The 122,165-nt window shown below is 41.0% G+C and overlaps 24 protein-coding genes across 24 annotated transcripts; 14 read left to right on the forward strand and 10 right to left on the reverse strand.

Moving 5' to 3' along the window:
- Positions 1-8,910: 8,910 nt before the first annotated feature.
- Positions 8,911-16,426, reverse strand: KVR01_011537 (uncharacterized protein; the record flags this gene model as incomplete). Its single annotated transcript, XM_044784691.1, has 6 exons — positions 8,911-10,056; positions 10,096-13,641; positions 13,746-14,547; positions 14,949-15,165; positions 15,264-16,177; positions 16,236-16,426. 6 exons carry the CDS (start codon positions 16,424-16,426, stop codon positions 8,911-8,913), a joined length of 6,816 nt encoding a protein of 2,271 aa, XP_044639246.1.
- A 4,526-nt stretch (positions 16,427-20,952) lies between these two features.
- Positions 20,953-21,504, reverse strand: KVR01_011721 (uncharacterized protein; the record flags this gene model as incomplete). Its single annotated transcript, XM_044783239.1, has 3 exons — positions 20,953-21,080; positions 21,144-21,277; positions 21,326-21,504. The coding sequence occupies 3 exons, from the start codon at positions 21,502-21,504 to the stop codon at positions 20,953-20,955; spliced, it is 441 nt and encodes a 146-aa protein (XP_044639430.1).
- An 830-nt stretch (positions 21,505-22,334) lies between these two features.
- On the forward strand, positions 22,335-24,271 carry KVR01_011740 (uncharacterized protein; the record flags this gene model as incomplete). Its single annotated transcript, XM_044791651.1, has 4 exons — positions 22,335-22,544; positions 22,689-22,799; positions 22,862-23,250; positions 23,404-24,271. 4 exons carry the CDS (start codon positions 22,335-22,337, stop codon positions 24,032-24,034), a joined length of 1,341 nt encoding a protein of 446 aa, XP_044639449.1. The 3' UTR covers positions 24,035-24,271.
- A 362-nt stretch (positions 24,272-24,633) lies between these two features.
- On the forward strand, positions 24,634-26,952 carry KVR01_011593 (uncharacterized protein). The gene is made up of 6 exons (XM_044791863.1): positions 24,634-24,825; positions 24,884-25,034; positions 25,108-25,167; positions 25,230-25,835; positions 25,977-26,185; positions 26,365-26,952. Exons 1-6 carry the CDS (start codon positions 24,763-24,765, stop codon positions 26,896-26,898), a joined length of 1,623 nt encoding a protein of 540 aa, XP_044639302.1. The 5' UTR covers positions 24,634-24,762; the 3' UTR covers positions 26,899-26,952.
- A 1,581-nt stretch (positions 26,953-28,533) lies between these two features.
- KVR01_011604 (uncharacterized protein) lies at positions 28,534-30,216 on the forward strand. Its single transcript, XM_044787180.1, has 3 exons — positions 28,534-28,958; positions 29,014-29,307; positions 29,422-30,216. The coding sequence occupies exons 1-3, from the start codon at positions 28,572-28,574 to the stop codon at positions 29,764-29,766; spliced, it is 1,026 nt and encodes a 341-aa protein (XP_044639313.1). The 5' UTR covers positions 28,534-28,571; the 3' UTR covers positions 29,767-30,216.
- A 1,873-nt stretch (positions 30,217-32,089) lies between these two features.
- Positions 32,090-33,924, forward strand: KVR01_011526 (uncharacterized protein; the record flags this gene model as incomplete). Its single annotated transcript, XM_044784435.1, has 3 exons — positions 32,090-32,582; positions 32,650-33,583; positions 33,636-33,924. The coding sequence occupies 3 exons, from the start codon at positions 32,090-32,092 to the stop codon at positions 33,922-33,924; spliced, it is 1,716 nt and encodes a 571-aa protein (XP_044639235.1).
- A 233-nt stretch (positions 33,925-34,157) lies between these two features.
- KVR01_011595 (uncharacterized protein) lies at positions 34,158-35,753 on the reverse strand (the record flags this gene model as incomplete). Its single annotated transcript, XM_044792095.1, has 4 exons — positions 34,158-34,280; positions 34,371-34,552; positions 34,640-35,524; positions 35,591-35,753. 4 exons carry the CDS (start codon positions 35,751-35,753, stop codon positions 34,158-34,160), a joined length of 1,353 nt encoding a protein of 450 aa, XP_044639304.1.
- Positions 35,754-39,451: 3,698 nt separating this feature from the next.
- On the forward strand, positions 39,452-42,219 carry KVR01_011656 (uncharacterized protein). Its single transcript, XM_044788987.1, has 7 exons — positions 39,452-40,067; positions 40,145-40,312; positions 40,386-40,497; positions 40,651-41,053; positions 41,129-41,614; positions 41,713-41,829; positions 42,015-42,219. Exons 1-7 carry the CDS (start codon positions 39,845-39,847, stop codon positions 42,090-42,092), a joined length of 1,587 nt encoding a protein of 528 aa, XP_044639365.1. The 5' UTR covers positions 39,452-39,844; the 3' UTR covers positions 42,093-42,219.
- A 1,458-nt stretch (positions 42,220-43,677) lies between these two features.
- On the forward strand, positions 43,678-45,459 carry KVR01_011513 (uncharacterized protein; the record flags this gene model as incomplete). Its single annotated transcript, XM_044789287.1, has 2 exons — positions 43,678-43,990; positions 44,018-45,459. 2 exons carry the CDS (start codon positions 43,678-43,680, stop codon positions 45,457-45,459), a joined length of 1,755 nt encoding a protein of 584 aa, XP_044639222.1.
- Positions 45,460-45,821: 362 nt separating this feature from the next.
- KVR01_011748 (uncharacterized protein) lies at positions 45,822-46,674 on the reverse strand. Its single transcript, XM_044785754.1, has one exon. The coding sequence runs from the start codon at positions 46,565-46,567 to the stop codon at positions 45,950-45,952; it is 618 nt and encodes a 205-aa protein (XP_044639457.1). The 5' UTR covers positions 46,568-46,674; the 3' UTR covers positions 45,822-45,949.
- Positions 46,675-49,831: 3,157 nt separating this feature from the next.
- On the reverse strand, positions 49,832-52,641 carry KVR01_011640 (uncharacterized protein; the record flags this gene model as incomplete). The annotated part of the gene is made up of 5 exons (XM_044788710.1): positions 49,832-49,911; positions 50,886-52,041; positions 52,101-52,256; positions 52,386-52,495; positions 52,557-52,641. The coding sequence occupies 5 exons, from the start codon at positions 52,639-52,641 to the stop codon at positions 49,832-49,834; spliced, it is 1,587 nt and encodes a 528-aa protein (XP_044639349.1).
- Positions 52,642-59,126: 6,485 nt separating this feature from the next.
- On the forward strand, positions 59,127-59,861 carry KVR01_011764 (uncharacterized protein; the record flags this gene model as incomplete). The annotated part of the gene is made up of 1 exon (XM_044787228.1): positions 59,127-59,861. The coding sequence occupies one exon, from the start codon at positions 59,127-59,129 to the stop codon at positions 59,859-59,861; it is 735 nt and encodes a 244-aa protein (XP_044639473.1).
- Positions 59,862-60,474: 613 nt separating this feature from the next.
- KVR01_011587 (uncharacterized protein) lies at positions 60,475-62,050 on the forward strand (the record flags this gene model as incomplete). The annotated part of the gene is made up of 2 exons (XM_044791842.1): positions 60,475-60,562; positions 60,747-62,050. 2 exons carry the CDS (start codon positions 60,475-60,477, stop codon positions 62,048-62,050), a joined length of 1,392 nt encoding a protein of 463 aa, XP_044639296.1.
- Positions 62,051-62,663: 613 nt separating this feature from the next.
- Positions 62,664-64,370, reverse strand: KVR01_011708 (uncharacterized protein). Its single transcript, XM_044784195.1, has 4 exons — positions 64,033-64,370; positions 63,501-63,873; positions 63,207-63,422; positions 62,664-63,144 (listed from the first exon to the last, which is right to left on the reverse strand). The coding sequence occupies exons 1-4, from the start codon at positions 64,080-64,082 to the stop codon at positions 63,040-63,042; spliced, it is 744 nt and encodes a 247-aa protein (XP_044639417.1). The 5' UTR covers positions 64,083-64,370; the 3' UTR covers positions 62,664-63,039.
- A 1,316-nt stretch (positions 64,371-65,686) lies between these two features.
- On the forward strand, positions 65,687-68,208 carry KVR01_011724 (uncharacterized protein; the record flags this gene model as incomplete). Its single annotated transcript, XM_044790108.1, has 2 exons — positions 65,687-67,462; positions 67,530-68,208. The coding sequence occupies 2 exons, from the start codon at positions 65,687-65,689 to the stop codon at positions 68,154-68,156; spliced, it is 2,403 nt and encodes an 800-aa protein (XP_044639433.1). The 3' UTR covers positions 68,157-68,208.
- A 578-nt stretch (positions 68,209-68,786) lies between these two features.
- Positions 68,787-96,179, forward strand: KVR01_011612 (uncharacterized protein; the record flags this gene model as incomplete). The annotated part of the gene is made up of 4 exons (XM_044789157.1): positions 68,787-70,652; positions 70,710-72,088; positions 78,707-78,730; positions 94,382-96,179. 4 exons carry the CDS (start codon positions 68,787-68,789, stop codon positions 96,177-96,179), a joined length of 5,067 nt encoding a protein of 1,688 aa, XP_044639321.1.
- A 150-nt stretch (positions 96,180-96,329) lies between these two features.
- KVR01_011626 (uncharacterized protein) lies at positions 96,330-97,193 on the reverse strand (the record flags this gene model as incomplete). Its single annotated transcript, XM_044787042.1, has 1 exon — positions 96,330-97,193. One exon carries the CDS (start codon positions 97,191-97,193, stop codon positions 96,330-96,332), a length of 864 nt encoding a protein of 287 aa, XP_044639335.1.
- A 932-nt stretch (positions 97,194-98,125) lies between these two features.
- Positions 98,126-99,650, reverse strand: KVR01_011744 (uncharacterized protein; the record flags this gene model as incomplete). The annotated part of the gene is made up of 5 exons (XM_044787050.1): positions 98,126-98,210; positions 98,341-98,463; positions 98,550-98,682; positions 98,763-99,297; positions 99,357-99,650. 5 exons carry the CDS (start codon positions 99,648-99,650, stop codon positions 98,126-98,128), a joined length of 1,170 nt encoding a protein of 389 aa, XP_044639453.1.
- Positions 99,651-101,504: 1,854 nt separating this feature from the next.
- KVR01_011632 (uncharacterized protein) lies at positions 101,505-105,065 on the forward strand (the record flags this gene model as incomplete). The annotated part of the gene is made up of 1 exon (XM_044794248.1): positions 101,505-105,065. One exon carries the CDS (start codon positions 101,505-101,507, stop codon positions 105,063-105,065), a length of 3,561 nt encoding a protein of 1,186 aa, XP_044639341.1.
- A 605-nt stretch (positions 105,066-105,670) lies between these two features.
- On the forward strand, positions 105,671-106,949 carry KVR01_011527 (uncharacterized protein; the record flags this gene model as incomplete). The annotated part of the gene is made up of 3 exons (XM_044785808.1): positions 105,671-106,032; positions 106,101-106,638; positions 106,743-106,949. 3 exons carry the CDS (start codon positions 105,671-105,673, stop codon positions 106,881-106,883), a joined length of 1,041 nt encoding a protein of 346 aa, XP_044639236.1. The 3' UTR covers positions 106,884-106,949.
- Positions 106,950-108,894: 1,945 nt separating this feature from the next.
- On the forward strand, positions 108,895-110,719 carry KVR01_011700 (uncharacterized protein; the record flags this gene model as incomplete). Its single annotated transcript, XM_044785967.1, has 3 exons — positions 108,895-108,988; positions 109,048-110,503; positions 110,572-110,719. The coding sequence occupies 3 exons, from the start codon at positions 108,895-108,897 to the stop codon at positions 110,717-110,719; spliced, it is 1,698 nt and encodes a 565-aa protein (XP_044639409.1).
- A 620-nt stretch (positions 110,720-111,339) lies between these two features.
- On the reverse strand, positions 111,340-113,282 carry KVR01_011621 (uncharacterized protein). Its single transcript, XM_044786163.1, has 4 exons — positions 113,054-113,282; positions 112,881-112,937; positions 111,595-112,776; positions 111,340-111,518 (listed from the first exon to the last, which is right to left on the reverse strand). The coding sequence occupies exons 1-4, from the start codon at positions 113,126-113,128 to the stop codon at positions 111,492-111,494; spliced, it is 1,341 nt and encodes a 446-aa protein (XP_044639330.1). The 5' UTR covers positions 113,129-113,282; the 3' UTR covers positions 111,340-111,491.
- Positions 113,283-113,633: 351 nt separating this feature from the next.
- On the forward strand, positions 113,634-118,154 carry KVR01_011668 (uncharacterized protein). Its single transcript, XM_044795037.1, has 4 exons — positions 113,634-114,895; positions 114,990-116,013; positions 116,074-117,045; positions 117,103-118,154. Exons 1-4 carry the CDS (start codon positions 114,685-114,687, stop codon positions 117,833-117,835), a joined length of 2,940 nt encoding a protein of 979 aa, XP_044639377.1. The 5' UTR covers positions 113,634-114,684; the 3' UTR covers positions 117,836-118,154.
- A 195-nt stretch (positions 118,155-118,349) lies between these two features.
- Positions 118,350-121,161, reverse strand: KVR01_011796 (uncharacterized protein). Its single transcript, XM_044784292.1, has 11 exons — positions 120,929-121,161; positions 120,844-120,871; positions 120,550-120,788; positions 120,289-120,436; positions 120,135-120,225; positions 120,045-120,071; positions 119,907-119,967; positions 119,215-119,842; positions 119,048-119,136; positions 118,750-118,996; positions 118,350-118,690 (listed from the first exon to the last, which is right to left on the reverse strand). The coding sequence occupies exons 1-11, from the start codon at positions 120,967-120,969 to the stop codon at positions 118,412-118,414; spliced, it is 1,878 nt and encodes a 625-aa protein (XP_044639505.1). The 5' UTR covers positions 120,970-121,161; the 3' UTR covers positions 118,350-118,411.
- Between the last annotated feature and the right edge of the window lie 1,004 nt (positions 121,162-122,165).

Genomic DNA, 122,165 nt, shown 5'->3' on the forward strand with positions numbered 1-122,165 from the left:
ATAAATAATTAAATAAATATAATATAAATTTAATAAATATTTATTAAAAGTTATAATTTTAAAATAATTATAAATAAATAATTATAATAATAATAATTTATTAAATAATTATAGAAAGTTATATTTAATTAATATTAAATTATATTTTAAATAATTATATAAATAATTAAATAAATATAATATAAATTAAATAAATATTTTTAAAAGTTATAATTTTAAAATAATTATATTAATTTTATATAATTATTTAATTTATATTTTAATAAATATAAATATAAATATATAATTATTTATTTATTTATTTTAATATAAAGTTAAAAGTTTATAATTATAATATTTAATTAATTTTTATTTAATTATTTTATTATATTATAATATAATTTAATTTTTAACTTTATTTTATTTTTTAAAACTATATAAAACTTTTAATTTTTATAAATATAAACTTTAAATTAAAACTTTTAAATTTAAAATTAAAATTTCTATAAATTTTAATATATTATAAATAAAATTTATAATTTTTTTAATTTTAAAATATATTAAATATTTTAAATATTAATACTTTTATTTTAAAATAAAGTTTATTATTATATAATTTTAAATTTAATTATTAATAATTATTTCTTTTTATAAAGTTATTAAAATTATAAATTTAAATAATAAAGTATAATAAGTTAATTTAAAATAATATTTAAGTTTTATTAAAATAAAATAAATTAAGTAATTATTTTATAATAATTTTATTTATAGAAGTAATAAATATATATTTATTTAAATAAATTAAAAGTATTTAATAAATAATAATTTTATTTTTAATAATTTTAATTTATTTATTTAAATTATATAATAATTTTATATATAATATTTAATAATATTAAACTTAAATACTTTATAATTTATAATAATTTTATTTTTAATATATTTATTTAAATTAATTAAATATAATTTAATATATTAATATAAAAGTATTTTTAATAATAAATAATATTATAAATAATTATAAAGTTATTATAAATAGTTTTATATAATAAATTTAATTAAATGAATTTTTAAAAATATATTATTTTTTAAAAAAACTTTAATTATTTAATAATATAATATTTATTATTATTAATAAATATAATTATAATTTATTAAAATAATAATAATTTATTTAAATAATAATAATTATTTTAAATTTATTATTTATAAATAAATTATATATAATATTAAATATTATTAAATAATTTAATTAATATAAAAGTTTATATAATTTAATAATAATAATAATAATAATAATAATAATAATAATAATAATAATAATAATAATAATAATAATAATAATAATAATAATAATAATAATAATAATAATAATAATAATAATAATAATAATAATAATAATAATAATAATAATAATAATAATAATAATAATAATAATAATAATAATAATAATAATAATAATAATAATAATAATAATAATAATAATAATAATAATAATAATAATAATAATAATAAAATTAAAAATATTTTTATAATATATTTAATAAAATTAAAAATATTTTTATAATATATTTAATAAAAGTATTTTTAATATTTAATTTAAAAACTTATAATTAGAATTTATTAATTAATTTTTATTTAATTATTTTTATATATTATAACTTAATTTAATTTAATTTTTCAATTTATTTTAAATAAATACTTATTTTTATTTAAAAGAAAATTAAATTTATTTAATATTATTTTTTAAATTAATTTAATTAAATTAAAAACTTTAAGTTTAAATTTAATATTTTTAAATAAAATTAAAGATTTATTTAAAAAATTAAAGTTTTAAAAAATAATATATTATTTTTATATATTTTAATTTATTTTTATAATTATATAATAAATTTAATATATAATATTAAATAATATTAAAATTAAATAATTTATAATTTTTAATATTTTTAATTATTAATATAAACTAGTTATATTTTTAATTTTATTATTAAATTAAAAATATATAATTAAGATTTTAAAAAATAAAATATAATATATCTTTTAAAATTAATTTAATTAAATTTATTATATAAAACTTTTATAATAACTTTATAATTATTTATAATATTATTTATTATTAAAAATCCTTCTTATATTAATATATTAAATTATATTTAATTAATTTAAATTAATATTATTAACTTTAATATAAATTAATCTATTAAAAATTAAAGTTATTATAAATTATAAACTATATAATTTTAATATTATTAAGTATTATATATAATATTATTATATAATTTAAGTAAGTTAATTAAAATAAGTAAAAATAAAGCTATTATTCCTTTAAAATTCTAATTTTACTTAAATAAATATTTATTTAATAAACTTAAAAGATTATTAACTTTATAAATAAAACTATTTAAAAATAATTATTTAATTAAATTAAAAATAATTAAATAAAGTAATTATACTTTATTACTATATATAATATTACTTTAAATTTATAATTTTAATAACTTTATTATATTAAAAAAAATAATTATTAATAATTAAATTTATAATTATATAAAGATAAATCTTTATTTTAAAGAAAAGTTATTAATATTTAAAATAATTAATATATTTTTAAAAACTAAAAATTATAAACTTAATTTAAAAAAATTAAAATTTATAAAAGTTTTAAATTTAAACTTAAAAACTCCTTTTAAATTTAACTTAAAAATAATATTAAAAAGTTTAAAAACTTAAATAAAATTAAAAACTAAATAAGATTATAATAATATAATATAATTAAATAAAAACTAATTATAAAATTATAATTATAAATCTTTTAACTTTATATTTAAAAGAATTAATTATTAATATATAAATATAAAAGAATATAATAAATTATATATAAATTATTTATATTTTTAATTTTATTATTAAATTTAAAATAAATAATTAAAGTTTTAAAAAATAAAATATAATATATTTTTAAAAATTAATTTAATTAAATTTATTATATAAAACTTTTATAATAACTTTATAATTATTTATAATATTATTTATTATTAAATAATACTTTTATATTAATATATTAAATTATATTAATTTAAATTAATATTATTAACCTTAATATAAATTAATTTATTAAAAATTAAAACTATTATAAATTATAAATTAATTTAATATTAATAAATATTATATATAAATATTAAATTTACTATATAACTTAAATTTTTAAGTTAATTAATATAAATAAAAATAAAGCTATTATTCCTTTAAAGGTTCTAACTTTATTTAAATAAATATTTATTTATTAACTTTATTATATTATAAATAAAACTATTTAAAAGTAATTATTTAACTTATTATATAACCTATTAAACTAAAAGATAACTTTTAAATAAAGTAACTATACTTTATTATTATATATAATATTTAAGTTTATAATTTTAATAATTTTATTATAAATAAAAGAAGAAATAACTATTAATAATTAAATTTATAATTATATAAAAATAGATCTTTACTTTAAAGAAAGTTTATTATTATTTAAAATAATTAATATATTTTTAAAAGTTAAAGAATTATAAATTTAATTTAAAATAAATTAAAATTTATAAAAATCTTAAACTTAAAGTTAAAGGTTTTAATTTAAATTTAACTTACTTAAAAGAAAAATATTAAATAGATTTTAAAAAGTTTAAATAAAATTAAAATTAAATTTTAGTATAATATAATAAAATAGTTAAATAAAAATTAATTAAAATTTTATAATTATAAATCTTTTAACTTTATATTTAAAAGGGTTTAAATTATATATAATATTATAAATATATAAATTATAAAGTTATTATAAAAGTTTTTATATAATAAATTTAATTAAATTAATTTTAAATATTATATTTTTAAAAATTTCTTTTTTAATTTTTTTTTTAATTTTTTACTTTTAATTTAATATTAAAATTATAAAGAATATAAATAATTAATATTTAAAAAATAAAATATTTAAAACTTTAAAACTTTATTATTAATTTATTAATATAAATTAAATTAAATTAATTATAATTTTATTAAATTTAATTATTTTATTAATAATCTTTAATTTTAACTATATAAGATAGTAGGGTGTATGAAATAGTGGGGTCCTATAGTAAATAACCACCCCTAACTTTACTACAACCAAGCCCCCCACCCACGCCACACGTGGCTGGCTGAGCGCATCTCGAATCTGGCTAACCTTGCCGGTGGACTGCATGATAACCCACCGACCTTGGGCATACGTAGAGAGCGGTGAGGATATCTGCATGCAGCTATCTGATGGTTCAAACCTTCCATCCCTGCGCCTCGGGGATCGGTCGTTGATATTTGCGAGCTTCCGAGCGACCGGGCACCAGGCCGGAACGTAAAAGACAAGACAAAGAGACGCCAAAACGATGAAACAGCTAGGGGATCAAGTGCTATAATATTCCCGATTAGCCCCATTATATAGAAGCTAATACACGGTGCTAATAGACTTCTTGTCACGGTCACATCAGCGAGATGAATATCATATCTCGGGGTTCCAAGGTTGCAGGATGACCACAGCTAATTGCAGATACGAAATGCAGCACTGCGCACTAATACAACCAGATTCATCAATGATCTGCAACGATCAATTGCGCTGCTGACGGCGGCTGAGATCCTATGATGATCCCACGATGGAAGACAAGGAAAATGTGAGGCGAGAAAGGGACTGAAGACAACATAGGCAGGTTAGGCCGGAGAATGAGGGGGATGCCCCCTCTTGACCCACTTGAACCCACTAAATTACTTCTACTATGCCATCGAGCTGGATATTAGCACCAAGGAGTCGAATTGACTACTCAGTACGACGGAAGACTGATGGGCCATAGCCGCATAATATTTAAATAGTTTGGGCACTCAGTCTCGTCAGTCCACGTCATTAAAGGTTCGCGGTTCATCCAATCTCGCTTTTTCCGTCTCTAGTGTGTCTGGGTTGACGCCTCTCGCTTGTGTTCTGACATCTTACAACACTAGGTTGCCGCGTTCGCTCATTCGCTGAAGATGCGACGGACTCCTTCGATTTTACTGCCGGTGCTTGGGCCTCTGGTCTCAGCCACCGCGGTGCTCAGACAGGCGGGGAACGGCGTCTGCCAGGCCACGCAGCCCACTGTGGCCGCGCCTCACGAGAATATCTGGGCAGGCTTGACGAATCAAGAAATGGCGGATGCCCTCGACTTCCTGTACAAGTCCAAGGAATTAAACTTGACTCGTGATGGTGGAAGGTAGGGCCCTCCATCCTGTACTATTCTGCCTGGACAATGAGAAGAACATAAGCTGATACGTGTAACTTAATAGCTGGGACAATACGCTGTACTTATAAGCCCTTTGAGCTGAACTTGCAAAGTCTGACTACTAACCTCGAATGGAGCCTTTCTATTGATCTACTACAGCCTAACAAGACCGATGTTCTCCCCTTCCTGGCCGGGGGAGGATCCGCTCCACCGCGATATGCCCGCGCAACCCTCAAATTTGGCTCTTCAACGGAGCCCTACATCCGGGAGTACATGGTCGGGCCCATGTTGAAAGGAAACCAAACCCAAGCGAGACCGCTCACCTTCCTGTCGACCCGTAACCCAGACAAGAAACTCCGCGTCTACGACTCCGACTTTGACCCAAATCTGAGCGACACCATCATGTCACAGGCCGCCGAGATTATCAAGGCGCTATGGAACAAGGTACTATATCAACCCACCCACCCTGTATGAATATCAAGACTGAAAATCGCCCCAAGGACGTCAACGAATTCCAGCTGGCAACGGTCTCCCCTACCAACGTCGAAAATGGCCAGGTCACTACCTGGCAAGAGTTCTATGGTATCCCGACTGGCTCGTTTGACAGTGGCACTCTCTTGCCTCAAGGTCTTTACGTGAGAAGCGACCGGACGGGCCGTGATCCTTCCAAGTGGAAGATCACCGGCTGGCTGTACAACAACGTGTTCTACAACAACATCGACGACTTCAAGGCCGCTGTGGCGAAGCCCGAATTCGAAAAGCATGGCACGGGCGTCGATGGCCCCTGGGCACAGCTCGAAAAGGCCGAGGATGCGCTGCCGTTGGACGAGCTGCCACCGCCGGTCACTGTTCAGCCTGGCCCCAAGCGATTCTTGGTCGACTCGAAGGAGAACTTCGTTTCTTGGAGTAGGTTCCAGCCGCGTCTTAGTGATGCATCGTAAATGGGCTGACAGGAATTCAACTTCAGTGGATTTCAGCTTTTACGTCGCCGTCAGCCGTGACATGGGGGTCAGGCTGTTTGATATCAAGTACAAGGGGAAGCGGATCATTTACGAGGTATGCCTCAACTTCCTTTCTTTACACGATTTGATGAAGATTGGCTCACGCTTTTCAGCTTGGCATGGAAGAGGCACTAGCCCATTACTCGTACGTCTGATTCGTCTCTGTGTACGGGATGACGCTCATTTTCATGCAGGGGAATTGATCCGATCCAATCTGGCACATGGTAGGTCACCTGGCTCTTCAAATGACTGCACGGGTGCTAATTTGCCCAGCTACTTCGATACTATGTATGGCTTCGGCTCCAGTATAGTCCCCCTAGTCAATGGTAAGGCATCTCATACACAATGTGACAGACTCAGAAAAGCTCACAGGGGTGTAGGCTATGACTGCCCGGCTTACTCCACGTACATGGACACCACCTACATGGATGGAACGACTCGAAACGTCCAACCAAACGGGATATGTAAGTGTTACCACGGCACTCCGAGGCATTCGTGTTCTGACCATCTACCACAGGTCTATTTGAGATGACCGAGGACCTGCCTATCCAAAGGCACTCGGGGCCAGGATACACAAGCATCACCAAAAACATCGCGTTCAAGCTTCGCTCAGTAACGACAGTCGGCAACTACGACTACCAGACCACATATGAGTTCCGTATGGACGGGTCCATGACAGTATCCGTCAGGGCTTCGGGATACATCCAGAGCGGTTACGCGGCAAAGAACGAAGAATACGGCTTCAGTATCCACGAAAACCTGTCTGGTTCCATGCATGACCACGTGCTCACCTTCAAAGCGGACTTTGACATCCTTGGCGAGAAGAACTCCCTGCAGAAGGTGGAGTTTGTTCCTACCACTGAGACGTAAGTTCCCGTGCGCCCCAACAGCGCCGCAGACGAAACTGACGACCGACAGATACGTCTGGAACGACGGCAAGCCTCGCAACACCATGAAGGCCAAGAAGTCGTTCATCGGCACCGAAGACGATGCCAAGATCAACTGGACACCTAATGGGAATGCCATGTATGCGGTTGTGAACAAGGATGCCAAGAACCAGTATGGTGAAGCTCCTGGGTACAGGATCATGCCGGGTATGTCCACAGACACTCGGTGAGCGCTGCCCTCTGTGGTATAATGAATTTCTGACCGACGATAGCTGCCGGAGTGGCCGCACTCACCATCCAAAACTCATCGATCGCGCAGAACGCCGCGAACCACGCAGATCACCACCTCTACGTGACCAAGCAAAAGGATACGGAAGCCCGAGCAGCTAATCCATACAACCTTTTGGATCCAGCGGACCCGTTGGTAAATTTCGCCAAGTACTTCGACGGCGAGTCCCTTGACCAGCAGGATGTGTAAGACCCTCCATTCTCCCGCTCTTCCCAGCCCATTCAATTCTCACCACACTGCCGAAAAGACTTGACTCGTCCCTAACAAAACCTACAGCGTTGTCTGGTTCAACCTTGGTATGCATCACATGCCGCACACCGGCGATCTGCCCAACACCGTATTCTCAACCGCCCACTCGGCCATCACCATCGAGCCGTTCAACTACCTGCCAGGAGACCCGTCACGCGCCACGACGCAGCAGGTCCGCATCAACAATGCGGCAGGGAATAGTAGCTTAGTCACCAGCTTTGGGGCCAAGCCGGCGACGTGTTCCGTCGACTCGGTATGCATGATTCTATTAATTCTGCAACCTATTTATCCATTCTAGCCCTTTTTGCTGACCTGGTGCTCGAACCACAGACACAGCTCAACCCCGAGGTCAAGGATCCCAGTGGGACGCTCGCGGTCCACAAGCTTCCGTACGACGGGACACGGCCCAACCGCATTGGCTAGACATACCCTTTCTTATGCACATAGTTGGTGGGATGGTGGGGCTCTTTGTTCGACAAATAAATATTTTGTGACGACCCAGTCTGATGTGATGTACTGTGGCGCAGTGTTGGACTCACCTCGGCCTTTTCTTCGTGTACTTCTAGCGGCCTTCTGGAGGCCCATTGCTCTTGACCAACTGTCTCCTGCACACAGGTTTCGGTTGATTCAGCTGCTCCTACTTGTTCGCCTGAGTGTACTCTATTCCTCCAATTTTCATCCATTTGCTGGTCCGAACTCTGGGTGGAAACGGGACACCATGACATTTATAGTACAAATATGCACATGCATTTCATGACAGAACGACCTCATCGCCGTGTCCAATGCATCCAGGATTACTTCGCAAATGTTGGAATTACTGAGCTCCGTGCGGGTGTCTGCTGTACCACCATAACATCTGATGATCTTCCAACTGAAAACGTCCCCTGGTAGGTTCTCTTCTAAGTCAGCATTTTAATGACATTTGTCTTTTCGTACAATACAATAAGTATTAATCTCTCTTACCTCTAATCTACGAGGTTCACTTAAAAGCCGCTGTTGCCCTCGTCACTACATAATCGCCGCAACAAACTTTTATATTATTAATATTATTAAGAGTTAGAAATTAACTTAAAATAAATAATTATTTTAATTTAGTATTATATTTATATTTAATGTACCTAGTTTTACTTTATCCTCTTTTTAAAAATATTAACCTTTTTTATATAAATAATAAATAATTTTATAATTTTTACTTATTTAATATTCTATAATAGTTACGCTCCCGTTGTTATTTCTTCCTATTTACTATGCTGGCTTCGCTCATTGACCATTTCACCGATAGCTGCAATCTTTGTTCCGCCCATGATATCAAAGACAGCAACATTTGCGCCAAAATCTCTAGCGATCCAGTTCCGCAACTCCACAGCCATCAGCGAGTCGACACCATAATCGTGGAGCTGCTTGTTGCGCTCAATGTCTTCGATTGAGACCGACAGAGCACGAGCAAGCTTCGAGCTCAAGGCACGCACAACAATGGCGGCACGATCCTGATCATCCGTCGCTTGGCGGAACAGCGCTGCAAAGTCAACAATGCTGCCATCTGTGCTGAGATATTCCTGGGATCGTTGAAGTTGTGTGAATCCGGAAAACACAGGTACCATACTGAGGGCAGGCGGCGTCTGTCCCTGAGCACGTAGATCTCGTGGTGTCACCACGCCTACCAACAACTGCGAGTCCTCATGCTTCATCACCGGACGATTGGGGTCACAGTGTAAGTCTAATAGAGCCAACAGCTCACTGTCCTCAATCTGGTTCATATCCGCCGTGTTCTTGCGCTGCTGTCGATAGGCCGCGTTTTCAGCAATGACACCGATATTGCGCATCCACCCAATGTCGAGAGAAACAGCTTTCTGCCCTCGTGCGGTTCGAAAATGTGCTAACGCATCTTGGAAACTGCAGCCCGAGGCATAGTTGGACTGGGCTATGTTTCCATAGATTCCAGATAAAGACGACAGAAGCACGAAGAAGTCTAGCCGCTCGGTGTTGGGGACCAGTTCGTGCAGATTCCACGATGTATAGACCTTGGACCGGATGCTCATCTCCCACTGCGCCTGGGTCATATTCTCAAACACGGCGTCTTGAAGCACCATGGCGGAGTTGATACACCCCTTGACGGGTGGCATCTTCTGCATGCACTCCAGGAGCACAGAATGTAGCTCATCGGAAGAAGACGCGTCGCAGAGAGGCGTCACCACTTGAACGCCCTGCTCCTGAAGGTCTGCAACGGTCCCCGCAGCTGCAGGTGACTTAGGCCCGGACCTGGAAAGCAAAATCAGATGTTTGGCTCCCTTCCTGGCCATCCACATCGCTATGGCCCGTCCAAGACCACCAAGGCCTCCTGCAACAATGTATGTCGCGGTTTGATCAAGCGACCAGCTACTATCCTTGACAATTCGCTTTGGGACCACGTCTTTATCATCGACTTTGATGATTATACGGCCAGTGTTGGTACCGCTTTGCAAATAACGGAATGCTTTCTCGGCCTCTGAGGCCGGGTAGATGTGCAGAGGCATGGGTGCAAGTATTTTCCCAGCTGAGATAAAACTCATAACCCTGGATAGCAACTCATATGCCATTCTCGGGTTGGACTGGGCAACGTGGTAAAGATCAACGGCACTAAAGCTCACGTTTCTTGCAAAGTTAGCCATCGGCAAGGCGGAATTAGAGGTGATGTCAGCTTTGCCGATCTCCACAAAACGCCCATAGGGTGCGACACATTCGAAGGAAGCGCGGAGCCCATCACCAGCCAGTGAATTGAGCACCACATCCACTCCGTATCCATCAGTGACACGCATCACGCCCTGTGCAAAGCTTGTGTCCCGGCTGTAAAAGATGTGGTCCGGAGCTATGTCGAAATCTTTGACCAGAAGCTCTTTCTTGTCATCAAATCCAACAGTAGTGAATACTTCTGCCCCTACCATCTTTGCAACCCAGATAGCCATTTGCCCGGTACTGCCGCATCCGGAATGTATCAGAACTTTTTCACCCTTTTTCAAACGTGCAACGTCGATAAGCGAATAGAACGCTGTGACCCCAGGACTGATAAAAGATGCCGCTGCCTCGAGGGAAAGCTGATCTGGTACCTTCACAACCATGCCGCTTCGCGCGCGCGGGAACATGCGCATTGCACTCAGGGTACTTCCGCAAACTCGATCCCCCGGCTTGATCGACAGATCACAATCAGCGCCCACCCGACTAACAACACCAGAATAGTCGTAGCCGAGATCATCCCCTGGTAGACGACCAAGAGCCACGAAGACATCGCGGAAACTTAGTCCCCATGCTTTAGCGTCGACTTCTATCTCGTCAGGGAGAAGGTCCTCACGGTAGGCGGGATCTTTCACAAACTCGAGGGAGTCCAGAAACCCGGGAGACCCCACTGTGAGCTTCAACGGCGGTCCAGGCTTCCAAGACTCGCTCTGCAATAGGGGAGCCACAAGTGACCGCATCTCGCCATTCATATGCGTCTTTTCCGTTATACGAAGGGCCCCGATATCTCGACCGCGCACAATATACTCGACTTCCGGCGAAGCTTCCTCAAAGGACGCCTTGAAAGCTTTAACCGCCAACTTTGCGACAGATGTAACACACCAATCCGGGGCTTCCTCGTTGACGTCAGGCTCGATTGCCAGTGTGACAATATGTTTGTCGATGTGTTCAGAGCGCATGGCTCGCAGGAATCCCTTTGACAAGGACATGCGCGGATCATCGGAATTCTCTTCACCAGCTCCCGTGATCCACATCAATCTGCGCGCGCGCCCTATCAGGATTTGGAGAGACTGGAATTCCTCTTTTTTGACACCAATAAGAAAGGGCGTATTGGCTTCCAGCAAAGAAATTATGATGTCTTGGTCTAAGAGGTTGGTGTCTTCAAATTGACCTAGAGGAAGGACTTTGCAACTCCATCGGCCCAGCAGCTTCGAAAGAGCTTCAGCGAGCTTCATAAGGTGGTTGTCATTTCGATTTGGAGTTACAATCACGAGCCGCCCCAAGGTGCCAGAATCCGAGGATGGCTGGTTGTTGGTCCCACTTCGTGTCGATAATATGATGCTGCAACAATGACAAACGGTGCTTTGGTAGTCCCTAAGGACGACTCGGTTGCCGGAGAACCCGTTGTCGATTAGAACTTGGTTCCACTGGTCTTCGTCTATCGCCGGACTCCATTGTCGCCACTCCTCCTTGCAACACCACCATCCGGGGAAGTTTCCGAATACAAAGTTTGTTGCTGCTTGTGCGGGAACAGTAGTCTCCAGAAAGAGAAGATGGCCACCAGGTTTCAGTAACGAGCGGATATTCGCCAAAGTCCTTGCCAGACTCGCAGTAGCGTGCAGTACACTTCCAGCAATTACCACATCGTAAGCTCCGAGCTCGAAACCTTGCCTCTGGACTTCTTCCTCAAGATCCAGTGTCTTGAATATGATACGACTTCCATGTTCAGTGAATCGATTGCGTGCGTTCTCAAAAAACGAGGGCGAGATATCGGTGTACGTATAGTCTGAAAATCTTGTCCCGCCGTTTCGTTTTTCGGCTTCGGCCAGGGCAGCAAGTACGTAGCCTGTCATCCCTCCAGTCCCAGCTCCGACTTCAAGAACCCGCATGGTGGGTTGCTCATGACACATGAGATCCATGAGTTTCTCAAATCTGTGATCGCAAAGGGATGCGAAGACGTCGGAATAAAAAGCCTCTGCCAGACCGGTTTCGAAGCCAACCTGAAGAGGATCCCTCTCTCCGGCAAGGATTTGTTTCAGGCTGCGCGCTATCGCAGGAAAAATGCCCCAGGCTGGATACATAGACTCGAGCCTCTTCAGGCACACCTCGTCATCGACGTCGCTCGCTTCCACTGTCTCAAGAGGAGAAGTGGTAGCTGCATGGTGGTCTATCCATTCTATCTGCCTCCTCAAGAAACTAGGAGTACGCTGTCGATCCTTGACTGTGAGTGACTTGGCCGTTTTCCTGATACATCGGTCAAGGGTGGGATCGAGAAGCTGGCGAAATTCGCTGATGGCCGCTGCGTTCCTGGAGAACATAGCGACGTTGCAGGTTCGATCCAGGGATTTCGAATCCAACATACTGAGCAAAGGTTTCCACGCGAGGCCGTACAGTAATTGCGTCTCTCGGGCTTCCTCCCAATCTGCGGAACCACCCGACACAGGCGCCATCGTGAGCTTTGACACGACACATAACACAGAATCTTGGTCATTGACAATATAGATCTTGCCCTCGAAGGATTTATCGTCCGTTTCGGCTGTAGCACTGGCAAAGTGAACAGATGACGTCTGAGGGGACTGCCAGCCAGCAGATGAGATCCACACGTCCGACACGGTGCTGGGAACATACGCCGTGGTCCTCTTTGAAAGGCCGTGTGACTGCTGAACTGAAAGCAGTTGGAACGCAGAGTCGAGAACCGCAGGATGGAAGACGCTCGCTGTAGTGTGCTTTCCATTCGAAACATCAACACGGGCCATAGCATTATCGGCGCCATCATACATCACATCATCTAATACCCGGAATGCGCCACCATAAACGATGCCGCACGCGTCGAAGGCTTCATATAAGCCTTTTCTGTCAATGCTTTTGCGACACGTGTCCGTTTGCCGCTGAAACACACGTAGCACCATCTCATCGCGGAGCTTCCTTTCCCGGCCGTTGTCGACTTGCGTCTGTTGAGTGGGTTCGTACTGTGTCTCAATGATTGCCGTAAAAGTCTGGCTCCAACGACCCTGATTCAATGTCGAGATCCGAATATCGGACCACACAGATTCCTTCTCGTATGGCTTTTGTAAAGGCAGTAGACGGATCACCACCTCCGACGTTTCCTCCCATGTGGGCCCGACTACCATCGGGTTCAAAAAACGGGCTTCCTTGATAAGATAACCTGCAACCAAGCGTTCTTCAGGACACATCTGCTTTGCTGCTTCAATAGCCATGAGGAGCATGCCGGCTCCGGGATAGAGCGTCGTTCCAGTAACCTGTAGGGCAAGTTTAGCAGTGACTCTGCACTGAATTTCAGGTATAATGACAAATGCACATTGATAAAGCACTGATCAAGGCGAACCGAACAAGGAATACTCACGATGTGTTCATTTGCCCAAGGAACAGACTGTAGGTTCAGAAACTTCCTCCAACGAGGTTCTAACGGATTCCAGTCAAACGCTCTTGCTCCAAGAACTTCCCGGGGTACGTGTTCTCGCAATCTATAATCACGGCTCATCCTGGATTCCGCCAGGTACTTTGTAGAATGGTCGAATGGATATTCCGGGCAGTCCACCAGAAAGGGCGGCGGGGTTCCACCATCTTTCACGTTCAACTGATTTGCGCTCTCGAGGGAGACTGGATGGCCATTACAGAATAATGTCCCCACCAGTTTCAGAATGCTGTGATGTGCCGGCAAAGCTTTATGAAGAGTGTTGATGTATCTGATCTGCCCTTGTTGGCCGTCCGATGCGAGAGTGTCATCGATCGGGCGGCGCAAAGTGGCGTGGGGGCCAACCTCGATGATATCTGTGATAGGGGAACTTCCCAGTCGTCTGAATTCGTGAGAAAGATGATGTATGGCATGAGAGAATGTTACGGGTGAGACGAGATTGTCGGCCCAGTACTGAGCCGTCGACAAGATCTTGGGTGAGATGGGCTTTCCGGTGACAGAAGAGACCATCGATATTTCCGGCTCACCTTGATCTACCGGTTCTAGAGAAAGGGATTCATCCTCCAATTCTCCGATTAAGTCGATGTATTTTGACGCAATCGCTCGCATTGGTGGGGAGTGGTAAGCGACTCCGGTCTTTAACTTGACGTTAAAAATGCCCCGCCTGTCGAGGTCCTCTTTGAGCTTATCAACAGCATCTTCCGGTCCAGAGACTGTCGTATTCCGCGGGCTGTTGAAACAAGCTATGTGGATAGGGTGACTTCCATGATCCAGCAGAGTACCGCTGGTTTGCAAATGCTGTTCCAACTGATCGTGAGCGAGATTTACAGACAACACTACATGCCAAAATGTTAGCACACGATGGCATTGCTGCTTTGTGATACGCATTGACCGCGCTGCATCACCCAGCCCGGTGTTCTTTTCGAGTTGTCCGCTTCCGTAACCAATATTCGGCCAGAGAATGGCTGCAAGCGTGCTTTACGCTGGGATATGCCACACTGGTCTGCTCCATCGTCGATGCTCAGGCCAAAAACTGGGAAAGATCGCATAGTGATGTCTTTTTGGACATCTAGGAGGGGGGGGGGTTCCTTACTAGCTCCTGGGTTCGAGGTTGTGTCTCGTAATTCTGACGCAAGCTCGCCTCGATAATATGCGATTTTGCAGGCCGAGGCCAAGCTCAGCGCGTGAGCAGTATAGGCCGCGGCAATTTCTCCTGAGGAATGCCCGATGACCATACTTGGCGAAATCGCGAAGGATCTCAACAGCTCCACCAAGGCGATTTGGAGCGCCGTGCATATTGGCTGACTATATTTCGGGAGATCGATGTTGTGTCCCAAACGTAGCTCCTCTGTCACAAATTATTAGCGCTGATTTCCGTTACAACCAACCTGTCACTCCCTGTGCATTCCGTCCTCTTTTCTTGGACTGACAAATTTGTTGACTCACCAACTATATCCCACGTGCAACCCAGCTGCCGAAGCACTCCGTTGGTCTGATGAAGAGTGCGTGCGAAAACTGGGTATTGGAGAAGCTCGACGCCCATTGCCGCATATTGAGCCCCTTGTCCGGTGAACACGAAGGCGATACCTCCGATTTCACTTGACGCTCTCGATGGCTTTGCAGTGTATAATGTACTCCCCAAACTCTCATCTTCGTCGGAAATAGCGAAGGTTCTCCACAGCATGCGGCTTCGTCGCGATGAAAGGGTGAATGCCAGTTGGTCAATTTTGGACTGAACACCCGCAATCTGTTGCTGATAGTACGGCACATAACATTGCACAAGACGGCCGAGGGACTGCTCGTCCGGAGCTGACCAAACGAGAAGATGGTTGTTTAAGGACTCCTCGACCGACGGCAGAACGGATGCGTCCGAACCCATGCATATCTTTTGGCCGTTGGACATGTCTGAATCCCCATTTGTGATAAGTGATCGCTCCCTCACAAATGCCCCATTGGAGAGTTTGGGATGAGCACCTTGGTCGAATGTCTCACGCTGAGGGTTTCGAAGCGACTGAAGGTCATAATCAGAGAATCCGGATGTTACCTGTGGAATAGTGCGATGTATTCCATTCAGGCCGCGCTTTTGAAGATAATGATAAGCGTCGTCAATAACAACATGCGCATTGGTACCTCCAAATCCGTACGAGCTGACCGAAATACGGCGTTGACCGCTCGATGGCCACGGGATGCCCTTGACTGGCACACTGAGGTTGTAGAACTCAGCGTCGATGCTGGGGTTCATCTGCTCGAACAGGGCGTTGGGAGGGATTATTCCTCTTTCGAGGGTGTAAATGGCTTTGATCACGCCAGCCAGACCCGCGCTGCCTTCTAAATGACCGGTGTTGGACTTCAAAGAGCCACTAGAGAGGATAGCATGATCATCAGCGTATGAAACCCGACCCATATCGATATACTCACACATAAAGGGGCTCTTGGGCTGATCGATAGGTTCTGAAAACCCTTCCGATAGCCTTCATCTCGATCGGGTCGCCAACAGGGGTTCCGGTCCCGTGGGCCTCGACAAAGCGTGTCAAACCGAAGTCCAGGCCGGCTTTGCGATAAACGTGCCGTATCAGCTGCTCTTGCGACTCCGCACTAGGTTGTGTCATTCCTGGAGTGTGACCGTCTTGGTTGGAGCCAATTGAGCGGATAATAGCACGAATAACATCGCCATCTCGGATTGCTGCAGAAACTGGCTTAATGATTAAGGCCACTACGGCTTCTCCCCTGGCATACCCATTAGCACGATGATCGAAGCTGAAGCAAACGCTATCGGGTGACAAGAAGCTGCCGTTCGACAGCAAAATGGATCCTTCAGGCCCCAGCATCAAGTTTGCCCCTGTCACAAGGGCCATCTCAGCATCACCACCACGAATACTCTGGACAGCCAAGTCCAGAGCTACCATGCTTCCGGAGCAGGCAGTATCAACATGAACGCTAGGCCCGCGTAAATCGAAGTACCAGCTAAGGCGATTGGCAAGAATGGAATTGGCAATCCCCGTGATTGCGGTTCGGGGAAGCTGATCAGGATCCTTGGCTAGCATCCTGGTATGATCATCCGCCATGGAGACAGCAAACACAGCAGTCTTAGAGCCCCGAAGCTTCTCCACGGGCATTCCGGCTGTAATCGGGTCAGACTATCAGCAGATACCAAGGAACATGCTCATGGAACTGGCCATTTTCAAAGGCTCGGTAGGCAGTTTCCAGGACCAGTCGATGCTGAGGGTCCATGCTTGCGGCCTCTTCAGCCCTGATTGAAAAGAAGCGTGCATCAAATGCGGTGGGGTCCTGTTGAAGGAAATGAGCCCCCCGGCTTTGGATCTAAAAGACGGTATTCAGCGTCATTCCTCATATGGACCGCTCACTAATAAGGGTGAGGTACAGTATTATGAGTCGTTGGATCAGGGTCGTAGAAGGAATCAAGATGAGTGCGCGACGTGGGCCACTCCGTCATTAGATTCTTCCTCTCTTCGAGAACTTTCCACAGGCTCATTTCATCCTGGGCGTCTCCTGGCATCTTGAAAGATACTCCGACGACAGCAATGTCTTCCATGGGAGCCATATTCTGTGTTTCTCAATGGATTGACTGTTATGAGACGGATTGGTGACTGTGGATGATTGCTTGAAGGGACTGGGAGAGTCTTAGGAAGCGTGGTACAGATGGAATCACTAGCATGTAATGTCAGTGCTATGGCACGATGTAGACGCAGTAAACCTGTCACGGTATGCTAGACCAATGCACCAGCTGCTGCCAGCTCATACCAGCTGGTTGGGTGGGCCATACGAATACTGGCACTCGATACCCTTCAATTCATCATCTGCTGCCGCCTACTGTAGCACTGAAGGACCGCGGCAGAGCAGCGGCCCAGGGCCCCAAGACGAGCGGAGAAGGCAGCCAGATTTCGACGTGATACCACCATCCGATCAGGTTCGGAGCTGTCGGTGACGTGATATCGTCTGTCCAGTGCGTAAGTGTCCTGCCATTGATGTTGCCGCGATACGGTCGATGCAACCCGTTAGACGACTGCAGAATGCCGGCATCTCTGCAGCCCCTTTTCGCAGCAGTGACTCAAGAAACGAGTGGGCTGTGCCGCGTTGCATTGGACGTTGTCGCGCTGTCCTTACGTGAATGAGCTGTGTCGCGTTACATTGGACTTGGCCGCGCCAGGCGGATGGTGGAGGAGTAACGGGGCGTCATTGGTTGACATCTGGATCGACATGCATCGATGTTCACCAAGCTGTCTCACGGCAGATATATGTTCCATTCATTGGTTGCAGGCCAACATGTAAGCAACTAATGCGGGCTTGATGCAAGGCTGACTTCGGCCTAACTTGTTCTCTGCGTGTATTTTCAGGGTACAAGTATAGTGACAAAACTACCTGAGAAGACACTGAGACCGGCCAGATGTGACCTGCCTCTCCTGCACATGTTGCCCTCATTTTCGACGCTACTTAGGCAGCTAGGTTGCTGGGTAAGCCTGTAGCCTTTTCCCAATCTCTCAGGTTCGGCGTTTACACCTGATACCTAGGTACTCGAAAACGTGTAAGATCATCAATGTGCAGAAGCTTCCCGGGCCACCGCTCTTCCATCTGAGTTGTGACCAAAACTTGGCATCATGCGATTCCTTTGTTTCCATGGTATGGGTACCAATGGAAAAGTAGGTTATTCGCTCCGACGCCATGCTCGTTGTAGATCCTCAACTAATTATATGCACTAAGACTTTCGAGAGACAAACAGGCATGTACTAAGTTCCTAGGGCAGAGAAGTGTCCAGTCCCACGAAATACCATGATTGCATTGAGGGCTAATCGGCCTGCAGAGAAGATTCGACGGGAACTGGGTCGACAGCATGAATTCATTTTCATCGACGGTACCATCCGGTGTCCTCCATGCCCTGGTCAGTCTATTCATGCCCGGTGAAACGGGGTTCATTATCTTCATTGTTGGTCTGGTAGCATCACTCTAGTCGCTCATATTCCCTATGCAGGAATGCCTGCAGCTGCAGGCGGTGCTTTCCGCTTCGCTGGCACAAAAGGCCGTGATATACAAGAGTTATACGACGGTCTCGTCCAGGTTGTGCAGACCAAGGGTCCATTTGACGGCGTGATGGGATTCTCTGAAGGCGGCTCTGTTGCAGCGGGCGCTCTCATTGAAGATGCTGTTCGTCCATTCGGCCGATTCAAGTGCGGCATTTTTTTCTGTGCTGCTGTTCCCGCGGATCCCTTATCCGCCAGGGAAGGCCATATGAGGATTTTGAATGCGGCCGACGATGGAGTGTTGATCAATGTTGCCACGGCGCACATTTGGTCAGATTCAGGTCCCTTGTGTCCAGCGATGGGATGTGACCTTCTGAACCTGTGCAACCCGTCCCTCCGGTCAGAGCATAGACACAATCTGGGCCATGATGTCCCGGGCTCACGATCAGACGAAGGTTTGACAGAAACAATCCGAGCCATAGAGCGCACAATAGAGAGAGCTAGGATGACATAATAGCAGTCGTTCACTATAAGGTGTTGACAGAGTCAACATTGTGCTCGCCAGCACACTGTATACCATCGACTTTCTCAACCCAATTTTATCTCATAGTTTCGGTGACTACTTCGACGATGAAATTTTCTTACACATGTATTTGTTCCTTCTTCCACAGTAGTAAAGCTGCAGGGACCTGAGAGGCAGAGAATCCGCACAGGACGAGCATCTGTCGGTTATACGCTTCTGAGAGGATCAGTCTGATGTGCTCCTGAAGATCTGATGGCAAATCTTTCAAATGGCGGCTCAAATCTGCCAAAGCATCCATATCCGTAGTGCCAAGAATCTTTGCTGCCTCGGGTCTCACAAAGCTGTTGAAGACAGCTGTTGTAATGGCGACGACAATAGCACTGCCCATCATCCGAAACTGGCTCCCAGATCCCATTCCCACACCTAGTTTTGAAATGATTAGTTTTGAGGCGAGTCGTTCTGGAAGTCAAATCTTTTAGCTTCTTACCATGGTCTCGAACATGCAAGCATCGTGGTATTAGTAGAAACACAAGAGTATAGTTGATTCCACAACCAATACCAGCAAGTATTTCAAATCCGTACGTCTTGGCAGGGATATGAAGAGAGACAGGTGTCGTGCCAAGGAGCGCAAAGCCTAGCGTCTGGAGGCAGGCGCCACCCATGATGACCCATATTGCCGCAATATTGAGGCGGCTGGTGAATATGGCAGAGATTACAGTCCCAAATGGCATACAAATCGTGAAAGGTATGAGCCTGATGCCGGCATTCAGGCCAGACAACCCGTTCACAAGCTGAAACCGTTGCGGAATTTGAAAAATAGTGACAATGATCGGTCCACCGAGTAACACGAAAGACCTATACGTTGTTAGCCATGTGACATTAGCATTTTCGGTTGGACTTATCGGTCGCACAAAAGTATGCCTGCCATAAGTCTATTGGTGAAGAACCTCCAGGGCAGGACTGGCTCCATGATGCCATCGGCGAGTGTGATATGTCGCTCCCAAAGCAGTAGACAGAGCCATAATATACCAGAGCTAACGAGGAGCACGATGACATAGGCTGAATTCCATGGGAACTCTGCATCTGCCTCTTCGAAGCCTGCAGTCAATGATAATACGGCACAAAGCAACAACACTGCGCCGAGGATATCAAGCCTGGTCCTGGTAGACTTATCTAGAAGGCTTCTGATACTGCTTGTTCCTCGTTTTCCCTTTCCTTGGTATGGAAAATCCCGTGGGAAACCATAGATGGCAAAAACAAAAGCCACGGCCGAAATTGGGACACTGGAAACATTGTGAGCTAGCATTACGTTGTCGACGCCACACCTCACATACTTGATTATAAACACCCATCTCCATGTGGTGCCGGAGCTAATAGCTCCACCGATGATTGGCCCAGAGAGGAGCGCAGTGCATGTCACAATCGACAGCTGGGAGACATATTTTGTGTATTGAGCCTGTGGTACAAGCTCGGTGATGATGACAGTGCTCAGTGAGAAGCAGCCGCCACCCCCGACGCCTTGAAAAGCTCGGAATATGATACTGGTTGAGCCTCATGTCAGCTTCGTTTGCAACAATGGAACAGGATGTTGAAGATTGGGGGTGGAGTCCGAGTCTCTGAAGAAAGGGAAGACAACCTACAGCTGTGTCATCGTCTGTGCAGCGCTGCATGCAGCTGAGAATACGATGAAAAATGACATTGAAAGCAGGTAGATCGGCTTGCGTCCAAATATATCACTCAGCTTCGCAAAGATAACTATCACAGCTGTTGTCCGAGTTGAGCCGATTGCCGTAGATCATGTGGTGATCTCGAGAGGCATTCTCTTACCGACATAACCTAATAGATAACCAGATATGACCCAGCTGGACTTGTCAAAGCCCCCCAGCTCATCAGAAATTGTGACAAGTGAGGTGGTCACCACCGGTATTTCAAGATTCACCATGAAAACCATCACGGCAAGCCTAGGTCGTATTAGCCCGCACACAAACATCTGTTACAAGAACGCCTACGAGGTAGTAACCAGCCAAAACGGCAAACCTTGCAGATAGTTGTAGTTAGATTCGTCATCTTCAGTGTGTTGCGTAGGCAACACAGGATGTTCTTTGAGTTGGTGGCCGCCCACATCCTCGACTTGGCCAATGTTGGAGGCATTGCCGGGACACTCCACGCGTTCTTGGGGAGAAGTCATTGCTAGCCACATTCAAGGGTGACAGGTGTAGGTGTCGAACAGCGTGGAACTCCCGGAGTTGGTCAATGAGTACCGTAACGGGGGAGGCACGGCTCGAAGGATTTCGCTCGCTCAATACGCGTGATATGGGGGCCATCACGGGAGTCAACGAGAGAACATCGGTGGGGGCGCCGATGGTGTACTGTGGTCGGGTGGCACGTCCCTAGTTTAGTCCTTGAAGATCGCAAGGGCAGGGTGTGCTTGCCCACCAATCGGCGCGCTCACGCCTACCAACAGGATGCCAAATATATCCTGCAGCTTGCCACTTGGTTATGCATAAGGCACGTACAGTGACTTGGAGCCCTGCGTTCTCTGGTTCTTGTCTCCATTGCTTCGTCGTCAGGCTAGTCTCAAATCCGTGGTTCAGGTAGGCAAGATGTCCTTGAAGAGTTACAGATCATGGTTGCATTGGATCTGGATGGATTGGAAGATGATTTTACATTGGCCCAGAAGCCGCTTACATGGAAAATCAACTGCTGACTGCATATTCAGCCCTGATTCTCAGCCTGGGCAGGCGGCAACAAACCATGACACACACGATGAAAGTGATCCCCACGCTTTCAAATATTGCCCATTAACTGAAATAGGGAAAGAGCGGCTCTGCTTCTTCAAGGACCATTCGCACCACATAGCTATGGATTCGCAGAAGAATTGCACGTCGGGAAGGATGCGCGCCACACCTAACAAGATTCAATAAATTGTTTATTACCTCCCTGAATTGCCGTTCCGGTGACTTGGACATCTATCACTTACTCATTCAAGTACCCTGAATCTCGGGTAGACCAGTTGACATGGATTTCAGCTCCCTCACTCCGGAACAGAAAGAGCACGTTTTGAATGGACCCGCCCTGGCACCTCCAGATGGCGTTGTTCCAGTCCTCGACAACCCGCCCAACCAGAATGCAATGGTTATCGCTATCACCGTCGTTTGCATGGTCATGATAACGGTTGTATACCTTTTACGTGCTATTCCTAAGATACTCGTCCCTAGGAACATGGTCGTCGAGGATGGTATGTCAACGTTTCCGCTCCACTGAACGCTCAATTCTGACCCCATAAAAGTCTTGGCTTTTGCAGCATTCGTATGTACCAATCAAGCTATTCGCATGTCTTACCAAATCTGAAGGCGCGAACTGATTATTTAGTGTCACATGGTCGCTTTCTCTTGGTGCATGATCCACTTGGCCTACGCGACACCTGGCTGGTTCGTACATCAGTGGAACTTCCGCTTCAAGTATACTGCACCTTTCGCATATGTCTGTCACCCAGATCAGAAGGTCCCGTATCACGCTGCTAAATTTCTGACATATAAATACAGATTATACATGTCGGGTCCAGTCTGATTGCGATTGTTATCATGCTTATGAAAGCAGCGATCATCATCGATTGGATCCGCATATTCATGCCTGGGAGAACACGGAACGCTTTTTTTTGGTGTGGCTGGGCCTTGATTGCTCTAAACACCGGATTTTACGTTTCAGGAATAGTCTCGGAAAACCTCTCTTGCACTCCTTTCCAGTCAATCTGGGATAAAACCATATCCGACGGTCACTGTCTCAACACCAAGGCCCTTGATGTGGCATCAGCAGCAATTGACTTTGTATCTGATTTGGCCGTCATCATATTGCCGCAACAGGTGATATGGAGGCTGCAAATGTCGACCAAAAAGAAGATAGGCATCTCATTACTCTTTGGGATGGGTCTATTGTACGTGAAAAAAAAAAAGTCCCTTCGCCCAGTTGACTGCATGTTACCATTTGTTATCCGCCCGTTTAAAGGCATCACCCACAATTCGCCACTCCAGGCTACCGAACCATTTTCTGTTGAAAGCGAGACCTATAACTGACCCCGGTACTCCAGTGCTTTGATCTCGTCCGCATTTCGAACCGCTGCCACCGTGGCTTATCATCAGTCCCGTGATTCGACGTATGACGTGTGTCCAGTCGCTCTCTGGGCTTTTGCCCGGCTCGTCGCACTCTTCCTCATATTCTGCATACCCGCCTGCCCCAAAGCGCTTCACGACCTCGGTATCACACCTGCGATCAAGAAGTCATTCAAATCGATCACTAGTGGCAGGAGTAGCTCAAACAACCAAGATTTCCAGGCGAGTCAGGACGCTAGCGCAAAGACGCCACGGCCGAGATACGAGCAACGTGACTTCAACAAAGATTCAATCCTTCTAACAAACATATCGTCGCAAGAACAACACACATCAGACTCTACCGAGAACCTCAGGGACAACCACGAGGTATATCGTTTTGAACACGATCATGGCTTCCAGAATAATGGGCAAAGCGTGATCTACCCAGGATGGCAACCTGAGCAGCCTGGTCGACCTCAAAACGGATTTTCTAACGGATGCCCCGCCGATGGTGGCATTCTTCGAACTGATACTGTTGATCTAGAGTCAGCGCAAGTTCCAGTTCACGTGGACACATCGCACTATTCCGGATATGCTGTCCCTTATCAATATCCGTGGAACGAAAAGTAGGGATGGGGATCTTGCTCGAATGTCTATGGTCTAAGCCAGCATCATCATAGCGTAAGGTGGTCTTTAAGAAGAAGGACAAAGCCGCATTCTGGCGACAGGAAGACTCGTGTATTGGCGTAACTTGTACAATCCAGACTTTTGTCAGATTTTTATGCTTTCTAATGATGTGCATCGAATTGTTCGAGGCGGTTGTGTTTGAGTGGAAACCCAAATTCAGTGCTCTTCGCCTGAGCGCGCAACATGTCACGGCAATGGGCTTGGAACACAACTGGACAGTCCCGCGTGCCAAGGTCCAACCATTTCCCCAACATTTCGAACCCGATCGATGGACAAGGGTAGCTCTGCAACAGGGATATGGTGCATTAACAGCGTTGCATCTGACAGTCAATAATTCCACCAAGCTGCTAAGCACCTAGGTACGGATGGGTAGTAAGGTCCACCGATCATGACACCGGATCCAGCTATGCAGTCAGCGGGGCTAGTCTACTTCCCGAAGTGTATCCGATGCGAGTGTGTGGTCCATTTTGGGAGATGCGGTTTGCTCAATTTGAAACTAACAGGTCGTCCGAAATGCTCTTCACCAGATGCAGTCCTCTCTGAGGGTTTCGCGCATTCCCTCCTCGCACCTTCGAACACAGTCTCGCTTTGGTTGACCATCATCCATACCCGCCCATCATATCATTTGCTGGAACATCCACAAGCGGCTCTGGCCTTAACAGCAGCGCAACATGGCTATCCTGGGGGTCTCGTACACACTTGCCAAGCAGGCCCTTTGGCTGCTTTTGCCTGGGGTAAGTAAGCCTGGCGTGGAGCCAAATGTCGCCCAAGACGCTAACGGTTTCCGCGCAGCTGCTTGTGCTATTCAGTTATCGCGTTTTGTCCCATCCACTGCTGCAATACCCGGGCCCACTCCTCGCAAAGCTCACGGATGGATATAATGGCTTCTACGCCTTGTTAATGCGTCTACACTTGGCTGTGACACGAGATCATGACAAGTACGGTACGTTGTGAACTTCCTATGGGGTGATCATGTCTTGTTGGTCAGTCGAGGCTCGGCATATTGACGGATTTAGGCCCGGTGGTTCGACAGGGCCCGAACAAGCTTGTCTTCAACACGGCCAACGCCCTCCAAGGTACCTCACCGCCAGTCGTCAACCTCTTATAGATCATTGCGTCTCCGCTAACCTCAGAGCAGAGATCTACAACAATGACCGAGTCACAAAGTCCCATGTCTACACTGTGCTTCTTCGCGCCAAGACTAACCCCCACGTCTTCAACTGCATTGACAAAACGCTGCATCGCGAGAAGCGAAAGGTCGTCAGTAAAGCTATCACCGACCAGGCGATCCGTGATTTTGAGCCTACTATGAGTTCACAGATTGATATATTCCTCCAACAACTGCTATCATCCATCCCGCACCATGAGCCGGTCAACATGTCCCAGCGCTGCAAGCGCCTAGGATTTGACATAGTTGGCCTACTAGCCTATGGATACGAACTTAACGTCCAGACACAAGATCAGTACCAATTCATGCTGAAGGGACTCGTTGCTGGAAATTATAAAAGCAATGCATTCATGCAGTTTCCATTGCTGAAACAGCTGGGCCTCGATGCCCTACTGCATGGATTGAGCAATTCCAGTCGGAATCGTTTTCTTGGGGTCATCAATGAGATGGCTAGCACACGTCTCGCGCTCGGAAGAAACGCCAGAAAAGATCTCGTTTACTTCGTGGCCGAAGGATCCGAGGGTAGCTCGCTTGATGATAGTCAGCTTCGAGAGCTACTGTATTCTGAAGGCCTATGTAAGTCAGTCTCGGTATCGGCTCCGGGAAGTATCAATCACTCATTTCTTTCAACCGGTGTCGGGCTTTTCATGGTTACCTGGGCCATCAAATGATATGAGACTTTATCTCGGAATCACTGGCTAACCTATACCGTTTCAGTCTTCTTCCCGGCGGGTGGAGATACAACGGCCACCGCACTTAGTGCGTTGTTCTTTTACCTGAGTCGCAACCCGGGCCCCTACAGCAGACTCGCGGAGGAGATTCGTGAAACCTTTAAAAGTGACCCTGAAATTCGTGGGGGGCCCAAGCTCTCAGGGTGCCGTTACCTTCGCGCGTGCATTGACGAAGCTCTGCGCATGTCCCCGCCGGTAAGTAGCAGTGGATGATGGCTCTTGGACATTAGTGATTACAGTGCACTGGTAGCGACGTATTTTCTCCTGTGACGTCACACCTAGCGCCATGTGTCCCCCTTTCTCTCATGGAGCCTTGTGTGCAATCTGTAAAATCCAGCTTCCTTTGAGAATGATAGTTGACATGAATTCATTAGGTCTCCGGTGTGCCATGGCGAGAACTTGCCAAGGGGAAGGATGATCCAAGAAGAGGTGAGCCGCTGATCGTGGATGGGCACTTTATACCCGCCGGAACTCAAGTAGGTGTCTGTACGTACGCGCTTCATCACAACAAAAAGTATTTTCCAGAGCCATTTGCCTTCCGACCGGAGCGATGGCTCGTGGAGGAGTCAGGGGAGAAAGCGTTGGCGGAGATGCGCTCCGCATTCGCGCCGTTCTCGATTGGCCCACGCGCATGTGCTGGAAAGTCCATGGCATATTTGGAGGCCAGCCTAGTGATAGCGAGGACTCTGTGGTTCACAGACTTCGAAACGGCTCCAGGAAAGCTTGGGGAGGGGGGTGCCGGGAAAGCCGGGTCTAGCGGTATAAGGGATCGGCCAGAGGAGTTTCAGCTTTATGATATCTTCTCAGCCACCCACGACGGTCCTAACTTGTTGTTCAGCTACCGTGGGGATCACTGGAAGGAGGCTAGGGGGAAAAATGCCTCAGCTGTTGGCGATGGACCTCATTAGAACCAGTCACACTCTCGATGAGAGTCGCTTGTTCGAGAGGGACCTCACAGATTCCCACGTTGAGACAAAGACATACTTTTTGTTGGACTTTTGAAATATTAAGGCCACCTTTACGAAAGGGAGTTTGACTTCCAATGGTAGGAGGAAGCCTGACAGTATTGTTAATGCCGTTCTCGATGTTTATTATAGAATCCTGCATAATATGAATCTCGGGTAATTAAGGAATTTTTGTCACGATACATACGCTATGTGCCTATGGCAGATAGTGGCGTCACTTTTGCTCGAATAGTGCAGTGGCATTATTCGTCACAATTTTGGACCCTAGTGGAATGTTGCCATTGTACGTGGTTTCGCTTCTATTCCGTATACGTCCGAGGATATACATGGCGCCTTCATACGGTGGTAAGCAGTTAAGACCCAGCGCTTAAACAGGACACGATGTTAATAACGATCGATAGTCATAATACGATAGGTGGTTGCCATTGTACAAAATTGAATATTGAACCACAACACGTCACCTGATTGCCACTTTGCTGTGGATTTGAAGTCTCCCACCCCTATAGAGCCCTGGAGGTCACCTCTATTTCGGTATAATGACTTGGAGTCAACGAAGCCGGGCCAAGTTTCTCTGGCTGGCGGGGATCGGGCTATGAATGTTGTGGTGCCAGTAGTCTCCCAGGTGAACTCAATGCACATGTACTGCACATGTGGGCGCATGATACACTTATGGCCGATGTTTATTTTGCACAGCCCTTCGTCACTTTTACAAGACAGGAATTCCTAAGCTAGGGGCAAAAGGTTACCAACCCACCCTACCTAGGTCTATAAACATTATCTAAGGTAGACCTAACATATAATAAGAATCTCACACTAAGCCTCAATTATTACCACTTAGTGCATTAGCTACTCTAGAAAAATATATATTAAGAACGAAAATTAAATTAAATAAGATTTATAAGTAAACTACTCTAATTTAACCTTTTTTTATAGCTACCTAAGTAGTCTTTATTTAATATAATAATTAGTTAATTTATTAAAAACATAGGCACCACATTACATTTTACGTAGATAAGGATTAGAAACGAAACTACTTATGAAAGAACTTACTAGTAGCTAGCCGGCCATAATACAGAGGCATGGATGGACGGATTCAATGGTTGCAAGCCTGCACTGGCTGAAGTTGATCCTAGGCTGGTACTTAGTCCTTCTAGCCGAGCTTTCAAAGTTGTTGTGTAAATTTCTTCACATCATGATGACCTTGGCGATGATGTGACAAATGATGAGTTTTGACAGAGACCAGTGTTTGGCTCTCGTGGCGTCTGACATGTTCGCAGGGAGGCGTAGGCGTAGGGGCGTTCCGAAGGTCTGAGCCCCAGATGCTGGCCACCAACCATGACTGTGAAGGGGCTGCCTGCTGCCTGGTAAACGCAACGCTACGCACTTCGCCACCCAACAACTTCTTTGCATTCCACTCCCCTACGACATCTGATGCCTTCTTGAAGGTCTGAGCCCCAGATGCTGGCCACCAACCATGATTGTGAAGGGGCTGCCTGCTGCCTGGTAAAAACAACGCCACCCACTTCGCCACCCAACAACTTCTTTCCATTCCCCTACGACAACTGATGCCTTTTTAAAGTTCCTTCCCTCTACACCTTATAATAATATACCTGTGGATGACAGAATCCAGTCGATTTTCTTCAGCCCACGTAACCCTCAAAGAGCCTCCTCAACACAGCTACACACTGATAACAATGACTTCATTCCCGAAGCCCCGAGCCCCCGGGCCCAGATCCGCAGTCGGGGACTCGCTCGACATTGAGCATCGCAACGCCGTTCTACGGGCTACGTCCAACGTTTTGTCTACGTCACACTGCATCCTTACCATGGCGCAGCTCATGGATGGACTTCCGTTGTGTGATATTGCTAGATGCTCAAGAGGAGCTCGGATAGGGGTCGGCCATCCCCTCAACAATCATACCGAGCTTTGCGACGGTGTTATGGAAAGAACAGAAGCTTGGATTGCGGGTCTTGACTTGTCAAGTCTTCAGCTCGAGAGAACAGTAGGAGCTACCACGCGTCTCAGGCGGGGCATGACCTTGCTGACACTCCGCACAGCTGTTAGAAAACTTCAACAACACCGAGACAGGCAGTGATGAGTTCAACTTGCGTCTTGTCGAGGTGGTAGCGGCGTCAATCCACCAACTCTCTGTCATCTTGTACAATAAGCAGGACAAGTGTCATGTTGAAGCTGAAATCCGCAGCGTCACCTCATGGCAAAGGGCACGCCGTCCTTCTGACACGTGGACAGTCCACCTGGCTCCTTGGCCGACACTCTTCTTAAATCATGAATATCTGAATTACGACCAATATCCTGATGGACTCGCTGACGCGGCTGCCTACTGGGCCGAGGTATGTACCCTCAAGTGCTTTCGTATGTACTAGGCTCCGTCGAGGTCTCGAGTAGCCTGGTTCAACATTGCCCGTCACTGAGAAAGGACGGGCTAACTTTCGTGACCTAAATAGGATCGAATATTTGGAGGGGTGGTGCTATTTGAGCGTGGAGAGTCTGATACTGAATGCAAGAGCATCTACTTTCATTCGGGCCGACGCAAGGAAACAGTACGGGCATGGAAATTACCAGAACACCACCTTAGGGCGCTTCTGGTTTTCCTCACCAGTGATTCAATCGGCAAAGGCGAGGACTCACCTTGTCCCATACCCATATCCTGTGAGCGGACGAATATCCATCGGGTTGACTCATGGGATGCAATGGCGGCCAGGCACATCTACCGCGACCCCTGGGAGCGAAAGGTGCCACTCGAAAAGGACGTCAATAGCATTCGGTATAATGACTTCGACTATCCTTGATGATGTCGATTGCCTACCTAGATACAGTTATGCGCATGAAAAGGCCCGGAATGTACGTGGGTAGGCGTGGGTGTGGACTCATTGGCAGACTTCAGCAGCTGTGCTAAGGCAGTACTGGGGCAAATCAGCTACAAGTGGTTTCGTTTTTAATCCCCATACATGTAAAATGTACGTGGCGCCTTCATACAGTGGTAAACGATCAAGACCCAGCGTTTGAAGAAATACAGTGCCAATAACAGTGGAAAGAGAATACAGTATGTGGGCACGTGGCTGAGCCTCGTACCGTACAGACAAGGCTGGAAGGTATCGCTCCCAAATCAACTACAAACAGCTAGTCCTGGAGATCTCGTGCCCGCAATGCATTGGGGATGAACCTGTAATGGATGTTTGAAACAAATTCCAACCTGCTCCCCGATGCTATGCCAGTGGTTTTGTGTAACTAGGTCTGAGCCACGAGGAAACTAGTACAAATGCATGAGCAATTTAACAGCTGTATAATATGTCCGCCATCTCCGTGAACCTCCTCGTTCCTATCATAATTGTCAGTCAAAACCGAGAGGGCCTAGGCAGAGTCCGAGCTCAAGCTACTCACAGCATTGGCCGCACGCGTCCGACACTTTGCGTAACAAGGCTGCAAAGTCAACCGTTTTGTCCTTTATGCCCTAAGACTGACCTTTAGACTTCTTCGAAGCTTTTTATCCAATCAAAAGGGGGAGCAATGATGCAGGGCGTTTTTACAGGCCGTCCGAGGACGCACCAGCCTGGCACGCACGAGACCATTGTAGATGCTAGGCACTATGGTCATACTCCATTGAAGTGCCATGTTCTGCATTCACGGCCCGAAATACCTGGGACGTCTAATATTTGCTCGTCCCTGTTTGGGTCAGAAGTACGAGGCCAAGCCCATGGTTATCGTGTTCAAACAGATCAATTGATATACCACGTTTTGACTGCTCCGAGCCAAGACCTATGCGGAGTAAGCTGCGATCTGTCGCGCGTCACTTTCCGACGTCCGTGTTTTCGTGTATCCTGTGGGCGGTATATCACACACAGTCAAGTCCTTTGCGACCACTGGTAATACTGCACGTCACGGTGAGAAACGAACTAGAATGCAGCGACGGTGGGCTGCATGTTGCTTCTCAAGTCCTATTGTGGCGCGCTTGGCAGGGGCGAGGAGCATGCAGGCTCAACTCGACACAACACCTCGGCTTGTTGTCGGTTCATCATTGTGGGCTGAAACCCAACAGGCAGTGGTCGTGGGTGCGCTGCAGTGTGGGTTGGTCATCATGTCATGTTGGAATTTGGCCATACATCCCTTACAGCCGACGAAATGATGGCCTCCTGGCCACACCGGTTGAATCCTTCGGTATCACCACACTCGCCTCCAGGCTGTTGAGTCCTCGTTCAAACTTGCTTCTGGATCCGGTTCCTAGGCTGCCAAGCCAGCTAGGATCTGTTGTTCGGTGGCACAGCAGGGGCAAGAAGCCAATTTTGCAAAAGACTTACGAACGACTCTAACAATCACACGATCTTGCCAGGCAAAATAGAGCCAGTTGTGGTGCTTTGGGAATCCGTCTTTATTGTGTAAGTGTACAGCCAGATCAGCACTCCATTCCACCGGCGGACCACTCTGGAATCTCCTCGTGACCAAAAGTCCCGGCAGGTATGCGAGGGGGTACGGAGGACCCTGGCCGAACTTCCGCAAAGGGCAGTTAGCTACCGTTGGGTTTGCGGGGAGCCGCCCAATCAGCTGAACGGCGGGTGCAAGAGGGAGGGTAGGGGGCCCGACATTAGTCCCCGACACGCATTGCGAAAAGTACATTCCACGAAGCAGCCGCAAGGAGCTGGGAAGCCTGATCTAGTTGGTGGCGTCGGAGGGCCTTTGGACGCACGTCGAGTTGTTCCCGGTCCTGGGGAACCACCAGGGCGAGCCAATCGCCAACGGATGTCGCGCATGAAGAGCCAAACGAGCAGCCCTCCATCCCGTGTCAGACCTTCCGCGCCCGGGCAGGCGGGTAATGATCCCCTGCTCTCCAGGTTGTTCCCTGAACGTGGCGATCAATCTATATCAGGCGGTCTTCCATTCCAGAGTCTCGACCTTCGAGACGCTGCTCCTCTCGTCTAATGGCCCCGATGTGTCACGGCGCAAGCTTTGGAGTCTGAAACCGTGATATCTACTACACCATAAAGCTGCTGCATCTCTTGGCTAGGACCGCTAGACCGCCCCCCAAGGTTGGTTCACCCCGTGTGGCGTGAGCTGGGTGGTCTATAATCCAGTCCCTCTCCGCCCAGCCCCAAGCCACATGCATTGCATCTCTCTAAAATGCCTCTTTCTTCCTCAAAGAGCTTTGAGCGGCTTGCCGACGAACAGACTTACACGGGCCATCAAGAACAGTCAGACATACTGTCGCGGATAAAAATGTCCAAGGTTGGCGCCAGACCGCAGGCCGAGATGGAGGTGGCTCGGCCCGAGGCCCCAAGGTTCGAAAGGGTGACATGGTACAAGGAGCCTCATCTGCGGAAGCTCTATGCCATGTCTCTGGTTCTCATGATAGCCTCCGCGACTACGGGATACGATGGGATGCTAGTGAATACCTCGCAGCAGATCCATCGCTGGGAAGAGTATTTCGGCTTGGACATCGACGACAACAATAAGCTTGGTGTCTTGATCAACATGTTCAACATCGGGTCCATCGTCTCCTTCTTCATCACGCCCTACGTCGCTGATAATTATGGTCGGAAAAACGCCATAATTGCGGGTTGCATCTTCATGATTGGTGGGGGCTGCCTCACAGCTTTTTGCGACGGCTGGGCGCGTAAGTTTTCAGGAGCTCCGTGGCAATGATTCCGCGGTTGGGGCATTGCTGACATCAGGGTTGACAGTCTACATCGCGGGACGGTTTCTGCTAGGCTTCGGCAACTCTTTAGCACAGATGGCCTCGCCACTACTCCTGACCGAGATATGCCATCCACAACACCGTGGCCCAGTCACTGCCATTTATAACTGTCTCTGGAACCTCGGCGCTCTCCTTGTGTCTTCTATCGGATGGGGAACAGCCTACATTGATAATGACTGGTCTTGGCGGTCCATAACGCTCATACAAGTCGTGCCATCTCTGATACAGATAACGTTCATCTGGTGGCTACCAGAATCGCCTCGGTATCTGGTGAATAAGGATCGAAATGAGGAAGCCCTGATAGTGTTATCAAATTGTCATTCCGGCGGAGACATACACGATGCCGTCGTGCAATTCGAATTCCAGGAAATCAAGCAGACCATCCAAATGGACAGAGACGCTGACAAGGCAACGTCGTACCTGGACTTCTTTCGCACCAAGGGCAACAGGTGGAGACTTGCTATCATCATCTCCCTGGGCATCATCTCTCAGTACTCGGGAAATGCATTGTTCTCGAATTACATGAATACCATCTACGAGGGTGCGGGGATCACTATGCAGAGCCAGAAGCTCGCCATGTCCACCGGAAAGACAATTCTCGATTTGGTCGTCACCATCGCGGCCGCCTTGAACGTGGATCGTTTTGGCCGGAGGCCACTGTTCCTGATTTCTACCAGCGGCATGGTGGTCGCCTTCGCGGCATGGACGGCGACAGGCGCGATATATGAGAACTCGGACATGACCAACATCCAGAGTGGATATGCCCAGCTTGTCTTCATCTGGCTCTTCGGCATCTTTTACGACATTGGCTTCTCTGGGTTGTTGGTTGCCTACGCGCTAGAAATCCTCCCTTTCCATTTGCGTGCCAAGGGCATGATGATTATGAACATCACCGTGCAGGCTGTGCTGGCGATGGGAAAGTATGTCTCGATTCATCCACAGAAGAGGAGTTGCCTGCTGACACCTTATTAGTCAAACAAACAAGATTGCCTGGGACAGCTTCCCCCGTCACTGGATGTTCATGCTCTTCTACACTTGCTGGGATGTGGTTGAACTGGTTTTCGTCTACCTATTCTACGTCGAAACAAAAGGACCCACGCTCGAGGAGATCGCACGTATATTCGATGGCGATGATGCGGTTGCGCACATCGATTTGAACGAGATTGCAAAGGAGCTGCACGGTGATCATTACGAGGAGGCTCATTTCGAGGCATACCGGCATAAAAAGGGCCCGTCTGCTCGAGAAAGATACTATTCATAGTGTTGTGACAGCTTTTTGCCAGTTGGCTTCTTAGATTAATGCGCAGCGTTGTTCAACATTGGACATTTACCCAACACCTTCTTCGTCAACTCCTGGGATTCATATGAGCTTCATTCATGGTGCCTCGAATTGCTCCACATAACCAGAGTTTAAAGTATCTGGCGACTTACCTATTCATGCTGCACATCTGGAATGGCTCTTCCATCTCTACTTGCTAAGGTTCTAACGATAATCTAGACACCTCTCATAAAACCTCTCTTTCTAATTGGCGGTTTCTCCCCCCTGCCTTTCTCGATTTCCTTCTCGCCATCTTCAGTGTTAACCACATACCGATCTTTATTCTTCTCCGCTTGCCTCTTCTCATGTTCTCCTTTCCACCTCATGAGGTAACAACAGAGAGGAAACAATGCGGTGTTGATAGCCGTCCACGCGAATAAAACCCCTACATTCAGACCTATCCTCGAATGTAAATCGAACAACAGCTGTCGGCTCGCCTCCACCACGTGATGCAGCGGCCAGGCGTAGCCCCATTTGTAGAAGCCGGGCGCCAGGTCCAGGCTGTAGAAGCTGGTGGACACATTGGTGATCACCCAGAATATCAACCACAGGGCCGTCCACGGCTGCCCAACTATCATTGCCACGTTCTCGCATGCCAGCCCCAACCCACACATCCCAACGTAGTTTACCAACCAGTAGACTACAAAAGTAGCCTTGCCGTATGCCGTCGCTCCCTCTGGTGGTGGAGAATAGACGTGGCTAGCGGGCCCGGTCCAGAACGGAATCTGGAATGCAAGCGAGATGACAGAGTAGGCGAGGCTGATAAGACAATATGCAGCAATGGTGGCAAGCCAACGCCAGATGATGAGCTGCCAGAAATGTAGCGGTGGGTGGCCCTGGGGCTGGATGTACTTCATGTGGATGGGGAGAAAAAAGCTAAATGAGAAGAAGGCCATTATGATCAGGTAGATTAGGCCGATGCTGACAGCCGGAGTTGCCGCCGCTGGCTTGAAAGGCCGAAGGTCATAGATGAGAGGCGTTACGCCCGGGTTCAATGCTGCGGGTGCCTTCACCAGACTTTCCCGGGAGATACTTTCATTCGACATGATCATCTGCCCCCACATAGGACCGAACACGGCCCCAAACTCCTCGTTGAATTTCTGCAGGTATGGTAATACGTCGCTCTGCATCGTGGTGGAGTCTCGCGCGGTCTGGATAACAACCTGCACTGCTCCAGTCGGATCATAGGATGAGTTGCCAGTCTCAATGGCTTCTCGCAGAAGGAAAGTAGCGTTAGGATTTATGACGATGGCCGCCCATGCGTCCCACCTATACACCGCCTCGCGCACCTGAAGCGGGTCATTGGCATACTCAGACGCAGGAATGGTAGTGTAGCCCAAGGAAGGCGTGGGGGATTCGAAGAGTTGCTGTGTCAATTTCACAACGGCGGGACCAACAAAAGGCTCTACGCCGTCGTATGGTGCGGCTTTGGCGTCAAAGTCCACGACATGAACGACAATAGAACGTAAGTTTGCCTCGACCCGGAAGAGAACGCCCCAGTACAGTGAAAGGATGGCAAGGATGGCGACCAAAAGGATAATGACTGCAGAGCAAGGGTCAGATTCAAAGCCCAACTTGCCCACCGGTGTCTGTTTCATAGAGAACTTACCAGTACGAAACCAAAGCAATATGACATGGCGGCGGACTTTGCTCATATGGGGATGCCAAAAGCCGACGGAATGGTGAGGCTGCTGGTCTTTGAGCCCAGGACCGTGGGTCTCGTCGCCACCAGTCGCAGTGTCGACATCATCCTTGCGATCCTCAAGCTTCATTGTTCACAAGTTGAACCCTCGTCGTCCACTTCAGCGTTGGTGTTTGTAAAGCGGGCAAAGTCTTCACCTTCCAGGGTTGTGCCAGGTGTCACAGATGCTCCGAGCTTGATGCTGACAACGTGCTTCATGCGAGGCTCGTTTGCGAACGCACTGGGGCATCCATGGCTACATGAGGTTTTTCACGAATATAGAATCGTCATGCATTTCTGATCTCAACGGCCACCGGTGGGCCCGATACGACACTGGTCGAGCAGCTCGGGCGCCAAGAACCAAATTGTCGGCGAAATGATGATGTCACCAACATCTGGCTACTATCCCACGTGCAGCTAATAACCCGCCTCAAGTTCTCTCTAATTTTGGCTACCAGTATGAGTACCTGGGTAGGGTGATCGGCCCGTTTCCAGATGCATTTTCATTCTGGATCGTGAATACATAATGTTCCTCCGTTAGGGTTTTACAACATCTGCATCCTGGGTTGTTTCCCGAATTCCTGCGACTTCCCAGCAAGCACCAACGCCGAACAGTTCATGAGCTACCCTAGGGTAGTGCAGGGAGCCCGGGGTTTCTTCAAACTAGTGCACACCTGGCTGATCTAATCCTCCCAGTAAGATCGTCCCCGTTGGTCCAATTGCAAGGCCCGGGTGTATGCGGCCTGTCTATTGTCATATTTATGCTGGCAGAATTGATTCCGTGAGACCTTCAGCTGTTATTCCGATGTTCCCCACTGGCATGGATGAGCTTTGTAAAGACTTGATTTTACGAATTGACGTGCTCCTCGGCTTGAAACTGAAAGATCGATCACCAAGACCCGGCTTTCAGGAACACGTTGATGTCCAGTGCTGAGGAATGGTCTCTGTGACACCTGCCTGTTCATTCTATCCTCGACGGTTTGCTCATGAATAGCTTTGATTCAAACAGCCCCAGATTTATTCAATACCTAAATTGATTTGCAACTCACGCCAACTATGGCCTCTATCCATGTCTAACTTAACCCTGTGACGTAGAACCGCGGCGTTCTGGTGTCGTCCATGCCATTCACTATGTGACGGGTACTATAAATACTCATCAGATGGTACACTCGCTTTTGCCTGCAGCTGATGTCTCGCGTGTTTAGCGCCGTTACAGCATACCTTCATCACATGGTTGCTGAAGTCCGAGTGACATTAATCACATTCGTCTGAGGTAATATAGCGTGGCCCACAGTTCATACATCGTCCTCTTCATCACATGATATACGGGGCAAGTTGCTATCCCATGGGGTGACTGCTGAAGATCAACTGAGAATACTTATACTCCCTAACTCGTGACATTTAATTCATTTGTTTTATCTTGTTTTCTTTTTTTCTTTGAAGGCGGGGGGGGGGTCAGAGTCTTCCAAGAACCGAGTGGTGTGGAACCTTGAGTAACGAGGGGCAAGCGCAACTTTTCTATTTCTTGATGCACTGCATTCTTCCCCAATTGCCCACCCAGAGTTTCTGTTTGGATTTCTCGTGTCGTGTGTGAACGTAACAAGGGCTCGGAAACCCTCCTCGTAATCTTTCTAAAGCTGGCTGTAGTGATGAACGGGGGCAGCTATGCAAAAGTGGGTGGTGGGTGAGGGACCCATGGACAGGGAATGTTGAGGCATCACCATTATCAAAGCTCTCGATAAGTCCCAAGTTGTTCATTATTATCAAGCTTAAAGGACTCATTAGCACTTCCATATCTAGGATATAGACCCACCGGGATATAATAGAGATACTTTCTACACCCCCCCCTTAGGTAAAGGACATTCTTCTTCCTCTAAATAATTAAATCTATATAATTTTACTTCTATTCTATATATATTTAAGAATATATATAATACTTATATATAGTAATAAATATTTTAAATTTAATATTTAAAAAATATAATATTAATAATAATAATTATAATATAATAAATATTTATAACTTTAATTTTATAATATATAAATAAAATTAAAGAATATTATTTTAATAATAATGTTAATTATAATATTATAAAAGAGTTATATAATAAGATTAATTTTAAAAATAATTATTATATAAATAAATTTAATTAAAGGAAATTTAATTAAAATTTATCCTTTTAAATATATATATATATATATATATTAATAAAATTTTTATTAAATAAATTAATATTATAACCTTTATTTAAAAAGCTAATGTCCACTTACCTAGCAATTATATCCACTTACCTAGTTTTTTTTAACTACTCACCTAGTATAAAAATTTACATATAGAGCCTATATAAAACTATATACCTAACCAGGATTCTCTAAATTTTCAATACTTTTAGTATAAGCCCCTTCTAGCATACCTTCTAGCACACCTTTTAGCACACCTTCTAGCATACCTTCTAGCACACCTTCTAACACACCTTCTAGCATATTTTCTAACATACCTTCTAGGCCTTCTAGCCTATATACATTTAAGTACTAACTAAGTGTTTAAATATTAACTAAATACTAAAAGGCTAGAAGTTTAAAGTACTAAAGGGCTAAAAGGGGTATTAAAAGGCTAGAAAGAGTATAGTCTTTACCTTTACCTTCTTAGCTTCTAGCCTTCTAGTATTTAATTAATATTTAAATACTTAGTTAATATCTAAATATATATAGACTAAATAGTGAAAATAAAGGTAAAGGTAAAGATAAAGGTAAAGGGGTGTTAGAAGGGGTGCTAAAAGGTGTGCTAAAAGGTATACTAAAAGAGGCTTATACTAAAAGTATTAAAAATTAGAGAAGGAAATTATACTATAAGGTCTTTTAGTACTAACTTAAAAGGTATTTATAAATATAAGGGAGTTATTTAGAAAAATTAATATTAAGTAAGTGGTTAATAGGAATTAAATAAGTAGATATAATTATTAGGTGAGTAGATATTAGCTTTTATTTAAATATATAATTATTAATTTTAAAAATTTAAAATAAAGAAATAATTTATAATATATTACTTTTAAAACTTTTATAATAAAGTATTAAAACTTTTAAAAAAAGTTTTAAAAATAATTTATAAAAAAAATAAAAAAAGAGTATAATAAACTTATACTCCTTTAAATTTATACTTTTATTATTAATAATTATTAATTTCTTAATAATATAAAAAAGTATAATAAAAATAAAAAAAAAGAAATTTAAAGTTTCTTTATAAAAAAATTATAAAGATATATATAAAGTTATTAAAAACTTTATATATAAACTTTAAATTATTAGAGAAGAAATAAGTGGTTAAATTAAAAGATAGTTATATAGTATAAAGGAAAAATATAGTGTGGTTGAAGCTAATTGAATTTATGTAAGCGAGATGTGTAGAGGATGCTTTAAGCTACTACCCTGGGCAGGGCGGCGGTATCAGTGTAAACAATCCTTAGATTTTGCTGCACTGCCCATCTTTATGGATTCTCTTAACTCTGTGCTCACCCCAGAATCTATACCGAGGGACCTGTGGGTGTTCAGACTGATTCAAGGCCTCTCGTGACAATCTCCAACATTTGACCCAAATCTTTGGTTCGTCAATTAGCGCGAGCTGCAGGTGCATCCGGAGTCGGACATATTCTGCACTGTTATCCGCACGGGCTCGAGTACCACTTCAGTACTACGTCATCAGAATGGGGTCCCCGCATGGCTAGCAGCTCTCCCCAGGCCCAATGTTGCCCGTCTCCATTCCCCCGCGATATCTCATTGAGGCGCTTGACACTGACAACCAGAAAAAGAAGATTGGGAATCAGCGTGAACAATACTAAGCCCACAGCACGGGCGCACGCTGTAATTATCAGCCACTCAAAAGCATGCCCACAACTTGAAAGTGGCATGTCCACCCGGATTCCGTGTCCACGGGAGTCCGATGAAGCGCCGAACACTGCGGACGGTGCCGGCACCCGCGAAAACCAGTGATTAAATTCACGCCATGCAGTTCCCTACTCCAGCATGTTTGACTTCTTCTCATGTTGAAATCATTCGAGAGAAGTACATGACCACAGCAGTCCAGGAATAGGTCCATCCCTGCGCAGTCGTCCAACTCCTTACAAAATTGTTGCTGTAATCCGTATCTCCGTGGAACTTATACACCAGAGGGTTGTGCTCAGCATTATGGGCGAGTTGGAAAGGCTCAAGGGCTTTAATGTGGCCAACCACTTCGAGAAGCGGAAGCTTCTCATCGCAATTAACAGCATTGCCGCACTGAGCATCTTTTTCTTTGGCTACGATCAGGGCATGATGGGAGGCGTCAACACCGCAAAAGACTATATCGAATTGATGGGATTTGGGTACAAAGAAAATGGTGTGGTCGTTATAACCGACAGCCTTCTTCAAGGTAACGTCCGGGAGCCCTTCTCCAGGCACAACTCCCAACCTAGAAGGTACGTAGCCTCATATACTGATTCTTCGTAGGCGGCATTGTTTCTGTCTACTATCTTGGCACCTTATTTGGGTGCCTGATAGGTGGCTGGGTCGGCGACAAGGCCGGGAGAATTAAAACCATTGCCTTCGGCGCCTCGTGGGCCATTGTCGGTGCTGTCCTGCAATGCTCGGCTCAGAACCACGACTGGATGATATGCGGTAAGCACGGCTGCTCGGTTCCAAGGTTGGGTTCACACCATTGCAAACGGACTCTGACAATGGGACGCATAAGCGAGAGCTGTCAATGGGATTGGTACCGGCATTCTCAATGCAATTGTGCCTGTCTGGGCAACAGAAACGGCAGAGCATACGTCCCGTGGCCAGTTCATCGCGATCGAGTTTACGTAAGTTTTCAAGAGCCCACATCATGTTCGCGTCCGGCGGGAACACCAGGCTGCCACATGGCTAGAAATAATCATACTGGTCCTGCGATTGTCTGGCACCGTGTGGCAAGGTGCAAAGGCGCGGCTATTTTTTCTGACTCCAGCAACTTATAGTCTAAACATTTTCGGTGTGGTTGTGGCTTATTGGCTGGAGTTTGGTCTCTCGTTTGTGGATAGTGGAAATTCCGCGATCGCATGGCGCTTTCCCATCGCTTTTCAGATCATTCCGTTGCTCGTACTACTCGGCGCAGTCTGGTTCTTCCCAGAGTCTCCTCGGTGGCTTGCAAAGGTCGGGCGCGACGAAGAAGCTCGTTTCATCCTGCGTCGTCTGCGCGGCACCGATGCTGTAGGGGAATCGAAGGCAATCGCCGAATACCAGGATATCCGCAATATTGTCGCTTTGGAAGCCAAGGAATCCTCCAACAACTCATACCTGCACATGCTCTTTGGCATCGGCTCGGGAGAGTTACACACTGGCAGGCGGGTACAGCTCGTGATCTGGCTGCAGGTCATCCAGGTATGTCCCCACGGTCATTGACGTCTAGTCCATCCGCTCGACTTCTCGAGTTTGCTAGGCTCACAGGTGGATCAGGAATGGGTTGGTATTGCAGGCGTGACCGTATATGCGCCGACGATCTTCGGTATCGCGGGATATGACTCCACAAAGAGCGCGTGGATCAGCGGCTTGAACAACATCTTTTATATGTTTGCAACGCTCATCTGCGTCTTTACTCTCGACCGCATCGGGAGACGCTGGACTCTTTACTGGGGTGCAGTCGGTCAAGGCATTGCGATGTTCCTGGCTGGTGGATTTTCCCGGCTTGGGCAGGACGCAAGCAACGCGGGAAATGTGGAGAAAGCTGCATCCTACGGAGCGGCGGCCGCATCCTTTGTTTTCATCTTTACGTCTGTTTTTGGGGCAACGTGGCTCACAGTACCATGGCTGTACCCGGCAGAGATATTCCCATTGCAGGTGCGGGCCAAAGGAAATGCGTGGGGGGTAGTCGGATGGTCTATCGGCAATGGCTGGTTGACATTATTGTGCCCGGTCATGTTCAATGCCATTGGCGAAAGAACGGTGAGTCTTTCCTATTGGCCACAACTACAAACACCAGACACATTTTTTCTGGCTTCAATAAGTAGACAGAAGCATATTACTAATTCACAGTCTCACAGTTATACATTTTCGGGGCCTGCAATGTTGCCGCCATCCCCATCGTGTGGGCGCTATATCCCGAAAGCAACCAAAGGACATTAGAGGAAATGGATCTCTTATTTGCAGCTCCGACACCAGTAAGTGCTTTCGGCCAATTTCCCCACCCTCCTTTTGGGGGACACCCGCATTGCCATAGGATATTTGCATGTTTGATACCGGCGCTAGAGGCCCCCGCCCCTCCGGGCCTACTATCTCGTTGCTTCCATCTTTTCTGCGATTAATTAGGCCCACCGGTGCTCAGTGCTGACTATTGGTGCCGTAGTGGGTTTGGGACGCTGAGAAAACATTCAAAAGGCTCAAGGCTGAACGGCCTGAGCTTCAGGTTCTGGGAAAACATTAACATGCCGAGTTGTTGTTGCTAAATGGGGGCATTACTACGGAGACTCATCAATCAATCAATCAGCCAAACAGACTGACAGTGTGATTCTCATGGGAAATGATAATCTCAACTCCAGAAGCTATTTTTCAAAGACTACAAAGTCTAATCTATTAAAGTAGCAGGTCACTAGTGATTGACTACTAAGACTTGGGATCAGGGCAACGCATGTGCAGTCAGAGCCAATGGAAACTTCTTCAATCCAAATACGCGGCATGAACCACCCACATCAACTCCTTCCACGACACCTACAGACCACGGACTGCATGGCGTAGATGGTCTTGAATACTTCAAAGATCCAGGAGTTGCATTTGAGGGGTCGATGCCAACAGTGTTCCGTCGGTTGCGCTCTGCAACGTGCGCCGCGCGGATTATTCCAGGGGTAATGAGCTTCATGGGTTCGATTTGGACAAATATACCCGCCTTATATTGCTCATTGCTTAGATTAACCGAATCAGGGCCTCACATGCTTAGGAAACACTACAATCGAGCCTGCAAATGACGAGGTGCTTCAATTTCTGGAAGCGGGCTCACGTATCAGTGTTATGATTTCGAGGCGCTCAAGCATTTTGCGGAGCATAGAAGGGTTTTCAACGCCAGTGGACTTCTGGTCTTTGGACTTGGCCATGAGCAAGGCGACCTCGTGAATGTGGAAAGAATTGATTTTTTTTCCTGATCTCTTCTAGCAGAGCGTATCTGATTGTCACTTTCAAAGATGCATAAATACCTAGGTACTAATCTTTGTACGACGGCGATTTGCCAAATGATTTGACAGTCCACCGCAGTTGATTTGCATCGAACCATTCATGCATGTAAAACGCGCCGGACGGCCAGGCATCCTGTTGTAACCATTTGGTGGATACCTAGGTACCTAGGTACCTACCTAGGTAGCTAGCGGAGCCGTTGGAAGACACACCTGCAGTGGACAGCAAGAAAAACTCTAGGTGCAGTCTTAGCACCTATCTCTCGCAGGTGCTGAAAATGGGTCATCAACGCCAAGATGCTGCGAGGCAAATTGGTGGTCAGCGATCCAGAGATATAAGATCCATTCGCAACGGAGCAACCGGCGATCCATGCAAGTAATACTGCTGTGAAATGCTATGAAACGCGTAATAAACCATCAGCAACTACTGCACGGCGCACTACTTCTGGGAAACACACTATTCTTTAATGGTACGGTAACCTAGTCTGGGAAGAACTGTGCCAACAGACACAAAAATGGCCCCAGAGTTGTGATAGGGTATCTTTGTGTGTGTGTGTGTGTGCGCGCGTGGATCCAAGTCACACAAGGGGAAGAGCTTGAACAACCAACGCCGTCATCCCCCTCTCTCCCTACCTAGGTATCTTACTTTTCACATACAGCGGGGAGCCATCAATATCAAGCTCGACTCGCGTCATCTTGGTGTCCAGCTCCGAGCCTCAAACAGTTGCCACAATCACGTTGCCACAATCACGTTGCCACAATCACGTTGCCACAAATACAGTCATGGCCAGAACCGCCCAAATGGGCCTACTTGGTGTCGGGGCCGTTCTCTTGGGACTAGTCGCCATGTCACTGGGGCCCGCGCAAAACCTCTTCTTCACTTTTGCCCTTTACCTCCCCTCGAGTCTCGTGCCAGCACCAGTCGTCACAGACTCGAGCCTGGACGTCACATATGTCGGTACTTGGTCCGCTGACTTTGCGGTGGAACACTTCCATGGCATCTTCTACGCCAAAGACACCTCCGGCCCAAATCGCTTCGCCCCGCCAGTGCCCTTTGTCCCGACCCCAGGCTCTGTCATCGATGCCACGGCCCCAGGAGCATGGTGCCCTCAAGGCACCGGCGACGTGCTGCCTTTCACTTCGCGTGTAACAAACACCAGTGAAAAATGCCTCAGTCTCCGCATAGCTAGACTTCGCGGCACAACGTCCACTGCAAGGCTACCTGTTGTAGTATGGATCCACGGTGGTGGGCACGCGCTGGGTTCGGGGGAGGAGATCCTGTACGAACCCGATGGCCTCCTTCACCAGGCGGGCTTAGACGGCCAGCCTCTTATATTTGTGGCGATCAACTACCGACTTGGCTTCTTCGGCTTCGCGACGAGCCAAGCTATGATCAAAGCCGGGCAGACAAATGCCGGGCTCCGGGACCAGCGGGCAGCGCTCGAGTGGGTGCGTGATCACATCCACAGCTTTGGCGGTGATCCTGCACGAGTGACAGTTATTGGCCAGAGTGTAGGCGGAAGCGACATCGGCTTGCAGATGACTGCATTCGGCGGTGCTGATGGCGTGCCGTTCCAAAAGGCCGTTATGATGTCCGGCGCGCCAGGGCTGAATTTTAACACCATGTCGAGCCTTGTGGCAGACAATACAGCCATGATCGCACAGCAGGTGGGGTGCATCGAGGACGGACAAGATTCCCAGACAGCTGCCGTCATGTCATGTCTGCGAGAAGCTCCCTTCGACGTCCTGACGAATCTCTCCATCACTGCGATGCGATCGGCGAGACCTCCGTTCGGCGAGGGCTTCTTTTCCCCTACACATGACGGAGACTTTATCCGAGATCGCCCTTCCAATCTCATCCGGGATGGAAAGGTTGTCAAATATATTCCCACCATCGCTGCGTGGGTGACCAACGATGGAGCTTGGTACGCACCGCCAACGACTGCAACAGACGACGATGTAGTCAACAGCTTTACCCTGTGGCTCACGCTGTCCCAGTCCACCATCAAGAAGCTCTTGGAGCTATATCCCATATCTGACTTTGAATATATTTCTCAAGGGCAAGGAGTTTCTCCACAGTACTACCGTGCTGCGCAGATCAACCGTGACCTCTGGTTTACGTGCCCTGTGCTGGACTTTGCGTGGCAGTATGGTCGGCATAACGGCAACAACATACGCCTCTATGAGCATAATGCGACACGATTTGCCCCATCTTATGCTCTTATGGGAGTTCCCATGTGGAAGGTCGCTCATCTAAGTGACATACCATATGTACTGAACAGCCAAAGCCTCGGCGGAGGTGCCGATAACTCGGCGGATGAGCTAGCACTGTCGGTAGCCGTCAGCAGGAAGATCATTGAATTCATCACTTCAGAAGCACCTGAAATGGAATGGTCCCCAGCGTTCTCGGGGACAGGCGAGGATAAAGTCCGGGACAAGTTACCGAGCGAGATCTCCATGCAGCTGTTCGGCGGTCCATATGGGAACAGACAGGTGACCGTTCGGGAGCATCCAGGGGAGGGCGATGATTCAGGGACAGGGGCTGAAAGAGCAATCGCATGGGAAAAGCTGTTTCAGAGGTGCAATTTCATCAACAGCGCTGAAGTGCGGAGTGAGACATCTGTTTAAATAGGGTCCCATTCAGGATATTATGACCCTGCGCGGGTGACCACCACAGCTCACAGCGGAGGTAAAGAGTAAATGAGTCAGATAGAACATGTCGCCAGAAAATATATAAAAGACTAGGATGAATTCTGAAGGCTTTACTCTCCACCACAAAAGGTTATCAGTGAGCAAGTTGGTATCAGGCCGGCTTCGACAAGGAGCAAAAGAATTGCGAGCACTATGCATGTCAAAAACACACCATCACTCGGTTCCCATGATTTTTAGAGGACGAAGGCTGCATCATTATTAAACACGGCTTTTATTTATTATCATTATGTGGTTGTTGTAAAACACCATGAGGACTATTGTCGAATTGTGTCGCCTGCGTGCCCTCCCACCGTCGCCTTCAACGTGGGCCCATTCCCACCCGGGCAGTATGATATCCTGTGTGCGTCTTCCAGAGCTCGGTTCACTGCCCATCGTGCCACAATTATGATTGGAGCTGCCCAGCGTTTCATGCCAATTGTCCCCGGACAGCTCCGGGGACTGCCAGACTGGAATGAACATCGGCAAAGAATCCCGAAGGATTCTTTTCGATACTTGCCACCTTGAAACCAGCACCGGTGTCTACTCCATTGGCGAGGACTCCGGTCTTGAAGGGGCCAGTCAGGCAGCCGACACTATTCCTGACCTCTTGGTTACCGGCCACAGGCTGTGGGTTGGGGAATGCGATCCTGGGTGGCCCGGAAGCACCGCGAGCAGCCTCGTGGATATGGGTTGCTGTGGCCGCTGGTGACTGATACTCTCCGCGAAATCCGTAGAGAGTGATGTTGTAGCAAATGGTATCAGTTTGCGAGTTTATACCAAAGTTGTATGTCCCGGAAGCGCCAGGCAGACCCCCGGTCGGTGTTGTGCCGTTCACAACCTGGTCGGGGGTAGCTTTGACGGCTTGTGTGGAGCTGAACTGGAAGACTTGGTCGCCTCCGGCGTCGAGGGGCTCAATGGTTATGCGCAAGGCGCTGCCGTCCGCACGAAGGAGGTCGGCAACGCTCGGTCCCGCGCTGCGCACCGTAGGTGCCGCAATTGTGGCATACGCGGCGGCGATAATAGCGAGTATGGCGGATGTCTGCATCTTGAAGAGTGACGTGTCCTTAGCAGTAACGGCTACAAGCAATATGAATAATGTAAAGCTTTTACAGCCAACTTGCTTTCGGTTTCTGCAAGGAAAGTTTCCAATAGACACTCAACCAAAGCTGGGACGGGGAGTAGATGACTCGAAGTGAGACAATGGTTGTTATATACACAATTCTCAGGTGCTTGACTCGGCGCTGATCACTGCATTCGTCCCGTTGCAGAACAATCGCTTTATCACATGAAAGTTTTGCGTACCGGGAAAAGGGCTCAGCCAACCTGGAAGTCGCCTGCTCACTCCCTAGCTGAATGCAAGCGTGCCTTGGAAGCACTTTGACCAGCTTCAATTGTGCTTTGGCAAGCTCGGGGCGGCAAGCTGCAGCTTGTATTGGGCGTACCGAATCGTCTTGGGAGCTGGCGCCTGAGCTCGGGGAAAGCACATGCCGCCGTTCTATTTAGCTTGGCGACCGTCTTGAGCCCAAGCGCATATTCTAAGGTCCTCAGCATTGCGAGTCGCTCGTGTAGATCACCCATTTTGACATCATTGATTCGGCACTTGTAGCATTCAATATGGTGAATGCTTTGTCTCAATTCCCGATTGAGACACCTTGGTATCAACTTTGCGGTCTTGGAGCGTCCGGAAGTTATGGAAAGCAAGATGCAAAATAGGATTAGCTCGACTGGGCACAGCCCGAAAACATCAACCACCTGCACTAGTCCTCCTTGTTCACCACTGGCACGGTGTTGTGGGTGAACAACATCGTATTCAGGCCTTGGCGCCATAGTCAATCATCCCAGTATGCTGCCACTTGCCTAAGCAGACCGCCATGCTTCAGCTTGATTCACTCGCTTCCAAGTGCCCATCGTCAAATTGATCTGCGCGGCCATAGGCCGCGTGGCGATTAGCAGGAACTGATTCGCAGGGCAGCTTCAACCTGTGATTCTGTGCATAATTGGTATACTTCAATTGTTTGGGATTTGAGTAACAAATGAATTGATCATGAGTGGGCCTGCGTAGAAGGAAAATGGATTTCCGAAGTGGGCATGTTAATTAATTTGTCTCGCTTCTATTCTGTATAGGCCCGAAGACATACAGTGGTAAACGCTCAAGATGCGACCGCTCTCAAATGTGTGAAATTCTAGTGCAGACGAGATACACACGTCTTGACAGCTCATAGATAACTGCATCGTCACTCCTTTTCCAGGCCCCTCGTGACTGAGCTTCCGAGGTCATCACACTCATGCGAAGCAATGACGGGGCCTGTTCAGGCTCTGAAATGGGTTGCAATAAATAGTTGTGCTTCTTTCGGATCTGGCAGCCAGGTGTCAGCAACACGACAGGTTCAAGTCTAGCAAGTTTGATATGCATTTAAAATTACAAACGAAGCCCACGAGCATCCTGTGGACATTTATTACCATGAAGATCTTAATGATTGTGACACCGTGATATTACTTCTTATAGTCCATTAAAAGGAAAACGGATATTCGCAGGGTAAAAAGCAGATAGTATAGAGCAACTTTTTAATTTTTTTAATTTTTATAAGTAATATATATGAATATTAATTATTTAAAAATATTTTACTACTTACTATTATTTAATTAATATTATATATTAAGGATAGGGTTATTAAAAATTATGGTTATATTTTTAAATTTTATTTTAATAAAATAATATTTATTTTTATAATATTTTATAATTATATTAATATAAGAGCTGGAATTTTAAAAATAATACCTTTAAATAGCTTATTTTTTCTCTATTTAATACAATATTTTTTACTACTTAAGATTAAATCTCTTTTAATGTTATAATATAAAGTTTTATTTTTAGAAAAAAGTTACCCTATACTATCTATTTCTTACCTTATACTATCCGTTTTTTACCTTATAAATATCCGTTTTTATTAAAAGGAATTAATATTATTATATAGTAGTGGAAATAAAGGATAGTTACTATAATTATATCTATCGATTTAACTATTATCTTTTAAAACTAACTTTAAGAAAATTTAAATTAAATGATAAAAATATAATATAAATAATCTTTTAACTATTTAATAATTTCTATATAATTAAATAGATTTATAAAAAGGGTTAATAAAAGATAAAAAGGTTATAAAGAAACCTTTATACCTTTCTTTATATAAAAAAAGAAGGAATACTTCTTCTTTCCTTCCTTTTTTCCTTCTTTTTAATACTAATATTAACTCTTTTATCTTCCTTTTAAATTAATTAAAATGAATTATATTTAGAAATTAAAAGTAAAATTATAAAAGTAGAAGTAAAATTATTAAAATATTTAAATTAAAAGAGATTTAATAAAAAAGAAAAAGAATCTCTTTTAATTAATTAATATATTTAAATAAAAAGCTTATTTTTAAAGATTTTAAAGAAAGTAATTTAATAGAAAGAAACGTTTTAAATAAATTTATTTTTAATTTTATAACTCTTTTTTTAAATAATTATTTCTAATCTTTAAAGTTTATTTAAATTCTTAAAGATTTTATATACTTTTAATTATATATATTATCTTAACTATTAAATTAAAATAAATATTTTAATAATAGTTTTAAGTAAAAAGAAAAAGCTTTAAAGTAAATAAATAACTTAGAAGCTTTTAATCTTTATACTAACCCTCTTTAATACACATTAAAGCGCGGTATAATAGAGTTAATATTGTTACTACTCTGTCGAAAACCGATATTACTACTAGTAGTATTAAGAATAAGGATCTAAAGTGACAACAGAATTTAAAGCTCTGCAACTAGCCGAAAAGAGGTATTAAGAAAAACCTAGTTTAAGAGGGAGCGAATGAATTTATGTGGCACGTGCGTATATGCGAATTTAGCCAGGGGGGGGGCATTACTTCGCTTGTCACAGACAGCACACCAGGACGGTGCTTGCTTTCCGATAGATGTGAAACATGTTGGGGACCTGGCGTTCTTTTTCGGCATTATCGTACTGATTTATACACAACGCATCGATCCAGCTGCCTTAATTAGCAACTGGACTTGGTAAACAGAAGGGAAAGGACTTTGAGTAGGTAATCAGTTGGTTTCACCAGGCGGTCAACCTGAATTTTTAACCTACAGCCAGCGATGGGCATGAGAGGTGCGCAGGTGTACAAGCGCCGCATGCAGATTGGCCGTGACGCTGAAGTCGAGGCCGTTGCATCGGATGGCATGGCTGAAGACGTTTGAGTCCCAAGTGTATGAGAGCGCCTCGTAGCAAACCACCTCGCCGGTTTCCACAAGGCCCAGGCCCTCTAGATGCGATATGGCTGCGGTTTGCAGGTGCAACTCCACGGTGCCTCCTTCGTCGTAGTCGGCCTGAGCAGGCTCCAGGCTCAGGATCCGGGTTTCCCAAGGCTTGAGGCGCTCGCTGTAGATACTGGAGGCCATCAGACGCCGCTGCAACTCGGAGATGCACGTGAAAGACATGTCGCCACTTTGAGAACTCAGCGAGACCTGCTCTGTGGTGAACAACAGCGGGCGGTCAATGGCTCAGACTTGAATGATCTGTGAAGGCGACGTCTCAAGCTAATGGCGCCGCTGCAAGTTGAGAGAATCAAGTGGGCTGCTGACTTCTCCATGTGCCATCGTCGGAACCAACCAGGGCCCGCAAAAAAAGCGGCGCAGCGGCGAGATTCCACTTAAAGCCGATGTTGGTCAAACACCTACATGCTTGTTGGTGGCTAACTTCACTGCTGCAGCGACGTTGCAGAACTGGTCCTTTTCAAAATTCGCTTTATAATTTACCGATCTCTTCCGACTTTCGCATATACTATTGCCGTATTACCGCCACACCTTCAGAAACGACATAACTTCATAGCGGAGTCCTGTGGTTGAAATACAAGGTATATATGTGACAAATCTTTCTGGATTCCCCTATAGACCATTTTTCGGTATAGGAGTCTCCCATCAGCGAATCACCCATGGGAGGTCAACTTATAGGAAGTTGGTGCTGGGACAAGGGGTCTTAGATATCGTGGCCGTGTAGCGGACACCCGAGCGTCGTTTACATTACCTAGATACCATCACTTACTCGTGCCGATTTGTGGCAGACTTCAGTCAAATACAAAGGTTTCAGCTTTTCTTCTGTCAAAAGCGTCACAAATACAATAATCATTGCCCTTAAATACAGTCCCATTGCCCCTATGGTCAAATATGAACCTCGGGGGGTCCGAGCTGCCCCGGTGACACACCTCATAGGCCTGACCCTCATCTGCCTATCAGTCACCTACAGGCGAGAGCGGTGCCGACTACATGCAGCTCGATGTTCCTGGCGTTGGCTAGCGCGGTTGCTCGACTACTACATACCCAGCTTCGTCTGTTTCTGTATCCCGATGGTGCCGTCAGCAACAGGTTGGGGACCACCTTCGTCAAGTTGGCGGAGCGTAGCACTCTGCTTCCGCCATTTCTCATTCAGCTGATCCCTCAGGGTGTACGATTGTTTCTTCGCGTGGTCTTGTGCATTTCTGAGCCATTTTATGCCGTCTTTGAGCCCTTGGCGGGATTCCATCAGGTTCGTCGTCTTGACCTGATATTGGTGATATTCAAGTGTGCCGTCCCCGGCCGCCGATGGAGCAGCATAGTGTGCGAATAAGTTGAGATTGGTGCCGTCTGTAGTGAATGTGGCAACCTCGGCATGACCAGGAGGATCAGATGCACCCATATAGGCGAGGCCCTGATTCCGGGCATAGACAAGGGCAGCTCCATCATAGACACTCTGTTGCCTCGCTGCCTGCATATTCTTTCCAGGTCCCTTCCATTCCCCAGCAATATGCGGCAATACTAAAGAACGTGGATTGTCTTGATAAATGACAGCCCCTTTAATATGCTCGTCAATCGGAAACGGACGGTATGCTGGCATTTCCAGCCCTTCAATAAAGTCGGGCTGCGGTGCAGAGAAGCCACTATTGAAGCAAGCATCTTCTGGAAAATTGGTGAATGACTGGTCGAATACCCGAGGATAGCCCTCCCTCGGATACCTATTTAGTAGTTTCCCACCAACCTCGAAGAGCATAGTAGCTTTATTAGGAGCTCTTTGAACTACATCAATATAGTCCTCGTACATCGACTCAGTTGGTGAGGCTGTGCCGCGAGACTCGGCATATCGTGTGCGGATATCATCGATGTTTGTGGGGGGCTTGGAACTGAGAGGGTCAAGGATGCCATTCTTGTAGGCTTTCATAGCGAAACCAGACAACGTCGTAGATTTCGTCGATGTCGACTTGGCTGTGGATTCAAGTGGAATAGACACTGGGGCCTTATTAGCCCCCTTCTTTCTTGCCATCTCGTTGAACTGCGCCAAGTTCTTACGCGTCAATTCTACCCGCTGAAACTGGTGTCCGTTGTTGCTACCGCCGCCGTTGATCGGCCGTTTGTACAATTGTGTGGATGGAAAGGCTCGCCTCTGTTCCTCTAATTGAACTTCCTGAAGTGTCGTTGATGGTCGCTTGAGACGGGGTGGCTGCTACTGCTCAGTCTAAACAAGCCGAAATCCGCAACATACAGCACCAGACTTGTTCATACCTCAATATTCCTTGTCTGTCTGAAATTAGCTCCCTGTTGCGTGTTTCTCCTCCTTAACCCAGGCCGCTGCGACAATGACGTTACGGGGTCTGCCTCGATCTGTCCTGTTGATAGAGTTCTCGAAGGGCGAATGGATGCCGCACTGCCAGGTGGCTGCTGTTCTTGAAGTCTGGCACTCCGCCTTGGCAGTTCTGTATAGTGCTTTAGCTTCTTTGCACATATGTCAAGTACAATAGAATCCGTACGTCTTTGGGTTTCTATCTGCGTCTGTCGTGCTCTCTTTGCATCTTCCGTCGAAACCAGGCAGAGTGGTTGTTTGATCTTCTTCGTAATAGTCACGTTTCGCACAAGACCTCCATCCACTTGTGAAAGATCTCTATGGCGCTTTGGAAGCTCTATATGATGGATTAGCGCGAGATCTATTCCATTCGCGACGCCGCAGATCTTCGTACTCACCTGGAGTGCTTCTTGTTGTTAATTCCGGCCGCTTCTCTTGTAGCCGACAGCAACGAGCTCTCGGCTTCGAAGGTCCTCTTGTCATGACGGTAAACGTGATGAACGAAAAGAGATGGAAGTTTAAATCAATACTCAGACTTGCAGACCGTCTTTGAGGTGGCATTCCAGCCTGGCCTGTTTCGAGCCAGCGCATCGAAAAGTGGGAGCGACGGAGGCTGAAAGTTTCCGAACATCGCCTTCAAAGAATGCCACATGTATTACAAAGGGGCCAACTTGGTCGAAGCGGCGAGCTCCGGCGCACAGAGGTCCAGTCCAACCTTTGTTCTCAAAATTTGCAAAGACGTGTTTTCGTCACAAAGACAGGTTGCCATCACAAAGACCTGAAGCGAGGCGAACCAAAGACGGCTTTTGTTTAGAGCTTCAGCGCCTCACTTAAGCAGTGTCAGTTGTAATATGGCACGTGGGCTGTGCGAATAGGGAGTGTGTTTGAGCAGACCGACCATTGCGACAGCGCTTAGCATCATTTCTCCGTCTAAGCTTCCAGCACAGCAATACTGGCAATTATACAAGGCCCTTAGATGCCAACCTCTTCCGCCTTCTCCACACACAGTCGCGCTGACAGAAAAGAAAACCATACCCGGCATCAGCTGTTCTTACACACACATCATGAATACACAGCAACCATTGTGAAGGGCCAAATAGTGCTTCTGCCTCGGGCTGGTATTGCCGGCAATATAATTTGTCATCTCTCCAGTCAACATGATTCTCCTCGCATCATAAAAATTGCAAAGCTTCTAGGTCTACTGAATTAAATAGTGCACCAGGCAATCTGCCCAGCCCTATGGCGGACCATACACCCATTCTGAGAACCTGTGTAGAGCTACCTTGAGCCGCTTAGTATGTGCAAGGAATTGTGCTATCTTCATCACATCCTAATTTATAATGGTTTTAGTATTGTGACAACTTTATTTTCTAATCAAACTCTTAGTGAGAATAATAGAAGGGAAAAGGCTAATATCTAAGTGAGACGGATATATATATACTTAACTAATCCTATTTTAATAAGGAGTCTATAAAAAAGAAATTTTTTAATTAAGTAAGGGTAAGTAAAGGAATAAAAGTAATATAATTATAAAGAAATTATCCTTATCTACCTCTTTAAATATTTATTTAATAGTAAGCTCTTTAATAAATAAACTTTATAATCGAGATATATTTAAATACTTTATAATTTAATTTAATTAACTTAACTTTAAAGATATTAAAGAATATTATTAATATAATTAGTAATAACTCCTTTATTATTATTAAGATTATTAAAGTTAATATTATTAAAGTTATATTTATAAAAGTTAATAAATAAATTTAAAGTTTTATTTATTACTTTAACTTTTAAAGTTAGCTTTATAATATTAAATATCTTTAATAACTATAAAAGTAATATTAACTTAAAGTTTTCTTTTATTAATATCTTCTTTATTAAAGTATATATTAAGATTTTAAAGGGTTATATATACTTAATTAAAATTAATACACTTAGAGAAACTAAGGTAATTAAAGTATAATTTTAAAAACTATTTACTTTTATTATACTTTTAACTTTATAAAAAATTAAATAATAAAGTAAAAATAAAGTATATATTTATTTTATATAATAACTTTAAAAATATTATACTTATTAATATTAAATTTAATTACTTTATAAATAATAATATTATTTAATTAATATTATTAATAATATTATTTATAAAATATATAAAGTTTTATTTTTTAAATAAAATTTTAAAGGTATTAATTTAAATATTTATAATTTAAAATTTTATTATAAATTAAAATATTTTATTAATATAATTAAAATACTTATATTTATAATAATATTATTAAATAAAACTTTAATATTTTTATTAATAAATATAAATAGAATAATTATTATAAAAAAGAGATAGTAACTAATAAATTAAGAATAATAACTTTAAAAAGTATTATAAAAGATTTAAAAGTTATAAAAGAAGTTATTATATTATTTAATAATTAATTTATTAATAAATTCATACTTTAAGAAATTACTTTTAATAAATTATAAAGGTTTTTAAATATCTTTTTTATTATTATTTATAAAGCTAATATCTACTTATTTAATAATTATATCTACTTATTTAATTCTTATTAATTACTTATTTAATATTAATGTTTCTAAATAACTCTCTTATATTTATAAGTACCTTTTAAATTAATATTAAAAGACTTTATAATATAATTTCTTTCTTTAATTTTAATACTTTTAATATAAACCCCTTTTAATATACCTTCTAATACACCTTTTAACACACCTTTTAACCTATATATATTTAAATATTAACTAAGTATTTAAATATTAACTAAATATTAAAAGGTTAGAAGTTTAAAGGGTTAAAAGGTTAAAAAGAGGATTAAAAAGTTAGAAAGTATATAATCTTTACCTTTACCTTTTTAACTTTTAACCCTTTAACATTTAATTAATATTTAAATATTTAATTAATATCTAAATATATATAGGTTGGAAGGTTTAAAAGGTATACTAAAAGGTGTATTAAAAAGAGTGTTAGAAGGTATATTAGAAGGGGTTTATATTAAAAGTATTAAAAATTTAAAGAATTCTAATTAGATATATAGTTTTATATAAGCTTTATATATAAATTCTTATACTAAGTGAGTGGTTAAAAAAAATTAGGTAAGTAAATATAATTATTAAATAAGTAGATATTAGCTTATAATTTTAACTTTTAATAAATTAATAATATTAATTTAAATTAACTAAATATAATTTGATTTATTAATATAAAAGATATTTTTAATAATAAATAGTATTATAAATAATTATAAAGTTAATATAAAAGTTTTATATAATAAATTTAATTAAATTAATTTTTAAAAATATAAAAATATATTATATTTTATTTCTTTAAAATTTTAACTATTTATTTTTAATTTAATAATATAATTAAAAATATAAATAATTTATAAATAAAAATTATATTATATATAAAGTTAATATAATAATAATAATAATAATAATAATAAAACTTTATTTAATATATTAACTTTAAAAATAAGTATTTATTATATTAAATTTAAAAATATTATAAATCTTTTTTAATTATACTTTAAATAATAACTTTAAATTATTCTAATTAACTTTAATAGTTTAATTATACTTCTTTTATAAAGAAATAATTATTAAATAAAGAAAGTTAAAAATAATTTAACTTAACTTTTATTTTAATTAATTATAGTTTTTAAAATTATAATTATTATACTTAAATACTTTGTATAATCTATTATTTAAACTTAATATAAATTATATTAATATTTAATAATTTAATTAATTAATTATTATATAAAATATATTATTTATTAAAAGTAATATATTTAATAAAAACTTTTAAATTTATTATTATATTATTTTAAAAGTTTAATTAATTTTAATATAATAATATAAAAATAAATTTAATAAAAACTTTTAAAAAATAATATATAAAAAAGTTATTTAAATTTAATAATTTTAAAAGTTATAAGTATTTTTAATTAATTATATATATAGTATATAATTAATTAATATATAATAAATTATTATTTCTTTAAAATAAATATTTATTAAATTTTTAATTTTAATTTAATTATATATATAATTTATTTTAACTAATTATATATTTATATTTTTTTATTACTTTTTAATATTTTATTTTATATTTTTATAATTTAAAAATTTAATTACTTAATATATTATATTATTTAAATATTAATACTTAATATATTAATTTATTAAAATAATATCTCTTAATATAAATATATATTAATAATTAAGAAATCTTTAAAGGTTATTATAACTAACTATTATAAAGTAATTTATATTTATATATTAATGCTAGCTGTTAGTAGAGGCTACACTAGAGTAGTTTCACTGTAAGAAGTGAACCCTTTGAACTCTGAAAGGTTTAGTACTAGCTTGGAACATCCTCCCGGTCTGGGGAATCACTTTCATCAGGCCGTGCTTCATACTGTGTCAGACCTTTGGAACCATTCAATGTCGTATCATGGATTTGAGGTTTGAGGCCGGTCGACAGTAGACCTCAAGATCTTACGTATTGCTTGCTTGAGGATGCTGAGCTTCATAGAAAGATGAAGAAGGAAGACATTTCGCTATCCTGGCACAATCTGAAGCTGATGTGAGTGTGGTAACAATGGGCTGTTGAGGAATCTCTTCGAGCGATCAGATGAGATATTCGGTTCCACATCACCACTCCCAAAGAGGATGTCTATTGTCAGCTCTCACTGCTTCATTGAAAATTATGAGCACTGTTCTGATTAGTAAGACTTTGTAGCAGAGGTCCACAGATAGAGGAAAACGTAATTCCATCCAAGTCCAAGCCCAATACTACTGTGATTTCCAACGATAGCATACGTCCGAAGAAAAGTCCGTAGCATTCGAGCAGAGCCTTCTCGGATAGTCATATGGTCACCCTTCGGCCGCATAATCGCAACCGCCCGGGCCAGTCCAGGTGCAGTTGTGTGCAATGGCTTACACAACGCCCTCAACAATTGCCACGCCGGCAGCCAGATCCGATAATTCGTGGAAGAAAACGTGGCAAGATTGACTCTTTTAGTGACCTGAGACTTTGATTGTTACCGCTGCCACTCCAAACGACAGTCCAACAATAATTTACACCCCCTTATCAAAAGCCTACACCTCAATCTCAACCTTCATCACATCACCACTACCAAACTTAACCACTCCAACATAAATCCAAAACGGCTTATACTTATACATCCACTTATTAAAGTTCTATATTATAACCTTTAATATATAATTATTAAGCGAAATATAGTATAAGTTAACTTTAAACACTTAATTTTAACTTTTATTACTAACCTCTTTAAAAATATAATTAATATTAATAAAAACTTAATTAATTTAATTATTAATATCTTTATAAATTATATTAGTTTTATAAATTTATTTACTTATTTAAAAGTTATAATTAATAATAATACCTAGCCGCTTACTTATTATTATTATAACTTAAATTAAATACACCTTAACTAAATATATAAATAACGTTACTAATATATATAACTTAATTATACCTATAGTTCTTTAAGTTATCTTAACCGTAGCTAACAGGGGTTATATACTATAGAGTTAACATGCTGAACCGCTATAAATGACATCAGTGAGTGAGCTTGGTCATCTGCTGCAAACTGGAAGGAGAAGACATATGCCTATTTTTATGTGGACAAATGAAACGGTGATAATTGAGAGATGTGAGCTATGCTTTCTGGGTGTGAAGCAATCAGGACATGGAAACGCGTCAGAGGTGCAGGAGAGATTCTGTTGTCCTTTTTAAGTTGTTAGCGCGATGACGCTGGGTGCGGAATATATATTCCTCTGCCCCGCCATCGCCAACCGTTAGTGGGGTTTCCAGACAGAGCGACTGCATTAGCAACTGCAGGTCGTACAATTCAACAGTGAGTGCGTTCAAGCTATTCTGCATTTACAAGGGGCCCATTTGTAAACGGCGAGGACTCGTAGATAACTAGAAACCAAAGCTAAGCGCTGTCTAACATTCCCCAATAGCCACACGCACACCCTGGGGCAGTGCAGTCCTCCAACACCCAAAGGCTGTCTCACAGAGACTAGACGCCTCGGGCCAATTTTGCACCTGTGCAAACACTTCGAAATTGGCAGCCCTGTCAGCGACTGGGGACAATCGCCCCCACCCCGGGGATCCGCCCTCCCGAAGTAGAAGAGCAAGAGAAAAAAACAACTCAATACAGAACCTTCCCAAAAGATGACATTGTGTGAACTTTCTGTGGGCTAACCCATCTAGGGAATATCTTCACTCAAAATGAATATCATCAGATGCCTGAGCAAGATCGATACTGATACATCCCAGGAAGTTACAGGTCCCATTTCTAATCCCACAAATTTAAAATATACGTGGCGCCTTCATACAGTGGCAAAGGCTCAAGAAATAGGGTTTCAAAAGAAAAAAACAATGCTAATAACAGTGCAGAGAGAATACAACACGTCTACAGGCACGTGGTCTCAGCCTCGTGCCGTACAGAGAAGGCCAGGAAGTATCGCTCCCGACGGCGCCGCTGACTAGAAGCGTCAACACAAGTAGCCCGAGGGCTAATAGTTGGCGAAGCAGTCCTACGGCGATACTATAATAGGGTATCAAGATGGCCCATATACTAGAAGAATCCCACAAAGGGACACTCAGCCGAAAAAAGCCTTTGCCATGTATCAAGTTCAATGTTTACCTTTCCACATGGTGACGAAGCAATACTTCGTCTTCTATAAAAGCCCCCACTACACCGGTCGAATTATTTAGCTTCATTCCTTGCCTCGGCCCCGGGATCGATCTTAGTCACAGAAAACAATCGATTGTGGATTCTCACGCTGACCTCGAAGAGCACACAGGTCGTCTCATCGGTCAATTGCAGCTCGAGGACATCAATGAGGTGTCGTCTCACGGCACCCCTGAACGCAACGACTTTGCTTTTGCCCTGACTCTTTACGAGAATAACATGAAGACTATGGATGACCGAGCGATGGCCCAAAGACATGCACACGGTGTCCCTGCTGATGCCGAAATCATCAAAGAATCGCTACTTGAAGAGCAGCAAGCCCCGGATCACCGACGAGGGGCCCCACTACAGGCGAACAGTCAAGACGCACCCATCCTTCCAATGAAAATGGTCGGTGCAGCCTTTGCTGAGGATGATGGGATTGACGACAACGACTCGACCCCGGCCTGTGCACCTACTCGTCCTGTAGCCAAGCACGAGTGTTGCGCTTGTGCAGACGAGTTCACCTTCGAAGCCGTCGCTCGTGTCCCCTGCGGCCATCATTACTGCCGGAACTGCCTAAAGCATCTCTTCACGCTGTCCCTGACACAAGAGATATTGTTCCCTCCGCGATGCTGCCGCCGGGCTATGGACGCAAAGCATTATCCCCTGCTCCTTCCACTGCGGCTTCTCAGGGATTTCCAGACCCGCATGGTGGAATTGACAACGGACGACCGCACCTACTGCCACGTGCCTGGGTGCGGCAAGTTTATCCTTCCACAGAACATTCGGCAGCAAGTTGGCCGCTGTGTTGCCTGTAACGGGCGGACCTGCTCCGTATGCAAAAACACCGCCCACGTCGGAGACTGCCCTGAGGATCTAGCCGTGAAGGCACTGGAAAGTCTCGCTGCTCAGAATGGCTGGAGACGGTGCAATGACTGTCGTCGAATCGTTGAGTTATCGCATACTGTGTAAAGCACTCCCTCAGACATGCAGAAGGCCTGACGTCACATGGGGGCTTTGGCTGTTCATTGACATCCATGGATGCTTGTTCTCAGTCCACAATTCCAGGGGTAAAAGTGGCACTTGGAGATTGAGACCAGCGTGCACACAACCAACAACACCTCAGCAGCACTGACTTAGTCCGCCTTTTCCAAGTTCTGAGGCCGCATGTAAATGACAAGAATGGCAATGATCCAATCGGGGACGAGCTGGCCTCTGCTGTCGCGACGGATTCTCAATCTCCCAGGGCCGGCCTCGAAATCAGGAAGAGGCCCAGTATAAACCCACCCAGGCATGGCGGATCGCATTCCTTCATCGGTCCGACCAACGCCAGGAGCGACGAGACCCACAAAAGAGGACTACGTGCCCGTGTGCCATCCTTAAAACCCGCAGTCGCTTCACTAGCCGCCTTTCAACATGACTTGGCTTTTCCTTGGCTTTGCTTCTTTTAAGCCCCAGCTTCAACCGAGACCACCCACCGCGACGCCCTGCCAAGACTTCACGATACGTCGGCTCGCAATCGTTCCGATGTGGATTCGGCCTGACCACTTATTTTTATATCCGCGGGGAGCAACGTGAAATCATAATGCGCTCAACGACATGGCCTCTCTTCGCAGTTGGCGTATTCGCGCCTCTGGCTGCAGCCAGCGTCGAGATCGAATGGACCTCAGATGGTACGTTGCGAGTTCTGACAAATGACGTGCCTCTTTTCCAAAACGTACAAGAACAGTTAGAATGACATCTGGACGCAATGTGCCTGTGCACTGCGGCGTGGATGATCGGTTCTTGCCTTACGAATTCGGATACCATCACAGGCCAGCAATGTCCTATCATGCTGACTGACACGGGGGGGAACAGATTCGATAAAACAAGGAGCTTCAACAATTGCCTACGGAATGCTGCAATGGTACAGTGGTAACAACACCGGTGACGTTCCGGGCAACTTGCCGGACCCGTACTACTGGTGGGAAGCAGGAGCAATGTTCGGGACACTGATCGATTACTGGGCCTACACGGGCGATGACTCGTACGTGGACGAGACGTACCAGGCGATGCAGCACCAAATGGGAGACGACGGTGACTTTATGCCCGAGAACCAAACCCTCACCGAGGGAAACGATGACCAGGGTTTCTGGGCCATGGCGGCCATGACAGCAGCCGAGACGAACTTCAAGAACCCAAACTCGACCGAGGATGGGGGAATCGCGTGGTTAGCAGCCGCACAGGCCGTCTTCAACGAATACGTCTGGCGGTGGGAAGCATCGGATAACATGTGCGGCGGCGGGCTCCGGTGGCAGATTTTCACATTCAACACCGGTTATACCTACAAGAACACCATCTCCAACGGGTGCTTCTTCAACATCGCCGCGAGACTGGCCCTCTACACTGGGAACGAGTCATATGCCGATTGGGCAAATACGGTGTATGACTGGATGGATGATGTGGGGTTCATCGACGGCGACTTCAACGTCTACGACGGTGCTGACAGCCAGGACGGCAAATGCGCAAATCCCGACAAGGCCCAGTGGACATACAATGCCGGAATCTTTATGTACGGGGCTGCAGCCATGTACAACCACACCGGCGGCAGTGATATCTGGGCAAACCGCGTCAACGGGCTGATCAAGCGGACCTCGCAATACTTCTTCAAAAACGACATAATAGAGGAGCCGCCGTGTGAGCCCCAGGATAGTTGCAAGACGGACAACTACTCGTTCAAGGGATACGCGCTCAAGTGGATGGCCAAGACCATACAGCTGATGCCATCGACATACGACACCCTCAAGCCGCTCATCCTGGCCTCGGGGAAGGCTGCTGCATCCAGCTGCACTGGTACCGCGCAGGGCAGCGCAGGCGGCGTGCTGAACGGCATCGCATGCGGGTTCAAATGGACGGGAAGCACGAACGATGGAACCAGCGGCGTGGGACAACAGATGAGCGCCCTGCAGGCGGTATTGTTCACGCTGGATGGCCCCGCTCCTCTGAGTGCCACTACTGGGGGAACTTCGAGCGGCGACTCGAGTGGCGGAAGTCAAAAGACAGACAAGAGCATAGACCCCACGAAACCTATCACGATTGGTGATCGTGCAGGTGCCGGGATATTGACAGCCATGGCGCTGGCCGGTCTGTTTGGAGGGTGCGGGTGGATGATGGTGGACTAGGGTTGCTTTGAGGATAGATGATGTTGTGCTTGTGCTACCATTCTCTGGAGGTAATTATGACCTTTGCCGTTATAATGTTGTATTCAAGGAAACGGTGTCCGGAGTTCAGAGGGACGGACGCGTTCTGTCCCAGCATCCACATATTTCAATCTGAAGACAGTTTGACAATTGAAAACCTGATATTCTCTCACAAGTACCGTTGCAAATCAATTTAAATTTGTTCAAAGGTTGTCAGCTTCATGGGCTCAAATTTGCAATGTTTTGATTTCTCTGGGTATTGAGAGGCGAGAAAGAATTCAACGTACAGGGTGTAGATATAATGCGGAAGAGCAGGCTGCTATAGTTATTAGTACGCCTTGAGATGCACATGCAAGTGTTGCTAAGAGAAATCGGGTATTCCGCGCTCTGGACGGATTCCATCATAATCATTGTTGGGCAGACCATACGGCATAGCGGGCTTTCATACCTACCTAGGTAGGTAGTCGGCCTTTCGGCTTTCATAGACCCACCGACAAGGTCCTTGATTCAAGTTGTTGTTGGAGCGCTCTCAGATCATTCCGCATTACAGTGATGGTGGCAATTATGGATGGGAAGATACTGGGGGTGGCTCATAATCCGTAATCTGATCTGCCATTTTTTTGACGTTTATCAACTATGAGCAAGCCGGCTCGCCATGGGGTCTCACGTGCGTGTGGAATGGGCACGCTCGTCATCGAGGCGGCGACCATGTGGGCAGAATGATCGAGATGCACGCTATCATGAGAGACCGCAGTACAATTATGCCGTATTTTCAAGACATAAAGATGAAGAATGGGGGAATCAGTAACACTCACGACTCTCAAGAAAAAGAGCGTATACTGTCGAGGACGGGTTAAAGTAACCGACGGTCATTGCGCCGCGGATCAAGATCAGAGTCTTGCCAGGCCCTGCCACTGTTCTTCTATCTACAGTCTAACCCCACCAAGACTTTGCCGCGGCTGCGTTGGAAGTCACAGCAGATGCTCGTCGAACCAAGCAATGGCCTGGTAGAAAGCCTGCTCCTTGGCAAACTTCTGGACCTTGACCGAGATGTCACCACGGACGGCAAAGCCGTGCTACAGACGAGAGTCAGCAAATCATCCCATCTACACCCGGTGATCGGGACAGTGCCACATACCTCTACGCCGCTGAACAGGTTGATCTGATAAGGCAGGCCGGTCTTGCGCAGGATCTCCTCGGACTTGTGGCGCTTCTCGGTTGGGAAGATGGTGTCTGTCTCAGCGGCGGCGATGGACAATGGCCCGGTGATGGCGGCCAGCTCGTCATCGTCGACAAAGGAGGGGTGGGCAACGTAGCCGACCTTGATGCCGTCCTTGTAGTGGCGGACGACGTACTAGGAGAGGAAGTGGTCAGCAGCACGCACGAGAAGGTATGGCTAGGCAGTGAGAAAGAGTGGGAGGAGAGGGCTCACCTTGGCACCGAAACAGTACCCAATGGCACCAATCTTGGTGAAGCCCTGTTCCTTGAGGTATTTCAGGCCGGCCTCGACGATGGGGTCTACGGCCTCCTTGGTGTGAGGGTTGTCGCCGTTGGTGCCCTCGGCGAACCACTTCATGATGTCTGACGGCGGGGGGTTGGGGAACTTGTCGCCGTTGAAGACATCGACGATGATGGTGTGGTAGCCGTTCTCGGCGAATTGGTCGGCCATGAGCTGGGAGTTCTGCCAGATGCCGAAGATGTCGGGGATGTAGAGCAGGGCGGCGCCATCATGCTTCTTGCCCTTGGGCTCGGCCACATACGTCTCATACTGGCCTATCTTGATGGTCTTGCCAGTGGGCTCGCCGCTGTTGGGAGTGGGAGGACGTGATAGTCAGCCTCGTGAATGTGTTGTATGGACGCATATGCGGATGGGCTTGGCGTTGGAGCCGGGCCCAAAAGCAAGCCTGAACCTCGAAGCTCGGGGCTCGGGGCCGGGGGTTGCAGCGGCAGTGGGAGCAACTTACTCGTGCTTGACACCGACAGTGCAGCACTTTCCCGGGGGGTTGGAGGCCATGTTGGTTGATTCTTGAGAAGATTCTTGAGACGAAGTAGTCTTAGTCTTGTCTGGGGGATGGTGTCTAGGCCGGGTTCGCAGACGTGTGAATAGGGCTCTTGGGACCTGGCAACCCGCGGGAGGAGGAGACGGAAAATTGAGCTATCTGATTTATAATGGAAGAGGGCAAGATCTGACTGATCTGGTCCCGGCTGCCAAGCTGTCCCACTGCCGCCCCACCGAGCTACCACCGGAGCTACGGCGTACGGACTAGACAGATGGAGAAGACGGAGTCTTGTCTGCCAGCTGCTGATGTAATGGCACGGAAAGCCGAAACCCAGGCGAGCTACCAGCACCCAGAACCCACCGTTGCCGCTTGTCTCTGTCGGTGCCTCCGGGATTATTATGGGGGTAGCAGTTGCGTTTAAGCAGCAGAGGTCAACTGCCCTGACTGCCACAGTGCTAGTGTACCAGAGAACGTCGTGGAGATGCTGACCGAACATTTCAAGGCCTAACGTTCCGCTGAGGGCGTCCTGGCGTCATGACCCTATACCCACACCTCTGCAGATCTGTGGTGTAGATCCCGAGCACCCGCAACGATGGGTGCAGACCTGTTCAACGACTCACAATCTGGCGGCTGCGGCAGGCGGCAGTGGGCGGCCGGGATTGAGCATCCGGGACTGAGCCCAGACCCGAGGGGTCGCGGCCCGCCACCTGTCGGGTTATTCCGGTGGCACAGGGTTGCAGGCAGCCTGCAAAAGAAACCGCCGCTAAGTCCAAGTCTTCATATTAGCACCACAATTATTCCACAACTATATCATATATACTTAATTTGAAGTATATTAATATCTTTAGAGTAAACTTCTAATTTAAATAGTATGAAAATATTATTTAGAACTTATAGTTATAAGTAAAAGGTAGGTAGATAACTTTTAGAAACTTAATTCTAATATATAATTAATAGTAGTTTCTTTTATAAACTAGTAGGCTACTTAGGTTATTAGATATAATTTACTATTATAATTATATCTTTATTGTTACTAATAGCTTTAAAATTATAAAACTTAACTCTAATTAAATTAAATTAAATAAAAAGAAAAGAATAATAAGAAATATTAAATATAAAATAATAATATTTTTTAAATAAAATAAAATAAAAAATAAAAAAGTAATACCATTTAAATTTATTATTACCTTACTTTAAAATATATTATATTAATTTTATTCTTTATAAATTAATAAGTTAAATATTATAGTGAACCTATGAGCATGACATAAAGCCTGTCAATGACGCCTCATCCTCTCCACGTCGCCGTCAGTATATGATTCATCGACCCAGGAGACTGAAATTCTCCCTCAAATTCAAAGCCAGCCTCTTTAAAAAGACCCGTCCACTCTCCAAGTACCCGGTCACTCGAGTTGAAGTTCACGTTCATCAACAGACTCGCGTTGCGCAGGGTTCGCTCAAAAGGCGGCGGTATGGCCTCTGCTGGCGGCGTGACCCTATCATTTGTAATGATTTTAGACCCATATTCTCACGATACAATCGACTTCTCTGGGTTACCTGTGGGGACGATCCGGCACTGGGTGTGGTCGACGGCCTGCCCAGATGCGTCGAAAGCGAAATGGGGGCAATAACGACCCAGGTCTTGCATCTGTCCAACGCTACCAGCCTGCATCATGGTCCGTCACTTGCCACACAGATCATCACTGCGAAGAACCCCAAGAACGAAGACGAGTTCCATGAGCATGATGGTCTTCTACGGATTCCGAGGATCTTCGAGGGTGACAATGAGAACCTGGCCATCAAGCACCACCTGTTTGACTCGGTCCGCGAGGCGACCGTCATGCCTGAAGAGGCCCTGAGGCTCACAGTTGGCAAGCCGGGCCTCTTGGACACACTTGACTATGTTGAGGATGACCGGCTGCTTTCAGACCTGGCCAGCCATGAAATAGAAGTGCAGGTCAAGGCCACAGGCATCAACTTCCGAGACATCATGGCAGCTATGGGGCTCATTCCCATGACCGTCCTGGGCCTGGAAGGCAGTGGGATAGTCACCAAGGTAGGTTCCCAGGCGGCAAGCCATTTCGGAGTCGGCGACCGCGTGAGCTTCATGGGGCTCGGAGCCCACGCTACTCGGTGTCGAACGGACTACCGGCTGGCAGTCAAGATCCCGGACAGCACGACTTTCCCCGAGGCAGCGGCCCTTCCCATCGTGTACATCACGGCGTACCATGCATTAGTCAACCAAAGCAGGTTGAGAAAGGGAGAGTCAGCATTAATCCACGCTGCAGCGGGCGGAGTTTGGCAGGCAGCAATCCAGGTAGCCCAACGCCTGGGCCTGGTGATATACACCACGGTAGGGTCTCAAAAAAAGCGCAAGCTGCTCACAGATACATATGGCATCCCCGAGGAGCACATATTCTACTCGCGTGATGCCAGCTTCGCGAAGGACATTATGCGTGTCACCGGGGGCCGTGGGGTGGATTGCGTCCTGAACTCCCTCTCGGGCGAGCTGCTCAAGGCCTCCTGGGAATGTCTCGCCCCCTTTGGCACCATGATCGAGATTGGCCTCCGTGATATCCTCGACAAAGAATACCTGGATATGCGCCCGTTTGCCAAGGGCACAACGTTCACCTTCCTGGATACGTTTGGCCTCCTGAAGGAGAAGCCAGACTACCTCGGAGGCGATTTGAAGGACGCTTTCTATTTCATCCGTGAAAACTCGCTCCAGGCTCCAACCCCCCTGTCTGTGCAGCCCTTTGGCAAAGCAGGCGACACGTTCCGCACCGTCCAGCAGGGAAGACACCGCGGCAAGATGGTGCCCTCGTTTGAGGACGACGGCCCTGCACCAGTACTGCGCAGGGCGCAGGACTCACTCAGGCTTAACCCGGATGCTACCTACCTGCTCGTCGGCGGGCTGGGTGGTCTCGGCCGCAGTCTGGCGCGGCATTTTGTCGAGTGCGGCGCGAGGAACATTGCCTTCATCTCGCGGTCCGGCGGCGAGACCCCTGAGGCACAGGCGCTCATCCGTGAGCTTTCTGTCGCGCGCGTCAGGGCGTTGAAGGGCGACGCGACGGATGCAGCCTCGTTCCGCGCTGCCATTAACCAGTGCGAGAGCGAGCTCCCCGCGGTTGGGGGAGTGGTGCAGATGGCTATGGTACTGAGGGACACGGTGTTCGAGACCATGTCTTATGATGCGTGGAACACTGGCCTCCGGCCCAAGGTGCAAGGTACGATGAACATCCACGACTGTTTTGGTCCTGAGAGGCCTCTCGAGTTCTTCCTCATGTGCTCGTCTGTTTCAGGAGTCACCGGAAACATGGGCCAGGCTCAGTACTGTGCCGGTAACACGTACCAGGACACGCTTGCCCACTATCGCCGGTCCAAGGGCCTCAAGGTCAGCTAATCATCCTGCCCCCTCGCCTTTGAATGTAGTCTACATAGAATTCTAACCTCTCAAATAGGCAACCTCTATCAACCTTGGTATCATGCGTGACGTGGGTGTGATCGCGGAGCAGGGAGTAACGGGCCACTACAAGATCTGGGAGGAAGCTCTCGGCATCCGAGAGCCCACGTTCCACGCCCTTATCAAGGGCATAATCAGCCGGCAGATGAACGAGGACCCAGCTGCCTGGCCCCCGGCCCAAGTCATCACAGGACTGGGCACAGCAGAGATGATGACTGCACTGGGTTTCCAGCAGCCCTGGTACTTCAGCAAGGCGCGCTTTGAGCCGCTCGCAGTGACCAGCCCATCAGAGAGGACATCTGGGTCGGGCAGCGCGGGTGCTTCCTCGGTTGCTTCGAGGCTCGCAGAGGCGGATAGTAAGGAACGTGCGGTTGAGATCATCACGGAGGCGCTGACAGGGAAGGTGGCCGATATCTTGCAGATGCCACCCTCCGATGTGGACCCGGAACGGCCCATGTACCGCTGCGGTGTGGACTCGCTGGTCGCACTCGAGGTCAGGAACTGGATCAGCAAGGAGATGAAGGCCAGTGTGGCGTTGCTCGAGGTGCTCGCAGCCGTGCCGATGACCGTCTTCGCCGCTACCATTGCCGACAAGAGTGAAATCTTTCAATCGGCCAAGGCCTGATCCAGGGTTATAATGGAGACTTGAAGCAGGAGGAGGGGATGGGGGTGTGATCGAGAAGTCAACGTAAAATAGATGTAGATAGACAACAGGTCTCCCGGTCGTATTTGCATGGGCCCTAAATCTATCCATATAAAATACCTTTTAGAGTACGTTATGGGGTTCCCGGACACCCCTAGTACCCGGACAGATGCCGGATTGATGAATGAGCTTTCTCGCATTTGTTGATATTGTTAGTGATTATGATGTTTGATTGGTCTGTCCGGTTACTAGGGGTGTCCGGGAACCCCATAACGTACTCTATTTACTTGGTTCAAACCAACCATACTGGCCCTGTCAGAAAGGGACAGTACCTAGGTACCTAAGTACCTAGGCACTCCGTACGCTAGGCCCATGCGCCCAGACCTGCTCGCTAGCTGCCGCTCGACGTCATGGCAGATTTCAAGGGTCGCATCTCAATTGAAGCTGCATATCTGACCCTTGTGTTCCGACCACATACCCGCCAACCACCGGACGATCACAACAACAACAACAACCACAACCCAAGCAACCAGCCAGCCCCCACCAGCTCGGCTGCACAGATGAGGAACGGGCTGGTCTCCTGTCGGACTTGAGGGAGGGATCGATCTCGCCATGGCAACCGCCGAGGTGGACGTGCCTGGAGCAGCCCATCCCGACCGACACACTGGCAATGCCTTCGTCCGTGGCAGCAGCACGAGGCCTTCCGAGGTGGGCGGCGCCGACTGGGGCAGCGATACTTGCGGGTCAATGAACCCCCCCGGAGAGGTCGACGACAAGCAGATTGCCACCAACCACCTGCCATCGCCACGCCGTCCCTCCCACTCCTCGCACTCGTCCCGGCCCTCCAACGGCGGCGACCACGACTCCACCTTGATGCCGCCCCCCACGATGCTCCTCGCAAACGGCAACACCCCTTTCCCCCGTGCCCCCATGGCCATGGGCGACACCTCTGCCACCGACGGCTTCACCTATGACGGCCTGACCTCGTGCGCCGTCTCCGAGGCCGAGACCTCGGCCCCCCAGTCCGCCATCGACTCCTCCACCGACGCCCTGCCCTCGCTCGACGAGACCCACGTCACCCCCAAGAAGGAGCCAAGGAGGAGCTCGTCCATTGCCAACAGGACCCGTGAGCGGTCCGGCACAAAGTCCAGCGACCACGGCGGCATCCGGCGCCTCTCCGCCTCCAAGATCCAGGAGCTGGCCGCCTCCCCAGAGTCGCTGCCCATCGCCACCATCCCCGACCAGCCCCTGTCCGCCGGCATCGTCGACGCCCACCGCCAGCCCATGTCGTCCCAGCTGTCCGCCAGCCCCCAGCAGGTCTTCGATAAGGTCGAGAACCACAGGTCCCAGGCCTTTGGCGACACCCCGTCCAGCAGGATCCTTCACTCGGTCCGCCCGGGCCTCTCCACCAGGACCGTGTCCACGCCTCCCATCAACCGCGCAAAGTCCGTGAGCCAGCCTCCGGCCCCTTCCGCCGCCACCCGCCGCAACTCGTTCCAGCCATCACCAAGACCCGCGCCCCTGCATCTGGACACGGGCAATGCTGCCAACCTGGGCCCTGCCAACGCACGCAATGCCTACCCTGAGTCCCAGGCCCAGGCTCGCCCTGATCACCGAGACCACCGCGACCACCGCGACCACCGCGACCACAGGGAGCCCCGGCCGCCGTCGCCCATCCCGCCCTCCATCCCCCTCCCGCCGCTGTCCGCGCCCACCCTCCTCCAGCTCGAGCTGGCCGCCCAGAGGCCGAGCCCGCTCTACATACATCAGTCCTACGCCAGCGACCTCCCCTACGAGTCCAGCGCCGTCAAGTTTGAGCGCCTGAAAAACTTTCTGTTCCTCCCCATGTTTCTCGAGAAGACCCTCATGTTTGGCGCCCTCGCCTGTCTGGATGCCTGGCTGTGGACCTTCACCATCCTCCCCATGCGCTTCTGCATTGCCTTTGGCGTGCTCTTCAGGTGGTGGGCTTACATCCTGGCCAAGGAGACGCGGTGGCTCGTCGGTTTCGTCTGGGAGGGGCTGGGCCGCTTGTGGCAGCGAGGGCGCAGGGGTCGGGGCCTGACCCGCAGGCAGAGCTTTGATGGCTCGCGGAGTACGGATGGCGAATCCAGGAGCCGGAGCAGGGCCAGGGAGTCCCTCCACGATGGCAGCATGAGCAGCCCAGCTGCCACCAACGGCGGGCCGCAGGGCGAGGTCCTCCACCGGGCGCAGTCCACGCGGGCCAGAAAGGGCACAAATGGGACAGCCCGTGTGCCTCCCATGCGAATGCACTCTCGGCCGCACAATGGGCCTTTCCGCCACCGGCGCACGAAATCAACCCCGTCAAACCTGACCTCCTTCCACAAGGCTGACCTCCTCCAGGGCTTGGTCATCATCTGTAGCTCTGTCGCCCTCATGAACCTGGACGCCAGCCGCATGTACCATTTCATCAGGGCACAGTCGGCCGTCAAGCTCTACGTCATTTACAACCTTGTTGAGGTGAGTCTCGATATCTTGCCCCGGCAGTGAGGAGTGGTATGCTGAACAAAGCACCAGGTCGGCGACCGCCTGCTGTCCGCCCTCGGCCAGGACATATTCGAGTGCCTCTTCAGCTCCGAAACGCTGTCGCGGAACAGCTCTGGCCGCTCCAAGGTCATGCTCCCCTTCGGCATGTTCCTGCTCTCCCTCGTCTACAACTGCGCCCATGCCGTCACCCTCTTCTACCAGGTCATCGCCTTGAACGTGGCTGTCAACTCGTACTCCAACGCCCTGCTGACCTTGCTCATGTCCAACCAATTCGTCGAGATCAAGGGCAGCGTCTTCAAGCGCTTCGAGAAGGAGAACACTTTCCAGCTCACCTGTGCCGACGTCGTGGAACGCTTCCAGCTGTGGCTCGTCTTGCTCATCATCGGCATGCGCAACGTCGTCGAGGTCGGCGGGCTCAGCGTCCCCGGCGCCGGCATCGAGCTCGGCGACGACGGCATCGCCGCCACCAAGGGCCCGCTGCACAACCCCTCCATCCTCCCCATGAGCTTCACCATCCTGCCGTCGTGGCTCTGGTCCGGCGAGGTCCTGTCGCCCTTCCTGATCGTCATTGGCAGCGAGATGTTTGTCGACTGGATCAAGCACGCCTACATCAACAAGTTCAACAACATCAAGCCCAACTTCTACAGCAGGATCCTTGACATACTCTGCAAGGACTACTACACAAACGTCAGTGACATCGTATACCTCCGTGTCAACCCAGTCTCTAACAACTCGCAGGCCTTCGTTTCCCCGTCTCTCACCCGCCGGCTTGGTCTCCCCCTCCTCCCGCTGTCGACGCTCTTCATCCGCGCATCCTTCCAGACATACCACATGTTCCTCGCCACTCATCTCCCCGTACCCATACCGCCATCAACACAGACATCGCTTTCAGTCGAGTCCTCCACGCCCGCCTCGCCTGCAGTCACAGCCGCTCTCGACCGCCTTGAGCACTTCATCCGCAATGCCCTCGGCCGGTCCGTGTACGGGCTCGACGAGGGGTTCCCCGCAAATGGGACAGCGGCCAACAGCACCACAATGTTTACGTGGCTGTCGTGGTCGAGCGACGATGCCATTGCCTTGGTGACCAAGATACTAGTATTCTTCATCTTGTTCCTATTCCTCCTGATCCTGAAACTACTCCTCGGCATGTTGCTGCTCAAGTACAGCCGTGACAGGTACGCCAGGATGAAACTGAAAGAGCACGCCGTGTCTACCGGCAAGATGGAGAAGGAAACGTTTGACACCAAGGGGACCAAGAGGTTCGGCGGGTTCGGGGCCGTGGAGATCGGGGACGAGAGGCGGAGGTGGATCTACGCCGATGATCCGGACGGCATGAAGAGGGCCAAGGACAGGGAGAGGAAGACCGAGGAGAGCATCGGAAAGGAGAAGGACCTGAGCGGTGTGATGCGGTATGAGATGGTTGCTAAGAGGATTTGGTAGCCCGTAGCCCATATCTAGCATCAATTCATAACAGGCTGTCAGGAAATGCAGCCTGCCCAAGTTCATCGGGCCATTCATTCTCCGTGAAGTCCTCTACCTGGGCACTAACTCGATGATATCACGAATTAGTACACTCATTTCCATCTACACCATTTCATGAATCTAATAGACACTGCCATAATCTCAAGGTCCCTTCTATAAGCATTTCGGCAGATTGGAAACGCTCAAGTGCTAGTAACAGTGTTCTGTCGACAGGTTAGAAGTGTTATACAAGCATAGCGCTGCGTTATAATAGGGTTAAGTAGGGTTAAAATTAGTCTAAATTAGTTTAGTTATAAACCTTAATTAAAATTAAAAACTTTAAATTAAAAAAATAGTAATTAAATCTTTTTTTAATTAGTAATTATAATTAAAAATTAAATTAATTTATAAATTAGTTTTTAATCTTTAATTTAATTAAAAAAAAGTAGATTTATTTTTATTAAATTTTATTTTATTAAATATTAAATTATATGATATAGTTTAAATATTAAAAAATATTTTTAAATTCTTTTAAAAATTAATTATTATTTTAATTAATTTTTAAAATAATAAAATATTTTTAAAAATATTTATTTAAAAGTATTTATTAAAAATATTATATTTTAATTTAATTTAAATAAATAATATTAAATAAAATATAAAAATTAAAATATAATTTTAATTTTATTTTAATTTAAACTTTAAACTTTTATATATTTAAAAGAATAAAGTTTTATAATTTATTTTTAAAAAATTATTTAATTTTAAATATATATATTTCTTTATATAATTATTTAAATAAATAATAAAATTATAATTAAATTAAATTTAATTATTTTTAATAATTTATTTAAATAAATATAAAATTTTATATAAAGTTAAAGGTAACTTTATATATAAAATTTTTTTATAAATAATAATTTAAAAGTAATTATATAATATAATAATATAATTTATTAATTTATATTTTAAAATAATATTTAAAATAATAAAAGTTATTATAAATTTAATAGTATTAAATTAATAATTAATATTATAAAGTTTTTGTAATTATTAAAAACTTTTAATTATATTAATATTAAATTTTATATTTTAAATTTATATTAAAAGAATATTAAAAATAAAGTTATTTAATTATTTATTTCAATTTATAATATTTTCTTTATATTATAAAATTATAATATTATTTATTAATTTTTAAATATATTAATAAAGCTTTATTATAATATAATTATAATATTATTAAAAAATTTATTTTTATAATATATATAATAATTTTATTAATAAATTTATTATATTAAATTTATATAATTAAATTAAATTTAATTAAAATATTTTATTTTTATATAATTAAATTATATATATATATTATTTATAATAATTATTATTAATATTATAATATTAAAATTAAAATTTATATATTTTTAATATTTTAATATTTTATTTATTAAATTTTAAAAATTTTATTTAATATATATACCTTTTAATTAATAAAATTTTTAAAATATAAAGTATATTATATTTAAATTTATAATTTAATAATTCCTTTTAAATATAAGATTAAAAGATTTATAATTATAATTTTATAATTAGTTTTTATTAAATTATATTATATTATTATAACTTTATTTAATTTTTAACTTTATTTAAGCCTTTTAAATTTCTTAAATATTTTTCTTTTAAAAAGTTAAATTTAAAGAAGAACCTTTAAGCAAATTTAAAATTTTTATAAATTTTAATTTTCTTTAAATTAAATTTATAATTTTTAACTTTTAAAATATATTAATTATTTTAAATATTAATAACTTTTTTAAAATAAAAGTTTACCTTTATATAATTATAAATTTAATTATTAATAGTTATTTTTATTATAATAAAGTTATTAAAATTATAAACTTAAATATTATATATAATAATAAAGTATAATTATTTTATTTAATTATTTTTAATTTAATAATATAATAAGTTAAATAACTATTTTTAAATAGTTTTATTTATAATATAATAAAGTTAATAGTTTTTAAGTTTACTAAATAAATATTTATTTAAATAAAGTTAAAACTTATATATATTTTTAATTAAAGGAATAATAGCTTTATTTTTATTTTATTTTAACTAATTTATTTAAATTATATAATAACTTTATATATAATATTTAATAGTATTAAAACTAGCTTATAATTTATAATAGTTTTAACTTTTAATAAACTAATAATATTAATTTAAACTAATTAAATATATTTTAATATATTAATATAAAAATATCTTTTAATAATAAATAATATTATAAATAATTATAAAGTTATTATAAAAAGTTTTATATAATAAACTTAATTAAATTAATTTTTAAAAATATATTATATTTTATTCTTTTAAAACTCTAATAATTTACTTTTAATTTAATAATAGAATTAAAAAATATAAATAATTTATAATTTAATAGTTAAAATCTTTTAAATAAAAGAAAAACTTAAATTTAATTTTTAATAAATCTTTTATAATATATTTTATTTTTTATTTTATTTTATTTTTTATTAATTAATTTATTATTAATTAAATAGAAAGTTAAATAAAAATTAAATAAAATATTAAATAAAAGTTAAATAAAAAGTTAAATAGAAAATTAAATAAAAAGTTAAATAGAAAGTTAAATAAAAGTTAAATAAAAGTTAAATAAAAGTTAAATAAAAATTAAATAAATAGTTAAATAAAAATTAAATAAAAGTTAAATAGAAAGTTAAATAGAAAGTTAAATAAATAGTTAAATAAAAGTTAAATAAAAATTAAATAAAAATTAAATAAAATATTAAATAAAAGTTAAATAAAAAGTTAAATAAAACGTTAAATAAAAAGTTAAATAAAAGTTAAATAAAAGTTAAATAAAAGTTAAATAAAAATTAAATAAAAGTTAAATAAAAGTTAAATAAAGTATATAATAAAAGATATTTAAATAATTTAAATATTATTAAATTTATTTTATATTTATTAAATATTAAAGGAATATTAATAATTATTTAAGAGTATTTAATTAAATATTTATTTTTTATAATTAATAAAAAAGTTTAAAATAACTTTTAATTTTTAATTAATAAATAAAAGTTTAAAATAACTTTTAATTTTTAATTAAAAATAAAAAATTTAAAGTAATTTTAATTTTAATTTTATAAAAGGAAGTTTAAAATAATCATTAATTTTAATTAATAAATAAAAGTTTAAAAATTTATTAAAAGAAAATAATAATAAAATAACTTTTATTAATTTTAAAATATAAAATATATAATTATTTTTATTTTATTTTATAATTTATTTAATTAAATAATTTAAAATAAAATAAATTATTATTATTTTTAAGATAAGTTATTTAAATATAATTTAAATTAAAAATAATAAAATAAATTATTTTAAATTATTTTTTTATTTCTTTTATTAATTTCTTTAAATTTTAAATTTTTATTTTAATTTTTAAATATTATTAAACCTTTACTTTTTAATAATATTAATTCCTTATTATTTTATATTAAAATTAATTTTTAATTTAATTATAATATAATTAATAATAAAAATATTTTTTATAATAATAAATATAATTATAATAATAAAATATTTTAAATTAATATACTTAATATAAAATATTAAAATCTTTTATTTTAATATTTAAAGTTTAATTATTAATTATTAATAAATAAAATATTTAAAATAAAATAATTTAAAATATTTTAAAATTAAAATATATTTTTAAAAATAAATATTATATTTATTTTTAATATTTATTAAAATTTAATATAAAATTTATTATTAAAATTAAAAGTATTTTAAAATAAATTTATAAATAAAATATTATATACATTTTATTAAAAGAATATAATTTTATTTTAATTTTATAAAATATTAATAAATATATAAATAAAAATTAATTTTAAATTTATTTATTAAACTTATTCTTTAAAATAAACTATATATTAACTTTTATAAAAGAAATTTAATAATTTATTTTTAAAAATATAATATTTTATATTTTAAGTTTAAAATTAAAGTTAATATAAAAATACTTTTTAATTTAATTAAATTAATTTTAATAGTTTTATAAATTTAAAAAAGTAGTTTTAAATAAATTAATATATAATTATAATATAAATTAAAAATTATTTATTTAAAAATATCTTTTTAACTTTTTAAATTTTTATTACAACTTTTAAATTATTATATATTATATAAATATATAAGAATTTTTAAAAATAATTATATATAATTATTTTTAAAGTTTAATAAAAGTTTTAAAAATATTTTAAATATTTTATTAATTTAAATTAAAATATATATTTTAATTTAAAAATATATTTTTAAATTTAATATTAAATATATTTTTATATATATATTAAAGGTTTTTAATTATAAAAGTTTTTAATATAAAATATATAAAATTTTATTTTATAAAATATTTAAATTAAAATTAATATAAAATATTATTTAAAAATATTTTTATTTATTTAAAAATATTTTTATTTATTTAAAATATATAAATTATTTATTTTTAATATTATTATTAAAATTAAAATAAATAGTTAAAGTTTTAAAAATAAAATATAATATATTTTTAAAAATTAATTTAATTAATTTATTATATAAAACTTTTTATAATAACTTTATAATTATTTATAATATTATTTATTATTAAAAATACTTTTATATTAATATATTAAGTTATATTTAATTAATTTAAATTAATATTATTAACTTATTAAAAATTAAAACTATTATAAATTATAAACTATTTAATTTTAATATTATTAAATATTATATATAAAGTTATTATATAACTTAAATATAAATTAATTAAAATAAATAAAATAAAACTATTATTTTTTAAGGTTTTAATTCTATTTTATAAATAAATATTTATTTATTAACTTTATTATATTATTAATAAAACTATTTAAAAGTAATTATTTTATTTATTATATTATTAAAATTAAAAATAATTAAATAAAGTAATTATATTTTATTATTATATATAATATTTAAATTTATAATTTTAATAATTTTATTATAAATAGAAAAGAAATAATTATTAATAATTAAATTTATAATTATATAAAAATAGATTTCTATTTTAAAAAAGTTATTAATATTTAAAATAATTAATATATTTTTAAAAGTTAAAAATTATAAATTTAATTTTAAAAAATTAAAATTTAAAAGAATTTTAATTTAAATTTAAAAGCTTTTTAAATTTAACTTTTTTAAAAAATATTAAAAAGTTTAAAAAAGATTTAAATAAAATTAAAAACTAAATAAAATTATAATAATATAATATAATTAAATAAAAACTATAAGTTTTTAATTTTATATTTAAAAGAATTTAAAATATATAAGTTTTTTTAAAAGATTTTAAAAATTTATTTTATATATATTTTTAATACCTTTTATTAAAAGTTTATTAATTTTAATATTATATTAAATTAATATTATTATTTATTAAATTTAAGTAATAATATTTATAATTAATTAATATTAAATATTAATAAAATTAATAAAATTATTTATTATTTTTATAAATTTTAATATAATAATTTAAAGATTTATAAAATATTTAAAAATATATTTATTAATTTTTTATTTAATAAATAATTTTAAAATATTTTATATTATTAAATTAATAATATATATTATATAATAAATATTATTATTAAAATTAAAATTTAAATTAAAATTATATTTTTTTAAATTTTAATAAAATATATTATTATTTATTATATTATTTTAAATAAAATTATACTAAAAATATATTATTAAATATATATATATATATAATATTAAATATTTAAAAATATTATTTAAAATTATATTTAAATAACTTTAAATAGATTTTAAAATTTTTAAAAGATAAAATTAATATATTTATTTTTAATTTAAAAGATTTAATTAATTTATTAATTAATTTAAATTTTAAATTAATATATAAAATAATTATTTTTATATAAACTATATTTATTTTAAAAGTTTAAATATTAAAAATAAAAGAATTTATTATAATTAATAATTTTTTTAAATTTTAATTTAAATTTATAAAGTTTTATTAAAAATATTTATTAAAAATATTTTTAATTTTTAAATAATTAATAATAAATATAACTTTATATATATATATAATAAAAGTTTAATTAATTAAAATATTAAAAAAATATTTATATATATAAATTTAAATAAAATAATAATTTTTAAAAAACTTTAAATTTAATATATTAAAAATAAATTATTTTAATAATAAAATTTAAAATCTTATTATAAATATTTATATTTATAAAATTAACCTAATTTATTTAATTAAAATATTAAAAGTTATAAAATATAACTTTTAAAAATATTAATATATTAATAAAACATATTTTAAATATTTTATTTACTTTTATTTTTATTTTTATTTTTATAAAAAATTTTAAATAAACTTTTATAATAATAAATATAATTTAAAACTTAAAACTTTTAAAATATTATTTTTATAAAAGTATTTATAAAATTAATTAATTAAAAATTAAATAAAAATTAATTTTAAAAAAGATTAAAAGATTATTTTATATATTAATTATATAGTTAAAATACTTTTAAAATATAATTAATATATTTTTATTATAAATTAATTTAAAAAATAGTTTTTATTATTTTTAATAAATTATAATTTAATATAAATATAATTATATATAAATAAAATTTATAAAATAATATTTATATATAATTTTATTCTTTTATTAAAAATAAATAATTTATTAAATATAAAATATTAAAATTTATTAATTTATATTTTTAATAATATAAAAAAATTAAAGTAAATAAATTATTTTAAAAATATAAATATATATTTTCTTAAAAAAATATATAATTAATATTACCTTTTTAAATATAAAGTTAAAAGATTTATAATTATAATTTTATAATTAGTTTTTATTTAATTATATTATATTATTATAACTTTATTTAATTTTATTTAAACTTTTTTAAACTTTTAATATTTTTTTAAAGAATTAAATTTAAAAGAGAATTTTTAAGTTTAAATTTAAAATTTTATAAATTTTAATTTCCTTTAATTTAAACTTATAATTCTTTAATTTCTTTAAAAATATATTAATTATTTTAAATATTAATAATTTTTTTAAATAAAAGTTTATTTTTATATAATTATAAATTTAATTATTAATAATTATTTTTTCTTTTTTATAAATTATTAAAATTATAAACTTAAATATTATATATAATAATAAAGTATAGTTATTTTATTTAATTATTTTTAATTTAATAATATAATAAGTTAAATAATTACTTTTAAATAGTTTTATTTATAAAGTTAATAGTCTTTTAAATTTATTAAATAAATATTTATTTAAATAAAGTTAAAACTTATATATATTTTTAATTAAAAGAATAATAACTTTTATTTTTACTTATTTTAATTAATTTATATTTAAGTTATATAATAATATTATATATAGTATTTAATAGTATTAAAATTAAATAACTTATAATTTATAATAATTTTAACTTTTAATAAGTTAATAATATTAATTTATATTAATATAATTTAATATATTAATATAAAAAAGTATTTTTTAATAATAAATAGTATTATAAATATAAATTATAAAGTTATAATAAAAAGTTTTATATAATAAATTTAATTAAATTAATTTTTAAAAAATATATTATTAGTTAGCTTAGCTTATATATAAGTAGGTGAAAGTAGTGTGTATTAATATTAGTTAGAGGTCTGCCTAGCTGGGCGGTGAAGCGCCTAATTAGGTTGGTTAGATCTATTAACTAAGCTTAGTAGCCCGTATAGGGGCACAAACCCACTAATCTTACTTATAATACTTATAGTAACTAATTTATTATAGCTTATTATTTCTATACTAGCACCTTTTTAATCTTTTAAAATCTTTCTTCCTTTTAACTAATTAGAGAGCTCTATTTACTAATAAAGTAGGTTCTAATTAAATCGCTCTAATTACTTAAAATTACTATTAAATATATAATTATAATTTACTTAATTTAAGCGATCTAAAAATACTTTAAATTAACGTTTTATAAATCGCCTAAATTACTTAAATTCTAATTACTTTAATAAGTAAAATTTAGTTTAAATTATTAATTACTTATTAGGTTATTTATTAAATAGTTACTAATTATAGCTATATTTAACTAGTTAGTCCTTTTTAATAGTTTCTTTTCCTTCTTATAGTTAACACTTTAAATTAACATTTTTAAGTTACCTAGTTACTTAATTACTCACTTAATTATTAATTGTTTATCGGGCCGTCTACTAATTATTTACTAGCTATAACTAATTATTAATTAATCTACAACCATTAGTTAGTCTAGTCAGTCCTTCTAATAGTTTCTTCTTCTTTTACTTATCTCTTACTTTATACGGTTAATTAGACTGTCTAACTGGCAGCTAGCTAGCAGCTATCAGAGAGTAGGGCTTACTTTAGGTATGAATCGCTATTTATGTAATTGCTTGAGTAGGGAGCTTAATTACGGTCTACTTGGTTGGTCACTTCAATCGGATTAGTTGGTCGGGCGTACTAAGCGTAGTTTTTATACAGCAAACATACTGCCACCTTATTTATATAGTCGGTCGCTTAGCCCGTAAGACCGTTACTTATACTTAAGGGTCTCTCGAAGGGTGCTTAGGAGGTTGGTAAGGGCGCCCAGCGAGTTGGTGGGCAGGCTCGAATTGTCGCTTACAAGAGAGTTATCGCTATGGGTTGCAAGAGAGATTACCTAACAGATAGAAAAGGCTGCTGCAACCATCCATAGTCTGACGCTTCTTATAGGCTATCGCAAAAGAGAGGTTGTCACTTAAGGGGTTACATACTGGCTTGAGCGAAGTATATAAAGTTGTTAGTTATAAGAGGGTTGTTATATAAGACTAGGCTAGTAAAGGCGTCTCGCTTAGTTATTTAAAAAGAGTTTATAAATTTTAAATCTCTAGAGATTACTACACTTAATTTAAGGTGTTACCTATAGCTAAAGAGGGGGTTATTAATAAAAGAAGAAGTTAAATTTTAAGTTTTTAGAGATTACTAAGTTTTTCTTAAAGTATAATAAATGTATATAACGCCTCTAATAGTTTTAAATTAATAGACTAAAATTAACGTTAATTTATTACTATTATTATTATTATAATTACTATAGTTTTAAAATAATAAATTAAGATTAATATTACTAGTTTTATAATGTTAATATAATTGCTTTTAAAGTAATTAACTATTTATATTTAACTATTTAAAGTTAGTAGGTAATTAATTAGTGTTGGTTAGCTTAGCTTATATGTAAGTAAGTGAAAGTGGTGTGTATTAGTGTTAGTTAGAGGTTTGTTTAGTTGGGTGGCGAAGCGCCTAGTTGGGTTGGCTAGACCTACTAACTAAGCTTGGTGGCTCGTGTAGGGATATGAACCTATTAATCTTACTTATAGTACTTATAGTGGCTAATTTATTGCAGCCTACTATTTTTATATATATTATATTTTATTTTTTAAAAACTTTAATTATTTATTTTTAATTTAATAATAAAATTAAAAAAATATAAATAGTTTATAATTAATATTATTATATTTTATTTTTAAAATAAATTATAAATTATTTTTTTAAAAAAATAATATTAAAAACTTTATAATAAAAAAATAAAAATATATTTATTTAAAATAAATAAATAAATTTTTAATAAAATAAAGATTTTATAATAATAAAAGTAATAAAAAGGTTATATAAAAAAGTAAAAATAAAAAAGATTTTAAAAAAGAAAAAGTTATATATATAAAAAAATAAAATAAAATATTTAAATAATTAAAACTTTATTTAATATTTTAATAAATAAAATTTATTTATTATAAATAATTTATTAAACTTCTTTATAATAAATAATTTATTAATTTAATTTTATTTTAATAAAATTTAAAAATAATTATTATAATATATAATATTTAATAATAATAATATTATATTATAATATTATAATATAATAATATATTTTATAATATTATATATTTAATATATAAAAGTTTTATATTTAAATAATTTTTAAAATAAATTAATTATTATTTTAAAATTATAATAAAATATTTTATAAATATTTATATTAATTTTTAAATAGTTTTTATATATTATTATATTTTATTATATTTTAAAATATTTAAATTATTTTATTAAATAATTAAAAGTTAAATTTAAATAATTAAAACTTTATTTTAAAATATAAAAGTTTAAATTAAATAGTTAAAAGTTTAAACTAAATAATTAAAGATTTAAATTAAAAGTTAAAAGTTTAAATTAAATAATTAAAGTTAAAAATAAAATATTTTAAAGTATTAAATATTAAAGTATTTTATTTAAATTTAAAAATATTGTTATTAACTTTAAAATATATTTTTATATATAAATATTATTTTATTATATTTAATTTTAAATATTTATAATTTATTTTTATTATATTAATTTAATTTATTAAAATATTTTATTTAAATTATTATTTTTAAGAATAAACTTTACTTTTAAATATAATATATATTTATAAAATATCTTTTATATATATAAAAAATTTAAAAACGTTTTTAAGTTTTAAAATAATAATTTTAATATATTATTAAAATTATTATATATTATTTAAAATATAATTTTATATTATTTAATATATTTTTAATAATTCTATTAATAAAATATTAAATAAAAATATTTAAATATATTTTTATTATATTTTTAAATTTATATTTATTTAATTATAAAGTAATTAATATAAATAATTAAATTAAAAAAACGTATAAGTTTAAGTAAATTATAAATTATTTTTTAATTTATATAAAAAATTTAAGAATATATATAATTATTAATTAATTAATATATATAATATAATTAAATAAATTTTTTATAAATTTTATAAATAATTTTTATAATTATATAAATTATAAATTTAAGTTTAATTTTTATAAAACTTATAAATTATTAAATTTAAAAAAACTTATTTATTATAAAAACCTTTATTTTTATTTTTAATTTTTAATTTTAATTTTAATTTTTAATTTTAATTATTTAATATAATTAAATAATTAAAAATTAATTTATTTTAATTATAATTTAATTAAAGATTAATAAATTAAAAATTAATTTAATTAAATTAAAAATTAAAAAATAAATTTATAATTTTAAAGTTAAATTTAATTATAAAAGTAAAGTATATTCTTAATAAATTAACTTATACTTTATATATAAAAATTAAGGTTTTAAACTTATAAAATAAAGTATAAAAACTTATATTAAATAAATTAAAAAAATTAATAGAATAAATTATAGATTTATATAATTAAATATTTTATTATATAGAAATTTATTAATATTTATTTAAATATTTAAATATAAATTAATAATAGAAAATAAAATAAATTAATAACTTAATAAATTTTAATGAATTTATTAAGTATTTCTATATAATAAATCTATTATAAATTTATAATAAATTAATAAATATTATAATTTATTATAAATTTATAATAAAATAGTAAATTTATTATAAATTTATAATAAAATATATTAAATACTTTTAATAATAATTTATTTTATATAAACTAATAATTTAATAGATAAGTTTAATTATTATAAGAATATAAAGTATTATAATAATAAATAAATAGTTATATTAATATAAAGTAAAAGTGTAGATAATATAAGGTAATATTATTAATAATAATATTATAATAATATTAATATTATATATAAATTTATAGTAAATATATATAATTTATTAATAAACTTAAAGTTTAAAATTATATATTTTTATATTATAATATACTATTTATTATAATTAATTTAAATTTAATTTATTATTTATTCAATTAATTTATTTAATAATATATAAAATATATATTATATATTAATATTAAAATATTATAACTTTAATAACTAACTTAAATTAATTATAATTTAATTAATATAAAGAAAAGAAAATAAATAGAGTAGTATTAATATATATAAAAATTAACTTTTTTATTAATAATTATATAAGTTAAATAAGTTAATATTATTAAACTTTTTAAATAATCTTTATAACTTTATTAATTATAATATTAATAATAAGTTTAACTTTAATATTATTTAAAGTAAAGATTTTAATAATATTATAATAAGTTATATAATTAATAAGTTTAGTAATTTAGTAATATAATATATTTTTATAATTAAGTTAAAAGTAGTAAAGTATTTAACCTTTTAAATAATAAAGATATAATTTAATTAAACTTATTACTTTTATAATAATAAATAATAATAGTATTAAAGTTACTATATTTATAAAGAATATTATAAAGAATAAAATAAATAAAAGTTTATTTAAATTATTAATCTTATTAATTATTTTTATTTTATTAATAGTTATAATAATACTTTTAATAAATTTAATTAAAATTTATAGATTTAAATTTTTATTATTAATAAGAAGAATAAAATTAGTTTAATAATTATTAATAATAGTATAATTTTTAATCTAAGTTAGTTAGTTATTATAATAAATAATAATAATAATTATAGTAATATTAAACTTAATAATTATTATAATATTAAATTTATTTATAAAAAAGTAATAGTTTAAAGAAATACTTTTTATAATAGTAAAGAGAGTAATAATATTAATTTTATTTAAATATTTAAGTATAGTAATAATATAATTAAAAGTAGTAGTAAAAAAGTTAAAGGTTTAATTAAAAGTAAATTTAAAAGGTTTTTATAAATAAAGTTTTTATTTTATTATTTTTAATAAAGTTAATAGTTATATAATACTTATAATTAATAAGTATTAATTATAAATAAGTTATAGTTTAGTTTAAAGTTTTTAATTTATTTAAATTTATAATAATATTAATTTTATAAGTAAGGTTAATAATAATTTACTTATTTTTAGTCTAGCTATTTAAATATTAAAATAGAAAGTAAAGTTATTAATTAAATATATTATTATAATAATAATATATTAAAAAGTATTAACCTTTTAAATAATTATATTAATTTAAACTTTATTATAAGTGAATTAATTATATTTATTTTAATATATAATAAATATTATATAAGTTAAGTAATAGTATTATTTATATAATAAAGTATTTTAATAATATAAGTTTAAAGAGGGGTTATATATAAATAAATTTAAAAGGAGTTTTAAAAAAGAATTTAATAGTTATAAATTTATTTAACTCTTTATTAATTAGTAAAAGGTTGTTTAATATTTATTAATTTAATTAATTATTAAGGTATAACTTTTAATTATAATATAATAGATTATTATAATTAATTTAAATAAGGATAAGTAGAATATTAAAAGAGTTTAAGTTTATATTTAAATAATAAGTTAGTTAATTAGAAAAGTAGGAAGGAAGTTATATAAAATAAAGATATTAAATTTTATAATATAATTTAAAAGTTTATTATATTTTTATTAATAAATATTTATTAAAATATAATATAATTATTTTAATAATAAGTAAAATAAGCTATTATATTAATTTAATATAATATATATATATAAAGTAATATTAATCTTTTATTATATAAGTATATTATTTAATAATATTTATTAAATAATAGTTTTCTCTTTTATATAAATTAATTACTTAATAATAATACTTTATTATATAATTATATTAAAGATAAATAATATTTAAGTTTTTAATTTATAAAGTATAATAGAATATAAAAGTTTAATATAATAAGTATTTATTTAAAGTAAAGTTATAATTAATTTTAATATTTATAATTAAATATAATATAGTAAGGAGGTAGTTTAATAGGTAATAATAAATTATTTAAAAATAGTAGTAATAAGGAAGCAGTAATAATATAAAGTTATAAATTAATAATAATAAAGGTAATATAATAAGATTAAGTTTAAATAAAATAAAGATTAATATATTATAAGTAAGGTAAATTATATAAAAATAAATAGTAATTACTTTTATAGTAAATTTATAATAAATTAATATATAGCTTTATTTACTTTAATATAATTTATAACGTAACTCTTAAAGTTAACTTTATTATAGTATACTTTTATAATAAATTTACTATAAATTTATTAAAGCTTACTTTATTTAAAACTTTTATTATTTATAATATATTTTATAATTTAACTTAACTTTTAATATATTTATATTAATATATTTTAAAGTATAATAGGATTTTATTTTTATTATTTAACTATTTATATTAATATAAGTTAGTATTTTTAAGCTTTTTAATTTTAATAATAATAGTTTATTATTAATTATAATTTTTATTTATTATTATAATTTATTTATATAAATATATTTAATTTTAAAGTTTTAAATTATTTTTATATTTAAGTATTTTATTACTATTTAAATATTATAATAATTAAAATAGTTTATTTATTTAATTAAATACTTTATAATTATTTATTTTATTTTATTTTTAATTTTCTTTTAAATATATAGCTAACTTTATAATATTTAAATATTTTTAACTTTTCTTTATTATTTTAATTTTAATATTTTTTTAATAATTTATTTTATTTATATAAATTATTTATTAATAGAAAGTTTAATATAAATTATAATATAAATATTATTAAATATATATTTATATTAAATAATACTTTAAATTAATATATTAATTAATTAATTTTAACTTTAATTAAGAATAAGTTAATATATTATTTTAAGTATTTATAAAAGTTTACTTAAAAGATAATACTTTTATTTTAAATTAAAGTATACTTAATTATTAATATTAAGCTAGATTTAATAATATTTTTTATTATAATATTTTTTAATAAATATTTAAATTTTAATAAAGGAAATTAAAGTTTTTAATATATTTTTTAAGTTTAATAATAAGTATTTTAATAATAATAATAATATTTAATATATTAAAATTATATAAAATTTAATTTATAAAATATTTAATTATTTTATTATATATATTATTTAAATTAAATTATAATATTAATATAATATTTATTTATTTTTAATTAAAATTTATAATAGTTTATATATATATAATTATTTTAATTATATAGTTTTAACTTTTAATTAACTATTAATTTAAAAGTATTATATAATAAAGAAAGTTTTATATTAATAGATTTTAAAACTTTTTAAAAGTAAATAAAAACTTTTATTATAATTAAAGATTATTTATTATAGGATTTTTAATTATTTAAATATAATATTTAAAAAATTTAAGTTTAATTTTTAATAATATATATTAAATTATTTAAAATAATAAGTAATATTTTAAAATTTATTTATTATTATAATAAATATATTAAAAAAGAGTTATTAATAATTTTATAATATTTACTTTATTAATATTTTTAATAAATAAATAATAAAGTTTATAATAATTATATAAAATAATATTAATAATAAAAAAATTAATTATATTTCTTTTAATAATATATAATTATTATTTTAATTTTCTTTATAAATTAAATAATATTAAATATACTTTTCTATTTATTATTAATATTTAAAAATAATATATTAATTTTAAGGTTATAATAAATATAAATTATTTTAAAGTAATATTTTAAATTATATGTTTTATTAATTAAAGTCTTTATTAATTTATATAAAATATATAGTTATCTTTTATTATTATATTTTTAAAAAAGTTTATTATCCTTTAATTTAAATAAAATAGTAACTTTTTTTAAAGTTTTTAAGTTAAATAATAATTCTTATTTAACTTTTATAATATTATAATTTTAAATAATAATGTTTTAAAAGTTATTATTAGTTTTAATTTTTATTATAATATATATTACTTAATTATATAATTTATTTAAAATATTATAATTCTTTTTAATTATTAATATATTAATAATTTTAATAAAATTTATAATTATATTAATATAGTTTAGAATATAGTAAATATTAATTAATATTAATTAAAAATTTTAATATTAAAATTAACTTAAAGTTTATTTTAATTTTATTTATAATTTTTATAAATATTTAATTTACTATACTAATTATAATTAAATAATTAGTTAATATATAAATTAATTAAACTTTATTAAATTTAATAATAATATAAAGCATAAATTAATTAAATTAAATAAATAACTTTTAATTTAATAGTTAATACTTTTATTTAATTAAATTAATAGTTTTATTTAAGTAATTAACTAACTATATTTAAAATTATAAAATTAATAATTTATTATCTTAAACTTATTTCTTTAATAGTTAAAATATAATATTTAAAATTAACTTCCTTAAATATATTTAATTAAATAAATAAAGTTTAATTTAAATTATAATAAAATAATATATTTAATTCTATAAAAACTTTTAAAAGTTTTTAAAAGTAATTACTTTAATTATTATTAAATTAAAGTTCATTTATTTTATATATTACTTTTAAAAGTTACTCTTTAATAACTTTCCTTTAAAGTAAGTAATTAATAATATAATTATTTTCTTTTTTATAAAAGTTTATATAATTTTATATTAAGAAATTAAATATTTTAAATATTTAATAAAGTTAATAAATTTTTAATTATTAAAGAGTTTTAAAAACTTTAATTTATAAATAATTTTAATATAATTTTATATTATAAAGTCTAAGTATATTTATATAGAATTTTAAGAAATTAATTAATAAATATTTTAAAAGATTTTTAAATAAAAGAAATATTCTAATTTTAAAATAACTTAAAGATTATATATAAATATTATATATAATTTATAATAAAGTTATAAAAGATAATTATCTTATTTATAAAAATAATAATAAAGTATTAATAAAAATAAAGTAAGTAATTTATATACTTTTAAATATAAGTAAATAAATTATAAAATTTTATAATAATAATTTTAAATCTTTTTAATTATAATAGTTAATTATAATAAATTTATTTTAATATAATAAATAAATTAGGATTAATAAAAGAAAAGATTTATATTTATTATTAATAAATATTTCTTATTATAAATTTTAAATTATTTTTAATTATAAAATAAAAGGTAAATATTTAATATTATCTTTATTTAATATTTATAAATTAATTATAATATAACCTTTTTTAATTATTAATAATATATTATATAATGAATATTAATAATTTAAAAATATAATTATATTTATTTATTTAGTTTAATTTTTATTATAAAAGTTAGTTATTATTTTATTAATAATTTTAAGTTTCTTTATTAAAGTAATATAAATATTTATTAATTTTATAATTTTATTAACTTTTATTAAAAGGATTTTTATTTAATATAATTTTAAAATATTTATAAAATTAATATTTTAAAAATATTATTAAATTTTAAATTAATATAAAAGTTTTAATTATAAATTTAATTAAGTTTTAATATATATAAATATTATTATTTAATTTAATTTTAATAGATTTTTAATTTTAATTATTTTAAGCTTTTATTAAAATATAAATAGTTTTAAAGTTTTAATTTATTAAAGTTTAATAGTTCTTATTTTTAAAAAATTATACTTTAATTAAATTAAATATAGTTTAAGTTATTTTAATTAAAGATATTTAATAAATTAATTAAATTAAAGAGATAAAAAAGATAAAATTATTTAATTTTAAGATTTTAATAATTTTATTTATTAAAATTAAAAGTTTATACTTTTATAAATAAAAGTATATTTATATAAAGATAAATAATAATAAAGTATTAAGTTTAAAGTTTTAAAGTATTTAAAGTAAGTAATTAAATTAATTTATAATTATTACTTTAAAGTTATTATAATTTAATAAATAGTTAATTTAATTTTTTATTTAAATTTAAATAGGAAAGTAATTATTTTTTCTATAAGGGATTTTAATAGAGACTATTTAATAAAAAAGGAAGAATAATTATTATTATAATAAATTTTATAATAAATAACTTTATTAAAGCTTTAATAAAAATTATTATCTTTATAATAACTCTTTTAAAGTATTTAAAGGAAATTTTATTAAATAAATTTAATATATTTACTTTATATAGTATTATAAATTTCTATTTAATTAAAAGGTTAATTTTAAATTAATTAAATATTTAAGTTTTATTTAAGTAAAGATTATTATTAAGTTATTATTTTTAAAGGTTTAATAAAATATATTAAATTTAATTTAACTTAAGGTTTAAGTTTTTAACTTTTTAAATATTAATTTAAATTTTTAATTTATTATAATATTTAATAGTTTATCTAATATATTTTTAAATATAATATATTTTAAAGTATTTATATTATAATAAATAATAAAAGTAAATTTATTAATAAATTTTAAATTTATATATAAGTATAAATATATTTATAACTTTAATTAAATAAGATTTATAATAGTTTATTTATTTAAAGTAATAAGTTAATTTAGTTTTAAAAGTTAATACTTTATTTATAATATAGTGTAATAGTTATATAATATATATATTTATTAATATATAGCTTAATATTTAAACTTTTTCTATTTTTATAAAGAGAATTAATAATAAATAAGTTAATATTATTTAAAATATAGTAGTTATTTTTAAATATAGTTAAAATATTATTATTTTTAATTTATTTAAATTATTTAAATTTAAATTAAATTTTATTTTATTTAATATATTATTAACTTTATTTTAAATATTTAATTTATTATTTATTAAATAGTATTTTTAAAGTTAAAGTTTTTTTAAAATATATTATATTAAAATTATTTATTATCTATTATAAAAGTTTAAATAATATTATTAAAATATTATTATAGTTATTTTTAATTAAATTAATAAATTAATTATAATTTTTTAAAGTTTTAATTTTATTTTTCTTTTATATAAAGGTATTTATAAGGAGTTTAAGTTAGAAATATATTAATATTCTTTTATTTTAAAGGGCTTTTTAATATTAAATAGCTTTTATTTTTATTTTAAAGTTATATAATTAAAATATTATTAAAAATATATACTTTTAAATTTATAATTAAATAAATAATTATTAAATAAAATATAAAATAGCTAAATACTTTTAAAATATTTATATAAATTTAATAAAAATAGATATAAATTAATTAAAGTATTAATAAGATTATACTCTTTTAATTAAGTTAATTAAAAAATAAGCTAAAATATAAAGAAAGATATAACTTTATATAGTCTTTTTTATTAAATATTATATTTTTATTTATTTTAAAGGTTTATTTTAAAAGTATATAAATTAATTTTATTAATAAATAATTAAAATAAAATATTATTAATAATTTATTAATATTATTTTATATATTATAAAATATATAGAAATATAGTTACTTAGTTAAAAGAATAAAGTAATATATTTTTAAATATATTTTTAAATATTATAGTTATAATATATATTTAAATATAAATAATATTATTAATTAAATAAAGTTTTAATAATATTTTTAATATTTTAAAATTTTTATAAAGTACTTTTTTAAAAGGTTTATTTATTTATATTTATTATAATAAGTTTTTATTTTTATTATTAAATAAAGTAATTTAAAATTATAAATAAATTATATTTAATAAACTTATTAATAAGTTTTAATAAAACTATCTTTTATAACTTTTATTTTTAATAATATAAATTTTATAATAATTAATAAAGCTTTAAAAATCTTTTATATAATATTCTTTTATTAATATAAAATATTTATAAAAGGTTTTAAAAGTTATTTTAATTTTTATATAGTTTAAATTATTTAATAATTATATTTTTACTCTTAATTATTTTAAAACCTTAAAAGGTTAGTTAAGAGTCTATTTTTAAAAGAATTAAAAATTCTAATAACTTTAAATTATATATATTTAAATTCTAACTATAATTAGTTAAATTAAAGTTATATATATAGTTTTAATTACCTTTAAGTTAATATAATTAAAGTTATTAAATATTTAATTTAATATAAATAAAATCTATTTTATTATAAAAGTTTTAATATAATATTTTAAAATTAAAAGATATAAGGTTTTATATATTATTAAAACTTTTAATTAATATTAACTAATAGTAAGTAGGCTTATTTAACTTAAAATATTTATAAGAGTAAAATTTATATTTTTATTTATTATTTTAAAATAAATTATTTAATTTTTATAATATATAAAAATTAAAAAATTCTTTAATAAATCTTTATATTAGGTTTACTTTTATATTATACTTTTATTTAAAAAATTTTAATAAAGTATTTATATATTAATACTTTCTTTAACTTTTAATAATTTTAAAGTAAAGTAAGTTAAGTATAATTCTTTAAGTTTTATATTTAATTTTTATAATATTTAAAGGTTTTGTTAATTTTATATATTATTTATAATTAAAAGTTTTTACTTTTATTAGTATTTAATAGGATATTTTTCTATTAAATCTTATATATTATATATTAATAAATTAAATTTAATAATTTAAAGTTTAAAATATTAATAAATAAAGGTTTTTAATTAAATTATATTTAAATTAAATTAATTTTTATTAAAACTTTTAATAATAAGTTATAAATTAAAGTAATTAAATTTAATTAAAGATAATATTTTAATTATAAAGTTTAAATATTATTATTAAAAGGTAGTATTAATAGTAAAGATAGAAATTATTAATTAAGTTATTATTATAAGCTTTTAATTAATAAAAGTTATTAAATCTCTTTTAAATTTTAATTTTATTATTAATTATAAAAGATAGATAAGTTTATTTTAAAGTTTATTTATTAATAAATAATATTAAGTTATTAGTTTAAATTTTTAAAAGTTATAATATAATAAGTACTATTTATATAATATTTATTATATAGTAAATAAAATATTTAGTTTTAAAAGATTTATATTTTTATTAAAATCTTATTTTAATAAAGTAATAAGTATTTATAAAGAGTTACTAAGTTAAAATAACTTTTAATAATTATATATTAATTAAAAGTTTATTAAAGTAGTTAAGAATATTAAAGGAATTTTAAGTTAAATTTAAAAGCTTTTTAAATATAATTATTATTATAAAACTCTAATTATTTATTAATAGGATAGTAAACCTTTAAGTTTTATAATAGTTTAATTATAAAGTAATAAATATTTTAATATAATTAAAAGTTTTTATAATAAAAACTATTTAATTATTTTATATATAAATATATAATAATAATAATATAAAGTTAATTTAATTCTTAAATTAAAATAAAATAATAAAATATATAATAAAGGTATATAATTATAATTACTATATAATAAGAAATAAAATAGATTAATAGTTTAATAAATTCTTAATAAATTTATTAGGTATTCTATATAGTAAATCTACTATAAATTTATAATAAATTAATAAATATTATAAATTTATTATAAATTTATAGTAGAATAATAAATTTATTATAAATTTATAATAAAATATATTAATTAGTATTTATATATTTAATAAGTTAATTTATATACCTAATATTTTCTTTCTATATATTTAATATTTATATTTATATATAAAGTTTATAAAAACTATATACTTAATTAAAATTCATTAAATTTTTAATATTTAAAATATAAACTCTTTTAAACTTTTTTAATATTCTTTTAATATTTTTTACTTTTACTTTTAATAATTTTTAATATACTTTTAACCTTTTAAAACTCCTTTTAATCTATATATCTTTAAATATATTTAAGTATTAATTAAATATTTAAATATTAATTAAATATTAAAAGTTAAAAGTTTAAAAGTTAAAAATTAAAAAATATTAAAATATTAAAATAATATAATCTTTATTTTTACTTTTACTTTTTAATTTTATAATATTTAATTAATATTTAAATATTTAATTAATATTTAAATATTTAATTAATATTCAAATATACTTAAAAATATATAAATTAAAAAGAGTATTAAAAGGTAAAAATAAAAAGTTTTAAAAAATATAAATAAAAAGTTTTAAAATATAAAAATAAAAAAGTTTAAAAAAGACTTATACTTAAAGTATTAAAAATTAAAGAAAAAGCTTATATTATAGGGTTATTTAGTACTGATTTAGAAAGTACTTATAAATGTAAGGGAGTTACTAAGAAAAGTAGGTATTAGGTGAGTGGAAAGAAAATGCTGGGTGTGTGGACTGACTTGCTGGGTGTGTGGATGCTGGCTCCCTAGGTTCCTTGTATAGTGCATATGATTGTGAGTGACTTACGTAAGCGAAACCAAGCTATGACGCAGGCAGGGGTCGTCCAAACCGATCTAAGAATTTCCCGACGGCAGCCCAAGTCAACAAGCACCCAGCATCGCACCACGCCCCCGAGCGAGGGGCCGACAGGTTGTCACGATGCTGAAATCAACCTACAAGCCCTCTGCGAACTCGCCCCCGCCGCTGCTCCCAGGATGGACCGAGCACAAGGCACCGACGGGGCACACGTACTACTACAATGCGGCCACCAAGACGTCCACCTACACGCGCCCCAGCGCAGCGCCGCCGGCCCCCGCGCCCATGGACGCCTCCGCGAGCTTCATGCAGCACAATGCCGTCCCCAACATGAACCTGTCCGACCCCCGCGTCGCCAATGCCTTCATGTCGCAGTACAACCAGCCGCCAGCCGCACAGCAGAACCACAGGGGAGGAGGAGGAGGCGCACATGGTGGCAGGGGAGGCAGGGGAGGGGCACACGGCGACAGGCCGCGACCGCAGCCGACCGACAAGCCCAGGTCCAAGGTCGCCATCCCGGGCTGCGAGCCGTGGGTCCTGGTATACACAAAGTGCCAGCGGCGCTTTGCCTACAACCCGGTCAAGAACGCCAGCTACTGGCGCATCCCCGAGAAGCTGATGCCCGCGATACTCGAGCTGGACAGGGCGAGGATACGGGACAAGGCAGGGCTTGGCGAGAGCAAGGAGCAGGATGAGGCCAGGTCGGCCAGCCCCCCACAGGGGAGGCCAGGTGCGGATGGTCAGGGTGCCGATGACCATCAGACCACCGGGGACGGGGCTGCCGAGGAACCCCAGCACGACTACGACAGCTCCGAGTACGAGGAGGTCGAGGTCACGGATGACGAGGGCGAGGAGGGAGACGAGGGAGACGAGCATGCCACAAAACGCCGGAGGGTCGGAGAGTCATCAGAAGATGGCGACCGACCAGTCGAGTTCAGCGAGGCAGACATCGCGTTCCAGCTCCAGGCCATGGGCCAAGAGTACGGGCTGGATCCAGGCGAGTATGACGACGGCAACATGGAGGAGTGGCCAGAAGGTGCAGCTGGCATGGAGCTGTCAGACGAGGACGCCAGGGCCTTGTTCAAGGATCTCCTCAACGACTACGCCATCAACCCGTACAGCCCTTGGGAGAAGCTCATCGAGGAGGGCAAGGTCTTTGATGACAGCCGGTACACCGTCCTCGGCACCACCAGGGAGAGGAAAGAGGTCTGGGAGGAATGGTCCCGGGAAAAGATCAAGGAGCTCAAGGAGCAGAGGGCAAAGCAGGAGAAGAAGGACCCTCGCATACCGTACCTCGCCCTGCTCCACGACAAGGCGACGCCAAAGCTGTACTGGCCCGAGTTCAAGAGGAAGTACAAAAAGGAGCCATCCATGAAGGACACGGCCCTGCCAGACAAGGACCGGGAAAAGCTCTACAGGGAACACATCAACCGGCTCAAGCTCCCGCAGGCCACGCTGAAGAGTGACCTCGCCACCCTGCTCAAGTCCATGCCCATATCACAACTCAACAACAAGACCCTGCTCACCCACCTGCCCCCACAAGTTATCACCGACATCCGCTACATCTCGCTTGATGCCAAGACTCGCGACCCCCTGGTCGAGGCCCTGATCCAGACCCTGCCCCCGCCCCCGGAGGACGGCGAGGCGGCAGAGCATGACGAGGCCGCACAGAAGGCGCTGGACCTGCGGCGGAGGCGGGAGAAGGCGCTGCAGGACCGGGAGAAGGCCGTCGAGGAGGAGAAGCGGAGGCAGGAGAAGAACCTGAGGCACAGCAAGGCCTTGCTCAGGGACGGGGAGCGGGAGCTCGAGGCGGCCATGGAGGTTGGGAACAGGGGGCTGCACAGCCAGCTAGACCGGCAATGACCGACAGACCTTTTGATTGAGGGTAATTCAACGATCTATACTATGGTTTCCCGCCTCCTGAAATATGTTCCATGTACACCCGAGAGCCACAGTAAGCCCCCAAAGGTCCAATGTCTACCACACGCCGCCATTGAGACCCCTACCCACACATCACTTCCGCGTCGCAACCACAAACAGCCTCGGGTACCGTAAAAGGACCTTGCCGTCGGCCAGCCTGGGGTACAGCTCCGCGATCCTCCTCTCATAGGCCTCAAGGTAGCTCTCCTTCACCTCCCGGTCCGGCAGGGCGTTGAGGAAGGGCTGCAGCCCGCTGCCCTTGACCCACTCGACGATGGAGGCGGGCGAGTCGAGCGGGTGCTGGTACAGCGCGTGCCAGATGTCGACCCTCTCGCAGAACGGGATCAGCGCGTTGTAGTAGTCGGCCGGCGCCTCGACGGGGTCAAAGTCCGGGCGCTGGGCCGCGGGCAGCGCCTGGAAGTGCTCGAACCAGGGGCCGTCGAGCAGCGCCGTCTCCCGCATCGCGCGGTGCGTTGGCTCCTCGTAGTTGTCCGGCATCTGGAGGGCGAGCACGCCGCCCGGCCGCTGGGCCCGCAGGAGGCGCAGGATGGTGGGGATGCGGTCCTCGGCGCGCAGCCAGTGGAACACGGCGTTGCCGAGGATGAGGTCCGCGCCGGGCTCGGGCGAGTACGTCCGCAGGTCGCCCTCGACGAACTCGACGCCCGGCATGGCCTCTCGCGCCTTGGCTAGCATGTCCGGGGATGAGTCCATGCCTGTGATGGTCGCGCCTGGAAACCGCGCTGCCAGGACTTCGGTTGAGTTGCCTGGGCCGCAGCCCACGTCGATGATGCGGTCGGCCTTGGGCAGTGGGATCTGCGCGACCAGCTCTCGTACCGCGCGCGTGCGCTCGTTTCCAAACTTGAGATACTGGCTTGCTGACCAGTCTGGCTTCTGGGCCGTGGGATTCCCAGGGCTGCTGCCCGTGGTCGTGTTATTCGAGTTGTGCTGTTGGCTCATCCTGAAAGACGTCCTTGATATGGTGGAGAAGCTGTGGGCTGTTGTTATCTTCGTCCTTGAACGCAGTAGCGCATTTCTGGGGGCCCTGGAGGATAGCATGATGTGCCCATACCTACAATTGGGAGCGAGTACCGAGGGTGGGCTGTAAGGTCTTATATAATAATAATGTCACGAGCCACATCTACTTACACTAGGTGCCTCTCATCCGATGCCGAGCGGGCATCGGCTGAGCATGATATAGTGGCGAAGACATACCCTAACCCTGTAAACCGTTCCAGAAAACAGGATTGCAATGTGCAAGGATACTGGCGAGGTGGAGAAAGTACCCTAAGGTACCTAGGTAACGTCGCCCTAGAAATAGATCATGGAGAGCGCCAGAGTAGCTGATAGGTCTGCACTGGAACGTGAGGCCAAGATCTATGCGAACATTTGAAAGGGATGGCTGAGGCCGAAGTGATAGTCACATTGGTGAGAATGTTTGCTTAGCCGCAAGCCTGCTTGTATCCGTCCTTGCATCGGAGCACGACTCCAAGGTCGTGATCGGGTCATCTCACTTGTTTCGAAGATTCATAGGACGACGATTAAGAATAACGAAGATGCTCATAGAAGGACAATTTTCGTGTAGCAGGTCGTATACAAGCGCGAAATTAGCAATCACAATTCATTGTTATCCTCATTTCTGCTTTAAAGCCCGGCCATTTTGTCCCCAGAGCTCTGTCCTCGGGTGTTCGTGCTGGTTTACGGTCGCAATCGTAGTGACCAAGCTCATAGTTGAACGTCTATCAACTTGAATCCTCCGGGGCATAGCTTCTGGAAGACCTGCTTGGGGTCGTACTCAGCTGCCACCTCCTTCATGAACTTGACGTTCTCGTCTCCGTAACTGGCCAAAGGGTTTTGGCTCGGGTCAGCGTAATTGAGATACACGAAGTCGCTCAGCCCGTCAGGGATGGTTTGCGCGAACTCCTGTACCTCTCGGTTCCAGGCCTGCACTTTGGGGTATGCATAATCTCGCAGTTCCTTTGTTGGGAACAAAGCCGTCGCCATGAACATGATACCATCCTGCTTGTAGCGCTCCAGGCCCAGCATGTTGCCACCGGCCGCGACGGACTTCTCGGCAAATAGAGTTGGCAGTGGTTGGAAGACGCACTGCGTGATGAAGTTTTCGTCGGGGACCACGCCCTTGAGGTCTTCTACTAGGATATCGTGCAGCTCCGAGGCCTTGGCCATGATGCGCTTGTCGTTCTTGAAAGCACAGGTGAACCAGATGACACTTCAGATAGGATGATCAGTTTACCGAAGTGATGGAACATAAACAATCGGCCGGTACTAGAACTACAAATTTTGAAGACAACTTACTGATGATGAGTTGATTGAGTATATTCGACGGTGAACTCGCTGACTGTTTTGATTCCGAGTTGGCTGATGGTCGTGGGAATGTCCAAAAATTCCTTGAAAGCCGGCGCCTTTTCCGTCCCCACCATGCTTGCATCTTTGAGTGAGGAGCAATTAGCATGTTTGAAACATCCATAATGAGAATTACATGTCAGCCAGCCAGCGGGAAATACTCACAAGCAGTCGCAATGACAGTGTCCTTGATGTCACCGAGCTCAGGTGAGTGCATCAACAGAGTCCACACGGTCTCAGTGGGGTTGTCCTTGACCTTGGTTGTGAAGTTGTGCATGGCGTCGATGGAACTGGATATGTACTCCTTCGGGGATATCGTCAACCCGCCCCAGATCTTGTTATTGCTTAGCATGTTCATCCTGAAGTTCGTGACGATGCCGAAGTTGTTGGAGCCGCCCTTTAGGGCCCGGAACAGGCGGGCATGGTGGTCTTTGTCGGCTGTGACGATGCTTCCGTCCGCCAGCACTACCTCATATGAGATGATATCGTCGCACGCAAAGCCTCTCTGGGAGTTCAGAAACGCCAATCCACCTCCTAGGAGGAACCCGCCAACACCGACGTTCGCCTCCCGGCCCCCTGCGACGGTGTAATTATGCTTGTGCAGCTCGTGGTAAACATCTCGCCATCGACCTCCAGGGCCGATGTTCACCGTCTCAGAAGCAGCATCAACATTCACGTGGTTAATCAACCCCAAGTCGATCTAGAATCACCAATGTCAGCGTATGGTTGCTTTCAGAAGGTGAGTTTGGGTCGAAATACAGTAATGCCGTTTGCAATGTTGTTTGCCCCAGCCCAGCTCATATGGCCGCCGCTTCGGACCGCGAATTGATGCCCAGCAGACACTAGGGCCTTCAACGCTGTAGAGACTTCGTCTGCTGAGCGCGGTCTCACAATGCATGCTGGTCCAAGTTTTGCATCATTGCACCAGTATGAATCCTCGCGGCCAGCGTAGTCAGGGTCTGACGGTAAGAGGACTTGGGATGCCAAACCGGCATCGTACAAGCTGTCAGCCATGGTAGAAGTAGAAGGGGGTTCCTTAGGGACCGCAGTCATATAATTATCAGAAGATCGATATTGGTTTCCCTTCAGACCAAAGAAACTCGAAAAGACTCGGTTTGGGGACAAGTGGCAGGTGGGCACAGCTCTATTTAAAATGTAACCTTGCTGGCCCCACTCACCTTGTGAGCGCTGGCAGCATTGGCGCCCGGGTACATCCAGTATCCGTATGGTAGAGGAGCACGAGTGGAGAGGATCCAGGATCCGGCTGTTGATTGGGTTCGTGCGTATGGATCTACGTAGCGCGTTTCTCACCGACCTCAACTCCAATCAGGCTTGCGCAGCCGGCCAGCACCCGGCCGCAGGCACTGATTATGCTACCTGGGTACCTTCACATACATTTCTATGAGCCGCTACATATTGACAACCTTGGCAATTAGGATGCGAGCCCACTGTGACTCTGTTCCATCTCCCTGGTCACCTTCGAGTCACCCAACGGGGTGTTGTCGTGTAGGGGATTGAGCAGTGTGGAAAAGTACTAATATGGAGTATTGTGTTAGCCAGAGTCGGTCAAGTGAAGTTGTCTTGTGGCCTTTGATATGAGGCAGAACTGCTGCCTTCTACTAGTAGTTGTTTAAGCAGGGTTCGGGCTGGCCAAGCCTCAATGCCAGGTCGCCTACAAAATCACAATTCATACCGAAAATTTCGTGTTGGCGATCAATTGATGTAATGATGGTGTAATGAATGTGAATTTGCATTTCTTTGCCAAGTGTCATTTCTGCTCAGGTGACAAGGTTCCACAGCCGGTGGCCTAGTACTAGTAGAGTGCAAATGAATGTACTCACAAGCCAGTGTATTTATTGACCCTGGTTGGGGACCTTTGTCCCGTCTGTGGTCTCTGCATACGTTGAAAAGATATAATTAGGTACAGAGCCTTGTTGGATCAGCCGATGTTGGGGGGCGGAGAGTTTCTAGCTCTGCCACTGTCCCAAGGTGAGGGTTGCTACATTCCCTTTCAGCTTCACTTTGGTGTGGTTATACAACACTCACATACGCAATATATCACAATCCTGCTCAGCTGGGCATTCTTTCATGGCCCCTGCGTCTGGCCCCATCCGAAGTCAACCTTGGCGATCAACGCGTAAGGTCTGCACTGCAGTCCCTTGTATGCCTAGGTGCCTTATTACTGCCCCGTGGGACCCCAACGACATGCCACTACGCAGATTGGACAAGAAATGATATTGGGGGCTACTTTTTAATGAGTCTTGTGTCACTAAGGAATACTATTCGAGCTAGCTAGTTGCCAGTTGAGGCGAGCCTTCTCCCTGCTCTCCATCATTCAGCGTTTTATGGTGCTACATTGCCGAAATTTGAATCATTTTTCTCTCGAATAAATCACAGTCCCTACCACAACCTATGGATCGCAATTCAAATAACGATGATGTATTCGGGCGTTTGCTCTTCACTGGTGCCTACGGCCAGCATTGGCAGTCCACCGCTCCAACGGGAAGAAAGGTATCCGGGATGGACGCAGCCCACGAGGACAGATTACAAGGTGCAGCTCGAACACAAAACACCTACTCCAACCCACGACGAGATTATATCTGCGGGGGCTGTGCCTCTAATTCTTCATTGCCGCATCGTATGGGACGCGCAACCACCAATCCCCCACTTGCCCTTGAGGATATAGGGAAGTGCGACTCGCACGTCTCTCCTCTTAATACCCCACAAGAGGAAGAGATCACCGACCGTCAAGAACCTGGCTATAGGCCGTTGGAACAGAGAGACAATGACTGCTTGTCGCGACCTCATGGTGAGGCACAAGGCAGCAGTCAGAACCCAGACATATTCTGGCTGCCATTTTGGGCACGGAGGACAACCCTTCTACTATTCATGGCGACTTTCACACTGATGGCTACAATTCTCGAAGTACTCTTCACAATATCCCGAATAAACTCCGGCCTGTCTCAGGGAATATCGACCATTCGATACTCCTGGAGTTACGGGACAACCGGCATTCTAACGTTGACTGCTGCTTTGTGGCACCGTTTGGACTACGAAACAAAGGTTCTGGCACCCTGGCTCAGACCATATTCAACAACCACCAGCAAAGCTGCCTGGCTTCTTGACTACGTCAATGCCTGGTCTCTGGTGGTCCCTTTCCAGGCCCTCAGGAACCAGGATTATGAGGTCCTCTGCAGCTCAACTGTATCCCTGCTACTTCAGGTCTTGATCGTTCTCTCCACCGCATTATTCACTCTAACCCCGACAAATCTAGTAGAAGAAGCGGAGCCTATATTCCTCACAAGTCGATTTGTCGATGACCCAGCGCGCTTGATGGGTAGCGAGTCTTTACTTCCCTATTACATCACCATGGGAACCGGGGTCTCCATGGGTAATCTCAGCGATATGGTGGGTGAGAATTCAGTGCATCCTGAAGGGTGTACAACACAGTTTGCCTATCAGACATTTCATCCGGCCTCCTCAACCCTCGAGGAAGTGAGAACTACCGTTGATGGGCTGTCTCTGAGACTCGCATGCGAGACAGGAAGTGTTGGGGAAAAGGTACCGATGCCCTCATTATATATCGGTGCTTATGGGGTTTCCTGGGAAGGAGAGCCATACTTCGAGGTCGAGTATCAAGGCTGTCAAGCGACCATCCACTGGGAACTCTTCACATCCAACTCCCAAGACAGTTTCTGGGTTGACATGAACCACGACTCCAACGAGCATTGGATGGTACTTCGTGACGTTCCGGGTTTCGCTCTTAATCAATGCAATTCAACTGAGCATGCAGCCAGTCGCTTGGTGTTCTTGTCCGCCGAGGTGGAGTTGCGCTCGAACAATCAGAGCACATTTTATGATGATGAAGGTTTTGAAAAGGTCCAGGTCAACATTGATGCGACTGTCTCCCAGGCGGTTGTACTGGTGTGCGCTCCTTCTTTGGAACAAACTCTGCTTGATATTTCTTGGAGCAGTGGAGGCGTCCAACATGTTTCGCGCCACGGCGACGATCTTGCTGACGTGTTGAGCCTTATCCAGCCTTGGGACTTCATCGACTTTTTTTTGGATGAAGACATCCTTCCCGCGTTGGTTGGAAATGAGGTTGCGGTGGGAAATACGACTGTATGGGCTGATGTCTACTCTCAAGTTGTTTTGGGGTTTTGTGGTCAGTCATGTTTGACAGCTTCGGGACTTCTGAACGACACGGCCTCTCTCCAGAAAGTTTTGTCTACATTTCTCGCAGACTACGCTTCATCCACCGCCCATACAATGCTCACGGAAGGGGTGAATATCACATCAACTGGGACCTCTTCAAGCATTGGAATACGCCTGTGGGTTCAACCACTCGTCTGTCAGGCAATGGTTATGTTTCTGGCTTTGATCATCCTGACGATTGTGGGGTTTCAGTTCAAGTTTAAGAATAAATTGACACGCAGGGTCGATCCTGGGTCAGTTGCTGCGACAGCACTTCTCGCCGGACAAGTCGCATCTTCCAGCTTCCCGAAGGACCTGGGGGCAGCAAACGCCAAGGATCTGCACGAAGCGCTTGACAGGTTCCTCGCGAATCGTGAATCTTTGTCTTCCGACAATTTACAACCTCCGACGTCAACCACCGTGGAGGACGCCAGCCTGACGAGGACTATTACCGAGGCGCGTCCAAGCTTATTGAGCAAGGCTGATTTCCAGAACCCGCTTCCGCTGCGACCAGTCAGCTATATCGCACTTATCTTGACCATTGTAGCATGTGGAACCATATTGATGTTTTTGTTTCGGAAGTCTACAGATGGACGGGGCTTGGGAGACGTTGCAACTTCGGAATACGTGCTCATTGCTTGGACTACAGCACCGGCAACAATTTTGACCGTTATTTCATGGTGGCTATCGTCCATCGATACCCAAATCCGGCTATCGGCTCCGTATCAATTGCTGAAGAGCGACAGGTGCAAGCGTCCAGTACTTCGTATGGATTTAATGCGGGGGCTGATTCCATTTATCATCTGGCGGGAACTGAAATCCTCGAGTTTTGCTGCCGCTTCAACGACGCTTGCGGCTCTGCTTGCAGCCATTTTGACAACTGTCTCCGCCGCGGTCTTCCATGTTGTCCCCTTTCCCGTCTCGAAACCTGTTGAGCTCTCATCAAACACGGCCTTCATGGAGCCTGCATCCATATCGAACAGTGAAACATCTCGTCTTGCATCTCTAATACTCGAAACAAACTTGTCATACCCACGGGGATCTTACCAAGACCTTGTCTTTCCCGAATTCTCCATGACACCTCTCTCGGCCAGAAATGCCTCGGATAAGACCAACGCTTCATCCGCTATTATCAAAGTTACTGCTCCGGCATTAAGACCGCATTTACGATGCACCAATTATTCCCCGGTTGATATAGCTGCAGTTAATGTGCGGAATAGGTCGTCGCCCAAGGGTCAAGACCAATGGAATGGCATCGTTGTCAACATCCCTTCAGAAAATTGTAGAATCTACGCCAATAGCCATGAAACCGCCTTATTCGAGACCGGAAACCTTTCGGAGACCATATTTGCCACTGCAACTACCTACAACAAGGCTGGAACGATAGAAATAATGGCTAGGAGTTGCAGTGATGTCCTATACATTTGGGGTTATCACGACACATCACCTGGTCCTGTCACCAACATATCGGCAGCTGGTTGCAACAAAAGCGTGGAGCTTGTGGATGTTACCATTTCCCTCCTTGAGCCGGATTTCAGGCTAGACCTTTCTGATGCGCCTGCGATTGTCGAATCAACTGCCAGAGACATCCGCGAAGATAGTTTTATGGGTTTATCTCATTTGGATGGTTCTTATTATGGTCTCGCTTCCTTGCCCATCACAACTCACGGTGTGTTCGACTCCTTCTTCCGGCAGCTTGTGACGTCGCGATATGCCATATCGATTTCCTCAATCGGCGATCCCACCCAGGCCGAAATCGTGATGGATGCCATCCGACTCCAGCATGGCATCATTGAAGCACAGTTTTTGAACAGCAACTATCGTACTGACATGGATTCTTCGAACGCGATAAACAATGCATCAGCATTAGTGATCCCCACTCTTTTCAATCAGTCAACATCCAATGGTGCGTCGCGATTTCCGGCAACTGTGACATACCCATTCGGAAGCCATCGCGTTGTTCAGGATCCCACTGCCACCGCAGTACTGGGGGCTTTGCTTCTGGGCATCTTGGTATTGGTCATTTTGGGTTGGTATTTAGTCCCTAACGAGCCGGCCTTGCCGCGTAGTCCGTCGAGTGTTGGGAGTTTACTTGCTCTTCTTGCTGGAGGGAATGTCTTGGAGCATCTTTACGATGGAGGCCCAGAGCCGCTTTGTTGGGATGATGTCAAATGTCGGTTGGGCAAGGATTCTAAGCTTCATCTAGGGTGGAACTCGTTAAATGGCGATGAAGGGGATGATCAACAACGGTTTGGTATCTGGATCGCTGACTAATTAATGGCAACGGCGCCATGTGGTTGATTTTCCAAAGGCTATTATATATACCTGTGTAGCACACTTTTGGTTGTGGACGGGGTTTGGCGTCTACTGCGCCAGCAGTGGGTGAGTGAAGCCCGGCAACCCATGGGTAGTGGTCAAGATCGATCAATGCAATACTGACTCTCAACATGGTGACATCACCTGCTAAGTCGAGAGTTCAGCTCGATGAAAGAACTTTCTGAAGGCGGGGGCGTGGTGCCAACTCAGCTCATCGGTTCGCGAGGCTGCAGACCAACACCTGCAGATAGGGTGGGGACGGCAAATGACGAGGTAAATTAAGAGGCAGGGAAGGGGTATCGTTGGCGCTTGTGCATAGAGCTGCATCTCCACTGGCACCACCACTCATCAGTCTCAATTCCGCATTGCTGGGTGCGTGGGTCGTTGACTTTTTCCCTGTTGTGTCGGGACCAGTCCGATTTATAGGCGCAGCTTCTATCCGTCGCCGAACTTGTCCCTCAGGTGCGTTACCTTTGACCAACCTCGGAACACGTCAGGATTCTAGCATTCTCTTGTGATCAGCACCACAATTCTCTTTTCCTGCTACACTGCCTCTTTGCACCATGGCCAAATTCGAATCCCGTGCGGCCCGGGCGGCTTTGGCAACGCCCTTCGTCGTTCTGGCCGTTGCCTGCCTGTCAGCCATGGACACAAACAAACTGATCGCTCAACAGCAGCCGTTCCTCCAAGCCGGAAGCATCGAGTTTGAAGATGGATCCATGCCCCTTTTCGACAACTTTTACTGGCTTTCTTTTCTCGATGAGATGTGGCGTGGTATCACGGTCACCTTTTCCAATTCCTACCTCCCCCTCGATACAATCGGCTGGTGGCAGCTCTTTTCTTTTCTGCATGACCTCGGCCCCATGTACAGTGTCTGGTTTTTGGAGTCGTGTCGTGCTGGCAATGTCCGGACTCCGGTATACGCGTGAGTACCTGTACCAGGTGCAATAACGAATGTGCCTAGGTACTCTTGGCTAACAGGTAGCATTTCAGCGTGACCCTGTTCACATTTATTGCCCAGCTTCTGGGGGTGGGAAACGTCGCACCAATGTACTATTTCCTGCACGTCACCTTTGCCCCGTCCGCTACATCCTTGAAGAGGTCTGCCAAGCAGCGTCTCCGCGCAGAGAAGGCATCATTTCTGCTCCCTCTCTTCCTTGCCCTCCACACCTTCCAGGTCATTCGAGCGTTCACCGCGCCGGAGCCCGAGACCCGGCAGTATTGGGTATGGGCTTGGCAGATGTCGCCCCTGTGGCTCGGCGTTGCGAACTCATTGCTCTGCAGCATGGCTGCCGGACTAGTGAAGAACAACATCCTCGCATCGCCGCGCTTCCTCCTCGTCTGCATGTGCACTATCTCGAGCGCTATCTGGGTATATACATGGTATTCTGCCCCATTCAGCATGTCTGATATTTTTATCCCAGACGCGGGAGTCTATACCGACTTCATCCGGCACACTCGGAAGGCCATGCAGTGTGATGAGGTTTACTCTTTTGGAAGCTCTTTCCTCTGGCTCCTCTACATGTTTTTTGTCAGTATAAATCTTCTTCCACTACAGTTCTCCGACCTTTGTGCTTTGACATATTCAACATTGTGTCGCTCCAGGACCCATAGCAAATAACTAACTCATATTAGGACATGTATGTGGCGGGGCTGATCGGAATTGGCTCGCTTGCTGCCTCTGCTTGTCTTCCACTCATGGTGGTTGTAACGGGCCCTGGTAGTGCGTTCGCCTTGGGTTGGTACTGGCGAGAGCACGTCTTATCCTCTCACTAGTGAATTTATGGAGAGTGTGAACTGAGATCCTATTGTCTTCCGAGGGTACCTGGTTAGAAAGTCAAGCTCTTCTTTAAATAACTATATATATGTATCCCTGGATACCTACATAGAAGAATATTGGATATTCTCCTGTTCAAAAGTTGAATCTGGAGTGAATTTGATCTCCGGGAAGGCTTGGGAGCACCACTGCAAGCCGCAGTGGTTGGCACAAGCATAGTGGCGATGTCATACAGGCCCCTGTGTGAACCTGTTTGTTTCTGCTCTTCCACTACTCCTCAGCAGGTGCTTAGTCGACTGAATCGTTGACGAAAGAGGCGAAAAGGCGAAGCCAAAGTGTGATCATCTAGGGGGGTTTCAATCAATCGATAAGATACCGATCTTAAATCTGTTGGTCGGGTCTGAAGGTCATGTTCAAATGTTGTACGTTACTTGTCGGCTTCGGCTCCCTCTTGCGTACCTAGGTACATATGTAGGTATGAACGGATGCCTGACTATTCATAAGAGGACAACGAGCATCTATGACATCTTAAATCGTTACTTCTTTAAGGTGTCTATAACAGCAAGAGATTCCAGGCACTAGGATTACAGTACCGTGACAAAAAAAACGCCAATCGCTACTAACATATAAGAAACCCACTTTTTTAGCCTAATATAGCAGCCCCATATTTAATAAATTAAATATTCTAAAAATAGATATTAGTTTATTAGATTTACTTTATATATACCTATATTTTTATATATTTTTACTATTTTTAATAAATTAAATATAAATTATTAAACTTTTTAAAAATTATAAAATAATTAAGCCTTAAAACTATAAGGGGCTTATAGGGGCTCTTAGTGATTAGAAAAAAAGATTATAGTGGGAGAAGAGGAGAATTAATTGTTAGTATTTTTATATTTTATTTTTAAAAATTCTTTTTAAATTCCATTTAAATTTTAAAAATTTAAATAAAATTTATATAATATTATTTTATATAAAGAATAGTTTAAAAAATATTTTGTAAATTCTAGAATTCCGATTGGCTGGATGTAGCTAATTAAAGTTTAGGAAATTAGTGGGTTTTATATGTGTAACGCGACTTTTGGCGTTTTTTTTGTCGCCCCACTGTACTAACGACTGCATTTCTTCGAGAAGTCCTACCAGCTTATAATTGTTATCTCCCAGACGCCGAGAACTTTTCTAAATAACAGCGTCAGCCAAGAAATGGGCAATACCATTGCATGGATAATGTCGCCATGTCAACTATAGTAGACGATAGCTAAGATTAGGACGAGAGATAACTCCAGTGTCAGAACGCCGCCCGACCCCAAGCATTGAGGCTTTTCTGTCTTGATCTATCAGCCCATCACGAAGAGCAACAGGAAATCATAGTCTATAGAGCGCGTTGAACTACCCACCGTCAGACCTTCACCTCGGAACCATTGCCCTTTGCGTCCTGGTAGAAATGTTTCCGCGCGCAGTGTGCTCTGAAGACCGCGGTTACCAGCTGCCTAATGGGGAATGGTAAGCATCGCGGTACCTGGGATGTTCCCCTCACCGTTCCCTTGTCTATGACCACATTACACGCCCGGCACTCAGGCACTGCGGACCTAATGAACGTCGATCCTGCCGGCTGGACCCATCCATCCGGGCTGCCGGTAGAGCCGGGGATGCACAACTGCCATTTATTAGCTACAGTAGGTATCACCTCGTGCTGGGCTCAGGTTTCTGCAGCAGTGCAGCACTAGGGGTAGCGTTATCAGTGTGGCCCTGGTTCTCTCATCCCTGCTGCTGCTCCCCTGGGCGTGTTGGAGTCGATGAGTAGAACTGAAATGAGCACAATGTATGCACGTATAAGATGCTGCCGTTTCCACAGGCAAGAACATAGCCATGTTTGCGGTGACAACCAGACTTAACGAAGACATACTATTATACCCCCCGTTGGTCCCTAAGCGCTGTTCACTTTGCAGAACGATCCTGCAGGCGGCCTTGACTGGCAGTCAGGAAGTAACGCGGCATCTCACGATGGTCTCGTTCTATCTGATGGGCCTCTGCGCCCTCCAATGGCTGCTTCTCGCCCCTCTAACAGAGAGTCGTCATGTCGTGGTGCGCAAAGAAGGTGAGAGAATCTCAATATCACAATGTGCCACTGGCAAGAGGGCTAATAAGAACATCCAGCTTCAAGACGCGGTTCACAGCCCTACACGATCCCTTCTCTCCTCGACGCCACCGTCGACGAGCTCGCAGAAGGTCTCAACAGCGGCGCCTTCACCAGTGTCGACCTCGTGAACGCGTACCTCGCCCGGATCACAGAGGTGAACAGCACGCTCCACGTGGTCACCGAGGTGAACCCGGACGCAGTGGCCATCGCGTCGCAGCTCGACGGCGAGCGCGCGAGCGGCACCTCGCGGGGCCCGCTTCACGGGATCCCAATTCTGATCAAAAATAACATCGCAACAGCCGATGAGATGAACAACACGGCGGGGTCGTGGTCCCTCGTCGGCGCCAAGGTGCCGCGCGACTCGCAGGTCGCCCGCAAGCTGCGCGAGGCCGGCGTGGTGATCCTAGGCAAGACGAACCTGAGCCAGTGGGCCAACTACCGCTCCGACAACTCGACCAACGGCTGGAGCGCCTACGGCGGGCAGGTGTACGGCGCCTTCTACCCCAACCAGGACCCCAGCGGGAGCTCCAGCGGGAGCGGCGTGGCCTCCTCGATCGGCCTGGCGCTCGCGAGCCTGGGCACCGAGACGGACGGGTCGATCGTCTCGCCCTCGGACGTCAACAACCTCGTGGGCATCAAGCCGACGGTCGGGCTGACCTCGCGGAACCTTGTCATCCCCATCTCCGAGCACCAGGACACGGTCGGGCCGATGGCACGGACGGTAAAGGACGCCGCTTACATCCTCGCCGCCATCGCCGGCGAGGACCCATACGACAACTACACCTCCGCCATCCCCTTCAAGAACGGCACCCTCCCGGACTACGTCAAGGCCTGCAGGCAGGGCGCGCTCGCCGGCGCGCGCATCGGCGTGGCCCGGAACCTGATGGACGCGTCCTACGGCGTCGACACGATCGCCGACGCCAACTCCAGCGCGGACCTAGCCGCCTTCCAGGCAGCCCTCGACGTCCTCCGCGACGCGGGCGCCACCGTGGTCGAGGGCGCCAACTTCACCGCCGTGGAGCAGTGGTTCAACGACTCGAGCTCCGAGACCATCGGCCTCGACGCCGACTTCATCGTCAACCTCGTGCAGTACCTGGACGAGCTCACCGAGAACCCCAACGACATCACCGATCTCGTCAGTGAGAGAGCCTTCACCCAGGGTTTCCCGGCCGAAGACTGGCCGGACCGAGACACGGCGATCTGGGACGACGCCCTCGCCCGTGGGTTCAACAACACCAGCCCTCAGTTCTGGGAGGCCCGCCTCAACAACCTGGCCGTGGGCGGCCCTGGTGGTATCCTTGGGGCTCTCGAGAGGGACAATCTCGATGCGGTGGTGTCGTTAACATCGGTCTCGTCGTCGTTCCCGGCCCTGGTGGGCAGCCCAATCATCTCGGTGCCTCTGGGGTTCTTCCCCAATGGGACGAGGGTGGTTTCGTCCCGCAGGGAGCTGATCGCCACTGCGCCCGGCATACCGTGAGTTAAAATCTCCTATTCTTTCTCGGTCAATCATGATTTGCAAGCGCTGACAACAGATCAACCAGCTTTGGAATCGCCTTCATGGGGGCAAGGTTCAGCGAGGAGACACTGATTGGTCTCGCCTACGATTTCGAGCAGAGGACCCTTGCTCAGCAAAAAGGGGCGCCTTGCATTGTACCGTCGACAGAGCTTGCTGATGTTATGTCTGCCTAAGTTCTTGTTGCTGTAGATCCCGGGAACGGTCTGGGACCAGGCCGGCGTGCTGTACATCTTGGGATGATTCAGAGCCAGCAGTCAATATGCTGGTGCATCCATACTCTAACTCTGTGTCCGAAACAAAAATATGAAACATAATATTGAGGGTGAAAAGAATCCGCAAAATAAGAAAAAGGATGTCTGCCCCATGAATCGAACATGGGTTTCTTCGGACCGATGAGTTCTTCAGGAGAAGACCACAACGAAGTGTACTAACCACTATACTAGGCAGACTCTGTTAGATGAAATTCCTGCGCGAGCGGGAGATTATGTGGCTTACCGATAACGGATGTGTGGGGTACTGAGAGGTCTTAGCCACTGGTCCGAGGCGCCCCGCTTATTATTAGCTGAGATGGGGCGACCTGGTACCCACTCCTTTTTCATCTCATTGTTTTGCGGTTGTACACCTAGCCGAGTCAATCCGCTGAGTTGTTTGACCGATGCTTCAATTAGTAAAAGCGACTGCGGGTGAATGTATCGTGCCCGAACAGAAGAGACGCCAACCCTCAGAGCACGGTAAATACATGCATACCTGTAGACCTGTAGCTGATGGTCCGGCTTCTCAAGATTACGGCACGCGATTTGGAATTTTCATGTATTTAGAAGGTATTGTATGTTTTCGTCTTGGGGAAGACCCGTGGCCGGGGAGTCCAAGCCTCGGAAGCAAACAATAAAATGGTATCATAAGCATCGCTTTTCAGTTCTCGTCCAGAATTTGCAAAGAGCGCCTCTACATGATGACCTCGCTCGAAACATCCTGTATCAACAAGTCAGTGTAAATGTCAAATTGTCACATATCCCCGAATGGCCGGACCGGCCTGGGAGGTACTCACCCGCTTCAACTCCTTGAAAGGCAAGCAGACGCAGTTCTGCACGCGGATCTCGTCGCGGACGCCGCACTCCTTGCCCAGGATGGTCACAGACTGGACCTTGACGCCGTTCTTGACGATGCTGGTGGTGTGGCTGGTCAGGGGCACCGGGGTACCCTCGACACGGGCCCAGGCGCCGACCTTGCAGCCCCAGCCGACGATGGAGTACATGACGCAGGCGTCGTGCTTGATCTCGGCGTCCTCGAGGACGATCGACTCCTTGACACGGGCGCCACGGCCGATGGTGGCGCGGGGGCCGACCGAAACGTTGGGCCCCAGCTTGGCGGTGGGGTCGACGTGGGCGGACGGGTGGATGAAGACGGGGGGGATGATGTTGGCCGAGGGCTCGGCGAGCTCCTTGGAGCCATTCTGGCGGGCCTGCTGCAGGTACAGGGCGTTTGCGGGCACGGCGGAGCCGGCGGTCTTGATCTGGCGCCAAAAGTCCTTGGTCTCGTACACGAAGAACTGCTTGCTGTCGGCCATGTCGCTCAGGATGTCCTGCTCGAGGCGGATGATCTGGCTCTTGCTCTCGTCGTCGTCGTCGTCGTCCTGGTCGAGGACGAAGGAGCTCTCGAGGTTCTCGTTGCTGGCGTAGCTGGCCAGGCGGGGGCGGTCGGCGCGGCGCTTGATGGCGCTCTTGATGGAGGGGAAGATGACGTCTGTGCTGAAGAGGTAGACGCCGCAGTTGATGAGGTTGGAGATGTGGCCCTCGGGCTTCTCGACGTAGTGCAGGACGCGCTTGGTGTGGTTGTCGCTAACAATGCAGCCAAAGTTTGTGGCGGCCTCGGAGCCGACGCGGGTGCCCAGGATGACGGCCTCGGCATACTTCTCGGTGAAGAGCTTGAGCATCTCGTTGAGGGGGAAGGAGCAGCAGACGTCCGAGTTGAGGACGAAGAGGCGCTCGGGCTTGCCCTTGAGGATGGCGTCGCGGAAGTGGTACAGGCCGCCGGCGGTGCCCAGGGCCTGGTACTCGCGCAGGTACTTGATGGAGAGGTTGGGGAAGTCGGAGGAGGCATCCTTGATGAAGTCGCGGAAGACGGACTCGTCGTAGTAGCCGATGAGGTAGACCTCGTGTATGGAGGGGACCTTGGAGATGGCGGTCAGGCAGTGGTGGATGATGGGGTGGCCGGCGACGTCGAAGAGGGGCTGTGGTGCTATTTGTCAGTTGGTCCGAGTCTTGTACGGTCGAGTGAGTCTCGGGCAGGGACGAGGCGGGGGGAGACGGCAAGCGAGCCCGCAGACGAACGAACCTTGGGGACGTCGAGGGAGAGAGGCCGGAAGCGGGTGCCTCGAGATGCGCCGCCAACCTGCGAACAAAGGGATTGTTAGCATGCCAATTGTGCTTGCTTTGGTCTTGACTAGTGGGGCCATTGACCAGAAGATCGAAGAGGGGCCCAGGACAGGAAGAAGGGCTAGTACTGACCAGAATGACAGCCTTTGTGGCACCGTGGTGGTCGCTGTTTGGCCGTGGCCGGTGGGGGATCTGGAGCGAGGACATGATGATGGGGCAAGGCAGTGGAACTAAAGAGCGAGAAGGGTTGGAAGGGTTGAGATAGCTGTGTCAGACCAGAGGGGCAGACAGGAGCTGTGTGGTATTGTGTGCTTGTGTGTCTTGGGGAGGATGATGGATGTTGTCCTGATCTGGAATCCTGCTGCTGTCTGGCCTGGGCTGGCTTGGTGTTGTGTTACCGTGCTGTGTACGTAGTGTTTTGTACCCCTGTACCTTCGTACCCCCGTACCTAGATACCCCTGCCTGGTCCCCCCACCCGGCTTGCCGCCAAAGCTGCTGGTCCCCACAGGAGCAAACGGTGGGGCCCCTGCAAGTGAGCTTGCTCTCAGGGCCCTGACCCTCTGGGGACACACAGATGGTGGATGCCACTGCCTGCAGCTCCTACCTCTCACAACTTCATAGTGTACATAGGTACATGATGCAAGTTGATATCTGGCATGTCTGTATCATTGGTCGTGATATCTGCTCCTTTCCAACTTCAAAATACATTTGCTTTTTTACTTTCCTGACTATGCCCATTCAACTGACCGGTCTTTGGTGGTCCTGCACACCCCTCGAGCATGTGTTGGTTGGCATGGCAAGCCTGCTGCCTCTTCTCTTGTCTCGTCTTCTTTCCTCTCCTCTCCTCTGTGCATGTGCCTTATTGTTTTACACCTTCTTTCTCAGATCTGCGATCTCTCTCCTAGGCATCAATGGCATGCATTTCCTTGTCATCTTGACAATTTTTCATCAGGCATCTCATCTGGCTTCCTCTCCCTCTCCCTGAACTTCACAATGAGCCCTGGGCTGGCCCAGTTTGTACCAACACACCACAGCTTCACAGCCCCTGGCCTTTTTTGCATGGGAGGGCGTGAGTTCCAAGCACCTACCGAAGTGCCCGGCCAGGGAGTGAAATTTACTCTCGAGTTTCCGGTACTTGGGCAGTCATCTTACCAAGAGGCTGCTGGCATGGCCCGGAAGTCCCACCCCTAGTTCCCCCCAGCCACTCAAATTCAATCCCCTTGCAGCGTTTGTCACAGCTCAACGACAGGCCTGCTGCACCCACTTCCCTCCTGCCCCAGCTAGGGTCTGCTAGCTGCCCCACCTCTTTTCCACCACCTCCCTAACACAACTTGACTGTTGTTGTGTCGGCCTGGAGAGCATCACCACTGCCAACGACCCAATCCTTGCGGGTTTGCCATCGAGTCCTCGAGCTTGTCCTGGTCGCCTCCGTGCATCCATCCTCCTCTGCCCTTTCGTTCACTTATTCCTGCAGTCGGTCTGTCTTGACCTCCCAACTTCCCATCCACTCACTCATGTTTTCATTAGCCTTGTTGTGTTCTTGGTGAATTGTTGCCGATACCCACTTGTTCAGAAATCAAGTCTGCTGCTGCTCCTCCTTGCCTTCTTCATGCTCTCCATCCACGCTGCACAGTAACTGCAACTCCCAGCATCTATCTCAGCCTGTGCCAAGCCCTCATCCTCAAGCAGCTGCCTTCTGTCACTCCCACATTGTGTGCATACATCTCCTGAATTCCCTTGCACCATCAGCCGACACCTGCACAATGCCCAGCAGCAGGACGAGGCACATCAAGGCAGAGCCTGGCCTGCATCAACCACCAAACCGTACGGCCGCCACACCTCCTCGACCCTCAAACGCAAGGACTCCTGCCGCCGTTACACCCAGGTCCGTCATACCAAACAGGCCTGCTCCTTCGGCCACATCTAGTTCCGTCGTCTCTCCCGATGCGAGGCGTGCCCAGCGAAGTGGTGCCCGTAAGTCTCATGAAATCTTGCTTCTTGCTGCCCACCATCATTCCCTACTGTTCCCGACTGTTGCTCTCCTTCGTCTTGCTAACATCAATCCCAGCTACCGTGGCCACCGCATATGGCGCTCAGCAGCACTCGGAGATGGGAGAGGACGTCGTCTTCATGCAGGTGCGGCCCAGGACCTTCAAGGAGGATCCCGAGGCCGGTGCTCACCATGATATCCACGTTCCTGAGGCCGGCGATATCGACAAGAACCTGAAGGATATCGGCCAGCACCTCAAGAGCTTCAATGACACCTTGGGCTCTCTCCAGTCTCTCGGTATCCACCATGACACCCCGCTGCCAGAACTCATACTCGTCGGCGACCAGTCCTCGGGCAAGTCCAGCCTCATGTCCGCCATCTCCCAGATCATCCTCCCCCGGAGCGACGGCGTTTGTACCCGCTGCCCCGTCCATATCCGCCTCTCGAGTGACACCACATGGCGCTGCCGCGTTTCCCTCCAGCAGGACTTTGCCTATCGTCCGCCAAATGACGAGCCCATCACCGAGGCCGACGTCACAGAGCACAACCCTTTCCCTCCTTGGGTGAAGCAGACGAGGGATACCAAGGAATTCAAAATGATCTACAACAAAACAGATCCCATCGACGAGATAGTCCGGTGGGCCCAGATCGCCATCCTCAACCACAACAGGAACTACACCCAGTATGTGCCCAAGGACTGGGACCTGCGCTCTGCCGACGAGAAGGAGCCAGAGTACGAGGCCCGCCGTCTCGCCGAAGCCGAGCGCACCACCGAGGCCAAGTTCAGCCCAAACACGGTGGCCATCGAGGTCAAGGGCCCGGGCCTGCCCGATCTCTCCTTCTACGACATGCCTGGCGTCTTCCGCAACGCAAAGCACGAGGAGGATCAGTTCTTGGTCAAGGTCGTTGAGAATCTGGTCCGCGAGTACATCTCTCACGAGAAGGCCATCATCCTGTGGGCAGTGCCCATGAACCACGACCCCGAGACATCATCGACATACGCCCTCATCCGGAATGTCCGCGCTCAGCAACGTACCATCGGCGTCATGACCAAGGCCGACCTGCTCCCACGTGGCGGCCACCACCAGTGGCTGGAGATGCTGTAGGTCTCACCCTTGACCCTGCCAACCGCCAACCCTGCGTATGCTAACTCGAGTGATAGAGCCGGTCAGCAGCATCAAGTCGGCCGCGGGTATTTCATCACCTCCAGAGCGCCCCCGTCGTTCCAGAATGGCGACGAGCATGAGCTGCAGCGTCGAGACCGTCAGAGCCTCAGGGACGAGCACGCGGCCGAGGAGGCCTTCTTCAACCGTGCAACAGGCAGCTGGCCGGAGGAGTTCCGACAATTCGATGACCGCTGCGGTATTGACCAGCTTGTCAAGTTTCTCGCCCAGTCACTCGCCCAGGAGTTCGCCAGGAACCTGCCCGACCTCGAGAGGAAGCTGCAGAAGAAGCTTACCAGCGCCAAGGAGCAGCTGGCCCGTCTGCCCGACATGCCCGCGAACCCCGAGTACGAGGTGCGCAGGAGCCTGCTCAAGTTCACCCAGCAATTCCAAGCGCGCCTCAAGAGCAAGGCGTTTCTCTCCTCCTGGGCAAAGATCGCCGAGACCTTCAGGATAAAGGTGCTCGATCTCAAGCCGCGCTACCGGGTGATGCCCGAAGGGTTCGCTATCGAACGGCCCCTCGGCTCGGGCGCCAGCGACAGGGACTCGGTCTTCAGTGCCAACAACTCCCCGAGCCTGTCTGTGAAGCGCAACCGGCAGGTGTATGATCTTACTAATGACAACGTATCTACACCATCCGCCCAGCGCCGCAGGGGCGAGAACGGCCCCATAAAGGTCGAGGAGCAAAACGGCTCCTTCGCGCACGACATGCCGATGCAGACACCTGGCAACGCGCCTGGGCCATCGTCGGATACAGGCGGTAGGGTTCCCAGTAAGACCCTGGCCCAGATCCGCAACCTGATCAGGTCCGAGCGAGAGGCTGGAAAGCCCGGCGAAGTGCCGTACGACGTGATCGAAAAGCTGTGTGTCGAAGCGGTGGCCACCTGGGAGGGGCCCCTGCACAAGTTCCTGGACCACACCATGACCCACCTTCGCCGAGAGCTCGATGCCTCCCTGAACGAGTCGTTCAAGTAAGTCACATTTAAGGTCTTTCTCGTTTTTTTATTGGGTTGCTGACTGTGGCACAGGGACTTGCAGAAGCGACAGGTATACCGTGATGCCAAGCGGCTGACGGTGGAGTGGCTCAAGGGTCACAAGCAGCGCATCTTCGAGTACCTCCACAGGAATTACAAGATGGAGACTGCGCAGGTCTACACCACAGACGATGAATCCTTCCAGCGACACCGAGGCCATGAGACGCAGATGCTGCGCCGCACCCGGCACTTTTACCGCTGGAAGGCCTACAACAACGACCCCTCCCCGGAGAAGCTGGAGGACTGGGGCAAGCTGAGCGCCGAGGCGCGCCGGAACGAGGAGCAGCGGATCCAGAAGGAGGAGCTCAAGCTCGGCGACGACGAGTACTCGACCGAGCTGGACGTGGCCGCCCGCGTCAGGGGCTACTACCTGACGGCGGCCATGCGCTTCATCGACGTGACCGCGATGCAGCTGACGTCGGGCCTGTTCCCGGAGCTGAACAACGACATCGAGATGCACCTCGACAAGGCGATGGGCCTGGCGGGGGGACCCGTGCCGTACGACCCGGACGTGTTCGTGCGCCTCATGGAGGAGGAGCCCAGCACCGCGGCCAAGCGGTCGAACCTCAAGGCGTCCGTGCTGCGGTTCAACCGCGCCGTGGAGGAGATCCAGGACCTCAACCAGACCGTCATGCGCGCTTCGGCTAACGCGCCGCAGCAGCAGGTGCTGGTGCAGGACCTCGAGATGGAGGACGCCGAGGGCGAGGACATGTACGATGGTGACTGAGCCACACCACACGGAGAGAGGGGTTTCCATGTTGCGGTATGCATCATGACATGCGCTGCTTTGGTGGTAGACGCGCACCATCTCATCAGTAGCTGCTCGTGGACTAAAATCAGAGGTGCAAGTTTATTTTTGTTGAAGGCAGGCCTGTGGATGTCCGGTGTGTCGATTCGATTTCCAAATCCACTGTGGGGTTTGGCATTGGGTGGATGCCGATTTCTTGTCGGAAGAACGGCGACATCACGGTGAAAATGGCTTTTGTAAAAGTTTAGATGGACCCGATAGTTACTGCGACGAATTGAATACAGCCCCCTATTCAGTATGCGATGTCTCTAGGTACGAGAGGAAATGAGTGCAAAAGAATCCAGAGCAGTACGCCTCTGCCAGTGGCAGCAGCAGGCAACACTGCATACACATGTGGAAATTATGTTTTGCCCTATGGACTGGACTGCTTCAGAATCCTGTTGGAAGTAGGGAGGGCGAATAAGGTTACATTCTCACTTGACTGCAACTGATTTTATGTGGCTTATATGCCTTATGTCCCTTATTTACTCCAATTACAACTAGCGTCCTCATAATCTAGGATCTCTCTGTAGGACCTATGTTTGTGATGGCGGAATTCATCCGTGCCGGATGACCGTTCAGTGGGCCATTGTTACCCCAATCCACAAACTCAAGGGGTTCGTCCCTGTCTTGTTCCCTTTCAGCCGCCTTCTTTGAGGCCGAATTCAGATTATCTATACAGTCGCGTAGCATCTCAGGGTCTGACGGGTTGATATCCCTAGGAACCCACCAAGGTTTCGTCCAATTTCCGTTCCACGCCTTGAGAACCGCCCAGAGGGCGAGGAGAATCCCCTCCTGGTGGTGATTGACTCAGTCAAGGAGCTATAATATCCGGGGGGGGAGCGAAGACCTACGAGGAAATACACAGAAACTGACCAGGCCTTGGAAATGCCTCCCACGTCCCGGTTCGATGGTAGAACATTCCACCATACCGAGCTTGACATGATAATCAGGAGGAAGCATCCCAAAAGCCCAATCCACGCCGCTAGCGGCTGCGGCAGGATGCCTTTTGTTACGATACGGCCCTTCGAGACGTAGTCCCGATAGTGACGGCGGCTGTCCCCGTCCAGATTCCGTAGACCGACGGCGCAGTAGTTACACCTATGACGAATCAGTATCAAGCAAGATAGGCCATGGAGCATCCAGACATACCAGCTGCGGAATCTGATAAATGCCAAGCACAGCCCTGCCCAGACCACTATATATGCCATGCTAGACGTAACAAAGAGAAACTGCCTCAACTGTGTTGGGAGGAAGAAAGGTTAGTGGAAGCTTATGCTAGTCTCTATAAGATCGGTATGTCGCCTGGGTAAGCTCACATTGGCCAGAATCTCCCAGTCGCCCCCATGCACAAAGCCAAGGAATGGGGCCCAGCAGAAAATAAGCCACGAAAAGACGACCGCATAGAACGGGACCCCTCTCCCCCGAGTTGAGCCGAGATATCGCAGCAAGGGATTTGCAACGCCCTTGCGTTTCACCCGCTCGCTCGACGCGAGACCATACAATATACGACTGGCAATATACAGTGCCGCATTGCCACACGACAGGACACTGTAGAGCAGAACGACATTTACAAAGTTGGCCAGCCCGCTGACGTCCGCATTTGGGGGCCCGCCAGGAGGCCTGTTGATATTGCAGATAGCCCTGACGACACCGATGGTCGACTTGTTGCACTCGTCAGCGCTATTGAAGGTGTTGAACAGAAGGCTGGCGGGGTCTGCAGTGGCCTGGGTAATGTTGACCCAGGGGTGAAACGACGCCACGTCAGAAACATCCCACGGGATGGTGAACATCATGCCGATGATATAAAAGAAATGCAGGACGATGAGGATCCAGTGGATAGATCTCGATGCCAGCGCGATGTCTCCTATCGTCTTTGCCTCAAAGGCCGCCATCGTCGTGCTTTCGATTCCCCCAAAGCTCCATGCAACTAGGGGCAGGGCCATGCTGAGGATTGAAGTTAGTCCTCAAAGGCTAGTATTGAAGAAAGTTTCAGCATCTTTGAACTTACCAGAATGCCGTCCCTGCATCTTTAGTGTAGTTCTCATTGGGTTGAAAGCCTCGACTGATATCTGAATTCAACTTGTAAGTACTATAGTACCGTTCCTATTTTGAGTTAGGAAAGTCAGAAGTGCCACAGAGAACTTACTCGTCCTCTCACCCGTTCCGAGCCCATCTGGTCGATGTAAGTGACTACATGGGAACTGAGGCGTGTAATAGATACCAAGGTGCTACTCACATTTTCCCGCTACTGCGTAGAAGGCAACAGACATAGTAATTATGAGCAGAACTTTCAGTAGTCCACCTACAGTCTCGACCCAACCAAAATACTTGGGCACCGGGTCAGCCAAAGTTCACGTGGGAAGAGGAGGCGACTGAAAATGTGAAATCACCTTGACGTTGATCGAATTGATCACAATACAAAACACAGGCACCGCGACATAGAAGATGACGCCGATTCCCACGTGGTCAAGTCCCCAGAACTGAGTGATAGAGGCGGCAGTGAGCATCTCCAAAGCGAAAGTGGTAACCCATGCATACCTAATACACGCGTCGATGGATCAGTCAACTAGAAAGTAGTCATGACACATCGTTCGAGCGATCCCATCCGAATAAATATCACATCGATTTGCCCCACCAAGATGAAGACTTACCAATATGAGAACCCGACAACCCACCCGAGCTCATGATCAACAAAGTTGTAGACATATTCAAACACCGCATTGGGCGTAGGGAAAAGCTGCACAAGGTGGCTGACCGTGTCGCCAATGCATGCCGCGATAACGCTGAGGATCATGAACGCGACCAGAAGTCCAAGCGGTCCAATAAGCTGGAGCGCGTCAACGTCCGTCATGTAGATGCCGGCTCCGATGAGAGCACTGAGGACTATGAGCTATGTAATGGTACTGTCAGTTGTTGAACAGCCTTCTGTCGATAGTGTTACGAACCAGGATCTGCAGCCCACTCAACTCTTGCCTAATCAAACACGTCCTGATCAACGCGCGTTCAAAGACCAGAGACCAGCAGTCTTACCGCAATTGACCCGTTCCCAGCGCATCTTCGGCGCTCGCCATTACGGTTCAACTTGAGTTGATACAACACCTTGACGTTCGGTTTGATGCTTAGCAAAGCGTATTACAATTAATTGTGAGGTGATATTGAGATGGGAAAGTCGCTTCTACGGGCTCGCTTGCGGCATGCACAGACTGCAGGCCCAAAGTTGAGACGGTAAATGAGCTGCCGGGGTTAGCTGGCATGGAGATTTTGAGGCTCTGCTGATGCTCTAACGGCTGTGGGTGCCCAGGTGTGGCTGTTCGAGAGCCTGCAGTTCGTCCCGTCTCGCTGATCATGTCCATGAACGCCATGTAGGTCGCATTTGGGGCGCGACAAGGCGCAGTTTGTACCACACCAAGACCAGGGGCCAGCGAGACAGCCGACAAATTCCTTCGAGGGATGCTGGTCAGAGACCGCCAATAGCGGCTGTCTGTGGGCTCAGCCACAGCCGGAAACACATCACCGTGCAGAAATGCAAGACCTGTTGCCAGGTTTCCTTGTCTCCCGGTCCCGAGGTCTTTGGGGGCCATCTCCCTCGCCTCAATTCCTGCCATGGGGACGGCCATGCAAGCCCAGCCGGCACACAAATCGATGCATCTGTTTCCCTCAAGGCAACCACTATGTGTAAGCACAAGGCCAACCTCCCCTGTCAAGATCCAGGCATCCAGATGTATTAGGATGTCTGAATTGTGACACCTAGATTTATTCACTTTCCTCCTCACGAAAAGCTGGCATGCAGCGGGAAGGGCAGTACGCAAGCCTTGTATTGACGACACGCTGAAAAGGGTCACAACCTGGAATTGATCTTCTCATAACTAGAAGAGCGCCGCAGCCGGTCCAGCCACTTTCATAAACCTTCCCGACAGATCGACCTTTTTCTTTGCGCTACATCGTCCTTCTGCAAACTGCCCAACATGGTCAAGATAGTTGTGCCAAGCCAGTACAGCCGGTACATTGTCACCGCTAACGACCTAGCAAACTACCTGAGGAGCCACTTTGGCGAAGAACATGACTTTCAGATCGAGGTATTCTCGGAACTCTTGCTTGAGGCCACCAAGTCACTAGTTGACCAGAAGTGACAGCATACCAACGACCTGTGGCATTTTGACAGTCCCAGAGAACTTTCAGATGTATGTTACGGCACAAGCCTGTCTTCTTCCGAGCCTTGATGACTGATGAACTTGCCCTTTCAGAAACAACTGATGTAAGAGCCCTG

The sequence above is a fragment of the Diaporthe batatas genome (assembly GCF_019321695.1).
Source record: "Diaporthe batatas strain CRI 302-4 chromosome Unknown Contig00016, whole genome shotgun sequence".
Classification (NCBI taxonomy): domain Eukaryota; kingdom Fungi; phylum Ascomycota; class Sordariomycetes; order Diaporthales; family Diaporthaceae; genus Diaporthe; species Diaporthe batatas.

What these genes read in the sequence shown, in the direction of transcription:
- KVR01_011593 (XM_044791863.1), top strand. Translation starts at nt 24,763, where the DNA reads ATGGCTATCCTGGGGGTCTCGTACACACTTGCCAAGCAGGCCCTTTGG. An exon ending in ACGAGATCATGACAAGTACG is followed by an intron (nt 25,035 to 25,107) that starts GTACGTTGTGAA and finishes TGACGGATTTAG; the next exon opens with GCCCGGTGGTTCGACAGGGC. An exon ending in CACGGCCAACGCCCTCCAAG is followed by an intron (nt 25,168 to 25,229) that starts GTACCTCACCGC and finishes ACCTCAGAGCAG; the next exon opens with AGATCTACAACAATGACCGA.
- KVR01_011604 (XM_044787180.1), top strand. Translation starts at nt 28,572, where the DNA reads ATGACAGAATCCAGTCGATTTTCTTCAGCCCACGTAACCCTCAAAGAG. An exon ending in GTCTTCAGCTCGAGAGAACA is followed by an intron (nt 28,959 to 29,013) that starts GTAGGAGCTACC and finishes CACTCCGCACAG; the next exon opens with CTGTTAGAAAACTTCAACAA. An exon ending in CGGCTGCCTACTGGGCCGAG is followed by an intron (nt 29,308 to 29,421) that starts GTATGTACCCTC and finishes TGACCTAAATAG; the next exon opens with GATCGAATATTTGGAGGGGT.
- KVR01_011656 (XM_044788987.1), top strand. Translation starts at nt 39,845, where the DNA reads ATGGGCGAGTTGGAAAGGCTCAAGGGCTTTAATGTGGCCAACCACTTC. An exon ending in CCACGACTGGATGATATGCG is followed by an intron (nt 40,313 to 40,385) that starts GTAAGCACGGCT and finishes GGGACGCATAAG; the next exon opens with CGAGAGCTGTCAATGGGATT. An exon ending in TATTTGCAGCTCCGACACCA is followed by an intron (nt 41,830 to 42,014) that starts GTAAGTGCTTTC and finishes TTGGTGCCGTAG; the next exon opens with TGGGTTTGGGACGCTGAGAA.
- KVR01_011748 (XM_044785754.1), bottom strand. Translation starts at nt 46,567, where the DNA reads ATGCAGACATCCGCCATACTCGCTATTATCGCCGCCGCGTATGCCACA.
- KVR01_011708 (XM_044784195.1), bottom strand. Translation starts at nt 64,082, where the DNA reads ATGGCCTCCAACCCCCCGGGAAAGTGCTGCACTGTCGGTGTCAAGCAC. An exon ending in GGTACTGTTTCGGTGCCAAG is followed by an intron (nt 63,423 to 63,500) that starts GTGAGCCCTCTC and finishes TTCCTCTCCTAG; the next exon opens with TACGTCGTCCGCCACTACAA. An exon ending in ACCTGTTCAGCGGCGTAGAG is followed by an intron (nt 63,145 to 63,206) that starts GTATGTGGCACT and finishes TCTCGTCTGTAG; the next exon opens with CACGGCTTTGCCGTCCGTGG.
- KVR01_011621 (XM_044786163.1), bottom strand. Translation starts at nt 113,128, where the DNA reads ATGTCCTCGCTCCAGATCCCCCACCGGCCACGGCCAAACAGCGACCAC. An exon ending in TCTCCCTCGACGTCCCCAAG is followed by an intron (nt 112,777 to 112,880) that starts GTTCGTTCGTCT and finishes ATAGCACCACAG; the next exon opens with CCCCTCTTCGACGTCGCCGG. An exon ending in CTTTCAAGGAGTTGAAGCGG is followed by an intron (nt 111,519 to 111,594) that starts GTGAGTACCTCC and finishes TTGTTGATACAG; the next exon opens with GATGTTTCGAGCGAGGTCAT.
- KVR01_011668 (XM_044795037.1), top strand. Translation starts at nt 114,685, where the DNA reads ATGCCCAGCAGCAGGACGAGGCACATCAAGGCAGAGCCTGGCCTGCAT. An exon ending in TGCCCAGCGAAGTGGTGCCC is followed by an intron (nt 114,896 to 114,989) that starts GTAAGTCTCATG and finishes CATCAATCCCAG; the next exon opens with CTACCGTGGCCACCGCATAT. An exon ending in TCCCTGAACGAGTCGTTCAA is followed by an intron (nt 117,046 to 117,102) that starts GTAAGTCACATT and finishes ACTGTGGCACAG; the next exon opens with GGACTTGCAGAAGCGACAGG.
- KVR01_011796 (XM_044784292.1), bottom strand. Translation starts at nt 120,969, where the DNA reads ATGGCGAGCGCCGAAGATGCGCTGGGAACGGGTCAATTGCG. An exon ending in CTGGGAACGGGTCAATTGCG is followed by an intron (nt 120,872 to 120,928) that starts GTAAGACTGCTG and finishes GTGTTTGATTAG; the next exon opens with GCAAGAGTTGAGTGGGCTGC. An exon ending in CTACGCAGTAGCGGGAAAAT is followed by an intron (nt 120,072 to 120,134) that starts GTGAGTAGCACC and finishes TACATCGACCAG; the next exon opens with ATGGGCTCGGAACGGGTGAG.